Source organism: Enhydra lutris, unplaced genomic scaffold, assembly GCF_002288905.1.
Source record: "Enhydra lutris kenyoni isolate GAN:26980312 unplaced genomic scaffold, ASM228890v2 scaffoldscaffold9, whole genome shotgun sequence".
NCBI classification, from domain to species: domain Eukaryota; kingdom Metazoa; phylum Chordata; class Mammalia; order Carnivora; family Mustelidae; genus Enhydra; species Enhydra lutris.
This window is the reverse complement of record NW_019154093.1, coordinates 52,067,765-52,200,533: the sequence shown is the minus strand read 5'-3', so window position 1 is coordinate 52,200,533 and position 132,769 is coordinate 52,067,765. Positions and strand designations below refer to the sequence as shown.

General features: G+C 40.6%; 2 protein-coding genes across 5 annotated transcripts; one reads left to right on the top strand and one right to left on the bottom strand.

Moving 5' to 3' along the window:
* Positions 1-11,094: 11,094 nt before the first annotated feature.
* On the top strand, positions 11,095-85,013 carry LOC111143597 (zinc finger HIT-type containing 6). Of its 4 annotated transcripts, XR_002640337.1 has the most exons (12): positions 11,095-11,898; positions 13,565-13,630; positions 13,717-13,823; positions 13,905-13,990; positions 23,576-23,679; positions 43,611-43,679; positions 44,489-44,569; positions 46,020-46,097; positions 62,616-62,740; positions 66,959-67,093; positions 68,964-69,124; positions 84,936-85,013. XR_002640337.1 is itself a non-coding variant. In XM_022497426.1 (11 exons), the coding sequence occupies exons 1-11, from the start codon at positions 11,237-11,239 to the stop codon at positions 66,997-66,999; spliced, it is 1,299 nt and encodes a 432-aa protein (XP_022353134.1). In that variant the 5' UTR covers positions 11,095-11,236; the 3' UTR covers positions 67,000-67,972. The 4 variants fall into 4 exon arrangements, 2 of the variants coding, with proteins under 2 accessions (XP_022353134.1, XP_022353132.1); XM_022497426.1 differs by lacking the exons at positions 68,964-69,124; positions 84,936-85,013 and having other exon boundaries at positions 11,095-11,461; positions 11,582-11,898; positions 66,959-67,972; XR_002640338.1 differs by lacking the exons at positions 66,959-67,093; positions 68,964-69,124; positions 84,936-85,013 and adding an exon at positions 55,981-56,144 and having other exon boundaries at positions 62,616-62,662.
* Positions 85,014-121,533: 36,520 nt separating this feature from the next.
* Positions 121,534-124,330, bottom strand: LOC111143137 (cysteine rich angiogenic inducer 61). The gene is made up of 5 exons (XM_022496636.1): positions 124,161-124,330; positions 123,652-123,865; positions 122,945-123,301; positions 122,614-122,825; positions 121,534-122,487 (listed from the first exon to the last, which is right to left on the bottom strand). Exons 1-5 carry the CDS (start codon positions 124,221-124,223, stop codon positions 122,185-122,187), a joined length of 1,149 nt encoding a protein of 382 aa, XP_022352344.1. The 5' UTR covers positions 124,224-124,330; the 3' UTR covers positions 121,534-122,184.
* Between the last annotated feature and the right edge of the window lie 8,439 nt (positions 124,331-132,769).

Below are 132,769 nucleotides of genomic sequence, written 5' to 3'. Positions count from 1 at the left end.
GTTGGATCCTTCTAAAGGCTCATCAGTTATGATTGAACCTCCTGAATCATGATTTGTTTGTTTGATCCAAATAATGCTTTTGCCAATAATAGATCTAGCCCATTCTTTGGAAACAAGTTACTTGTGTTGTAATAATAGGCCCATCCAAATCACATTATGTCATGTTCCTCTGGTAAAGAATTATCACACCCAGAACCAATCTATGGTTTCTTCTCTGTATCCCAACCTCAGAACCAAGTTGAGGAAATGAAGCTGGTTCCTGATCACCTATAGGATAAAGAAATGCAAGTTTTTCTGTGAAGCCTATAAGGCCTTGGTGGCCGGGCCTCTGATTCCTTGTCAACGTGCTCACCTCCTTTTCTCATCTGAGTCCATATACTCCAGCCATACCTAACTTAGCTCATGTTCTCTGAACATGCTGTATGTTTTCATTCCTTTGCCTGGAAAGTTCTCCTGCCTTGTTCTCCTGGCCAACTCCTACTCTTTCTTCAAGTTAGCTCCTTAGGAAAACTTTCCTAACTTTTCCCACAAAGGAATACATGCTGCTTCCTCTTTGGGGGCATATTCTGTTGTTTTTCTTTTTTCTTTTTTTTTCTTAAAGATTTTATTTGTTTATTTGATAGAGAGAGACACAGCGAGAGAGGGAACAAAAACAGAAGGAGCAGGAGAGGGAGAACCAGGCTTCCCGCCAAGCAGGGAGCCCAACGTGGGGCTTGATCCCAGGACACTGGGATCATGACCTGAGCTGAATGCAGATGTCCAACAACTGAGCTACCCAGGCACCCCCACGTTCTGTCTTCTACACTTGCTTCAGTAGGTTGTTATTGTCCTTCACACGCCTGTCTCCCTTCACTCACTGTGCCCTCCCTGAAGGCAAAGTATGGATTTTAATGCTTATAATTACACAGAATGGCACAGTGTATGATGTAAATAGGTGCTCAAGGCCTCCATGTCTTCATGTTTTATTGCATATTGTGGACTAGAGACTGTGCTGTGAGTTGGCAACGCAAATTGAGCAAAAAAGGCAAGGTCCCTGTGCTCAATGAGCTATCTAGGAGAGAAACTGATGTTAATCAAAAGATAGTAATCGTGAATTTATCATTACAACTTGAAACCAGTGCTTTTTAAGAAATACACACATAGACATAAACTCTGACCGAGGCTGGAGTAGAGGAGAGGAGGAGTGCCTAAGGAATGCTTCTGTAGGAAAGCAGGGCCTACTTCCTTCTGAAGGATGAGTAATTAGACATGAGGCTGAAGAGAAGATATGGGCCATTATGAGGGATCTTTGCAAGGCCATGATAAGGATTTAGTTCTTTATCCTAAGAGCAACAATTAGACATTGAAGGGTTTTAAGGAGTTGGCTGACATTATCAGACTTGTGATTTGCAAAGATGCTCAGGCTACAAATTGAAGAATGAGGAGACAGGTATTTATTGACCAAATTAACAAATGAACTACCACACTTAGCTGATTCTTGAATATTTCTCTTATCTAAATCTCAGCAATTGGCATTTGAATTCTAATAATCTCTCCTAGGGCAGCACTGCCCAATACAAATATATAAGCCACACACGTAATTTAAGATTTTCCAGTAGCCACATTTAAAGAAATAAAACAAAACAAAACAGGTGAAATTAATTTTAATACTGTATTATACATAACCTAATATACCTACAATATTTTCATTTCATCATGTGATCAATATAAAAACGTTATTAATGAGATACTTTATTCTTTTTTTAAATACTGAATCTTTGAAAGTCAGTGTACATTTTATATTTACAGCACATCTCAATTTGGATAACCACATTCCAAGGGCTCAGTAGCCATCGTGGCTACCATCTAGGGCTGTGTAATTGTAATGCCTTCACCCAGTGAACCTGCGTTTACATCTTAAGTACACATAGAGACGCTTGTTAAAAGATGTTCCAGTAGCTTTCTCTATTTTGATTAAGTACCTCTACAGAAAGACCCAGAAATCTTTTTTTTTTTAAAGATTTTATTTATTTATTTGACAGAGAGAAATCACAAGCAGGCAGAGAGGCAGGCAGAGAGAGAGGAGGAAGCAGGCTCCCCGCTGAGCAGAAAGCCCGATGCAGGGCTTGAACCCAGGACCTGGGATCATGACCCGAGCCGAAGGCAGTGCCTTAACGCACTGAGCCACCCAGGCGCCCCAAGACCCAGAAATCTTATTGAGCACACCAGGCGATGCTGATACAACAGTCCATGGACAAGTATATGGCAATTGTTGCATTGCCTCAAAGTTGCAAATATAATGAAACCTTTGCAGATATAATAAAACATCTTGCATCCTGGAAAAATTTGAGCGATAGCATGGGAAGCCTAGTAGGAAGGATGTTTAGGACACCTCCGAAATTATTTCAGAAAGTTACTATCAGGGCACCTGGGTAGCTCAGTGGGTTAAGCCGCTGCCTTCAGCTCAGATCATGATCTCAGGGTTCTGGGATCGAGTCCCGCATCGGGCTCTCTGCTCAGCAGGGAGCCTGCTTCCCCCCCCCTCTCTCTCTGCCTGCCTCTCTATGTCTACTTGTGATCTCTCTCTGTCAAATAAATAAATAAAATCTTTAAAAAAAAAAAAGAAAGAAAGTTACTATCATCCTTATTTTTAAAATAAATCTAGAGAATCCAATTCCTGAAAAAGATAGCCAATGAATAACACTAGTACTTCCTGGAGTCTCCAAGTCTAATCTTGAAGATGTCATATAAATCAGAGGGTGCTAATGGATCTTAGAGCCTCCTCAGAAATTTGGAGAAGACTGTAGAAGATGAAAGGGAGTTGGGGCCCATTGTGGTGGGGAAAGGAAAGACCTAGAGTCGTAGATGGACCCTGATGGAAATAAGGGGTAAAATGGAGGGATAGTATCTCTAGTTGTCTCCTTGTCTACCCATATTACCCTGGGTGGATCACAGCCTACCCCAACTCAAGGGCCAACAACAGGGCTAGCCCAACCCCTGCCCATGTAGGTGGAATAACATCAGGGAAGCTGATAACTGTACATACAGGTTGGCTTGCAACAGTTCTCTTCTCTTGCTTCTAACCTGGGGTCTGGGTGATAACACAATATAGTACTTATTGAAAGGGATGGCAAGTACAGGCATAGGGGGCATATTCTCCTCATGAAAAGTCCAAGTGGTTCTAGTGGAGCCCCGACTAGAACATCAGAAGCTTTCTACCCTAAGACTCATCCACTCTCTTCCTTACCAGCCACCTCAGAAAAAATATCAGAAGAATCGCAAGCCAAGTCTCAGGCCTTTGATCCTCCCTTTCAAGTATGAATTGTAGCTGAAGTTGCTGATACTCCCAAGTGAATATGAGATCACAGGGGAAAAAATTACAGAATCTGAAAAGTGTAATTCTTTAAAAGAACTTTCTTAGAAAACTGGACAATTTGTACTAGTGGAACAAAATTAATGGATTTTTTTAAAAAGCGAGAAATGTCAAATGAGTAAAGAAATATCTCCGAAGAGATAAGGGAGAATATTAGCAATATGAAACAAAAAGAAGCTGGGGAAACTGATTATGAAAAGTAGAGTGATTGAAATGAACTTAGTAGATGAGTTGACTAACATTTGATACTATCAACAAATGAGCAAAGTAGAAATTAGTTAGGGAACTCCTCTAAAAGGCATAAAGAACCCTAATAACAAAACCTGATGACATTACAAGAAAAGAGAGCTATAGACAAACATCCTTCATAAACATAATATAAAATCTACTAAACAAAATATGAGCTATTTGAATCCAGCTATATATAACATATATAATAAAAAATGAATTTAGTAAGGTTGAAAGATACAAAATCAATTTTAAAAATCAATTGCATTGTTATAGGCTAGTGATGGAAAATCCAAAAATTAAGTTAAATAATTCTTTTCAAAATCACATCAGAAAGAATAAAATACTCGAGTGTTTGGCTAGCTCAGGCAGTAGAGCATGGAACTCTTTTTTTTTTCCTTTATTTTATTTTATTTATTTTATTTTATTTATTTTATTTTTTAAAAGATTTTTTTTTTAAGATTTTATTTATTTATTTGACAGACAGAGATCACAAATAGGCAGAAAGGCAGGCAGAGAGAGGAGGAAGCAGGCTCCCTGCCAAGCAGAGAGCCCAATGTGGGGCTTGATCTCAGGACCCTGGGATCATGACCTGAGCTGAAGGCAGAGGCTTTAACCCACTGAGCCACACAGGCGCCCCATAAAGATTTTATTTTATTTTATTTATTTCTTTTCAGTGTAACAGTATTCATTGTTTTTGCACCACACCCAGTAGAGCATGGGACTCTTGATCTTGGGGTCATGGGTTCAAGCCCAACATTGGGTGTAAAGCTTACTTAACTAAATAAAAAAAAGAATAAAATACCTAGGAATTCATTAGGCAAAAGACATGCAAAACTCATACACTGAAAACTACACAGAATTGTTAAGTGAAATTAAAGACAATCTAAATAAATGAGTGACATTCCATTTCCATGGATTGTAAGATACAGTATTATTAAGATGATAATTCTCTTCAACTGATCTATATATTCCACCTTATCCCTGTTGAAATCTCAGCAAACTCTTACATAAAAATTGATAAACTAAACCTAAAATTTATATGGACATGCAAAAGACCTAGAACAGCCAACACAATTTTTCAAAAAAGAATTGAGTGTAGTTGACACACAATGTTACATATGATTCAGGTGTACAACATAGTGATTCAACATCTCTGTCTGTTATGCTATGATGACCAACATAATTTTGGAAAAGGACCAAAGGAGGAGGACTTAATTACCCAGTTTGAGAACTTACTATAAAATTACAGTCATCAAGAAAGTGTGGTATTGGTGCAAAGCCAGACATACAAATCAATGAAACAGAATGTCCAGAAATAAACCCTTATATATGTGATCCCCTCATTTTTTACAACATATCAAGGCAATTCAAGGGGAAAGGATGATCTTTTCCACCAATGGTGCTTGGATAAGAAGAGATCCATATGTGAAAATAAATCATCAATTTGCACTATGAAAAAACTCAACATGGGGGGGCCTGGGTGGTTCAGTGGGTTAAGCCTCTGCTTTCAGCTCAGGTCATGGTTTCAGGTCCTGGTCTCAGGTCTCATGGTCTCCTGGGATCAAGCCCATGCTCATGGGCCTCTCTGCTCAGCAGGAAGGATCAAGCTCCATGGGCCTCTCTGCTCAGCAGGGAGCCCACTTCCCTCTCTGCCTAGTTGTGATCTCTTTCTCTCTCTCTCTCTGTCAAATAAATAAATTAAACTAATTAAAAAACACTCAACATGGATCATAGATCTAAATGTAAGAGCTAAAATTACAAAACTTCTAGAAAATATAGTAGAAAATCTTTGGGACATTGGGCTAGCCAAAAATGTATTAGTGTGACACAAAAAAGCAGAATTCATTTTAAAAATTCATGAACTGGACTTCACTGAAATATAAAACTTTTTCTCTTTAAAAGACATAATTAGGAAAATTAAAAACAAGCCACATAATGGGAGAATGTATATGCCAACCATACAAGGACTTGGTATTAATTATCTATTGCTGTGTAACAACTACCCTGAAATTTAGCAGTTTAATACAATAAATATTTCTTATATTACCCAACTTTTGAATATGAGGAATTTGAGTGCAATTGTTGGACAGTGCTGCAGCCATGTCAAGACTTGACTAGGACTAGAGAATCTGTTTCCAAGGTCACTCACATGGCTGTTGACAGACCTCAGTTCCTTGCTGGTTGTTGCCCAGTGTATTAGTTTGCTAGGGCTGCTATAAGAAAATAGGTCAAATGTGTGGCTTGAATAACAGAAACTTATTTTCTGACAGTTCTGCAGGCCAGAAGCCCAAAATCAAGTGTTGGCAGGTTTGGTTTCTTCTGAGGCCTCTCTCTCTGACTTGCAGATGACCTCCTTCTTGCTATGTCTTCAGATGGTCTTTTTTCTGTGTGCACACATCCCTGATCTCTATTTGCGTCCAAATTTCCCCTTCCAGAGGTACACTGGACAGATGGAATTAGGGTCCACCTGAATGGCCCATTTTAACTTGATCAGCTTTTAAAGGCCCTATCTCCAAATACAGCCACATTTTGAGGTACCAGGGATTAGGATTTCAACATATGAATTCTGGAGGAACACAGTTCAGCCTTATAATAGTTCAGCTCCCTGTTACATGACCCCTACCAGTAGGGCAACTCAGAACATGGCAGCTTCCTTCCCTCAGAGTAAGTGATCTGGGAGAGAGAATAAGAGAGCAATTGCCTGAAACCGAAACCACAGCCATTTTTCAAACCTAATCTCAGGAGTAACATAGTATACTTTTACTGTACACTAGGAGTAACAGAGGCCAATCCTGGATAATTTGGGGAAGTTTTATACACTGGCATGAATAGCAGGAGGTGGGGATCATTAAGGAACTTCCTGATGGCTATCTACAAAAGATTTCTATCCATAGTATATGAAGAACTACAATGTGATAATAAAAAAACAACTCAATTAAAAGTAAGCAAAAGACTTGAATATTTCACTAATCCAGATAGAGAACTGGCTAGTGGCACATGAAAAAATGTTCAACATGGTTAGTCATTAAAGAAATGCAAATTAAATTTATAGTGAGATACCACTACTCACCCATAATCAAAAAGACTGACAATAAATACCAACTGTTGGCAAGGACGTAGAAAAACTGGAACCCTCATACATGGCCAGTGAGCACGTAAAATGGTTTAGCTACTTGGAAAACAGTTTGACTGTTTCTTAAAAATTAAATGTAAACTTACCTTGTGATCTAGAAATTCCACTCGTAGGTATCTACACAAGAGAAATGAGAAAAAAATATATATATGTATGTATATATATACATACATATATATATGTGTGTGTATATATATATACACACACACATACACACAAAGACTTGTATGGGAATGTGGAAGCAGAATTTTGCATAATACCAAACCCGGAAACAATCCAAATGCCCATCAACTGATGAATGACCAAAATGCGATATATCCGTACAACGGATTATTATTCACTAATAAAAAGGAATAAACTACTGAGACATGCTACAACATGGATGAACCTCAAAAACTATGCTGAACGAAAAAAGCCAGACTCAAAAGACCACATATTGTATTATTTCATATGAAATTTCCAGGAAGAGCAAATATATAAGAATGGAAAGTAGATCAGTGGTTGCCTGGGACTAGGGTTAGGAACAAGGATTGACTGTGAATGGGAACAAGGGTATCGGGTGGGGGTAGATGGAAATGTTCTAAAACTGGATTCTGGTGATGGCTGCAGAACTGTATAAAATTTCAAATTTAAATTATTGAATTGCATGTTTATTATAGTTGTATTTTATGTGAATTATACCTCGATGAAGCTGTTAAATGATGCACACAATAAAAATTCTACATATTTCACAGAAACATATATATATATATATATATATATATATATATACTTTTTTAAAAGATTTTATTTATTTATTTGACAGAGAGATCACAAGCAAGCAGAGAGAGAGGGGGAAGCAGGCTTCCCGCTGAGCAGAGAGCCCAATGCAGGGCTCAATCCAAGGACCCTGGGATCATGACCTGAGCCAAGGCAGAAGCTTTAACCCACTGAGCCATCCAGGTGCCCCCATATTTTTAAGGGAGGCATATTAAACGTATAAGAGTGAGGGAGAGGGTAATGATAGTTGAGATGTACAAATAGCAAAAATATTAAGGGGAAGGTTGTCACACATGAGAAGAATGTGCCAAGAACTGAGAAATGTGATTATCTCAACTTTGTCTTCCATGATCCGAAAGAGAAAACAATTAGGCAAGATGTCATGAGCAGGACTCTCAAAATTACTGGTAGGATAAGGAAAATAATACTTATATTTGTGGAATGCTTTACTGTTTGCAAAACTCTTTCACATACATTTTCTCACTTAATTATCAAAATAGCTCTGTGAAATAGGTATAACTACCTCCATTTTACAGATAGATTCACTGAGACTCAAAGTGGTCACCTAGTTACAGGCAAAGGAGATTTAAACCCAGTGCTTTTCCCTACCTCCCTTACTTGGCTGATCCAATCAGATTCTTTTCCCCAGACATTTGGAAATAGACAATAGTGAGTCTCCATGATTATATAAGCACTGAGGATACAGAAACCTCAGAGTTGTGGAATGGCAGTATTTTTTAACAAAGTACATTGGAAAAGAGAGACAGCTTGCCTACAGAGAAAGTAGAATGAAGCCAATTCAGTGACAAGAGGCCATGTGGGTACAGAGGCACACATTTACACCGTGGTCGCCAGGAGATGTGCCACCCAGATCTTCAAAGAAGGATTTGCTACCTAGCCTCAAAGAGCACAGTTCATCTTTCAGCTCCAGCTGCAGAGAGGCTCTCTTGCCCAAGATCATGCCCTTTCTGTATCAGATGACCCAGTGGGGCCAGATAAAAAGTATGAGGCAGTTCTGCCTGAAGTGAGACTCTCTAAAGACAAATGCTGTCTCTGAGTCACCTGTCAGCTTGGCCAAAGTTTGTCAGACCTGCATCACAATTTAAATGCTTTCTCTGGCCAATCCTGCTTCCTCCCCTTTCTCTTCACAGGTGTTAATCCCTAACAACTCCTATCAGCATCTTCTTCTGAATAGCCCAAACCTGCAACACATCACAGCACACAGCCATATACAATAAGACTCAGACTTCCAGGCTTTCTGGTTCCTAGCTCCTGCCTCTTTTGCGGACACAGCTGAAATTCCACATCCTGGCCTTTATCTTAAGCTAGCTCAAGTGCAAACAAAGGGCTTTGATCAGAATGTTAAATTTATGTTTCAGTGCTGCCACTGAAGAGCCATTGAATCTTGAGCAAATCATTTTCTTTCTCTGGGTCTTTGTTTTCTTACCTGTCTAATGGAGGGTTGGGAAAGGCCCTTCTAATCGTCATTCTCTAGTCAAGCAGACAGTTGACTACAGAAAGTACCTGCTGAGCTGCTGAAATGATTTAACCATCCCCAAGATATACTTTTTCATGGCATTTCAGTCACAGCTAAAATGCTTTCCTAGAAAGTACTCCTAGGCTTCTGGCTATTAAAATGAACTCAACTATGATTTTGGCAAAGGGCCAGTTCCCAAAGTGGTTAGGAGAGTGGCAAGGTGATGCCTGATGAAGAGGCAGGAGACAGAAATGATAGGCACAATCCTATAGTGAAGGAGCTGAGGTTGTCCCTCTTCTCCACTGATGAGGAAAAGGGGAAGAAAGGAGTTTGAGGAACTGGTTAGGAATTCAGTGACAGCTCCACATAACTTCTGCCATCCTTTCATTGTCCTTGTCCTATCTCCATCCTTGCATACAATGCTGTGCTCTACATGCCAACAACCCAAAGTTCCCTCCTTCAGGACCATCTGAGCCTTCTTTTTAAGTTCAAAGCTACCATTCAACAATATCACCACAACCTTTAGTATCTCCATTAAAACTACAGTCACACAGATGGATTGTTTAACTTAGGTAAATGATTAGCTGTGATGCCGTCAAGGAGCCTTAGTGGTTTAATGATTTTCCTCCAGTGACTATTTAAAAAAACAAAACAAAACAACAACAACAACAAAAAAAAAACAACCCACACAGATAACAAGAACAAATGTAGGGAATTGACAAAAGTTTTAAAATCTTACAGAGTCTTTATGCTTCTGGTGTCTGATCTGTAGTTCCAGAACTTTTCCCTTTCTTAAATGGAAATCCAGATGGTCTTATTCTCTTGAGGATCAACACATCTTCTTGTTGCTCCCATCTCACAAATCTTGTCTTTAGCAAAAACCACAAGAATCCTTTCTATCATTTAGCCCGTTCCCCCAGTGTAAATAAGTGATCTGGCCTGAATATTCAATCAGGCTTTCTTTGACTCCATGGGCAGCTAGCACTTCTAAGTATCTCCAAAAGAGACTATCCATATGATTCCTCTGAAAGCTTCTTTCTCATACCCCACAAGAAGATTGTACTAAACTCTCCCAATTTACTTCAGTGCTCCTTTCCGCTTAATCCTTGGTGCCCCAATTAGGTTTCAAAATTTTCTTCCTTCCTCACTCTGCTCATGCATTGAAAATTCCCATTCCTTGACCAACTTGCAAATAAGAGATAATAGTTAAATGCCCTGCACTGAGGAGATAATACAAAGCAGCATACAGCTGAGACACCATTTCTTTGAAGTCTCCTTTATGCAGCAAGAAAAATATATCTCCTATGAATTCTCCTTAAACAGTGAGAAAAATACCTTGCAGACATTATGTGAAGATTAGGTGAAAGGGCCTAATGCCCAGTATGTAATAATAGTAATTTTGAAAAGTGACTGAAATAGATAAAAGTGTGGTTTTTGTTTTTTGCATTTTTTGTATTTTTTTTTAGATCTTCTATTCCTGGGGATTGAACTTTTGCCCCAGTCTTTAGGGATATACACACAAACACATACTCTCTTAAGAGAATCCTGTAGGATGCTGGGAATGGGAAACTGGCTGTTGTGGGCTATTACTGACAGAACTGAAAGAATAAAAGTTAATTCCTTCTTTCTTATCTGAAAACTCTCAGGATTCCCTGTAATAGCCACCATATATTGAGTTTATTTCAGTAACTACTGGATTATTTCCATGCATGACTCCGTTTAATCTTCACAACACCGAACACCATCGTCTCTAGTGCATGGGTGAAGAATAAAGTTTGCAGAAGCGTGGCATCAAGGGTTTCTTCCATTTTCATACAAGATTGATCGTTAACACAGGCCGGGGTGGGTCTCAACCGTTCCCAAACTGTCAGAGATTTGCTTCTCTTTACTCCGTCCCGCATCCCCATTCTACAGAAAAGCGTGGCGGACCACGGGTGGGGGGCGGGGAAAGCCGGCGGAAGCTGCCTCCCCGGGGGGGAAGGGTTTGACGAATCCCCGCCCCGGAAGTGGGCTCAAATGGGCGCGGCTTCACACCGGTTCGCTCAGAGTCTCTGGGCGGGATTGCCGCGGAGCCGTAAAGGGCTCTACCAGTCGTAAAGTGGCGAGGGGCGGAAGTGTAGCTTTACGACGATTTGGAGGAAAGCTGCAGGCCGGCGTTTGCTGCTTGCGATTTTCGGCTGCCCACGTGGGAGACTGTCTGTGTACCGGCGTAGAATTCGTCCCTTTTGGCGTCTATAAGCCACTGAAGGACACAGTGCGAGCGGAGGCCACTGGTCGTGAGCTGATGGATATTGCTGTTGCAAATGAAGGGACATTGGGTGGAGGTCTGCCTGGTAGAGCTGAGGGGGCGCGGCTAAGTCTCGAGTCTGGTAGGGAGGGAGTCGGGGGCACAGCAGGGCCGGACGCTGGCAGTGTTGAAGCGAGGAATGGACTGGCAGGAATGGAGAAGACAGAGGGTAGAGAAGGAAGTGGACAAAAAGCAGAGGAGATGCGTGTGGACCTAACGGTTGTGAAACAAGAAGTTATGGACTGGTCGGGAATGGAAGACGGGATGCTGGATGGCCGGTGGGTAAAGCAGGAGCTGGAGGATGGGCCTGAGGTGAAAGAGGAGAAACCAGGCACTTTGGAGGTGAAGCAGGAGATGGGTAGTAGTTTCGTGGTAAAAGAAGAGAAAGTGGATGAAGCAGAGGTAAAAGAAGAGAAAGTGAAGGTGAAGGAGGAGGTTATGGACTGGCTAGATGTGAAGGAAGAGAAGAAAGATAACTTGGAGATAAAAGAAGAGGTGTTTGTTGCTCAGAACATTAAAAAGGAGGAAATGATGGATGAAGTTTGTGTAGAAGAAGAGAAGTATTTCCCAAAGGAAGAAGGGATGGATGATACAAAGGTGAAAGAAGAGCCTCAGATAAATCCCCCAGTGGGTTTAAAACGGAAACTGGCCATGTCAAGGTAGGACAGGGAGAAATTCATTGGGGGAATAAAGCTGTGGAGTCCTCTATTGTCTGGATTGAAGGAAATCTAGCAGGCAGGTGTGGAATAATGAAAAATAAATGCAAACATGGGTCTCTGGAGCCTGCATGTTGGTAGTGCAGGGAGGGGGTAATTGGGAAGATAGGGTTTTGTCAAAGGACAACAGATTCAGTAAAAATATGTCAGGCTGTTAGTGGTCAGTGGGCAATGGCCAAGTAAGAAAGTGTAAATTCTGGGGACCAGAAAACCCTTGGACCAGATTCTGGTTTGACTTAATATGGTCTTGACTCAATATTCTTTAAAAAAGGATAAACAGGAAAAACTAACAATGACAACATGGATTAAGTTAAAATTAGGAAGAAAAATGCACTTGCCCTTGGACCAGATTCTGGTTTGACTTAATATGGTCTTGACTCAATATTCTTTAAAAAAGGATAAACAGAAAAAACTAACAATGACAACATGGATTAAGTTCGAATTAGGAAGAAAAATGCACTTGAACTCACCCAACTGTCCACTTTCTCAATGGGTAGTTATGAATATGAATATTTATTGCTTTATAATTTCCTTATATGTATGACCATGTGACAGCATAGGAAATGAAAGTGGTCAGATTCTTGGGACTATTACTGACTAGACACAGTGGGCCAAATAGAAATGACTGTAGTTTGGCTGTCAGTATCCCAAGATCCTAGAAGAGTAATTGGAGAAAGATGATGGGTAATTGCAATTCTAGATTATTATTTTTTTTTTTTTAAAGATTTTATTTATGTATTTGACAGAGATCACGAGTAGGCAGAAAGGCAGGCAGGAGGTGGGGGTGGGAAGCAGGCTCCCTGCTGAGCAGAGAGCCCGATGCGGGGCTTGATCCCGGGACCATGGGATCATGACCTGAGCCGAAGGCAGAGGCTTAACACACTGAGCCACCCAGGCGCCCCTCTAGATTATTTTAATGCTCATTTTAGGTTGGGTATGGAGATGAGGAGAAAGGATACAGCTGAGGGGCGCCTGTGTAGCTCCCTGCTCTGTGGAAGGCCTACTTCTCCCTCACTCACTCCCCACCTTGTGTTTCCCTCTTTCCCTCTCTCGCTGTCTCTCTCTCTCTCCCTGTCAAATAAATAAATAAATAAAATATTTTAAAAAAAGGTACAGCTGATACTTTGTAAATTTGACTTGGTCTCCTATTCTTTTTGTGGTATGTGTGCGTTTAAGGATATGTAAATTCATGGATTGGACTATATACATGTGCACACACACACACACACACACACACAATCTTTAGCAGACTGCCAGGAATTACAAATTAAAATATTAATGAATAATCCCATTCTCTGATCACAGTAGAAAAAAGAAGTCAAAAGTGAGATTTTTTTTTAAATTTAATACATGTTTTCTTGAATTATGTAGTGCTAACAACATTGTAAATGTAGTGGTCGTTTGGAGGAGACAGTTTCCTAAGAGGAGAATGTTCCAAGGGTGTTTGACAGCTATCAAGTACTTTTATCAGAGTAACTTGCATATACTTCATTCACTGACTACATGTCTATAAATTGTGATGAGTAATTGAATTAGCATTAAACATTTATAAATCAATAAGTAGTATTAATATTTGATAACTTACTAAATTTCTTGTGGACTCTTGTAGGTGTGAAACTTGTGGTACAGAAGAAGCGAAGTACAAGTGTCCACGTTGTATGCGATATTCCTGCAGGTATATGTGTAATTTCCTGCCTTACTACCTTTATTTGTACCCTTCCTACCTCAGAGTATAATAGTACCATCTCATTTTCTCTTCAGTTTGCCCTGTGTAAAGAAACACAAAGCAGAACTGACCTGTAATGGAGTTCGAGATAAGACTGCATATATTTCCATACAACAGTTTACTGAAATGAATCTCCTAAGTGGTAAGTCATCTTATGCATAGCAGATTGATGTTTCCTGGCCATTGGCATATGTCATTTATTTTTCTATTTTAAAATTTATAGATTATCGGTTTTTGGAAGATGTGGCGAGAACAGCAGACCACATTTCTAGAGATGCTTTCTTGAAAAGACCAATAAGCAATAAACATGTAAGTATTTCTTTTCATCTCTTCCAGTTAGAATTCTCTTAGTCAGTTAGATTTCGTTTTTTTCACCTAATGAATGTAGTTAAGTGGCGTTGTGATCCAGAGCTATTCCAGTTACTAGGGATACTACATCAGTGACCAAAACAAAGTTCTTACCCTCATGGAGCTTGTATTGTGTGGGGAGAGACAGGAGATGAGTAGAGGAACAAATATAATTTCAGATAGAGTTAATTGCATGTAGAAAATAAAGCACAGGAGATAAAAGAATATGAAAATGGTTTTTATTGGGAGGAGGTCATGAGTATTTTCAATACTGTAGTTCAGAGAAGCTTTTCTGAGAGATGACATTTAAGCAGTGATCTGAATGATGAGAAAGAGGCAGCCATATGAACCTTTGGAGGAAGACTGTTCCAGATAGCGACAAAAGCATAAGTAAGACTGAGTTAGGAATGAGGTTGGTGTGTTTGAGGATTAAAAATGGGGACAGGGTGACTGAAACATAGGTGAGTAAGGAGGAGAAGGTTGAACATGGGGTTAGAAAAACTGTTGAGGGCTCCTGATATAACCTAAGTAGAAAATAGAAGCCATGGGAAGCTTTTGAGCACACTTGCCTTTTGAAAGGTCACGCTTGCTGCTGTCTGAAAAATGAGCTTCAGTGGGCAAGAGTGGAAGAATGAAAGCAGGGAGTCTAGTTACAAAGCTTTTGCTGTTCAGGTGAAAAATGATGGTGGCTTGGATAATGCTGCTAAATTATTGGGAAGTGTTTAGATTCTGATTTTGAAGGAAGAACTAACAGGGCTTGCTCTTCTAACACACCTCATTTTTATATTCTTTCATCCCGTTTGCATTCCTTAAGCTAAGTATGCAAATTAAAGCTTATGTATTTGAAATACTTTGCAACTGCTATTCTAAAAATTCTTTAATAGTGTTATTAAATCATGCCATAGAATTATGTTCCTTTTTCAAAGACCATTTTAATTTTGGAGTTGCAGCATTTTAGCACTTTTAAAACACCTTATTTTATTGTTGTTACTGGTACAGACTTGACATTTCACATATCTAAAAGAAAAATTACCATGCATCAGCATGTTTTTCTCAAGTTTAATTAAGCATAATTAAAATTCTGCTTAAAAGATAAATTTTTAAATTTTTTGTTTTTATCATAAAGAATTGCATACATATTTAAAAAGCATAAAATACAAATATACTTTTAATGAGTAATTATAAAGTGAACATCATGTAACTACCACCCAGAATTAGAACATTACCAACTTCTCAAAAATTATCTGCCACTGCCTTGTGCTGTTCCTTAATCCAGTCTTCTGAATAGTTTTCTGGTTTAGGACTATATCATCATTAATTTATCCATTCTGTTGATGGACTCTGACTTTTCTATTATAACATGGACTCCAGGTATTCTGTAATAATGACAACAACAAAAACCTTAAAGGTATTGCAATGACCACTTCTGTTTATGAATTGTGATTTGTGTATGTACACGTTTTTTCCTAGGGTTTATACCTGGGAATGGAATTACTCTGTTGTGGGGTATGCACATCTTCAATTTTACTAGATGTAACCAAAACATTTTCTGAAGTGGTTATACCAGTTTAGACTTACAATATTGTGTGTACCTGCTGTCACGTCCTCTCCAATACTTGATTTGATCAGAGTTTTAAAGTTTTTGTCAATTTGATGGCTTTGTAATTTTATCAGGGTTTTTAACTTGCAGTTCTCTAATTTCTAATGAGATTGAGCATCTTTCAAATATATTTTTGGCCATTTGGATTTCATTTTGTAGAATGCCTGGTCAAGTCTCTTGATCATTTTTTATTGGTCAGCTTTCTTTTTCTTACTGGTTTGTAAGTAATTTCTTGAATGCCTGTCGGTAGTTGGTTGTATGTGTTATAGATACCTTCTTCCATTCTGTGGCTTGTTTTTCACTCTATAATATCTTTGATGAACAGATGTTCTTAACCTTAATGTAGTCAAATTTATCATGTTCCCTTTATAGTTAGTAGTTTTATATGTTTATAAAGAAACTCTTTCCCACTTTGAAGTTATGAAGCTGTTCTCCCATAGGTATTTTCTAAAAGTTTTATAGTGTTGCATCTCAGATTTATGTCTGTAAAATACCTGGAATCCACTTTTGTGTATCATGTGAAGTGGAGATCCCATTTAATTTTCTGTATGGATGATCCAGTTTCTTAGTACCATTTATTGAGAAGTTCATCCTTTCCTACTGCTCTGCAGGACTGCCATCCATATATGCTTGGGTCAGTATTTGGCCTATCTTTTCTATTCTGTTGGCCTACTTGTCTGTCCATGCCAATACTACACTCTCAACTGTAGTTTTTTACTGCAACTCACTATCTCACAGAATAGTTCCTCTGACTTTGTTCATTTTCTGGAGTATTGCTATACTCTAGCTATGGGTATGATTCTTTGTAATTCTATACAGATATGATGAATCACCTATTGATTCTACATTCCTCTTTCCCCACCTGAGAATTTTAATTGGGGTTGAATTTATTTTACAGAGTAACTTGGGTGATTGGACTTCTTTATAGCATTAAATCTTGAAATCTCTGCATTTATTTAATATATTTAATATCTTTCTAATTTTCTCTGTAGAGCTCTTATACATTTTTTGTTAGATTTATTCCTGGGCATTTTAGAGGCACCTGGGTGGCTCTGTCGGTTAAGTGTCTGACTCTTGATTTTGGCTTAGGTCATGATCTCGGGGTCCTGGGATCTAGCCCCACATCAGGCTCTGTGCTCAGCCAGGAATCTCCTTCTCCCTCTGCTGTCTTTTCCCTGTCTCTCTCAAATAAATAAATTTAATAGATAAATTAAAAAAAAAAAGATTTGTTATTAGGCAATTTATTTTTTCATGCTTTTTAAAGTGGTATTTTCTATTTTTAATATCTTTGCTGGTGTTTAGGAATGATATTTTTGTTGTTATTTTATGGGATTATAATTTGCATTTTATAGAATTAAAATCTATACTTGTGCCTTTTCTATAGATTCCTTTAGATTTTCTCTATAAACAAATTTGTCCCAGTTTGTTTTTATCTTTCTGTCCTGTTCTCTTTTTCTTATTGGAATAGCTAGGACTTCCCATTTATTGTCAGATACTAATGATGATAGTAAATATTGATGTTGTAAGTCCCAAGTCCTTCCCTGGATTTGATTTGCTAGATGGATTCACATGATTCAATATACAGTTGTACTCATGGCTAAAACTAATTACAGTGAAAGAATGTAGAGCAAAGTTAGAGAAAAGAAAAGGAACAGAGTCTGAAGTCTGAAGGAATCCAGTTGTAAGCTTCCAAGAATCCTCTCCGTTTGGAGTCACACAGTATGCAGTTAATTCCTCTGTCAGTGAGTTGTGATAAAGTTTATGAAGTATAGTCTGCTAGGCAAGCTCATTAGAAATTCACTGCACAAGGTTTTTATTGGGGGCTGGTCACAGGAGCACCTTCCCTCTGCTTAGCAGGTGCCAAATTCCAGACTCCCAGAGGGAAAGCAAATAAAACCATGTTGTTTATATAAACAATTCAGGCACAGTGAACCACACTTACTGTTTTACAAAAAGTTAGTGTAGGGAACCATTTACCAATCATTCAAATTTCCTTGCACCAGCCAGGGAACAGCCTTGCAAGCAAAACCACCTAATGATAACAGTCTCAGGCCTGCTTTCTTTTTCTTAAATTTTTATTTATTTATTTATTTGACAGACAGAGATCACAAATAGGCAGAGAGGCAGGCAGAGAGAGAGGGGAGGAAGCAGGCTCCCTGCCGAGCAGAGAGCCCGATGTGTGGCTCAATCCCAGGACCCTGGGATCATGACCTAAGCCAAAGGCAGAGGCTTTAACCCACTGAGCCACCCAGGCGCCCCTCAGGCCTGCTATCTTAACGCCTCTGTACGTTTTGTTTTATAACTCCTAATTATAGAAGGAAAGTTTCCAAGATTGCATCATGATGTTTGCTCTTAAATTTTTTCTAGGTGTAATTTGATATCTAGATTATGGAGGTTTTAGTCCTAGTTTGTTTTGCTATCAGATTTTAACATGAATGATGGTTGTATTTTATCAAATGCTTCTTCTGTATTTGATTATTTTATTTTTGTTCTCTTAATCTATAATCTGTATGAGTAATCTTTTTTAAAAAAAGTATTTATTTATTTGACAGAGAGAGATCACGAGTAGGCAGAGAGGCAGGCAGAGAGAGGAGGAGGGAAGCAGGCTACCTGCTGACCAGAGAGCCTGATGCAGGACTCGATCTCAGGACCCTCAGATCATGACCTGAGCCGAAGGCACAGCCTTAACCCACTGAGCCACCCAGGCGCCATATATGAGTAATCTTAATCAGTTTTCTATTTTAAGCTAAACTTGCATGGTGTGCTATTATCATATCATATGCTTTTTATACTCTGCAGAATTCCTTTGAATTATATGTGTGTGTTCACCTTATCCATGCTCTCATTTTGTATTTCTCTTCATGAGTGAGATTTCCTTTTTAGTGTTCTCAGATTTCCATATCAAAATGATTCTAATTTCATAAAATTATTTGGCAGTGTTCCCATTTTATTCTTGGACACATTCACTAATGTTGGAAGTACTTCCTTCTTGGGAGTTTGGTAAAATTATTAAGGAACCAGTATGGACCTAGAGTTTGGGCCACTGAGGTATGGTTTTTACTATTTGTGGGATTCTGTGGGTTTACTGTGTCTTGATTTAGTGTTACTAGCTATTACATTTTTCTAAGAATTTGTCCATTTGACCTAAGTCTTCACCTTCATTGGCATAAAGTTCTTCATAAACCTCTCCTTTACAGTTCTGTAGGAGTTGTAGTAATTTCATTTGTGATATTGGTTATTTGTGTCTTTTTTTTTCTTAGATCAGTTGCTGTTATATGTTTTTTCTATTTTGTTAATGTGTCCTCTTGACTTTTGTTATATCTTTTTTATGTTTAGCTTATTTACACTGTGGTCAGAGAACATACTCTTTTTTTTTTTTTCTTCTTTTTTTTTTAAGAGAGCATACTCTTTAAAGTCATTCCTTTAAAATACATTAGTGCTTGTGTTTGTGGTCCAGTTTATGGTCAAGTTTTATAATGTTCTTTGTTTGCTTGAAAGAAAGAATATTCTGCAGTTGCTGAATATAGTACTCTATATACCCCTTATAGGTCAGGTTTATTAATTATGTTGTTCAAATTGTTTATAATTACTGATTTTTTTGTTTGTTTTATCTATAAGTTTCCCAAAAAAAGTATGTTAACATTTCCCAGTAGATAAACTCAAATAGGCCTGTTTGATTTGTTTCCCCTTGTGGTTCAGTTTGTTTTGCTTTATATGTTTTAAGGCTAAATTATTAAATGCATATCTCAGGAAGTACTTTTCCCTGGTGTATTTATCCTTTGGCATTATAAGGTAACCCTCTTTGTCTCTAGATTTTTGTGTACTTTGACTAATACTTATAAAGTTCTTTGCTTGGTATTTGTATGGTCTTTTTTTCCTTAAGGCCTTTCTGTGTCCTTATGTTGTGGTTATAGTTGTTTTCCAGTTCTTCTTCCATTTGATAGTCTGTAACTTTTAACTAAATCATTAAGTTCATTTACATTTTAATAAAATCACTGTATAATTGACTTTAAATGTGTCACATTATTTTTGCTATTTGTATCAGTTTTTTTTCTTCTTCTTGTCTTTTGGACTGTTGTTGTTGTTGTTTTCAGTCATTTAAATTTTTCTCTTTATCAGTTTAGAACTTATGGGCCCTTTTCCTATCCTTTCATTAGTTAAGCTAGACTCCACAACGTGCATGCTTAATTTGCCAGTATCTGAAGTTAAGTAGTACCTGAACCCTGTGCCTAAACAACGCAGAAGACCTTATAATAGGAGTTGGCAAACTTTTCTGTAAAGGGTCAAATAGTCAATATTTTTTCCAGGCCATATTGTTTCTGTTACTCTAGCTCTGCTGTTGTATCGAGAAAGCCGTCACAGGCAGTATATAAACGAATGGGTGGAGCGACATCCCAACAAAATTTATCTGTAAAGATAAGTAGCCGGCAGATTTTACTATCGATTACCTTAAATTCCTCTTGACCTTGTTTGAGAGAGAGAGAGAGCACAAGCAGGGAGATGAGCAGAGAGAGAGGAAAAAGCTGACTCCCTGTTGAGTGTAGAGCCGACACTGGGCTCCATCCCAGGACCCCAAGATCATGACCTGAGCCAGAGTTAGACACTTAACGCACTGGGCCACCCAGGTGCCCCTTGAGTTTATATATCCCACTTTCTTTGCTCTTTATTCCTTCTCTCATCTTAGATCTTACATCTGAGAGACAACTTTTTTCCTGCTTCAAATACATCCTTTAGAATTTCCTTTAGAGAAGAAAATTAGAGGGTTTGCCACTTCTTGGGTTCCTTTGTCGGGTTTTGGGGTTTTTTGTTTGTTTGTTTTTTTTTTTAAATTTCTATTTATTTGCTATTCTTCACTTTGAAGTGATTTTTCTCTGGAATTCTGGTTTAGGATTAGTGTTCCATTGTCTTACGGCTTCTGTTATTGTTGCAGTCACCTAGAGTTTTTAACTGCCTTGGAAATCTTTTAATCTGGCTGCATTTTTTTCTCTTTGGTATTCTGTATTTGTGCTATAATACAAAAAATGCAAATTTCTTTTCATCTTAACTTGATAATTGTTAGATTTCTTGAATCTGTGGCATATCTTCCGTCAGTTCTGGGAAATTTTTAGCACATTTCTATTAAAAGATTACGTCTGCCTAATTCCTTATCTTTTCTATAATTACCATTAAATGTGACTTAAGTCCTCTCCCCATATCTTACCTACCCTTTAATGTCTTTGATTTTTTAAATCTTTTTTGTCTCTGTAATGTATTCTGCAAACATTCTAGTTTTATTTGGTTCTTTGAAAAATCTGCTGAGTCCATTTTTATAGTTTCTCTTCACTGCGCATATTTTAAACTGCTAATGTTTTTAAATTTTGCAGAGATATTCTACAGTCTGTGTATGATCCTTTTAGTATCTGAATATATGGGGAATTATCAGCTACCTCTTTTCTCCTTTGGTTCTTGCTCACTGACCTTTGCATTATTCATGCTTCTTTATTTTTTATTTATTGAGTACTGCTTTTTTTTTCTTAAATTGTGAGACCTTTTGAAGAGTAGAACGCAGGCCTTCTTGTATTCTGCCAGGTACCTGGGAATATTGCAAATCTGCATCTGTCTTAAACCAAGTTGAAAGTTTAAGATTCCCTTGACTACATAAGCAAGGCCAATCATTTAAAATGTTAGCAAGAACTGGCCCATGGCCACAGCTTCTAATGAATTGTTTTTCCTTTTTCCCCCTCTATTCTAGTCATTCCAATGTAAGTTTCCTCGCATGCTCTGGGGATAGGGTTTATTTCTCGTTCGTCCTTAACTTAATATTATTAGGCATATTCTGTTACTAAGATTCATTTGAGGAGGGTTGAAGATTACAGGGTCTTAACTCTGACCTTTTTGGGGAGAAGGCTGTTGAAAGGGAAAGCCTGTATTTGCTAGAATTTGCAAAAGTGGCTTCATTGCCATTCTGACTGGTGTGAGGTAGTATCTCATTGTAGTTTGGATTTGTATTTCCCTGATGCTGAGTGATGTGGAGCACTTTTTCATGTGTCTGTTGGCCATCTGGATGTCTTCTTTGCAGAAATGTCTGTTCATGTCTTCTGCCCATTTCTTGATTGGATTGATGTCTTTGGGTATTGTGTTTGGTAAGTTCCTTAGAGCTAAAATTAAGTCAGGAAATGAAAGATGTTGGAGAGGATGTGGAGAAAGGGGAACGCTCCTACAAGGTTGGTGGGAATGCAAGCTGGTGCAGCCACTTTGGAAAACAGCATGAAGGTTCCTTAAAAAGTTGAAAATGGAACTACCCTACGACCCGGCAGTTGCACTACTGGGTATTTACCCTTAAGATGCAAAATAGTGATTCAAAGGGGCACGTGCACCCGAATGTTTATAGCAGCAATGTCCACAATAGCGAAACTGTGGAAACAACCTAGATGTTCATCAACAGATGAATGGATAAAGAAGATGTGGTGTGTGTACACACACACACTGGAATACTATGCAGCCATCAAAAGAAATGAAATCTTGCCATTTGCAATGACATGAATGGAACTAGAGGGTATTATGCTGAGCGAAGTAGTCAATCAGAGAAAGACAATTATCATATGATCTCCCTGATATGAGGAATTTGAGAGGCAGAGTGGAGATTTGGGGTGTAGGGAAGGAAAAAAATGAAACAAGATGGGATTGGGAGGGAGACAAACCATAAGAGACTCTTAATCTTACAAAACAAACTGAGGGTTGCTGGGGGGAGGGGTGTGTGTGGAGAGGATGGTTAGGTTATGGACATTGGGGAGGGTATGTGATATGGTGAGTGCTGTGAAGTGTGTAAGCCTGATAATTCACAAACCTATACTCATGGGGCAAATAATACATTATATGTTAATAAAAATAATTAATTTTTTAAAAAGGTGGCTTCATTGCTTTGCTTACCTCTCGGAGCTTTCACTTCTCACTAAATATTGGCCTGTATATTTGTATTTTTCTTTTTTTTTTTTTTCAGCTTTTCAGTGCTTCTAAGGTGATTTTTAAATGTATCTTATTACATGTATTTATTTCCCCCATTGTCTGTAATTCTTCCATGTTTTCAGTGGCAGGGTTGATCCTTATAATCATTGCCACTACTGATACCAAAGTCACATGAGTTATAAAATTGGATGTAATTTCTTAAATTATTTCTCTTCTTAACAAATGATAACTGACTCTTCTTTTCCCTGGGCTTATGATTTAGTTGTCTCTTTGCATTGCAAATTCTAGATTCCCATTCACTAAACCAAAAACTTGCATTTATACTTTGCCTTTTGAGTGTCAAGGAAGAAGTCTTGATGATATTACTTCCTTCACTACTCTCTGGAGTTGACTAGTTCAGCTTAACCAACCCAGACCGTCAGTGGAGTAACACATGTCAGAGCCAGATTATTCACATACCCTGTTTTGTATAGTCTACGGTGGTGGCTACTTTAAGTTGGGCCTTGTACTAGCAATGTCATGGTTCCTCCCCTGAGTAAACTGCCTGTCTGGTAATCAAAGCAGGCATGTATAGAGCCAAGTATGGATGGTATAAACCCTTCAGTAAAAGAAAAGGAACTGTATAGGGAGCCCCTATGAATTGCCAAATGACCAATATTTTTAAAAATCCCATTAAATCCTTCTTCTGGCTCATAGAATGTATGGTTGAAAACAGAGGCTCTAGAATTAGATATACCTGAGTTTGAATACAGGCTCTCTCTCTCAGGAATAGCTATATCATGTTGGCATCTCATTAATTTTCGTTGCTAGATTGGGGGTAGTAATAGTACCTGTCTGATAATGCTGTGAGGATTAAATGAGTTATTGCTGTTTAGTACAATTTGTGAAACATACATACCCAATAAATCTTCACTATTATATTTTGAACATTGTTTTACTCACTTCTGAAATTTAAGGCATTGTAAAATTAATTTGTCCATTTATTTATTTTTTGTTATTAGATGTACTTTATGAAAAATCGTGCCAGAAGACAAGGTATTAACTTAAAGCTTCTACCCAATGGATTCACCAAGAGAAAAGAAAATTCAACATTTTTTGATAAGAAGTAAGTTTCTCATTTCATTCTTAGTATATTGAGTATTCAGATTTGATCAGGAACATCTTTTAAGGCTTGGTTTCCTATAGAGCATTGTTACCTAACATGTAGTCTGTAAGCTTCTTGTTATTGGTCTATGCCAAGATAATTGCACAAATTGAAAATAAGCATTTAAAAACTTACACCAATTTTATGTCATGTGACTAATAAAAATTTGGGCCTATGGTATGTGTGTGTATATATGTGTAACTGTATGTGTATATATCTGAGACCTAAGATACCATGGAAGTATTTTAGAGGTTACAGGGACAAAATAATAAGGCAGGACCCCTGTACAATTTTGACTGGAGGAGTTTAGTTTTTTTATCGTTTTCTATTGAACTCCTTTGGGATTCCAGTAAGATTTATTTGAAAGCCAATGTTGGGAAAGAGGGACTTGGAAAACATTTACTCTATAGTAAATCTGTGAGTACAGATAAATACAATAGAGATTAGCCTGCTGCTTTCTGTAAGTGCTGGATCTAAAAGGTCCCATTAGTACAGAGGAGACAGGATCCCAAAATACTGTAAGTAGCCTGCTAAATTATTAGGTAATACTTTCTTTTTTCTTTTTTTTAAAGTTTTTTTTTTTTTCTTTAATTTATTTGACAGATCACCAGTAGGCAGAGAGGCAGGCAGAGAAGGGGAAGCAGGCTCCCCACAGAGCAGAGAGTCCAAGGCAGGGCTTAATCCAAAGACCCTGAGATCATGAGCTGAATGCAGAGGTTTAACCCACTGAGCCACCTAGGCGCCCCTAGGTAATACTTTGAAATAACAGTATTCTGGACTTAGAAGTAAAAGATCCTGAGTGGGTTCTACCTTCTTCAGCCTCTTAGTAACTGCAAGGTCTTGAGCAGATTACTTTCTCTGGGCCTCATTTGTATGATGTGGGGGTTGTAGTAGGTAAACTAAGATTCCCTCCCAGTTGTATTGCTTCATAAACTGAAAAGGCAAAACCATCAGAAATACCATTATTCTGATAAATTTTCCACCTTTTCAAAAGAAGTTATATTAGAAGTTGTAGATCCATTTATTTTATATGTTTCAAGACAAATATTTGTAAAAGTGGTTTTCCTTTTTTCTGGGTAGCTTCCAGAAATAATGTTTTTCATTTATCAAATATGAGGTAATTGCAGTGTGCATTTCAAACCGACATATTTAGAAATTGACATACTGTATTTGAAATTTAAGGTAACTAGTTCATGTCTTCTCAAATACAAAATGTATTCTTATGTTATGAAGGAAGCCATTCAGATTGTCATCAGAGCTTAGTTCTTAGTACTTAAAAGCGTATACCCTCAAACGTAAAATTATGGGGTCTCTAGAAACATGAATGTATGTGGGAAGTTTTTGTTTCTGGTTTTTTTTTTTTGTTTTTTTTTTAAATAAATATTAAGTGTATTTCTTGAGTTTAGAACCCAAATTTATAGTTGGTTATTTTCAGATCTCTGAAGTAGCAAATGGGACTCTTTTGCTTATGTTTATAGTTATTTGGAATTGGTATTCCTAAAATTTTTTAGTGTTTTCACATGAGGGGATTAGCAACATAATTCAAAATAGGATTTAGAGTCAGTTTCTTTGCTTTTTTCACATCTGTAAAATGGAGATGATGATAGCTGTTATATAGAGTTTTAAGCTATGTATTTTTTTTTTTTTAAGCTATGTATTTTTTTTTAAGCTATGTATTTGAGATAGGGAGAGAAAGTACACAAGCAGGGGGAGGGGCAATGGGAGAAGGAGAAACAGACTCCCCACTGAGCAGGGAGCCCAATGTGGGGCTCAATCCCAGGACCGGAGAGGATCATGACCTGAGCCAGAGGCAGATGCTTAACTGACTGAGCCACCCAAGCGCCCCAAGTTGTGACCTTTATTGTAATAATTTACCTAACCATTAAATGGAATGTAGGAAGGAATCAGTGTATGTAGCGACTGTAAAAATAATATATACTCATCATTAAAAAGTTTAAAGGAAAAAGAGCACCTATAATTCCATTATGTAGAGATGACCACTGATAACCACTTGATGTTTCCTTCTAACCATGTTTTCTTCTACTTTTCCATTAATAAAATATTGTATTAAATGCATAAGAATATACAAAGTTGCATGACTTTTCAAGTTAGACATTGCTAATTTTTTATGACTAAAAGAATTACTTTTTTCTACAGCTAGGAGCTCTTTTCTTGTTAATGCAGATCTGCCTTATTTCTAAGTAGTGTATTCCAGCAATAGCTACTATGTTTAAATTTATTTAGTTATTTCCATATTCGTGAACATTTAGCTTTTTTCTAGTTTCTAATTGTTAGCAATAATGCCACGATAAACATTACATTAAATTATTCTTCCTTGAAGAATTGTTTTGTGTGTTTACATGGCTTTTTCTGTACCATCAGTCCCTAGAAAGTAGACTTACTGGATCAGAGACGATAGAGACTACATCTGATTATTGGAAAGGGTGAGCTCTTGAATATTTTTTTAAGATGTACCTGTTTATAGCTCATCTTACTCTGTTCCATACATAGGGAATATTTTCACTAGTCTCTTTATCCTTTAACTTGGTCTTACATTCATTTTTGATGCATTTTAAATAGTTGTAAAAAGTGTCTACAACCTAGAGATAGTAAGATGGAATAGTTAAGAGCAGAAACTGTGGCCAGGCTACTTTTATTCAAATTTGTAATCCGCATCCTCCTAGCTACGCAATACTAAGCTAAACCACCTAACTTCTTTTTGCCTCAGTTTCCTCATCTGTAAACTGTGATTTATAATAATAAACTGGGACTAAACTGGTTTTCATTTCCATTTGTAGTGTATGAGAATATCCATTTAAATGTCTCAATACCACTGAGTTTTCTCTTTTAAAAAAATGTTACGGACGCCTGGGTGGCTCAGTGGGTTAAAGCCTCTGTCTTCGGCTCAGGTCATGATCTCGGGGTCCTGGGATTGAGTCCCACATAGGGCTCTCTGCTCGGCAGGGAGCCTGCTTCCTCCTCTCTCTTCTTCTGCCTGCCTCTCTGCCTACTTGTGATCTCTGTCTGTCAAATAAATAAATAAAATCTTTTAAAAAAAAATGTTGCTAACTTGGAAGGTTGAAATGACATTTTTTTATTTGCTTTTTATTTAATTGCTACTGAGATATGGAATATTTGAATACATGTTTCAGAGTATAAAGTTTGACTTAATCCAATCCATTATGGTAAGATGATCTTTCATTTGTAGGACCATTTTGGGGGTCAGTTCAGAGAAAAAATAATAATAATAAAAATAATACAAAATCTGTGTAACTAAATTTTCCATTTGTTTGTTGTGAAATTGCCCATTATTATTTTTAAATGAAAATGGTTTTGCTATTAACTGAATTTAAAATGTCTGTATTTAGATGTTAGATGAATAAAACATTAAGGTAAGGTCCCAGTTGGGTGAAAGCCATACTGAATATTGAGAATATTGCTGGTTAGTTAATTGATAATCAGCTTGGAAATCTCCTTAGTGTGTGCCAATATTTTGTTCATTCTTGTTCAGCATTTTCATTAGTGATTTAGGTCATGATTTCTCATCTTGGCCCTCCTGACCTTTTGACCCAGAGAATTCTTTGTTTTGAGGGGCTATTTTGTGCATTTTAGGGTGGTTAGTAGCATTCCTGTCCTCTGCCCGCTAGATGTTGGTAATACACACACACATACACACACACACACCCTCTACCCAGCCACTTCTCTTGTGGCAACAGGAAATGTCTCCAAAGATTACCAGATGTTTCCTGGAGTTTGGGGCAGAGGGGAGAGACAGAATCACCCCTACTTGAGAATCAGTGATTTAGATTAATACAAAAGACCTACTTCTTGAACTTAATGTATAGTAGAATCAGGATTGCAAAAAATTTCTGTTGCTCAAAGGTGGTGTATAAGTAGCAAGATAAATATATAAGATCCTGTCTTCACTTGTAGGGGAAAAATGGAACAAAATTTTAAAAATTTAGAAGTATTGGGGCGCCTGGGTGGCTCAGTGGGTTAAGACTCTGCCTTCAGCTCAGGTCATGATCTCAGGGTCCTGGGATCGAGCCTCGCATCGGGCTCTCTGCTCAGCAGGGGAGCCTGCTTCCTCCTCTCTCTCTGCCTGCCTCTCTGTCTACTTATGATCTCAGTCTGTCAAATAAATAAAATCTTTAAAAATTTAGAAGTATCTTCTTTAGGATACCTTTGTTTTCTTAGCCATTCATATGAAAATGACTAGGTTTTAATGATTTTAAGTGTTATTTTATGATTTAGTGTTATTAGATGATGTGTTATTTAAGATGATCGCTAGAAGGGGGGAAGAGGGGGATAATAAATCTTCTCAAAGGATTATTTTCACTTCCCATGCCCCAGTATTTTATTTTTAAGAGGTTCATTTTCAGTACTTTTTTTCAACTTTCAAAAGCAATTAATGCTTTTACTCAGATAAACCTGAATTTGAATATTGCCTCTACCATTAAGTACATACTAGGTGACCTTGGGCAAGATTGAATTTACTATGTTGAGAGGATTAAATGAAGTTATACCTAAAGTAGTACCTGGCACTTAGTAAATAATATACAATGACAATTCAGGGTCTGCTTTTCTTATCTGAAATCCTTGGGGATATGTTAAATTTACTATATTACGTTCACCTCTAAGAGTTCTGAAGCAGCATTACATAATCAAAGGATACTATGTCTACAGTGAAACCTGTAAATGTTTACATTATGATGGGTAAATAATGATTGTGAACTGGCTCAGGCAGGTTTTGCTGGCAAAGAAGTTACTGAGAAAACTTTCAATTTCTGATATTTGGGGATTTTACTGTTATTGTTCACATGAGATTTTGGTCCTGTGTACAGATGATTGCTGTAACTCCCTCAATATTAAATTGGTCATTTGCTTGTTTAAGCAGCTTGAGTTACAATATAGTCAAAAACTCAAATTGAACTTGTTTAAAATTAAACGTTCCAATGGTAATTTTTGAACAGAGTGAGGAATTCTTTGGGGGTATTACCACACATAAATACATGTGAAGTATGACTCTGCTCCATTGTGTCTGGGTTACCTCTGTAGAACTATCAGTATAGTTACATAGCAGGTGCAATACATACCTTAGAAGCGTGAGGTTTATTGTAAATCAGGCATCCTTTATGGCGGGAGTTTTTGACTAGTATGACTGTGAATCTCTTAAATCTCAGTGAATAGATGGTCCTGACATATCATAGAACGATATGTACATATAAATACATGGCCTGTAGGTGTATGTTGATAATATCTAATGAAGGTATGGGTTAGCCAGGCCAATTTGCTCTTCCACTGTTGAGAATATACATTAGTGGTCACTTTAGAAGGCAGTTTAGTAATATTTTTCAAAATGTTATATACACATACTTAAATAATTTAGCCTACAGATGTATTCATACACTTTACAGAATTACACATATCTATGCCGGCATTGTTTTTAATAATGTAAAAAATGCAACAACTCAAGTGTTCAGTACTATGGGACTGAGTTAAATTGATTGTATCTTCCCAAGGTGGAATTCTAGGTACCCAGAGACAAACTAGATGTGGAAGAATTGTTGTGAAATGACATCATGATATGTTCAATGAAAGAAAAACAGAGTTTTTAAACATTTATCTGAAAGATAGGAAGCTCACTTTTCCTATTGATGTAAAATTTGCATGCAGTGAAATACACAAATCTTAAGAGTACCCTTGTTGAGTTTTGACAAATGCATATACAGACATACTTTTTTTGTTGCACTTCACTTTATTGTGCTTTCCAGATACTATGTTTTTTTATAAGTCGAAGGTTTATGACAGTCCCATCAAGCAAGTCTTTTGGTGCCATTTTTCCAACATTTTGCTTGCTTCATGTCTCTGTCACATTTTGGTAATTGTCGCAGTGTTTCAAACTTTTTTGTTATTATTTATCATGGTGATCTGTGATCAGTGATCTTTGATGTCACTATTGTAATTGTTTTAGGGTGCCATGAAGTGCAGCCATTTGAGACAGTGAACTTAATTGATAAATGTGTGGATTCTGACTGTTCCACCAACTGGCCATTCCCCATCTTTCTCCCTCTCTTCATGCCTCTTATTCCAAGTACAACAATATTGAAATTAGGCCAATTAATAATGCTATAGTGACCTCCTAAGTGTTCAAGTGTAAGAAAGAATCTCATGTCTCTCACTTTAAAGCAAAAGCTAGAAATGATTAAGCTTAGTGAAGAAGGCACGTCAAAGCCAAGGTAGGCCTAAAACTAGGCCTGTTGTACCAAACACTTAGCCAAGTTCTGAATGCAAAGGAAAAGTTCTTAAAGGAAATTAGAAGTCTACTCCAGTGAACACAGGAATGGTAAGAAAGCAAAACAGCCTGTTGCTAATACGAAGAAGGTTTAAGTGGTCTGGATAGAAGACAGACCAGTGACAACCTTTCTGTAAACCAAAGTCTAATCCAGATCAAGGCTCTGAATCTTTTCAGTTCTATGAAGGCTGAGAGAGGTGAGGATGCTGCAGAAGAAAAGTCTGAAGCTAGCAGAGATTGGTGTGTGAGATTTAAAGAAGGAGGCCCTCCCCGTAACATAAAAGTGCAAGGTAAAGTAGCAAGTGCTGATGTAGAAGCTGCAGCAAGTTATCCAGATGATCTAGCCGATATAATTAGAGGTGATTACACTACACAACACATTTTCAGTGTAGACAGAACAGCCTTATATTGGAAGAAAATGCTGTCTAGACTTTTCCTAGCTAGGGAGGAGGTCAATGCCTGGCTTCGAAGCTTCAGGGAGAGGCTGACTCTCTTACTAGGGACTAATGCAGCCAGTGAGTTTAAGTTGAAGCCAAGGCTCCTTTACCATTCCAAAAATCCTAGCATGCTAAATATGCTCTGCTTATGCTCTATAAATGGAACAACAAAACCTGGATAGCAGCACATCTGTTTATAACATGGTTTACTGTATTAAGCCCACTGTTGAGAGCTACTATTCAGACAAAAAGATTCCTTTCAAAATATTGCTGCTCATTGACAATAAGTTGAATGTTGTTTTCATTTCTGCTAACACAGCGTGTCCATTCTGCAGTTCATGGGTCAGGGCTCACTTAGGCCTTCAAGTCTCACTATTTAAGAAATGCAATTCATAAGTCTATAGCCTCCGTAGATAGTGTGGTTCCTCTGATGGACCTGGGCAGAATCCATTGAAAACCTTCCAGAAGGGAGCCCACCATTCTAGTTGCTATGAAGAACATTTGTGATTCATGGGAAAAAGTCCATATATCAGCATTGACAGGTATGTTTAGAAGAAGTAATTCCAACCCTCAAGGAGGACGTTGATGGGTTTAAGACATTCGTGGAGGCAGTAACTGCAGATGTGGTAGAAGCAGCAGGAGCACTAGATAGAAGTAGAAGTGGAGCCTAAAGAGGTGGCTTAATGACTGTGATGTCAATACAACTTTCACACGTAAGGAGATGCTTCTTATGAATGGAGAAAGTGGTATCTTGAGATAGAGTCTACTCCTGGTGAAGGCGCTCTGAAGATTGTTGAAATGACAACAGAGGATTTAGAATGTTAAACTTAGTTGATAAAAACAGTGGTAGAGTTTGAGAGGACTGACCTCAGTATTGAAAGTTCTGTGGGTAAAGTGCTATCAAACAGCATCATCTGCTACAGAGAAATCATTTATGAAAGCAAGAGTCAGTCGATGCAGCAAACTTGATTGTTGTCTTGTTTTTTAAAATTGCCACCCTGATCAGTCAGCGGCCATCAATACTGAGACAAGGCCCTCCCCCAGCAAAAAGATGACGACTCACTGAAATCTCAGATGATGGTTCGCTTTTTTTTTTTTTTAGCAATAAGGTATTTTTTAATTTAAGATATGTACCTTTTTTTTTTTTAGACATAATACTGTACACTTAACAGACTGCAGTATGATGTAAAAATAACTATGCACTGGGAAACCAAAAAATTCATTTCACTGGCTTTGTTGCAGTATTTACTTTCATTACAGTGGTCTGAAACTGAACCCATGATTATCTCCGAGGTATGCCTATATCTAAGTAACACTGTTCCTATAAGTATATATAGAATATTACCTTCACCCCGGAAAGGTCTTTCCTTGTTAGTTCCTCTCCTCACCAGGGACATCCTGTGATGTCCTGGTGATGAGTTTTGCCTGATTTAAAATTCCATATATGAGATCATATAGTTTACCCTTACCTTTGAATGATAGTTTAGCTGAATATTGAATATCTTGATATTTTATTTTAATACTTCCATTCAGTTACTTATTACCTTCTTACTTTTTTTTGCCACTCGTAAGAACACTCTCTTTTTTGTCCCTTGCAGTTGCTTTTCAGATCTTCACTTTTGTCTTTGGAGTTCTGCAGTTTCAGTATGATATGGGTCTTCATGTGATTTTTTTTTTTTTTTTTAATTATCTTCCTTGGCATTTGTGCTTTCTGCATATTACAGTTCTGGGAATTCTAAGGCATTATTTTAATATCTCATTTGTTTTTGCTACTTTCAGGGTAATTTATTCAGTTACATCATTCAAGTCACTGTCTCTTCAGCTGTGTCTAATTAATCTTATCTTTAGCTCATGTAGTGTTTTTTGTTTTAGTTTTGTTTTTCATTTCTAGAAGTTCTGTGTCTTTCCCAAATCTCTCTGCTCTTCTAGATCGAACTGTATTCTTTTCTCATGTTTAAGTTCCCCTTTGTTTAACAATTTAGAACATTTATTATCTGTTTAAATAATTCCAGTATTAGAAGTCTGTTACTGCTGTGTGCTGTTTCTGCTGACTTTTGGTTATGGTGGCTGGTTTTCTTGTTTTTTTCCTTCTAAAAAAGAGCTGTGAACGCAAGTTGACATAGAAGGTGGCATGCATTTGCTTATGCCAAGATACTCTATGGCTCCAATTCAGGATCCTTTTTAATTTCTTAGTCTTAAGTTTCTCAGACTATATTAGTAGGAATAATTTGAATCCCAACCAATTTGAGGAAGCTGCAGTTCCACATTTTCAATTGAGGTCTTTCCCTCTACCATTTCTACCTTTCTCCTAGAGCCCGAGCTAAGGTCCACATATTTCCTAGTTGTTTCCTTTGCTAGTGGTCAGGATTTTTCTGCTTTACATTTTCACTGGTTTTATGGTGTGATCCCAGTTTGAGGTCTCCAAAATATGTGGGTCCAAGATCATGTCTCCTGTCACCCCATAGTTGTGTACAAGCCTCTCGGTACCAAAATTGGCAAAGGTTTCCAGAGCAGGTGTCATTTCAGCATTCCCCCACGGTCTTTAGTTCCTGCTTCCTTTTGGTTCCGGAAGATATCTCTTACTTGCCTATGAGCTCAGTCTGTTTATTTCTCCAGGATTTCTTAGTGTATGCTATTGAGAAGGTTTTCAGATTATCTCTTCTAAAATGTCTTGTTTAAAATAAACAGTGGCCCCAGTACAAAGATAAGGCAGTAGGGGAAAAGAGATGGATCAGGAAGACATGATAATTACTTGTTCACTTAGCAATTCCACTTCTAGAAATTTATTTGATAGATACAACCATTTAAATGGAATATGTACAAGGATATTGAGTGCAGTGTTATTTGTAATAGCAAAAGAGTAGTATGAATCTAAATAATTTGCCAGGAGTGGACAACATAAATTATGGCATGTTTTTACAGTGGAAGAAGAATGGAACAGGTCTGAATGTACTAATACGGAAGGTCTAAGAGAGTCTAAGTCTGTGAAGATGGTAGAAGTGTGCCTGTTATTTAACAACAGTGTGAATTAATAATTGAGCCCCTGTTCTGTTTTAGAAGCTAGCCACTAGATGTCTCTCTTGTAAAGAAGTAACCTTTTTTTTTTTTACAGATTCTCAAAATTACTTTGTTTCCTTCAGATAAAATTACAGCATTCTAATTATATTGCAGTAATATACCCATCTACCACTTTATTAATGTCAGTAGCATTTTTCCTTAACCAGTTATGTGGTGATACCCTTCATAAAACACAGTATTTTACTTGGATGATGACCTATGAATAGTATACTTTACTGCTAATTGACTTTAGAAAAGAGCAAAAGAAAAGGAAATGATGGGTTTAACAGTTGTGGTAATAGAGGGACAAGTGGATTTTGCAGTGATCTAGTTTGGTGGAAAGATTTCAGAGCAACAGCAGGGAATTAGAAAAAACAGTATGAAAAAGTAGAAACTTAATGGTTCCCCAAACAGGCATTTCCTTACCGGGCCGTGTAGGCAGTGGTGAGGAAGTTTCTTTGACATAGCATCACAGAGGTGGTATTTTTCCATAACAGCAATTAGCCAGCATTCATGGAAATGGAAAACACCCTTGGTCTTCTTGGAGTCCCCACCCAGGTTCAGTTAAGGAAGTCCTTCCGCAGTCCCCAGGTCTACTACTTCATGATATGCCTCTGGCATCTGTTCTTTCCCCTTCCTTCACCATAGCATTTATCAGCTGTATTCTCCCATGCGGGCCCACCTTGTCTCACCCTGGATTACTGAAGAGCTTCTGAGTGCCCACCCTACCTCAGTGTCTCCTTACCTCAGTCACTCAACACATGGCTGTCTGACTCATCTTTATAAAATGTGTTTTTATTGTGACAGTCACCTGCTCAAAATCAAGAAGTTAAGTCTAGGTTTGAGGCTGGTCTTGTGGGAGACTATCAGATGCAACAGGATAAAGTAGTAAAGGTAAGACACTGTATGTGGTTTGGTGTATCTAGAAACTAGGTTGGGAGTTGGCAAGTGGTAGGAGATGAGGTTGGAGAGAGTCCCACTTGGCCTGGGCTTTGCAGGACTTTATATGCCATGTCAGGGAATTTAGATAGTCATACTTTGAGCAGAAAATGTTCCTTTTGGTATGAGGGATCCATACTGAATAGTCTATATTTCCTAATATAGTCAAGCAAGTATACCCAGGCTGGTCACCATGCTTAATCCTAGAATGTTTTCCTCATCCATTATTTTCTAACCATCTGTGAAGACACAATAGCTCATCTTCTCTGTTACTTCTTTTTGCTCCAGTTCCTATAGTACATATTTTCTCCACAGTTAATATGAAACACATGCTGCATTTAGTGCTGGCATTCAGTTTTTGGTATGCATATACTTGTGCTCTCCTTTCTGCATTCTAGTGTTTCTTAGTAAGAGCTCTATTGGCATTTTGAACAGGACTGTTTTTTTGTTGTGTGGGACTTTCCCATGCATTACAGGAAGGTTAGCATTTCTGTTCTCTCCCCACTAAAATGCCTGAAGTGCTTCCTAGTCTTGGAACAGTCAGAACTGCCCAGCCATTTCCAAATGTCCCCACCGCCCAGGTTGGTACAACTCCCAGTTGAGAACTACTTTATTAAGTGCTCAAGTATTTATCAGTTATTTGAAGCAAGATGTACTTTTTCATTTCAGTCTTCACCTGCTATATCCATTTTCTTAATATACTGTCTACTAAAGCCAGTACCACATACTTAACCTGTTTCCTATTATTATTGTGTAGTGGTGAAACTAATTTTTAAAAGAGCAAAATGTAATATATAACTGGAACTTTTCAAAGTATTTTCATAATGATGTGAGACATATAAAATTATGGTTTTTATTCTCCCCAATTCCAGTAATTTTAATCCATCCTAAGTAACTACACAGATCCTTTGTATTCACTCTTCCAAAAACACTTATTATGGTACCAATCCTAATAAAATAGATGGATTATTTTTATGAAGAATAGTTATATTTATTCTTGAGACTTTAAAATTTGCTCTTGAAATGTATTCTTTTTTTTTTTTTAAGATTTTTTTTATTTATTTGACAGACATAGATCACGAGTAGGCAGAGAGCAGGCAGAGAGAGAGAGGGAGAAGCAGGCTCCCTGCTGAGCAGAGAGCCCGATGTGGGGCTCGATCCCAGGACCCTGGGATCATGACCCAAGCCGAAGGCAGAGGCTTTAACCCACTGAGCCACCCAGGCGCCCCTTGAAATGTATTCTAAAAGATAAAATGTCTGTGAGTGAAGGATTATGTAGATATTTTACACATTTGTTTTTCCCTCGAAGGGTTTCAAAATTTGGTAGATTTTCTTTCTGCTTTAAATTCAGATAAAGTTTTATAACTGATGGTGGAACAAAATTGTTTTTTCCTGAAATTCCTTCAGGTAGAATGTGCTGCTTCCAAATTTCATAAGAGTTGACAATTTACAGTTTAGTCTATCCCTTTTCTACTGCTTCAAAATGAAAAATGAAAGATGAAACCTAGAAAGAAGAAAACTTCAATTCCTTATATCAGGATGCTTGATGTTGCTTGAAATAAAATACCCAATTCAAACCGGTTTGAGTTTTAAAAGGGTATATTATTGGCCATCATAACCGAATGTCCAGAGGTAGAATGGACTTCAGAGTTAATAGATAAAATGACTCGATTACATCATCAATAACTCAGTTTTTTTGCTGGTTCTCCATTGTATCTTCTGTGGTGTAAGCTCAATCCTCATGCTCATAGGGTGCCCTGGTAACAGTTTGAGTTGTAGTAAAGATCCAGGAGTGCTTCTCTCCCAGCATTATTGAACAGGAAGCCTGAAATTCACCACAATAAGACCACCTAGGTCATCTGCCCAGTCCTGATCCTGAGCCATTGTGTCAAGGAAAATGGGTAGTGATTTTCTTAAGCCAACCAATTAAGTGCATATCCCTAGAGGTAGGGAATGGGTTCCATTCCTCAAAGTATGGTTATAGATTAGGAACGAGGGTGGTGGTAAGAGTCTGCCAAGGAGGCAGTTAAACTATAACTGTTATAAATGATTTCAAAATATGAAGGCAAATATATAAAATATAACTCAGCTGCATTTAAATTAACAGTACGTAAAGATACATGGTTTGTTATTGAACTTGCAGTTCTGTTAAGTTCATAATGGTATAGTTGATTAGAGCATAGACTCTGGAGTAATTGTACTGTCTGGGTTCAAATCTGCAACTTTCCAACTGAATAATGACCTTGAGAGACTTTTCTCTGTCTTAGGGTTCTCATCTGTAAAATGAAATAATGGCATTCATCTCAGAGTTAAAAGAATTAAATGAAGTAATACAGGTAAAACCTTTAGAACAATGTCGGACATATTAAAAGCACTTAATGAACTATTGTTATTACTATTGCTCCTTGCTAGTACTCTGGTAAAAGGTTCTGCTGGTAGGTTTGATCAGCTATGGACTTTACTAACTTAATTAGTGATATAGTATTCTGAAGATTAGACATGTGGAAATTCTAGCTTTAGCTTACTCCCATGGAGTCACCTGTATTTAAAAATCAGAAGTAAAAATTTTAGACGTTTGAACTGACATGACCTATTATTGTGCTTCTCAAAAGTAGTGAGAAACATTTCCCTTAATAATTACAAATAAGGGCTAAAAAGTTAATGTCTTGAATATACTGTAGAATATACTATAGAAATATTTACTAGGAGAGTTAAGTAGTAGGATGATGATTCTCCCTCCAAGCCCTTCATTTCATTTTATTTATTTATTTATTTATTTATTTATTTAAATTTATTTGACAGAGATCACAAGTAGGCAGAGAGGCAGGCAGAGAGAGAGGAGGAAGCAGGCTCCCTGCTGAGCAGAGATCCAGATGCAGGGCTCTATCCCAGGACCCTGAGATCATGACCTGAGCTGAAGGCAGAGGCTTAACCCACTGAGCCACCCAGGCACCCCCCTTCATTTCTTTTTTTAAAAGCTTTGTTGTTGGTGCATTAACCACAAAATAAAATCCATAGGGTTTAGCAGAACATTCAGGGCTTTTAACAATCTAATATGAATCCAAATGTTCAGTTTCATCTCTAGCCACTAAACACTAAATTCAAGGTAAGTGGAATTTGGTCAGGAACTCGTGGCAAAATATTCTCAGTTAAAGGACCTGTGAATATTTCTGTGCTAAGCTTCGTAACTCAGAACACTGAATTGAATGTAGAATTACAACAATGGTAAAAACAGTAACTAACATTTTTTATATATTCTGAGCTCTCAACATATATTTACTCATTTAATCCTATGATATAAATACTATTGTTATCCCCCACTTTACTCTGAGAAACCTGAGTCACAGAAATTTATCTCTTGCTCAAGATCACATCAAGTTACAAATTGTTAAGAGTAGGACTTAAGCCCAGAGTCCACTTAACCTTTGCCTTCTCCTACCTCTGGTCCATACAGTATGTTGAGTATTCTTCCTCTGTACAGCATCCATGAAGAACAAGGTGCTTTCATATGGAAACTCTGTATTTCTCTCATAGCCATATGGAAGGGAAACACGGTGCCCAGGATTGGTGGTTGATTTAAGCCCTAAACAGAAGCTTTCCATGGCCTCGTCCCCTTTGTTCGCATGCTTAATGCTTAGGGAGCCTTTGAGTAAATACTGGTTAGTCAGTGAGAGAGTGGAATGAAAATTAGTAATTTTTTTTTAAAACAAAAATATTCAAGCTCATTTAAATTTTATATTAGAAATCTTAGTACTAAGAATTCAGCCTTCATATGTAACTCTTAGCTGTGGAATATTTCTTCTCTTTTTTTTTTTAAATTTTTATTTGACAGAGAAAGATCACAAGTAGGCAGAGAGGCAGGCAGAGAGAGGAGGGAAGCAGGCTCCCTGCTGAGCAGAGAGCCCGATGTGGGGCTCGATCCCAGGACCCTGGGATCATGACCTGAGCCGAAGGCAGAGGCTTTAACCCACTGAGCCACCCAGGCGCCCCTGTGGACTATTTCTTGAGGAAGATAGCTTTGAAGCTGTCAAAATGATTAGATGAGTAACCCTAGTTCTGGTAGGGTAATAATCTCTAAGATAAAAAGGAAACCTCTTAAAAGAACACTTCCACTAAGGAATATTTTTAGGTTTAAAAAGAATGGTCAAATTAGTCCTGTCCTTTCTAGGACTATCATCCTCTACTTTCCCATGGAAACATTTTATTTTGCTGATTATAAAAATTAGCAAATCATTATGTCAGAGATTTAATAGAGATGTATAAAGTAAGAATTAAGTCCTTTCATTATGGCAAGAAATAACCGTAGTTAAAAGTTTGGGCATGTCCTTCATACTTGTAAACACATTTATGGATTTGTATTTTGAACATATATGTCCTCATTCAACACATACATTTTTCTACCTCAGTGCATATAGTTCTGCCTCATCTTTTCATTCATTATGTAGATCTGCTATAATTTATTTAATCAGTTCTCTGATGATACCCATTTAGGTTGTTTTTTATTTTTTTCTAGAGTGAAACAGCAGACATGAACATATGTCATTACTTGTCCAATTATTTCCTTGGAATAAATTCCTGGGAATAAAACTGTTGAGGCAAAAATATGTGTATTTTTTATTGTGAATATTTATTTATAGCTTTTATGAAACTAAACTGCCGGAAGCTTACACCAATTTATATTTCTATCAACAATGAAAAGTGTCCATTTCACCACTCTTCCCTAGTATTTCTAATTTTAACGATCTCTTTGTAAATCTGACAGGTAAAACTATTTCATTTCCATTTCCATTTCTTTGGTTACAAATGAACTTGAAAATCTTTCTGTATCAAGAGATCAGTGCCATTTAAAAGGATCTGGTGCCTTTGTTTTCTGCCCTTCTTCCTTGGAATTGTGGTAGCACTCCAGATATGAAAATTAGCAATTTTAAGTCGTGGAGTCAGAAGAATAATTATAGGCATGGGTATAGAATTTGCATCCCCTGTAAATTTGTGTCATCGTGCACATACTGTTTTCTTTAAACAGTGGAAGAGAATGAGCCTTAACAGTTTCTAGTAAGCATTAGCTGTTAAGTAAGTGCCCTGTATTACCTTATTAAAATCAAGTATAATATTTATTTTCCTCTTTTAATACTTATAAATGTTTCTCAACCTTTATTATTATTATTATTGCCTCCCAAGGAGCCCTTTTAGACGTTTTCCGTCTAATTGTTCCTCCATGATATTTGATACCATAGATATACTGTGTACTTATTAATCTTGTTTATGTACAGTGGCCCTTTGGAAGCCCACACGCCATGGTAATATTTGAGATTTTTTTTTAGCACTCCCAAGAACAAACTTTACCCCCCTTTGGGGTGATGCTGCCCTCATTAAGAATGCATGATTGAGGGGGCAGGAGAAAAAGCTTTGCTATGCATGAGTAGTTTTTTAGTTTCATGGGACTCAGAGAGGTCACTGTTCTCTTACTTGTCAGGTGGTCCAGAGGGGACATTAGGTTTAACAATTGCCACTGTTCTTCATTAGTCTGTTATCAAACTCTAGACATAGTGCCTTGAGGTACATAAGTTACCTAGAATATTTGTTTACAGTATTTCCATTCGTGAGAATTTGGTAATTATGGCAAGGACACAGTGACATGATTATAGTTGAAGGCATTTTGTTGAAATTAGGGGATAGTAGTCTTGATATAGTAGGAGTAATAGTGAATGTTTTAAGCTCTATCCTGGTGGTTCTCAATAAGTGGTGATTCTGCCTCCCAAAGGACATCTGCAAGAATTGGAGGCATCTTTGGTTGTCATACGGGAGGAGTGGGTGTTGCTAGTGGCATCTTGAGGGATGCTGCTAAACATCCTGCAGGGGGAATTGTCTCCCCTGTCTTTTCCCACCTCCACCACCACCACCACCACCATAACAAAGGGGTATGTGTTCCAAAATGTCAGCACTGCCTAGGTTAAGAAACCCTGTTCTAGTCCAGTGATTCTGCTCCTTGGAATCCATCTTTACAGAATAGTCCAAAATACAAAAATGTATGTGTGTGTGTGCGCATGCATAAAGATACTCACCAAAGTGTTCCATTTCCCTTTACAGTGTTCTAGAAAATTTACTGATGCAAACATAAAACATAAAATTACAATCCCCCTCAAAAATAATGTTGTGATTTTGGTGTAATGTATTTTTATAATTGGGACATGTATCACTATATATGATTATGAAAAGTGGGAAATGAACTTAATTCTTTGAAGAACAAACTGATGCTCATCAGAGGGGAGGTAGGGGAGGGTGAAACAGATGATAGTGCTTATCATGATGAGCACTGATAGAACACTGTATGTTAACTACACTAGAATTAAAATTAAAAATTTAACTTAAAAAAACCCTAATTCTTTTGAGGTTTAGATTTCATTGCCCATGGCAGAACTACATCAGTTTCAGGAACACTAAAGAACTGGCAACTACTTCAGAAATAAATTAACTCAGCCATTTCAGGAATCTTTATACAGTACCCTTCAACCTCCTATGTCCATTCTTTCATTTAAATTTTGTATTCTGAACTACTGTTTGCAAATGATTTTTACACTACCATAGAGTTAAAAAATACAGGCAGTTTTTCAATGAAGCTAACATTTAATTTTGTGTACCAGAAGAGGTAAATGATAGACCCATCCCTAGGGATAATCTTTTATTTTTTCTTTACTGTAATTTAATATGGTAAAACAAATGATAAAAAAGTGGAAGCAATCATAATATCTGTCAGTAGAGAATAGATAAATAGATTTTGGCATTTTTCACAAAATGAAATACTATAGAACAGTTTAAGTTAATGAACTAATCTGTATGTATTAAAATCTAAAGGATAATGTAAATGAAAAGCAAGGCATAGGATATTTAGAATATGATAACTTTGAAGTAAATGTTAATATTACACAAAATCTATATTGTTTATACATATGTGTATGGATATATACATAAAGTACAAAACCATGAATGGCAAGAATATACACCCAACCTCAGGAAATTAGCTACCTCTGATGGTGGATGGGAAGGGAATTTGATCAAGGAACAGTTCAATTAACTTTTTATTCCTTAGAAGAAAAAAATATTTCAAACAAATATGGCAACATGCAAGTTGGTTTAATCTTGAGTATGGGTGCATTGAGTGTTCTTTATATACTTTTTCCTTGTTTATGAAAAAATTGCAAGGTCATTTGTTAAAATTTGTTCATGTTTGAACTGAGACCATATATAGAAATATTTTTATAATAGTCATAATTTAGCAATGTATATATAATAAAATAGTAGTGAATGACTTCTTTACAATCACAACTAGTTAACTATAGCAAATAAAATGATTTCCAGGGGCTTTTCTTCCATTGTTTTTGGAATGCTAAGTACTTTCTGAAGGTATTTAGTGTCTATTAAGTGTTAAGAAAGAGGAATGGTTCTTGAAATTACTCAAGCAATGATTGGAGTAATTAAATATGATTTACAATTCCATAAGATGAATTCATAATCTTATTTCTCCTCTATAACATGGGAAAAACAAATATATTTAGAAAGAAGTCATATTATACATTTAGATTAAAAATTGGTTTATATCTTAACTAAGAAATGTGAAATTGGGCCCTAGGTGACTCAGTCGAGTATCTGACTCTTGGTTTGGGCTCAGGTCATGATCTCAGGGTTGTGAGATTGAACCCTATGTTGGGCTCCATACACTCCAGTCAGCACAGAATCTGCTTGAGGTTCTTTCTTCTTCCCTACCACTCTGGTCCCCCACCCCACATGTGTGCGCTCTCTCTCTCAGATGAATAAATAAATAGGGGGAGAAAGGAAATATGGAATCTCTGAGCCTTTTTGATGGTGATATGATGCAATGCCTGTTTCACAGATAACGAACATTGCAGAGTGTTTTGTTTTGGAAGAATTGTTTATTTAAAACCAGGAACTTATATTTGCATTCAGATTTCTTTTAGAGGTTTTTCCTCTGAGATTTTAGACATCTGGTCTTTAAGTTAATAAAGGGTGCTTTATGACTCTGTTCTATCAGAAAAAAAAGAAATGCTAAACTTAACATGATTATTTCTTATATGATAAGTGGCACTTTCAACATAAGTATAATCAAGCATATTTTTTTTCTAGCTCATGCTAAAAACTGTCTTGTTATTAATGAAAACTTCCATAAGCAGATCTGTGATAGACTTACCCTAAAAGAAGGATTTTTACTTGCTTTTATTCTTACTGTATCTGATAAAAATTTGACTAAATCATATAAATGTTTAGTGAGAGATACTCTACTAGATAGTATTAAAAGAAAACTATTTGAGATTTTGGAGCCATCCTGCTAAGGGACAGATTTATAGTGATGCTGGTCATTGGCTTGGACACGCTGTTGGCCATTAACTTGCCAGTGGGTTGTTAGAAATTTCCTCTAAGTAAGGAAAACATGTAAAACCATCATATGGTGAAAACATTTAAATTTTCTCTGTTGGATTGAATATTTGAAGCATTAAAATTTTTAAAGAAGGAATAGTATATAGTGTCACCAAATTTAGGTGTGTTAAATAGAACATATGGTCATTATGCTAAAATTAGTCATTTGGTGAATTATTACTGTTGATCATGTATCAAACCAAAGTTTAGACCTGAAAGCAAAAGGACTCTAGCTGAGAGTGCATTCTGCTTAGCAACCAACTTGTTGTCTACTGTTTTGGTACTAAACGCATGTACTCATGGCTTGGAAGTGTATCTGCAGCCAGCTGGTTGCAACCAGACAACACTTCATTCACTTAATTTCCAAACTAGTTAGGCAAAGACATCAGCTCGTTGTTTTTAGTCAGGAGGAATTTATTTGTAAACTTGAAGTAGTAACACACTGATCTCAAAAGCCCCTGATCTGTGTGAAATTGCCTTCTAATTCAGGAGTGTAAAGTCCTTGTAATTCAAAACTGCTGTACTTAATTTTGTTTTCCTCTTCAGAATCCTTACAGGTATATTGTTTGAAAACAGCCTCTAAAACCTTAGAAAATAGTTGAAAGATACATTAAGTGTTAGGGACTTAATGTATCTTTAGTCCATTTAGATGGACTATTTACTTTTTGAATTACTATCTGAAAAAGAAAATTTATTGTCTGCCTTGATCCTCATAAGATTATCTTTTAATTTAGAAAACAGCAGTTTTGTTGGCATGTGAAGCTCCAGTTTCCTCAGAGTCAAGCTGTGTACATAGAAAAAAGGTATAGTATTACAACTATTAAGAACTTTGTTCTTATTGTGGTTTTGTATTTACAATAAACTGTTAACTTAAATGTATATCAGGAGTAAAATGGATAACTAAGTTGTTACCTTTGAAGTTTATACCAGACTAAAGTCAGGGAAAGGACTTAAATATTATGGATGGAGATATTATAGCACATTATATATATATATAGCACAGTATATATGAATATATATATATAGCACAGTATATATGAATATGTATAATTGAGGAAAAAGTTATTCAAAGCAGTGTTTTAATTTTGTTTCTACAGATTTATAATTCTAAACAATGTGCATATGTACTGAAAAGTTGAAAAACTTGAAATACTTTGTTTCCAGAAAAAGTAGTATCAATTTTTTACCCTGGTCTTATGATTTAGAATGAATAAACTTGAAATTGAACATGCACTGAAATTTGCAACCTTTTTTCGGATTTTATATTTCTACATCTTTCAAACATATTTCATCCTTAGTTCTTTCTTCTCGTCTGTGAGCACAGGTGTGTGTGTTAAAAGAGGCTTCATATTTTTATAATTGATTTATAGGGAGCTTCTCAAAATATTGCTTTTTAGGACTTTTTAAGTGTGTCCAAGAAGTTTTTTTAAGCCTTTTTCCTAAGCAGTTTTTGCTTAAAAGGATGTTATATTTTGCCAAGAGTAAAATAAAAGGTCTGTGTTTAGTCATTTAAACAAAACACCACAAGATTTAGTAATTCCAAGTTAACACCATTAGTAGAAGCTTATACATAATATGTTTTCTTTTTGTTGTTTTTGTTTTTGTTGGGAAGAGTACCAGATGATAAAACTATTAACGAAATCCTAAGACCTTACATTGATCCTGAAAAATCTGATCCTGTAATTCGTCAAAGGTATGCTTCAAAAGTCTTGTAATTTTCTGAAATTATTAAAAATGCTGAGGTACTGGTTATGTACACATTTATTATGTAGAGCTGTGACTTTATTAGAATATGATATGTCAGTACAGTTTACTTTCTGTGCCATTTCCTTGGTGTTTACTCAAGGTTTTGTCAGTCATGGATGATGTTTTTGGATAGCAATAAAAACAGTACATAATACTTAGTATTTACTGTTTTCCAGACACTCATTGGAGGAGATAATAAATATGTACTAAGTAATTTAATCCTCACAGTAACCCTTTAAGGTAGATTACTACTATTATGCCCATTTTGCAGGTGGGGAAACTAAGCCTTAAAGTGGTTAAATGACTTCATATAGCAAGTAAGCAGTGAAGCTGGGATTTAAACCCAGGTGTTCTGGAATCAGAGTCTGCACTGTTAACTCTCGAATCAAACTTATTTAAAGTTAAATCAGAAACTTGGAAAATTAACAGTTTCTGAATAATTGTTAAAGACCAGGGAGTTCTGTTTCAACCAAGTCTTCGTAAAACTAATTACGATACGTTCTGCCTCCTGTCCAGAAATATAGCATGGATAAAAATGGTTAACATAGAACAGTAGAAAGATTCAGTTATCTATCTGGGCTACAGTAGCTCGCTCTGTCTCTTTTTTACTATGTGATCAAGGAGTAAGTTACTTAACTTTTGGACCTTAATTTTTTTCATCAGTAAAATGAGAATGATAATATTCACTAGATAAGGTTATTTGAAGCTTAAAAAAAAACAACCCAGAATTATAAAGTTTCTAGTACAGGGCCTAGCACACAGTAGGCAGCACTCAAAAAGCAAATCTGTTATTAGAGTGTGAATTAGTTTTCCTGAGCAGGAACCCATTTAACTTTTTTTTTTTCCAGATGGTACCTGCTTAGGATATGAATGCTTGGTTTGGTTCCAGAGTAACCTGGTGTTTAACTTTTAGATCGGGTGGATTCTAAAATGTCTGATCCAATTCTAATTAAATTTCATCTTCTACTTATAATAAAAGGTTGTGCTCAGACTGAACCAAATCCACACCCCATATCAAGTAGTGTCTTTGGTACACGTATAATGGTTGAATTTCTTTTCTTCTTAATACTGATAATCCAACTATAATCATTGGTCATGTGTTTGGCAGTAAGACAAAGTACCTGTCACTAAATTGGATGCATTTTTTAAAAATAAATACCAAGTTTAACTTAATTTACTGAAATAAATATTTTTTAATTTAAGAGAGAAGAAAGGTAATTTTTTAAAAATTCAAATCCTTGGTTAGAAAATATTTTTAACCTTTTTTTCTGCGTTGGATAGTTGAATTTTAAGTATTATTAGCTACTCTTAATTAAATGTTTGGTCTTCCATAGATATTATCTTGAAATATATTAAAAATCAGTTTTGCTTCCTTCAATATGACATTTTTATTTCAGGTTGAAAGCCTACATTCGCTCTCAAACTGGGGTCCAAATTTTAATGAAGGTTGAATATACACAGCAAAATTTAGTAAGGTAAAATTGCTTCCCTCCCTGTTTCTTTAAATATTTTCTAATTCTGTAATATAATTAAGTAGCTTGATTAGCTTAAGTAGCTGGTTATTTTACTACTATGATTTTCAAATTAAAATTTTAAAATAATCACACTTATAGGATAAATTCAATTGAAAAATTACTCTGGTTAAAATATCTTAAAATAGCATTATGCACAGGGCACCTGGGTGGCTCAGTTGTTAAGCGTCTGCCTTTGGCTCAGGTCATGGTCCTGGGATCAAGCCCCACTGGGCTCGTTGCTCAGCAGGAAGCCTGCTTCTCCCTTACCCACTCCCCCTGCTTGTGTTCCCTCTCGCTGTCAAATAAATAAATGAAGTCTTTTTTTTTTTTTAAAGATTTTATTTATTTATTTGACAGACAGTAGGCAGAGAGGCAGGCAGAGAGAGAGGAAGGGAAGCAGGCTTCCTGCAGAGCAGAGAGCCCGATGTGGGGCTCGATCCCAGAACTCTGGGATCATGAGCCGAAGGCAGAGGCTTTAACCCACTGAGCCACCCAGGCGCGCCCCCCCCCCCTTTAAATAGCATTATGTACAAGTAAAAGATTCCTAAAACCCATTTTAACTTACTTCAAGAAATATTCTCTACAACAGAGTTCATGTTGTTGCCTTTGGAAATACAAAACTTCACGTGATTAACTGAGCATAGCGTACATTGCATTCTCTGCCGAGAAATGTAAAGAGAGCTGGGATCTAACAAACTCTATTACTTGAGAAACTTAACTTGACTGGGCTGTTCCTGCATTAATGGTGTGGTGAAATAGACTACACCAAAGATCTCTGGGAGTCTCTGCAAAGTCTTCTTAAGTGCCAGGGACATTGTCATTGTACTGAATTACAAAACACTGATCTTTTATGACCTTTGATGCTCTTTCATTGTTCATTTAACAAAACTACTAGAATCAGTTCAGACTGTATCTGGTTAGTCTCACCTATGACTTGATTTGTTAGTTAGCTTAGAGGTTTTAGAGTCCAAGCTGTGAAAGCAAAGCTGGGATTTCTCCAGTTATGTTAACTTGAGTAAATTTTACAACCTCACTTACCTTAGTTTCCTCACCTTTAAACTGGGGATGGGGGCGCCTGGGTGGCTCAGTGGGTTTAAAGCCTCTGCCTTCTGCTCAGGTCATGGTCCCAGGGTCCTGGGATCGAGCCCCACATCGGGCTCTCTGCTCAGCAGGGAGCCTGCTTCCTCCTCTCTCTCTCTGCCTACTTGTGATCTCTGTCTGTCAAATAAATAAATAAAATCTTTTAAAAAATAAATAAATAAAATAAAATAAAATGGGGATGATAATTATTATAAGATTGTCGTGAGGAGGGTTGCCTGGGTGGCTCAGTGGGTTATGCCTCTGCCTTTGGCTCAGGTCATGATCTCGGGGTCCTGGAATCGATCCCCGCATCAGGTTCTCTGCTCATTGGGGAGCCTGCTTCTCCCTCTCTCTCTGCCTGCTTCTCTGCCTACTTGTGATCTCTCTCTGTGTCAAATAAATAAATAAAATCTTAAAAAAAGAGATTGTCGTGAGGAGCACCTGGGTGCTCAGTTGATTAGCGTCTGCCTTTGGCTCAGGTCATGATCTCGGGGTCCTAGGACGGAGCCCCTAGTCCGACTCCTTTCTCAGCGGGGAGCCTGCTTCTCCTTCTCCCTCTGCCATTCCCCCTGCTTGTGTACTCCTTCGTTCCCTCTCTTTCTCTCTCAGATAAATAAAGTCTTAAAAAAAAAAAAGATTGTCATGAGAGTTTAAGGTATTTCATTCAGCACATGGTAAGTGCATGCTTTTATTACTACTACTACAGATAAATGGATTCTTACAGAATGTTTACACATAAGATAAGACCTGTAGTTAAGAACAGATTTAAACACCAAGTCTTAACCAACTTTTACCAATATATCTCAGATACTCTCAACTTCATATCATTGATCATGGTTCAGTGATAAAAAAAAGTTCAAGTTTTCTATCATGTAGTTTTTTCCCTAGACTTGTTAATTCAGTATATTTATATACAACTCATGCTTTAACTCTACTCCTTCCCCCAAAATATTTGGGGTCTTAAGTGAGGGGTGGAAAATTTTATGGGTTCTGCAAAGATAGTTTATCCACTTATAATATCCATGTCAACCAAAATCAGTATTTCTGAAATTGGCAATCAAACATTTATGTAATTAGTGAGAAATACTGATGTAAAAGGTGCATTTTTTCGGTTTTCCCTAGCAAAATCTTAAAGTAAATTTCATACAGTTCATGTTTAAACAAAACAATTTGCATCATTCCCTTGGAATTTACCTCCTATCAATCATTAAATAATTTTTCCTTCTTTTATTATCTGTTACCTCATTCAAATTCAGTTCCTTTCTTAACATTTGCTATATTTTATTTAGTTAATTCTTGTAAATGTTACTCGCATTTATGTCGTACACTCTTGATGAGTATATTGTGGCTTCAGTCTCATAAGCCTGTTAAAAGAACACCTGTGAGAGTTTTTATGAAAAAATGAAATCACTTTCGGATAGTTGTCTCATTTCATCTTCTCTCAAGTCTTCTCCTGACAACCTGCTGATGTGTCCAACCTTCTAACACTTCTGCACCACTCTGAGTGTTTGCCAGCTCCTTGTCCTAGACTGCCAGTGTGGGGCATAACAGGTAAATGGCTCCAGAATGGTTGGAAGGGAGACAGTGAAAGTGCTACCCATGTGGCTGATTAGCTTCATCATTTCCTTCGTTGTGTATAATTACAGATAGCAGACATTGGCTACTATTTTAATGCTGCATGAATGCAGTGGTTTTCTTAATAAGTATGTGTTTGAAATATATTGCTTTTTTATTATTAACATATATGTATTATTTGTTTCAGGAGTATAGGTCTGTGATTCATCAGTCTTACACAATTCATAGCACTCACCATAGCACATGCCCTCCCATGTCCATGCTTTTCTAGACTTAATAAAAATATTTTGATGAGGTTGGGCATCATCTTGACCACGGTCACGTTGTTTTCCTAATCTGTTAGGCAAATAATTAAATTTCTTTACCAAAACTAAGGAAAACAGCCCATTATCATTTTGGTACAGCTGGTAAGAACAAAAGGTTTGGGTTTTTGTTTTTCTTTTTTTTCTTTTTTCCTTTTTTTGTTTTAGTTTATTATAGTTTTTTGGGTTTTTTTTTTTTAATTTTCTTTCTTTGTTGTTACCATTTTTATTTCCTCCATTACCAGAAAGAGAAAGTTTGCTATATTTTCATTTTAAGTCTAGGCAAACTGGGACGTGGCCAGTGAAGATATCCACTGCTCACTGAGACAGCTAAACTTGACTCTTTGACATAGTATCCTCTCTTTCCAAAATTCTAGGAAACCAAAACTATACATGTTAAAAGGTGGATACTTAGTATTTTAAAGTTTATAATACAGGACAGGCTGTTACAGGACAGGCTCAGATAGCCTTCACTTTTAACTTGGAAATATGTGCTATAAATTCTTGAAGAGGCAAAGAGGTTAGATATTTTGAGATGGAGATTTCAGCATTTCCTAGCAGACGAGTGTTTTCCAGGAGAGTGGCTGACAGAAATGCCTACAGCATGACATGATCCAGAGGGAAGCAGTTGGGAAAATCATTTCACGCAATTGCATTAGAAATTAGGATACAGAGAGACCAGAGCACAGGAAGATACCAGTCAGATTGGAAAGGTTTCTTTTAACAGAGAGTGTAAACCTGAACCTGAAACCAGGTCAAAAAGTGCACTGAATTGGAGGTCCAGTGATCTAATTGTAGGCACTCAGTTTCTCTGTGCTTCGTTTTCCATTAAGATCCTTTATTTTCTCTTTTATACCTTCTTTAGGAACCCAAAAGGGACCAAAGTTGGGCCTTGGGTTAACCTTAATTCCCAACGGGAAAGGCATGATAGATTAATAAAGTAAAAGGTGATATTGTTCAAGGAATACCTAGAATAGGCTGTTCTGATACTAAACCTGAGCCAATCTGAATAACATGAAAAGTATTTTGACTTTCTCTTATCTGTATCAAAAACTTATTATCCAAATTTCCCCATTTGAGTTGTTTATTTGAACTCAGTAGTCTATTGGAAGTCATTAGGAAGAAGGCAAAGAAAATCCAGTGAAGGAGTTTTTATTCTACGTTGGGATAAGGTGCATCATTTATTTTTGAATTAAGTCCGCTTCATGATACCGTGATCCTAATTGCTATAAAACTTCCAGTTTTCAAGTATTTTCTAATCATGAATAATGAAATTAGATACCTGAGAATCCTTTTAGAAATAGATTTTCATTTGATTTTTTTAAATGATTTTTTTAAATTAAAGATTTTTAAATCACAATGTTTTTCAGATAATGCATTCATAGATAGGATAAGATGAGCACTTATATTTGATTGTAACTTGATTACATGTATCATTAAACATTCAGAGAACATCTAAGTAATATTATTATAGGATTTAAAATGTTAGGCTTCTAATATAAGATAAGCATGCTAAAATGGAAGGATTTTATTATTTCCTAAAAAGTACTTACAAGGCAGAAACATGTAGTTTCCTTGTGGCTGTTGATTTTAAATGTATCCTACGATTTACAGCATTCCAGTGACTCCAGAGCAAAGTCTTTTTACCAAATATTTAATGTTGCCAGTTTCCACTGGTTGTGTTTTCCATTTTTGGAGGGTTTATGACAGTTGTTTCATGATGTACCTGATCCGCTAGAGCAGTCTTAAATATTTCCCAGTTTTTAGCTTTGCCATACATGACTTTTATTTTTAGGCTTAGGGGATTATAGAGTGCATGTCTAACCCTAAGGAATTTGCTGCTGATCTGTTTGGGAGTTTTCTTTCCAGAATACACAGGGTTTGAATTTGTGTTTTCTTATAAAAGCTAATATGGCTTCGTAAATAAATTCATGTATTCATTCACTTGCAAACAGTGATACCCACTCTGGTTCAGGTTATCATTCTAGACATTAGGGTAATGGCAGTAAGGAGAACCATCCTGCCTCTGTAGAGCTTACATTCTCAGTGGAGGAGAATTCATGAGAGGTGCTTTTGTTCGCAGGCCACCCTTTATCTTTTGCCACAGCATTTCTTAACCAGCTCTCTCTTCTCAGATAGTAAATGAGTGGTTTTGAAACAGAAAAACCTATGCTGGTAATGCCAGGTCCTGTAAGAGATAGTCATTGTGTTGCTGCTCACTTAACTTGTTACTGACTGAAGAATTTAGAATACTCCAAAGTTTGATACTGTTCATTCAGTTGTAATTTTCAAAATCTATTTTCTGTATTTTAATGGAACCATTTATTTCCCATAAATAAGTTGAGATACATTTTCTTGTCATGTTTACTTTGCTGCTTTGATGTTTATGTAAGGTCCTTTTTATTTTTATTTTTATTTTTTTTAAAGATTTATTTATTTGAGAGAAAGAACGGGAGAGAGGGGCGGAGGGAGAGAGAATTCCAAGCAGACTTCACTCTGAGTGCGGAATCCAGAGTGGGGCTTGATCTCATAACCCCAAGATCCAAGACCTGAGCCGAAACCAAGAGTTGGTCACTTAACTGACTGCATCACCCAGGTGCCCTGGAAGGGCATAGTTTTGATAAAGATATGGTTTAAACTATTATGGGGTAGTTCTTTCCAAATTTACTCAAAAACCATTAATTAAGCCCTTTTATCTTTGAGGCATATAAATAAAAACTGGGGTTTATTCAAGAATATATGGGGTATAGTTCTCCTATAGTGGGGTAAAACAAACCTGAAGCAGTAGTGACTGACTGAGGTTCCTGGCATGGATTTGTTTTTTGAGAGATGCCAGTGAGCCTGGAGAGTCTTCTGGGCACATCGAGTTTTAAGTAGAAGAGGCATTGTTTTCTGGAACATTATTTTTAAAAGCAATGGCCTTTTTATACTAATTTGTTATTAGGATCCCTTCAGAGTGAGATGATACCATATTCTAGTAAGAAATAGTAATATTATACTTTCGGAATAGAAGTAGACCTGATTTTACTTTGAGAGGTTCCAGACTAGACTTTGTAGACCAAAAGCCTCACCATTGTAAATACTAAGCTTATTAGATCACTGTTTCTCAAACCTAGCCCACATTATGAGATGTTCCAAAATAACTTTTTTGTCTTTATGCAAAAGCCTACATCAAAGTGGATTTTCTGTAAAGTCAAAATAATGTTATAAATTTGGTACAAACCTTGAAAAGTTACTAAGCCTGTTTCCCCACCTGAAAGTGGAGATCAAAACAGAAGCAATAGTGCCTTGTTGTGAAGAATACTTTGTGATGTTAGCTGCTAGTACAGTGCTTGGGACATAGCAAATCGCTCTTAGTAAATACATATTACTCATGTATTAAGAGTTGTGATAGGGTAGCTCAGTTTTTTTAAGCGTCTGCCTTTGGCTCAGGTCATGATCTTAGGGTCCTGGGATCCAGCCCCACGTTGGGCTCTCGGCTCATAAGGGAGCCTGCTTGTGGTCGCTCTCTCTTTCTCAAATAAATAAAATCTTACTTTAAAAATTATTAAAAATAAGAGTTGCAATATTCAGACAAAATCTTGCAGAATTGACTCAATATAAGGGTTTTTATTATTGTTTAAATCCTGAAGATTACTTCCTTACGAAAAGGAGGAAATCGGTTTCAAACAAAAAATTCCGTGTAGTCAGCAGTGGACTATATTGCGCATTACTTTTTTTAACATAACAACTTGTTTCAGCCATTTTGTCTTTCTTATACTTGTCAGAAGTACCCTAAGTTCAATATTAGCTATGCTCTCAACACGTTTACCATTAACCATGTGGGGGCAGAAACCCAATCATATTAGTTTCTATTTCTTTTGATATAAATTGGATATTGGGAGAATATGAGGTTTGAGGAGTTTGTGTATTTAGGGTGATATCAAGTATTATTTCTGTATAGTGACTCTCAGATGTATTTTTAACCTTTCTCCCAAACTCCAAATCCTGGTTTGTAGCTATCTTATTAACACATCTCATTAGATCTTAAACCATTTAGAGCTCATCACACCACATCTGTTTCTTCCTGACTGTGTGTGTGTGTGTGTGTGTGTTTTACAAATATAGATTAAATGGGTTGATTATGTTCCTGGCATCTAGTAAGCAGTCAGCAAATACTGATACTTACTCCTTGTTATTGGCACTGTCATTCTTGTAGTGAGACGTAAGACCTTAGAGCCATCTTTCACATTTCCCTTACTACTCTGGCTTACATGGTTGCTTCCCTCTCCATTTTTCTGAGTAGGCTATTGTTTATCAGTATTTGTAGTGGAGCCTGTCCCTTCTCTCCAACTGCATGTGATTTCCTTATCGTTTGAGCCATAAAAAATCTGTTGTATTTCTCATAGTTTCCTGCAATCATGTCTTATTTTTCTCCCAATAAGATTTATGCTATTCAATAATAAACTCCCTTTTGAAAAACAGTGACTACATTAGGCATCTTCATTGTTATATTTCCTGTAGTACTAAGTCAATGACTTACCCATAATAGGAATTTCTTAACAACTAGTATACTGATTCACTTAAATGTATGTATGCTTGCTATTTGCTAGATGTTGATACCACTTTAATACCCAAAAGCAGGATTGGGACAACTTTTTCTATAATGGCCAGAGAGTAAATGTCTTTGGCATGGTGGGCCATATAGTCACAATTGTCAACTCTGCTATTATAGCGCATACGCAACTATAGATAATACATAAATGAATGGGTATGACTTACAATGTTCCAGTACAACTTTATTTACAAAACGGACAGACAGTGGGTTGAATTTGGCCTGCTGATTGTAGTTTGCCAATCTCTGCTCTAAAGGATTTTTTTTTTAAGTAGGCTCTACACCCAGCATGGGAGTTGAACTCACAACCCTGAGATCAAGACCTGAGCAGAAATCAAGAATTGGATGCTTAACCAGCTGAGACACCCAGGCGCCTCTAAAGCATTTTTTTATTGGTTATTTGACTATATCATTTAATCACTGTATCTTTGAGGTAAATACCCAGTAGTGCAATTGCAGGGTCATAAAGTAACTCTATTTTTAATTTTTTGAGGAATCACCACACTGTTTTCCAAAGTGGCTGCACCAACTTGCATTTCCACCATCAGTGTAAGAGGGTTCCCCTTTCTCCACATCCTCTCCAACATTTGTTGTTTACTGTCTTGTTGATTTTGGCCATTCTAACTGGTATAAGGTGGTATCTCAATGTGGTTTTGATTCGGATCTCCTGATGGCTTATGATGATGAACATTTTTTCATGTGTCTGTTAGCCATTTGTATATCTTGTTTGGAGAAGTGTCTGTTCATGTCTTCTGCCCATTTTTTGACATGATTATCTGTTTTGTGTGTGTTGAGTTTGAGGAGTTCTTTATAGATCTTGGATATCTGCCCTTTGTCTGTAGTGTCATTTGCGAATATCTTCTCCCATTCCCTGGGTTGCCTCTTTGTTTTGTTGACTGTTTCCTTTGCTCTGCAGAAGCTTTTGATCTTGATGAAGCCCCAAAAGTTCATTTTTGCTTTTGTTTCCTTTGCCTTTGGAGGCATGTCTTAAAGTTGCTGTAGCCTATGTCAAGGAGATTACTGCCTATGTTCTCCTCTAGGATTTTGATAGATTCCTGGCTCTCATTGAGGTCTTTTATTCATTTCGAGTTTATCTTTGTGTATAGTGTAAGAGAATGGTCGAGTTTCATTCTTCTATACATAGCTGTCCAATTTTCCCATCTGTCTTTTAAATGGATGATACGGTATTGAATTACTATGGTATTTAGATTTGAGTAAATTTATTTAAGAGTGAGTTAACATTTTCATTTTAAATCATTAGTATTTACACTCCACAATAAATTGTGTTCTTTTCATCTATTTAAATTTGTGAGTGAAGTTTTTAAATGAAATTTTATATAACCTATTTAAAAATATACAAAAATGGGGCACCTGGGTGGCCCAGTCTATTAAGCGTCTGACTTTGGTTTTATCTCAGGTCATAATCTCAGGGTTGTGAGATCAAGGCCCATGATGGGCTCCATGCCCAGTGCAGGGTCTGCTTGAGATTCTTTTCCTCTCCCTCTCCCTCCCCTCCTCCTCTACTCCTCCCCTCACTGGCATGTGCACTCTCTCTCTCTCTCTCAAATAAATAAATAAAATCTTTAAAATATATATGTGCAAAAGTATCATCATTTTCCAAAACTATTTTAAGTTATATATAACCAAAAAAGTATGAAGATCCTGAATAAGTTTTCGCAAACATACCAAAAAATGTTTGCTGCAAGGGTGAATTAAGATCAAGGTTAAATTGAGAGGCAAATGGGTATCTTTTTTTTTTTTTTTTTAAGATGTTATTTATTTATTTGACGGAGAGAGATCACAAGTAGGCAGAGCAGCAGGCAGAGAGAGAAGGGGAAGCAGGCTCCCTGCTGAGCAGAGAGCCCAATGTGGGGCTCAATCCCTGGACCCTGAGATCATGACCTGGGCTGAAGGCAGAAGCTTAACCCACTGAGCCACCCAGGCGCCCCAAGAGAGGAAAATGGGTATCTTTATGCAACATAATAAATATTAATAACAATCTCATATTGAGTGCCTCCACTGTTTTTTAGGTGCTTCAGTAAGCATTTTGGGTACATTATGATTATGTTACATTATACAGGCATTACAAGTTTTACACATTGTAAGTGATAGAGAGCCCTACCTGTAGGTTCGTAACCACCACATGGTGGTACCTAGATCCAAACCTAGGCCTGCCTGTCTCCCAGTACACTGGTATGTGTTTTCAAATGGACATAATGTATGTTCTTCGATTATGTGAAACCCAACCCCAGTTCTTTGTTATATCTTTTTGGGATTGTTGATTGTTTTTCAGAGAGCCACGGTCAAGATGAGTACGTGCTCAAAATGCTGTTAAACTATGGCCATATTTTGGATCTAGACCTTAGAACAAAGGAAGCAAGAGAACATTTGAAGACTAGAAAATGTAGAATCAATCTGAAGAGTGTCCATACATATAAAGGAAATACGTAGAGTGAGGTACTAAATATTTTTATCAGAGAGGGACATATCCAGTGGGTTTTATGCATGGCATTCTGCTTACAGCAGTTTTATGATAAGAACTATAAATTTAGCTGCAGAGAAGCTGAAGCTCAGCCAGTTGGCACAGCTGGGTTAGTAGGTACTAGTTATCTAGGTACTTCATTTGCTAACCCTACCTACCTCCCCTTTTTTTAGCACAGCCTGAAAGAATATGTGCAGGTTGGTAAGGAACAAGAGAATATTTTTTGAATGTCTGCTTAGCTTTAGAATTTCTATCATGACATTTGTCCCAATGAAATTTGTTAATTATTTCTTTGACTAGTACCATCAGTAAACTGTAGGATTTATTTCTCTGAACTTGTTACCTAGTAGACCACCTCTATGTGGTAGATACTAAATAAATATTTGAGGAATTAATCAATGAATAAGTGTTTACATTTCCACATGCATTAAGTGTAATGAAGTATGTACTCTATCTCCACAAGATAGGAAGGTTAAGATCTGAGAAATTGACCTACCCAGAAGAAACCAATTTATAGTTACAAAATCAGGTTTTGGACTTGGGTCTGTCTATAAGATCATGCTTTTTCTACTGACTAATCATGTCATAGATCATGAATATAATTCCTTTCTAGTATGTCATTTCTCTGCTAGAGGTGCTTTATTATAAAAAAAAAATCTTCAGAGTATAAAATCTTACTACCGATACTAGTTGGACAACTTCTGCTTTAGAAACATTTCATCTGTTAAATTCTCTTATGTAATCTTTATAAGCTAGCTGTTGAATAGATAACTTTTCCATCATTATACCAATGAAGAAAGTGGAGTACCAAACGTTGAGGAGTCACAGAGGACCTTAAGGTCTAAGGATCTTAGGATTGGAGCCCAAGTCTCTGGATTTAAAAGTAATTAAGCTTCAAGTAAGGATCAGAAAAGACTGAACAAATGGCATCTAGAACAAGTAAGAGCTTTTTAAGTCCCTCTTTAAAATTTTAAAATAAGTAATTGGCCACTATTTTACCCCATCCCATAGCTTTCATACCATGGATGAAATCATTTGTTGCTGCAGTATGAACTGTTGAGCCTTCTGAAGGAGGAGACATGTGTCTGCACTACCCAGCTCGTGACTAGTGCCCCATATCAAACACTTGTAGTCCTCATTTACATAGATATATTGAAGTCCCAAAACAAAGTGCAGCAAATTACTAATTCAACCACTGTCGGCTTTTTTTTTTCCCCAAATATGAAAACTAAGGGGCCGCTGGGTGGCTCAGAGGGTTAAAGCCTCTGCCTTTGGCTCAGGTCATGATCCCAGCGTCCTGGGATCGAACCCCACATCGGGCTCTCTCCTTGGCGGGGAGCCTGCTTCCTCCTCTCTCTCTCTCTGCCTGCCTCTCTGCCTACTTGTGATCTCTCTCTGTTGAAAAAGTAAATAAAATACTTAAAAAAAATATATGAAAACTAAGAGATATTAGGTAAGAAAAAAATTCAACTTTGGCAGGATCCATTTCTATATGACGTGGACTGTGTGAATTGCAAAAGTTGTAACATAGGAGTATTGTTTGGAGAAATTTTAAATAATACCTTTTTCTTTTAAACAGAAGAATTCAAACTCTCTGACCCCTGTACTTAGTTTTAATTTATGTATCTTCTCCTATTCTGGGTCTTTGTAACAATCTGGTTTCTTTCTTCCTTTTCATTTGGATTTTGAAAACCAGTTTGTTTCCTTAATCCGTACACTTTCTGCTCTATTAAAATAAGTTTAGTACTTTAAAGTTTGTATTATTTTCAAGGAATTTGATTAATGTGGATCTAAAAGAGTTTGCAGTTGATTCAAAAACCATAATTCACTGGTATGGCCTGGAGGAGCCATACCTTAAAAACAGTTAACTATCAAATAACTGATTTATATTAAGGTTAATCTGGGGCTCCTGGCTGGCTCAGTCAGTAGAACATGTGACTCTTGATCTTGGGTTTGTGAGTTCAAGCCCCGTGCTGGGCATAGAGCTTGCTTATATACATACATATATATATGGATAGATAGATTTTAATTTTTTTAATAGCCAAAGATTCAACCTTGTACATTTGGAATCAGTTAGTTGCACTTTTAACTCGGAAATCTAGATTGAGAAATAAATGCAACGATTAAGGATGTAAGTTAAGTGCTATAAACATCATATAAATATCAAAACTTACAAGGGTGGGTGCCTGGGTGGCTCAGTCAGTTAATCGTGTGCCTTTGGCTCAGGTCATGATCCTGGAGTCTCCGGATCAACCCCCACTACTCAGCAGGGAGCCTGTTTCTCCCACTCCCTCTGCCTGCCATTCTTCCTGCTTGTGCACACATGTGCGCTCTCCCTCTCTCAGTCATATAAATGAAATCTTTAAAAAATATATCAAAACTTGTAGAATTTTAAACCTGGAGTCAATTTGGTGATCACCTTATCCAGTGACTATTTTTTAGTGGAAAAAGTTCTGTGGCCTAGGGACTAACATTAGATTATTAAATTTGGAGAATATTTATATTTAGTTTCAATATTTTATAGGAGGGGAGAGGGAGATCATCTAAGGAGTGTCAGTAATGGGAAATAAAGTAGTTTGTGACTTTTAAAATTCAGTCCTCTTTTGAGTTAGGAGAAACTTTTTTCAAAATCCTAATTTGCAAATAAAGTAGAGGAAGAAGTTGAGAACTTGGGCAGTTTCTTTGAAAGTTAGTAACAGAGCCAAGATTAAAAACATACCCTTGACTATCGAGACAACTTTTATTTATGTAATGTCAATCACTGTAACACCTGTTTAGCCTACTGAGCCATGCTGCCCTTCTAATGCCCCTGTGAAGCTGCCTAGAGCAGGTCAGCTAGTCAGCCTGTGAGGGTGAACAAGTGAAATAACAAGAGGAAATGTCTGAGAGGATCCCTAGGGTAAAAAAAAAAAAAAGACAAATGTTGGTGTCTTAATTCTTCCAAACCTAAGTAGTTTGTCTTATGGTAGCAGAGCCATTCTACTAATGGGAACTCCAGAGTTGAGAAAATTTCAAACAGATAAAACTGACCCTTAGGATTCAGTAACTTAATGGCTTGAAAAAGAGCTAAGGTCTTTAAATGTTTTAGGCAGTGGCAAGCTGGACTCTACAGCTTGCCTAAAGATAATAGAAATAGGAACATTGAAAGTTCTTTTAGCTTCCTGGAAGTAAGTGTGATCTAAAACAATACTTTGAAAGTTTTAATTCTTTATTAAAATGTAAAATGCATAAAAAAGCAAATGTGTGTTTCCGTGCTTACATAGTAAGTATCATTCTTTGTTACGCTGAAGAAGTCCAATGACCTGAACTAAAGTTTCTATCCGAATGTGTTTTGTTTTAGGTAAATACAAATGTAAAACTTTGTTCATGGCTTAAGTAAATGAGCTAACAGTTTCTCTGTTTTATCATTTAACCCCCGCAATAACTCTGAAGTGATATTGTCATTCTCTCCAGTTTCATGTGTGGAAACTAGGGATCAAAGAAGTAAAGTAACTTGTCCAGAATCACAGACCAATGAGTGATGGCACCAGGACTTTAACTCATGGTATTAGGCCCCAAACCCAAGCAGCCACTAAAAGTTGATGCTTTATTTAACTACAGGTCACAAAATGTTACCCATATGTTTTGATAACTTTTCTTTATAAACAGTTTACATAATATTCTTTTTAAATTTATGGGCAAATTTTAATGGTAGACTGAGAGTACCACTAGTAGTGGAAAAGCGAAGAAATTCAGGATTTCAACTAAAAGATTATCTAGTGAAGTCAAACCTCTTTAACAGACTTGAAAGCCAAAGTCCAGAAGCTTACTGACACTCAATACCAATATTACTGTGATTAGAAGTTTGCAGCGTTTTAGGGGAAACACTAAATAAAATTCAGCAGTTCTAATGAAAACCATACAACATACCAGATTTTCATGTATTTGAATAAAGTATTTTAAAAATAATTCATTGTAAGTTCTTATAAATGTTTGCATCCTAAGTGCTTTGTTAAAGTAGAAAGAAAAGTAAAAGGACCTGCTACAGACATAAAACAGGGACCAAAATTTTTTGGAACTAAATAAGTAATCATTGTAGCTTTGAGGTTGAAGTAATGTATAACTTAACTACATGTTACTTTTTAAGTATCTCTAGATGTTTCTCTGCTGGGAACATATTTTATACTGTATCAGCAAGAATATTAGGCTTCCAGTTATGTGGCATTTGAAGAATTTTTTTTTTTTAATGCAGCTTTGGAAATACAGAGAAACATAATGAAGATTGAATATTATGAAAAGAAATACCTAAAATGTTGTCTATACTGAAAATTACCAAAAACTAAAATAAGTGGAAAACATCCCCTTATTTGTGAAATGTTTCTTAATAGAAGTCTTGTGATTCAGTTTAAATTCACAGAAGATAAGTTGCTGCAAGTGTTTATAAGATATACTACTTAAAAATTTCCTATCTGAGAATTCAAGTCTTATTTTCTCTTAAGAAAAATTTGGTTATATCCATTTTGTATTCTACTTTAAAAGTTAATCTTACACTTTGATATCTAATTCAGTCTCATTTTTCTCTTACGTATAATTGCTGCTAGCTTTAAAAAAAGACCCTGCTTATTTCAAAGGGAAATAATGTTTAAAAGATGTGAAGCATTTAATCCTTGAATGCTGGAACCACTTTTAAAGTATTGTAAGCACATCTGTGTTACATTACACAGGGAAAAAAATGTATGCATTCCATGGCCTATGGGCACTAGGGTGGCTGGTTTAGGAAAACTGAGTATTTTGCATTTCATGTTTTTTTCAACATAAAAATTTTTCTGTGATTCTAAAATGAAGAATTGAATTCCAGGGGTAGGGAATTTAGTCAGGCAAACGTAAGTCAAGTACAGTTCCCTCTCTTTTCACCTACTTCTACTTCTGAAAAAAAATCAGTTTCCATAGCGGGTTTTGTCTTTGCATTTTGTTAAGCACTTCCCACCCCCCACCCCCGCCCTTATTTGAAAAGTATTCCATGGAACAAACTTACATCTCTGTACATCTACACCAGGAGTTCTTCATAAGTGCATTGCATGTCTCAGTCAGCTGCAAGTTAATCTTGCAAATAATCTATTACTCATTAGGAAGTACCAAAGTTTGTAAATGATTTACTCTTAACAAAATTACAGCAGATTCACATGTATTCCAGTGAAAACTTCATTCTTGATCACTTGTATCCAGTATGCTTTCTTGAGCAGGAGGGAAAAGGATGGAATTACAGCTGTCAGGGTGGGTATCCCTTAGGATCTGTGTTCTGCATGTGAGTATCATCTGTCATTGGTGGAGATGGAAGAAAAAAGTTGGAAAATTATGACTACATTGGTGAAATGTTCTCAACTTTTTCCTCTTTAACGTGACATGATATTCATATGCCAACATATTCCTACGTGCAACTCCTAGTGAGCTAGTGAGTGAAATTCCACCCCTTTCACTGCTGCCCCAGAAAAGCAAGCAAGGGGGAGAATGTTAGAGGAATGCATTTTTAATCAACTCAAAAAATTTCTTTTTTTTTTTTTTTTTTTAAGGTGTGACTTGAGAGTTTTATACCTTAAGGAACATTAGCATCTAATTACCTATGACACATTTGACAGCTATGTCATGATACCTTGAGTGGTAAACTCCATATTCCTTAAATTTTGTGCTTTAGCTTCATCTAGAAACTCAAACCTGTTTTTGTTTTTTTTTTTAATTTCAAAATAAAGGAAGGCCTAATTAATTGTATGGCAATGTAAATTTCTTATTTATAATTAGAATGAACTTTTTACAAAAGTATTCCTAGCCAGTTATTTTAACACCATATGTTCCTGGAAATTATCATGAGATAGTTTTTTGTTTTTCTTCAAAGGCTCAAACTAAATATATTTGAGGAATTTGGATTTTGAACTCGTCATTCCCTGATCCAAGAAGAATTCATGACACATTAAACCATAGATATTGTATAAAAGTTAGCCTTTATTCCTTGATCTGAAAATGACTTGTTTTCAAGCTTTTCTAATATCAAATTATTTGATGTGCTCTTGATTTAGCTTTAGAACCTGTATAGTAATAGCATCTGATTTTTTTAGAGGTATTAAACTTACTATATTATAAGGAAATAACAAATTAATGTTATTAACATTTAAAAAAATTTTTTTAAAGATTTTATTTATTATTTGACAGAGATCACAAGTAGGCAGAGAGGCAGGCAGAGAGAGAGAGAGGAGGAAGCAGTCTCCCTGCTGAGCAGAGAGCCCGATGTGGGGCTCGATCCCAGGACCCTGGGATCATGACCTGAGCCGAAGGCAGAGGCTTTAACCCACTGAGCCACCCAGGCACCCCAACATTTAAAAATTTTTTATTTTTAATAAAATATATATATCTTATTTAAAGTAACTTTGAATATTAAGGATGTTTTTTATTTTTGTTTTGCTTTTTATTGTAAGGTATTATGAACTGGATCCTTACAAAAGTCTCCGTGACAATTTGAGGAACAAAGTGATTATTGAATATCCAACATTACATGTGGTATTAAAAGAATCCAGTCATGACATGGAAGTTCTTCACCAAGGTAAATGTAAATTTGTTCCTATAATGCTTAGAGTAACTCTAGTGAACCTGAGCACTTACATGACTGTCTTTATTTCTTTATATATTTGTTTTCCCACTGTATTTACACACTTACCTGAATTTGCTCTATAGCTAGCTATAGCTAATGTAAAGAACCAAATGAATGAGCTACTGATTCTGTAATGATGGGAGCACATAGCTTATAATATCAGTTTAAAATGAATGAGTAAGTTTGTCTCTAAAATGACATTATTTGCCTTATTGGAGTACTACAGGTTTTTGTCTTTTTTTTAAAACTAATAGCCTTTAAGTAACAGTCTGTCCAATATCAGATAAATTTACTCTCTAGTTGAAACTTTCTTTAGAGATTCCTAAAATGAGGGGTTATAAAACATTTTTTAGTATCTTACCTTATAGAAAGAGATAATCTTTGAAAGAACATCAGGTTTAAAGTTTGAACTATGTTTAGAATAAGCTAGTGCCGTTGACTTGACCTTTATTTTCCTTATTTAAACGCAGTGATTTTATTTTCCTTGATGTTTGTTTCTTTGGCTGTCTTTCTTATCATTTTAGTGATTCTTTAAAAGTAGATACTTGTCCCTCTTTGGCGAGTAATGGAATTGGAAGTATTAAAACTAGAAATGGTGGGGCGCCTGGGTGGCTCAGTGGGTTAAAGCCTCTGCCTTCGGCTCAGGTCATGATCCCAGGGTCCTGGGATCGAGCCCCGCATCGGGCTCTCTGCTCATCGAGGAGCCTGCTTCCTCCTCTCTCTCTGCCTGCCTCTCTGCCTACTTATGATCTCTGTCAAATAAATAAATAAAAATGTTAAAAAAAAAAAAAAACTGGAAATGGTATATGTAAAAGCTTAGTATCTAAAATGACTTACCCGTCTTTGCCACCGCTGGTTAGAGTGAGCTACTTCTGTTTCTAAATGCAAAATCTAGAGGATTAATAAAATTCAGAATTTACTTTTTAAAAGACAGAGAGGTGACTCAACTCAAAACCATTAGATACCACTATTCAGCTAAGAATAATAGTTACAGGCCAGGTTTCATTGTAACAGTCTCCAGATGACCAGTGAATCCTTGGATTGGCTTGAATCTATTTTTTAAATGATATTACTTAAAACATACGGTTTAGGTTTTATTGTTACACCAGCAATATAGGCTGAACTAAGCAGTAACCTTTGTTTTAAGGTGTTCTCTTACACATGTGTATAATGGGGTTTTTTCTTGGCAAAAGTGAATAGGAGAAATTTTTTTTTCAAAGCAGCCAAAATTTTGTCAGCATCACAATTTGAAACTAGAATTTTAGATAGCAAATGTTGAAGTTTCTAATAATCAGTTATGGGCCTCTTAATCCTTAGATTAATTCTTGACTTTATATTTTTCACAATTTGAGAATATGTGATTTTTTCTCAAATTACAAATGTGTTATAAATGACCAATTTCACTTTTTTTTTCTTTTTTTTTAAGCTGTGTAAAACCTTCCTTTTTCCTTCATATAATTCACATAGCTCTCTAAATGTTGGTTTCAGGGAAAGTTGTTTAGTAATGTGGATTACTAGCCAGGGCAAACATGTCTGTGTAAATAAACAGAGCACACACAGCAACTCTTTCACCTTGTTTAGGAATGCACACTGAAGGATGGCTTCCTGTAACGAAGCAGAATGAAAAGGCTACTTTTGTAGTGTACTTGGAACCTGATTAAGTAAAATTTGCTATTTTTTGGTGGGTATATGATATTTGACTTATTTACAGGAAGACAAGTGACTAGTTCTTTCAGGATAGAGGATCATTTAGAGCTGCTGTGGCAAAAACTTAAAGAGTCTGACAGGATCTTAAGGACCATACCAGTGTTGTTACATCATAAATACACGCACTTTAAAAATAATGCCGGGTCTTTTGTACATGCATTTCTTTATGTGAAATGCACACAGTTTTGTCTGTGCATTTCTTTGTGTGAAATGCACTTCAAGTTATCTGTTTCTTTGAACATTTTCATAACTTTGGATATCCTGCAGGGTCGTCCCTTAATGCAGGAGGAGGCTTATATAAGAACAAGGCATTTTCTTTGGAAAGCCTTGAAATTCCTTCTCTCTCCGGAGGCAAAAATGTTGGGATTTTGATCTTGAGTTCATAGCACAAGGTGTCTCTCTTCTAGTTTGGGAAAAATGTGTTTCTGGGCCGGCATTCAGTAGTTTGCACACTTGATCATTGTTACAATGTTTGGTATGGTTGTGATTGCCGTAATTTCTTTTCAAAAGTCTGCCGGTATTGATGGGCAATAGGCAGGTGTTGTTTCTTCGCTTTTTAAGGAATATAAAAGGTTGACTATAAAAGATTGAGCAGTGAAGGTAGCCCACTAGATTAGAAATGTGGAGTGCTGATCACCCATCTGTTAGTCCAGTGGGAAGTGCTTAGAATGGTGTTACCTGCTTGGCAGTTCCCTATTTGCCAAAGTTAGCTAGGAGCTTTAAATGATTTAATAAGAGCATGCTGGGGGCGCCTGGGTGGTTCAGTCAGTTAGGTGGCTGTCTTCAGCTCAGGTCATGATCCCGGGGTGCTGGGATCAAGCCCCACATCTGGCTCCCTGAGCAGGGAGCTGCCTTCTCCCTCTGCCTGCTGCTCTGCCTACTTGTGCTCTCTCTGTCAAATAATAAATAAAATCTTAAAAACAAAAAATAAGAGCATGCTGCTTTTTCAGTCTTAAGAAACAAAGAATGGAATACAATAAAAGAAGAAAACAGGCCACTTCAGGAAGGAAAGAAAGAGAAGTGGTTTCCCCCGAACTGCAGTAGTACAAAGCTCCACTGATTTAAAAATATCAGCAAAATGTATTTCTCTCTTGTTCTAAAATAACTCGAATAGAAAATGTCTCTGCCTTTTGACAAGGAATCCAACCCCAAACTCAGGACTTAAGTTAGTGAAAATACATAATGTAGGAGCTACTCATCAATCTCTTGTTGGGCCAGTGTATCCTTTCATCCATTCTACCTCCCCCTCTCTTCTCCCCTCATTCTTCCTTACCCCCTTTCTTTTCCTCTCTTTCAGTGTGTGTGGCCTATTGGGGTGGGGAGATGGGGATGGATCTCAGGCACAAGAACACACATGTAAACTTTACAGTATAGTAGGTGCTCTAATAAAATGTGTATTAATTGCAAAGAAAGCCAGAGGAGAAACAACTGACTTGTATTATCATGGAGGTACTTGAAGGATTGTACTGGAGTTTGAAATTTCATAAGGATCAGGACTATATCTTGGATTGAACCTATTCAGTGCTTTACTCATAAAAAGGGATTTAGTAGACATTTCGGTTGCTGGGATGATCTTAAATCTAGGTACCATCGACAACCCCCAAGGAACTTGACAGTTGAATATGAGGCAAGATCTAGGTTTATGATTCTAGCATCAGCTCTTACTAAGCTGTGGCCCCTTGAACATTTTCTCTGCCTCAGAGCTTTGTTTCCCTCATCTACAAAATGGAAATAAATGGCTATAAGCTTATAGCAAAATAATCTGTATTTTAATGTTAATTTTCAGTGTTTTAATATATTATTTCCTTTTAGCTGCTCTATGGAATGAGATAGAGCTGTTACTCTGGTTGACTTGCATTCATGTTGATTCAGCAAGCACTGGGAAGTTAGATTTAAGGAAGAAAGATCTAGTCTCTCTTCTTAAGGAGCTCTCAGTTTAGTAAGTGAATCATAGTCTTGCTTGCTGTGGTCAGGACAGCTCCTTTAAAGGAGCTCCATTTCTGCTCTAAGTTATCTTTCCTATGAAAGGAAGGAGATGGCGATTAGCTAGTCCTCTCTCAGCCCACATTCACTCAACATACACTGACCCTCAATTTTAAGTTTAAAAAAAAAATGATGGAAAAATTTATTCCAAGCACACTTGGCCAGCCTATGTGATGATAGTGATCTTTTCAGTGGTACGATTATGGGATCATAACCACACTGTGAAGTGACCATTCCCAAGTCTTCCACAGAGTCAGGAAGGATGTTGCCTCACAAAATATAATTGCTACTCTCAGACATCCTTTCTTTATTGTGGCCAGATCTGTATATTCCTGCTGCCTGGAACATGACATGGTTTGTCTGTCCCCATGAGCAGTGCTGTTGGTATGCATCGGAAGGGAGGAGAGAAGAAGGAAAAACAGAACAAGCTAAACAGAAACAGTATAAACACTTGACTGTATGTTTACTTATTTTTTTCAGTGAAAAGTGAATCTACCAAGAACATTGGCAATCAAAATTGAGCACTTCTTCTGGAGGAAGAAGGCGAAAATTCCCAGACCGTTGCAGAGGACTGACTATGCATTGACTAGCTGTTGGATGGCTGGGATACTGTCAGTGGGTGGTTGAAATTTTTTTTTTCTCTGAGCGTAATTAAACAATCTAAAAATTTTTTCAAAAAAGGTGTATATTCTAGCCTGGTGGATTGACTTGTAAGGCCCTTATTCCTAGCACCTGACCAGCATAGTGCTTATTTTAGTTTGGCCCAGGGTTTTAATATGCTTGAGTCCATAGGCTGAAAACTTCTTTTGTATGTTAGTTTGATGCAAGACCAAACCCAAGGATCACCTGTGTCAGCCACAAAGTTGGCAGTCTCGTTGGTAGAACCTCACTAAACATAGAAGCCATGTGACCCACCATGTAGCCACAGGAGGACTGACCCATCGTTGCCAGTTCTTGTCTTTGGGATTTACTTGTAACTCACCCTCTTGAGAGACTGAGTGGGTCTTTTTAACTTGGGTAGCATCTAGTATAGTGTCACATGTAAAGGATAAATAAATACTATTAACTGCTAATTCTTATATTCAGTTCACAAAATCAGTGGCTTCTCATTGTTTGAACCCTCAGTGCTCACAAATTTGGCTCTCCTTGTTTGCACAATGAGCTGTGTCTTATTATGAATTCTGTGCCTTTCATCCCATTCCCATTTCACTCTCCTCATTACCACACAGGAGTGTTGTGATGAGCAGTTTTATGCTGTTTTGAAACATCCAGCAGTAACTAAAGAAAGAAACAATTGGAACTCTTCAAAGTGTTACTGGAATGTATATGTGCATTTATATATATACATGGCTTAATTTATACCTTATGGGCGCTCTGTATACATTATGATCTCACATACTGAAATTAAAGTTTCCTAGTTTTATTGGAATTTATACAGTTATGAAATTGCAATATGGCTATAAAAGAGTAAAAGATTATTACATCTGTGTTGCATCTGTGTACTTAATGGTTAAGAAAACAATGATAAAATGGGACATTGGTGAATTCATTTTTAGTTTATAATTGGAATAAGTTTTAGACCAAAAGGAAGCCAGAGGCATTAATTAAAGAGGCTTGGGAGAAAATAGAAATATGAACTAATAATGAGAGAAACTTGTAGAGCACAGATACGTGTAGTTTGGGGGTCAGAACTGGAGAAGCAAATCCAAAGACAATAATGCCACAAAGACCCTTAGTATAAAAGTAATAGTGGAACTGTGATTCATAGAAAACGAGGTCTTGCAATTTGAGAAATAGTTACACTTCTAAAACAACTTCAGGAATCTTCCTCATACATTGAAAGATTTGTGTGGAATTAGGTTTTTTCAGTATTTCTGGGGAGACAACTAAATAGGATTTCAAAGGATTCGTCTTTAATCTAAAAGTAAAATTTGTTTTCTTGAAACAGGCAAGAAATCGAATGAATCGAATCAAAGGTGTCACAGAATTGTTAGTGGGAAAGTGGGATAAAGTACACACCAGGAGCATATGATCTGGATATCAGGATGGAGAGCAATTTCCTGATAGTGAAATCTGTTATGACATAGTCTCATTTCCAAGAAAAGTATTGAGTTCCATGTCTTCTAGCATGTAAATTGAAAACTGGACAGACAACCAAAGGATTTATCCTGTGCTTCCCCCTGCCCAGGAGGAAAACAAAAGGGGGAAGACATCTGCGTGATGCAGTGCATCTTTGCTATCCCTGTAGTCTAGAATTCTATTAGATTTTTCAATTATGGACTGTTCTTAGGAAAGAAATTTAGCATAGTTCCCTTAAATATAACTATCAGCTCAACTGATTAATATACTTATTTATTCCCATGGGATTTATAATAAACATGTTTTTAGTAAATAACTATGATAACGGCTTGGAGCGGGTGAAGTTGGTATAATTCACTGAGCCCTAGAAGTCTGTAGTAGTAAGACTTAATTTCTTTTTTTTGAGGCCCCTCTCCATTTGGATTCTTGACAAATTCGGATGAATAAACAAGCTCCCTGACCCATGTTAAGTTCAACATCCTGCATTTTGTTCACGAATCACATTTTAAAAGGAGGAAAGCTTCACCTGGCCTTCTTTATTTTTCAAACAATGATTTCAAAGGCAAGGTAGGCCTTTCATATTGCTAATTATTATATATGGGATTAATAGCTATAAATTACAGTAAACAAAGCTTGCACCTGTTCATATTATAAATAGGAGTTAAAAAGAGTTGGCATAATAGATATTTAAGATTCCAAAGTTTAGTTGAGCCAATTTGTTTCCCTGTAGCAAGTAGTGCGTTTCAGGTTTCACAGTGTATAATGAAATGTTAAACACATAACTCTAATGCCAACAATTTTCTTTTATACATTTGGTTTAAAATGGTTGACATACACAGTGTGTTATACCTGATTTCATATTAGTCATTAAGTGTTAAGTAAAGATACCTAGTTTGCTTTTATTTAATTTATACTATTGGGTTAAAATTTATTTTCAAGTAGATATTACACATTTTTATTATTAACCAGTTGTTCTTTGATTGCAAGTAACAGCAACTCAACTCAGGCTTATATATAGGGAAGTCCGGGCATGACTTGGTCCAGACACCCTAGGAAGCCATCTTTCCATCTCTCATACTTAGCTCTGATCAGTGTTTTCCCTTTGTTGGTTTTCTCTTTCCGGCCAACTTTCTCTTTGGGGAAGGAGGCAGTGAGGAGAGAACGGTAGATGGCAGCCATTGACAGTGTCAGCTTATGTCATCATAACCAAAGCAGGGCAGCAAGTTATGTAAAATTTGGGAAAGAACCTTGATTTTGCCCACATTCAATCACATTCCATCCCTGAGCTGATCCGGAAGGGGAAATGATCAGAAAAAGGAAGAGGGTAGGGAACAGGAGAGGCAAGACGTTACTGAGAATACAAAGCTAACAGATGTTCATTGCACCCTCTTTGAGTTTGAGTAGTAAGACTTTTCTGATTTAAAATGAGTAAAATTCAAAACTAGCCTGTAAATCCTCATTGGCTTTAACTAGAGATTTTAATTCCTACTTGATGCCATTGCTGATTTGAGTTGCCATTATAGACTTTTTTAAAAAAATACTTTCCGTTGTGTTTGACATTTTGTCGCTGCTGGTTTCGTCACATGCACATAGCACCAGTCCATTGCCATCACAGATTTGGAAACTTCTAGTTGCATCAATACTTTGGAAATTTTGATATTGCAATGAGATTTGTACTAGAGGAAAATACTTTAAAAAAACAAACACTGCTGGGGACCTAGGTGGCTCAATCGTTGTGATCCTGGGGTCCTGGGTTTGAGCCCCACATCGGACTCCCTGCTCAGTGGGGAGCCTGCTTCTCCCCCTCCCTCTACCTCCCCTGCTTGTGCGTGCTGTCCGTCTGTCTGCCTCTCTTTCTCTCTCTGGCAAATTAATTAGTAAAATCTTTCCCAAAAAATGAGCACTGCTTAAATAAAAGTTGGCCCTTAAATAAATTTGGGTGGATCTTACTTTGCTACGAAGTGTTTTCTTTCAACTTTGGTCAGTGAAAGCTATCTAAAATATGTGTGCGTATGTTCTTTAAAATGAACTATAACGTAAACGTTTCCCATACTGGAGTGTGGCCAACTGCGCTCATCTTGAACTTCATAACCGAATGCATCCTAGTCTCTGATGAGCTACCACACAAATCTATTGCCGGTTTTCTTTTCTTGCTGAATAAAGTACTGAAACCCTTACCCATTATGACTTGGCCACCTCCCTCCCTGTATCTCTCTCTGTGTCTTGCTCTCCCTTCCCTTTCCCCCACCCCCCCCCCCCCAACCTTCCTCTCCTTTCTTCCTTTTTCACCCTTTGCCTCAGTCATGAAACAACATAAAAGTTATTACAGGGACATTCCAGGTTTCTTCCCCCTTCTGTGCCTTTCTTCTCATTCACTGTCTCTCCATGAATGTACCCTACCTATTCTGTGAGACTTGGCTTGAGTGGTAGTAGTTGTGATCCCTGCATGTAGAAGTCGTAGTTACGTTCACACTGGATGTGTCTCCTGATTGTCTAATGCTAATGCCGTACTGGTTATTAAATATGTTTACTGTCATACTAATAATAAGAGTAAATAGCTAATATGTAGTAATAGCTTATAAAATACCAAGCACTATTCCAAGCACTTTATGTACTTGAAGCAACAGTTAAGATTTCTCACAGTGGTCCAGTGAAGTAGACATGACAGTAAAGCCTGGCAGTAACTGGGGTACAAAACAAAAAATTCAGTAACATGAAACGGGTTTGCATTGTTGCAGGCTGAAAGATAGGACAGGCTGAGTTGGTACAACTAACTGTCCAGGAATTCCTAGCATCTAACTGTATTTTGGCACCACATGGTGGCAGATGGCCACCCAGGCTGAAATGTTGATGGGACAGTTCTGAGTCAGTCCTACATCCAACTCGTACTTCTAGGCTAACAGAGCAAGTCCAGCAATCTCCTAGGTAGTTGATGCCTGTTTCATCTTCCTTATCTGAGAGGAACCAACCCACCCCCGCCTCCCCACTTCCTGAGACAGCCTGTGTTTCTTTCCCCAGCTTCACTTCCCCTCTCCTATTCCTCACCTTCACCAAGAGTTAAGAATTTGAGCCCACCTGCCACTTGCGAACAGGGGCTAGATGGGGAATGGAAATGATCGTGTTGGCAGCTTTACTGTCAGGATTTACCTTAAATCATGAAAAAGCTAAGCCTAGAGGCTAAAGCTTATTCTTAGGTCAAATTGCTAAATGCTAAATGTTGGAGCTTGAATATTTTCCTTCTCTTGATTCCTCTCTGTACCTGGCATTATCTTTCTTCCTGTCTAATAATCATTGGTGAAATTCTTCTAGTCTTGAAGGCCAAATCTGTGGTTGGCACTTGCATGAGAGCAGAAGCACAGTTACTGGCCTGAAGTAATCCGTCAAAGATTGGGCATTAAGAGGAGGTGGGAGGAGTAGGAAACCTCTCTAGGTTGAAACACTTTATAAAAAAAGTTTTAATTTTTATAGATTGATCTCTTTGGATCTACAGCAAAACCCGTGACTGATAGGATAATATTGACAGCAAAAAACCTAGAACTTAGCCTGATCTGGGTACCACTGTAAGTAAAACTATCAGTCATTGAATCCTCACACTCCTGTGAGCTAGGTACTCCTGTGTTTCTTTGAACCTAAAACGCTGTTAATGATAAGATGTGCCTTTTGTGTAACACTAAGAAAGAAAAAATTGCTGCCAGTTAAATCAATGACGTAATGCTTTTCAAAAACTCAGTTTAGACTGTTTATACTTAGAGAGAGAGTGCTCTCTTAGTCATTTCATTTCAACAAATCTAACACTCCATCAATTTGTAAGACACACCATTTCGTATACCACCAGGAACAAAAAAAAGAGCTTCATTGTGTGACACATCCTGATTTGAGATGGTAAATATGAAATAATAGCATGGAGTTTGATGTAATAGAGATTGAGACAAGTTTTGATAGCCCTCTGTGCTCATAGAAAAAGAAAAACCTAAGTGAAATTACTGGGTAAGGCATTCCGAAAGCTTCCTTGCAATCAGGACAGTGATTAATAGACCCAAACACTGAAAGGCTGCAGTTGTCCACTCGTGCCACCAGGAACAGCCACCAAGTCCACATATGCACAGGAAGTGACAGCTATATTATGGCTGTGGCTGGCCAAAGGCTATTTCACAACTAAAGATCTCAGAGATGTTAACATGTGGGCTCGGAAGTCCGTGGAGTACAGTACCATCATCGCCTTTTTTGTAGGATATGGGCAGAGAAACTGAGCCACAGGCCAGTCACATGCAAAGTAAAGAGGTGAACCTGGAATCAGACCCAGGCCATTGGGGGATTCAGAAGTCACATTCTTAACCTTTAGGCTATATAACCTCCCAAGTGGGCTTGGTCTGGGTCATCCAGCAACTTTAACATTTTTTGGAGAAGGCCAACTTCTTTATAGTTTGTGAAACTGCTTTGCTTGGAGCTTTTTCTCTTCGATGATGGACAGCAGGCTGGTTTCTCCTGGTATGTTTTGTTCCTCTCTGGTATTTCATCCATGGTACTCACATATTTCGCTGGTTTGGGCATAAAAACTTCAATCACTTCAGTTTGTTTGAAAGCAGCTGTTAATGCTAATGCCAGTTTTTTTCAGTGGATTCCAGGGTATTAACCTCAGGTCTGTTTTACTGGTCATTACTAATTGTGTATTGCCTGTCTGAGCGCTGCTTGAAGCACTTGCAGCAGATCTCCAGCCACCTGGCTCTCCAGGACTCCCTGGGGAAGGGGCCCACTGGGAAAGGACATAAGGGCGCAAAGACAACTGTTAGTGATCATCACGTTGCAGGAGGGACATGTGCTGGACATGCTGGTGACTCCAGCTGAGAGCTATTGAGCATTGCCTCTGGACAAGACAGACTTGGGGGGTCAGGCTGGGGGGAGTTGGGACAACCCCATGGAAGGAGGTACCATTTCAGGACCTGCTGGGAATCGGGAATGGCTTCAGAAGCGGAAATGGGATGCTGGGAGGAAACCCATGAAAAGGCCAGAGCAGACAAATGAAAGGCCTTAAAAACAGGGAAATGTGAAATGTTTTCATTCTTAATTCCATAGAACTAAAGCCATTTCTCATGCTCTAAACTATATAACCAAGGAGAGAAGTGCATTAAACCACTTGATTTTTAAAGGGGGAATTTTCTATCTCCCTGGGGTGGGTCATGCAGGGACTATCAAATGGTGGTTTAGCTTTTAACTTCAGAAAGACTTCCCTCCTCCCAGGTTTCTGCTAAACACTCAACATTATTTTTACTTTGAGAAGAGACTGTCGCACAACCACATCTTGGTATCATGATTTCTTTTGGCTCCTTGAACAGTTGATTCTAGTTTAAGTCGATATGGTATAAGTCTGTGGTGCGAAGACAGTCCCAAAAGCCCAATAACTTCTTAGTTTTCCTAGAGCCCTGTGGTCCTACTCTTGACTGCTGCCCTGTATTCCTAAAGAAAAACAGTAGGGTCCAGCCTCTGTGTTTTGAAGTTTTCGGTGGCTGGTTAACCAGATGCCAGGATGCTGTGCTTTCAGGCCCCCACCGACACAGAAGAGACAGTAGCTTTTTCCATATTTCTGACAGATTGGAAGGTGGTTTTTTTTTTTTCACCTTCTCTGCTTCAGATCTCTCCCTGGAAAGGTTGGTCAGTTGTTCAGCCAATGTCTTTGGCCTCTGCAGCTAGAGCAGCTTAGAAGCCTGTAAATAGTTTCTGCCACATTTGGACCCTCACAAACAAAACTTCTAAGCATTGGAAATGGAAAACTTGAGGTGAAGATTGCCAGCTGAGAGCGGGCATCCGGTCTCCCCAGGACCGAATTCATGGGACTCTTTAAGAAGGAAACCACTGTTCATGGCTGACCTGTGTGTGGACAGTCAAAGGAAGAACATGATCCGGAGGTTCTTTTCTCACTTTCCTAAGTGGCAAGGGGAGCAGTTGTGAGGCTTGACTTGGTTTTCTTTCTGAGCAGTCAGATTCTCTTTTTCCTCCCAAACTTGGGTGCCCCTTTGGAGTGAGAGGGCAAGCATATATTTCAGTGTATATCACACATCAAAAAGTACTTGACTTGAAATTCTATAATGTAGCCCACCCAGAAGTACTTCATTATCATCTGTAATCTCCTACAGTCCCATTTTGTCTTTCTCCAGAGAGTAGTAAGGAGTCTAGAAAGCTGAAGCCAAGTGATGGTGCAAGTATGGGTTATAGTAAAAGGTGTAGTAAAAATCTGTTGTTTGCTCCCTGACATGCATCCCCCTTCTTTCTGGTAACCATACCTTGAGTTCCTCTGGGAAACTGCCAGCTCGCCTTTGTTCTCAGCCATCTGGTTTGGATGGGATTAAGCCCAACCCTAGCTCCTGGGTGAGATTTCAGCCGCCTAAATAGATCAGAGTATCCCACTCCTGTGACCACATGTTTGGTTCCAACTGTGCAGGTGGCCGGAGCTGGTGCAATCCGAGGGAGCTACAAAACAGGGAGGGCATGGACTCTCCCGTGCTATAAAAATGTAAGGCTGGAAGTGGGCTAGCCTGTTTTGCTACTATAAGGAGAGCCAGCCTGACGCCAAGCCATCTCCCCCTGTGGAGTGTTCAGTTGTACTAGCCAATACATTCCTTTTCTTTTTCCTTATTCAAGTATTTTAAGTTGGATTTTCTGTCAACTATATCAGAATTTGAAGCCAGGAAATGAAGTGTGGCAAATTGTAGACCCTTGATTGTGAATTGGCTGAATCAGGATCGTGAGGAGAGCCTATGTCTTGGACTAGAGTGATCGTAGGGATGACATTCGTCCCTAAAGGAAAAATAAGCTTAACTTTCCCTATAAAGGCATTTTATGGCAGTTGCGCCCAGCTCTTTTGTGACGTTCCATTTATAGAACTTGGCCACATGGCCGCACCTACTTACAAGGAAATCAAAGAAAGTCTTGATGCTGGGTGGCAATGCAATTGACCAAAAGTTGTGGATCTCCTCTAAGGAGGAGAATTAAATGGGTATTGGAGGACAAGGGAGAGTCTTTACTATAGTTGACCATTAGCAGTTTTTGCTTTGTGATACTGGAATAGTTGGTTTTTCCATTGTCTAATGTATATTGGGACCTGTAGTTCATGTCTCCCTGGGCTGCAAAATTAAAGGACTTGGACAAAAAATTCAGGCTGTAAGATGGATTGATTATAAGTTGAAGCCTTTGTAAGTCTCACCAGAAAGAGATTTACTTTGAAACTAACACCTCTAAAAACTAAGCAAACATAAAATAGAAATGCTTTCTGCTTGTGTAGTTCCAAGCAGACTGAGGGCAATAGTTTGGATCCTCGACTGAATGTAAAAGCCACATTTCTTCCTACAGCTAAGTTAGTTCAAGCAAAATAAGGAAGATGGGAAAGATTAGGACCTGGAATAAGTGTGATCTCTCAAGCCTCTTCTAGAATCTTCTCATTATACCCTCCCAACTTGTCCAAAGGGACATCCATGCCTTTCAAAAAGATGCAGCTGGTGTGCAGTCCTCTGGCATAGTAGCTGTTCCTCTCCTCTCTGGGTCACTGTTTTGTATTCCCCTGCAGACAGAGGCCAGTATGGAAGGAGAAGCCCTTAATTATAACCATCCCAAACCTGTACTCTAAATGAAAAGCTATTGTAATTAGCTAGATCTCTACTACTAACCCATGGAATTGATCAATGTATTAATCAGGGTTCTCTAAACAGAACTAAAAGGGTGTACATATAGAAAGAGAAATAGATTTCTGTTTTTTTCTTGTCTTTTAAAAATATTTTTATTTAAATTCCATTAGCCAACTTATAGCACATTATTAGTTTCAGGTGTGGTGTTCAGTAATTTATCAGTTGCATATAACGCCCAGTGGTCATCACATCATGTACTGTCCTTTATGCCCATCACACAATTACCCCACCCACCTCCCCTCCAGCAACCCTCAGTTTTCATAGTTAAGAGTCTCTCATGGTTTTTCTCCCTCTCTGATGACTTCCCATTCTGTTTTCCCCTCCCTTCCCTACAGTCCTCTGCCCTGTTTCTTATATTCCATGTATGAGTGAAACCATCTGATAATTGTCTTTCTCTGATTGACTTATTTCACTCCACATAATACCCTCCAGTTCAAAATAGATTTATTATATGGAATTGGCTCATGTGATTATGGAGTCTGACAATTCTAGATGTGCATGCAAGGTGAGACAACAAGCTAGAAACCCAGGGGAGTGATGTTTCAGTTCAAGTCTGAAGGAATGTCCTAGTTCAAAGGTAGTCAAGGAAGACAAATTCTTACTCTGGGGAGGGTCAGCCTTTTTGTTCTTTTTAGGCCTTGTTAATTGGCTGTCACCCACCTATGTTGGGAGAGCAATCTGCTTTACTCAGTCTTCTAATTTAAATGTTAATCTCATCCAAAATACCCTCACAGAAACATCTAGAATAATGTTTGCCCAAATATCTGAACACTACCGGGCCCAGTCAATTTGACACATAAAATTAAACATCTCAACCAAAACACACAGATGGGAGCCAACTAGTCATGAGAGTGGCACCTGGGTGGCTCAGTAGGTTAAGCATCTGCTTTCAGCTCAGGTCACAATCCCAGGATCCTGGGATCAAGCCCACATCAGGCTTTCTACCCTACAGGGAGTCTGCTTCTCCCTTTGTTCTTCCCCTACTCATTCTCTCTCTCTTGCTCTCTCTTAAATAAATAAAATCTTTAAAAAAAAAAAAAAGTCATGAGAGATTCATATCACAGAGAAATCCTCAGTGACAAAAACGGTTACCCAGGGGCCCCTGGGTGGCTTAGTGGGTAAAAGCCTCTGCCTTTGGCTCAGGTCATGATCCCAGGGTCCTGGGATCAAGCCCCACATCGGGTTCTCTGCTCCGTGGGGAGCCTGCTTCCTCCTCTCTCTTGTGATCGCTGGATTTGTGATCGCAGCGATTTGTGATCGCTGTCTGTCAAATAAATAAAATCTTTAAAACAAACTAAAATAAAAGTATCTTTTTAAAAAAAATGGTTGCCCAACCCCTAACCCAGCCCCATCCCCCACCAGCCATACATTCTAGTGTTACAGCAACCAGCAGTGGCTTCTAAAGCTGTATGGTCCTCTAAAGAGGTTGGACAAGGGAGATCCACTTGGAGAGTGAAACTGAGACAACCCCAGACCTTCACTTCACTGCAAGAGAGGGAGTCTTTGCCATTTCTGTCCAAAAAGATTGTAATATGTGTGAGGACTGATGGCCACTGGATGTTTCACATTCTCCCCTCTGCAATTTGGAATTTTTATTGCAGTTCTGTTTTCTCTCTCCTATTATATAGAGGGTGTGGTTAAGCTCACTCTTTGCCCATAGATCACTGAACCATGAAGAGTTACTTGACATGATTTGCACATTGACATAAATATTGGACTTGGATCTAGCCTTAGTAACTGGATGAGCTCTTATATTATCTCCCTTTGGGAAAGGAATGTGGCCTGGATGTTTGGAAGCTGTGGGATGATGTTAGGTGGCCAGAGTTTGGACTATCCAACATTGCTTAGTCCTTGTATCTAATGCTCCACATTTCCTTTGAGAGCTACTTGTCCTCATTCAGAGCTGTATGGTTTGGCTGGGATTGATACCCCTCTCCCCATTCCACCCTCTCAGCCAAAGTAATTGGTTCAGGAATGGGCATGTCAGTCCATTCGAGGGTGGGCCTCTGGCTTTTCACTAGAAATGCTAGAACTCCATCTCTCTTCCTCATTGGGCTAACTTACATGGGAATATGTACCCATATATGGTGCCACAGGGGAAGGCAGCCTGAGAATCAAACTGGAAGTGGAGATGAGAGATGATCCTAGTAACATTTTCCTATCATTCTGCAGTCCTTCTGGCATGCTTACTTTCCTCATTCCAACCGCAGCAGTAACAATTTCCCAAGTGATAGAATGTGAGAAAGTTCAAATGAGCACCTCCTGTTAGTGGTTTTGTCATCTTTTCCAAACAGCTCTCCTTTACGGTCACCTCCAACATGTGTGTTTCAAGTCTGCAGAACCATAGAATTGTGGCATCCGATGCCTAAACGGATCATAGAGATCAGTTAGTCCAGGGCCTCCCAAGGTGCCTGAGGAGGTAAGCAAAGTGATTTTTAGGTGATTCATGAATATTTTTTATTTTCATAAATATAATTATTATGATGAATCTTAGTAAAATATAACCAGTACTTTCACATCAAACTGTGATTTCATAGGTTTTATGTAATGCTTTTACTGAAGGGGAAATTAAAGCTTTGAGAGATTAATGGCTTATGTAGGGATTGCTCAGACGGTGAAGGAAGGTTGAGAAGAGATATTAAGTGTGGAATCTGATAACTGGGAGGGATCCTGAAGATCATGAAGCCACTTCCACACCCTCACCCACCTCCAATGTCAGAATTCCCTCCACAGCATCTCTCACAAAGGGTCATTCAGTCTCTGATTACCCCCACAGATGGGAAGCTTATCTCCATTTGAGGTAGCACATTCCATTTTGGCAGTTCTGAGAGTTAGAAAATTCTCCCTTAAGAAAACTCTCCCTTACACTGCACAAAATCAGCCCCTTGCAGTTTCTTTCCATTTGGTTCCAATCTTCCATCTGAATCCACTCCCCACCTTTGAATGTTCAAGTCAGTTACTCTGCCCCCCTCCACTTCTCCCTCAACACATACACATGCGCACACATGCACTTAAATTTCATGGAATGCGGTTTTGAATCATGCTGACATTTTCTCATTCTTTTTTAATTTAATACTCAAACATCTTTATTGTTATTAAACCTGTGTGTCTAGAACATTACTTACTATATAGGCAGCAAAGACTAAACCAGAGTTATCCCACCCTTTGTCCTGGACTTCATGTTTCTCTTCAGGCTGCCCGAGATTACCACATCCCACGGCAGACCACTGAATGACAGTGTCCATCTTCTTTTTTAACCATAATTCCTTAATCAATAGCCTGACTGGTGGAACCTCAGTGATTTGTAATTTATTCCTACTCCTTTTCATTCCGGTCTGTTGAGATTTTTTTTTTTTTTAATCTTATCTTGATTCTATCAGCAATTTTATTAAATCTGGGAATATTAGGGTGCCTGGGTGGCTTTGGTTAAGTGTCTGCCTTCAGCTCAGGTCTTGATCGAGTCCCATGTGTGACTCCCTGCTCAGCGGGGAGTCTGCTTCTTCCTCCCCCTTTGCTCCTCACCCCTGCTCGTGCTCTCTCTCTCTCTGCTCCTTTCCCCACTCATTCCCTCTCTCTCTCAAATAAACAAAATATTTAAAATAAATAAATGCGTAAACAAATAAATCTGGGAATACTAGAGTATGAGGGCTTCCCTTGAAACAACAAAAGTAGTTTCAGGAGACATATAAATGTAGTAAATGAATAAAATGATAAACTTATAGAACCTAGGATCCAAGAGATTTATGTAGACTGAAAATATTAATGGATTTAACATAGATTAATGAATGATAAAAAGGTATTTAGGAGGAGCGCCTGGGTGGCTCAGTGGATTAAGCCTCTGCCTTCAGCTCAGGTCATGGTCTCAGGGTCCTGGGATCGAGCCCTGCATCGGGCTCTCTGCTTATTGGGGAGCCTGCTTCCCCCTCTCTCTCTGCCGTCTCTCTGCCTACTTGCACTCTCTCTCTCTCTGTCAAATTTAAAAAAAAAAAAACTTAAAAAAAAAAGGTAGGGGATTATTTGACTTTCTTAATACAGTATCCTAGCCTTGTCACCTAATGTCCCTGCTGGTCAATATCAGAGGCAGAACATTGAGTTACACTAGTCAAAGATTTCAAGATGGAATTTCTTACTAGTTTCTGCCTGCTACAGAAACAAAACTATCTTTGCCCCTGAAGCCTATCTAGTATACTGATAAAAGGAACTGGTTTGAGAGTTAAGCAGAGCTGAGTTCAAACCATGACTCTATGATTTACTAGTTGTATAGCCTCTCACAAGCTATACGGCCTCTATGAGCCTCAATTAACCAAGGAAACATTATGGTACACATTTCAGAGTTGTAAGAATTATATAAGATACATATGTAACATCTGGCACATGACAGACTTTCAGTATACTGTGGCTATGATTGTTCCTAAATCTATTGATACACAAAATAATAAGAAAAATTGGAAAATAAAAATTAGCCCATGAAGAATGGAGCTACCCATCATGACCTTGTATACTTTTGTCAGTTTCTATCCTGAAGTATGGCAGTCGGGATACTCTGTTAATTTGGTGAAGAAAATTCCTAACCCTCTTACGGCTTCCATGTTGGAAGGAGTGGCACTTTGAGGGTTCAGGGATCAGCTTGGATGAAGGAGCCAGCAGAAACCATCTAGAGCTGTTTCCTTTACCAGTGGGCTAAACACAGTGCTCTTTGGAAGCCATGGGGTGTCTCTGTCATGAGGAGGCCATTCACCCTGAGTGTCACCTCTAGAGGCATCAACGTCCTTCTAGACTTGCCATCCTAGTGGCTTTGAGGGACTAAAAGACTTAGGAGTGCAGAGACAGAATAGCAATAGGTGGGTTGTTTCTCTCCCAGTGTATTGGTTTTTTTGTCAACCTGGGATTTGCCATTCTACCTGAATACACTTTTAAATCTAAGAAGTTACTGGATGCATGTGTCTGGGCAGGCACAGGCTTCTAAGGATTGTGCTTTCAAACACTGGCAGGGCTTACCAGAGTTGGGCAAAGGTAGCCTCATCTGATCTGAGGATTACTGTCAGGCAGGAGGGGTTTAAAATTTAAGTCCCAGTTTTTTCACATGCAGGAAAACACCTGGCTTCCTACCCCATGAAATAGATGGCTTCAGTTGGCTTCCTTCTTGTTTCGGGGTTTTGTTTTGTTTTTGTTTTAAGATTTTATTTATTTATTTGACAGAGAGATCACAGGTAGGCAGAGAGAAAAGGAAGCAGGTGCCCCGCTGAGCAGAGAGCCCGATGAGGGGCTCGATCCCAGGACCCTGGGATCATGACCCAAGCCAAAGTCAGAGGCCTTAACCCACTGAGCCACACAGGCACCCCTGTTTCAGGGTTTTTTAAGAGTTTTTCGATGTAGTAAGTTTTCTTCTTCATCAACAAAAGAATATTCAGTGCCTAGCTATCCGTCTAATGGCCCCACTCTTAAGACTTGCAGAGCCTTCCAGATTTATCCCTTCTGGTGACCCCATGATTTACACCACCTCCCCCAACTGCCATTCCTTGAGGATTCAGTGTTCCCTTCTTGCGACAGGAGTAGGAACAGACTCTTGAAGGTTTTATGGTATTTAATTAGTCATTTATCTCTAGTCATTCAAAGCTGGGGTGTGCATGTGTGTATGTGCATGTGCACAGGTGCATTGTGCCCTTTGCCACGTTGGTTTTTGTGTTTCTTTTCCATTTGCTCAAAGTCACATTCAGAGTTTTTCCTCCCTAAGGGGAGGTTGCACATTCATCACTTAACCTTCTTCTCATTTCCTTCTGTTATGCTCACATAGCCCTTCCTGAGATATTACCGTTTTTCCATTTCTTCTTTGCTCCCTCCTTTCTTTTAATAACTCTGGGAGACAGGGAGGCACCTTGTAAAGTTAATTTCCTCTGAAGCATTCAAAGCAAAGGCATCTCTCAGCCCAGACACCACCACCCCTCTCCACCCCTCAGCGACGACACACTCCCCTCCTCAAAGCCTTAGTCACCCTGGGTTGTGCCCACCGCCCAGGACTCTCCATGCCCGGGCTTCATCTCAGGGGCACAGTGAATTGCTCTGTCTAGTGACTCTTTGGTCTGGGTGTGGAGACCCTAGTTGGGAAGAATCTCCCCATTTATTTGCTCTGTTTCCTTCTCCCCTTTTGCACTGCCTCACTGCACTCCCCCTCTTCACTGCTTTCTGCTTCTCTCTGGTACTTTCAGGACTCAGGGCCTGGCTGCCTGCCTGTCCCGGGGATGGCATTTCCTCTTCAAAGGTCTGTGGCCTCCGCCACCCAGCTCTACCAGGCACACAAGCCTTTGGAATAGCTGTGGCTTTTGCTGCCTGCCTGCCTACTTGGAAGGCAGGGACAGTTTTTTAAATACCCCTTTGGTTTCTTGGGGTGAAGCTTTCCTCAATCCTGTTTTATTTATGTGAACATGATCTGTGGCTTTTGAATGTTTGCTTTTGAATGTTTGTGTTAATGGACTAAACTGAAAGCGTTTCCTCTTACCGGAGAGAGGGCCGGCGCACAGCTGGGGGCCAGGCTGCTCAACTCAGGCGAAACTGTCCCAAGAGGAACAAGTTGCCAGCCAAGGAGGTCTGGAGGCTCCAAGAGGAATTCACTGAGGCCCTTCGTGGGCAGCCGCGGTCAGAGCAGGGATCATGCACTAGGCCACAAGGCTCAAGCGATTCCTTAGATTAACAGGGAGGGCTAAACTGGAGACACCTATATTTTCGCTGAAACATTTTTTAAATTGTGCATGTATTTACCAAGCCTCTGTGTGGCTTTCAGCAGCTTAGGTGTCTCATCTTTCGCCCATATTCCCAGCCTTCTGGGTCTCTTCAGGCAATATTGAGAACTCCAGCTTGATCCCTGAATCAGCTGTAGGTGAACCATCGTCTGAAAGAGCAGCACAATCCTAGCCCAGCCTGCTAATGTGCTTCCTGTGTATTTCTTTTCTCTCTTTCTCTCTTTCTGGTACCTCAGATAGAAACAGAAACAAAGACCCAAAGGATGTGGCAAGTGCAGTTTTTCATATCCAGTGACTGGATAACCTAGCACTGAAGTGAGGGAGAAAGGCAGGAGAGGGGCAACTGCGACCACACTGTGTGGAGGGAATGCCGTCCTCAAATCTGCCATGAGGACAAAGAATAGAGTAGAAGGCAGGGGCTCAGTCAGGGCTGTGCTCTCCTCAGGGTTGACCCCACCATCCCACCACCACCAGTCCATAGCCTGTATAGCCTGGGGTCCAATGGCCCTGGAAATCTGTAAGCCCTTGAACTAAGGTGGGGCACCTACCTGGACAATTTGTGTGAGAATATGGGCATGACTGAGGAACACCTCTTTGTCCAGACAAGATGGATGGAGCAGAACTAATTGAGAATCTTTCTATAAGCTGAAGCAAATGGCGGATCTACCAGGACCGTTGCCTCATTTATTAATCTCAAATGAGGGAGCTGGCCATTGTTACAGTCTATAGAATGAACTGCGACAGAGAAGACTTGATGTGGGGCTCCACAGAATACAGAAGTTACAGTTCTTGAGGTAAAATATTCCAGGGTCTCTTATTTAAACAATGAGTTCAGTGTTGGTGACCCTCTCTGTTCAATTTACACCTTCTCCTTGGGCAGCATCTTCTAACTCCTCAGCTTCATGCCCACTGGTAACTCCATATTCTGAATCTCTCTATTGAACTTGAGACCAGGCACCTAACCTGAGATGAGAATCACACATGTACTCAGTGTGACCCACAGCTAATTTATCCTTTTCTCCACCTGCCTCTAACCAGCTCCTCCTGGGCCACCCACTGTCACCTCTAGTCATCCAGTTGCGCATACCAGAAACAGAGTTATCTTTGTCTCTTTCCTATAATACTTTAATCACCTAATCCTCTTCATTCTATCTCCTAAATATCTCTTTATTCTGTGCGTATCTCTGTATCTCTGTGACCACCAAACCAGTTTAGGCTACTGTCTTGTCTTTTCTAACTACCTCATTGGTCCTCTATCTGGTGTCTTGGCTTCTGTTCTTGATCCTTGGAATCCACTCTGTCTACACAGCATTTAGAATGGTGTACCCAAAGTATAATCTGATCATATTTCTTGCCTGCCCAGAACCTTTGAGTAACTTTCTGTTGCTTTTCAGATAAAGTCCAAAATCCAAATTCCAACCTTGCTTACTCTTTGCAGCCTCATCTGTTACCAGGATAGAGACCTTGTCTTAACATTTCATTGCTGCTCCCTCAGCACCTAGAACAATGTCTAGCAGAAGTTTGCTCTCTATAAATAGTCATTGTATGGATGAATAAATGAATAAAGAGAATTCCTGTGCATTTAAGGATAACCAAGGAGAAGGAAGAAAGTGAAGACCAATATTAAAACCTCTCGGGGGGATGCCTGGATGGCTCAGTCAGTTAAGTGTCTGCCTTCGGCTCAGGTCATGATCCCGGGGTCCTGGGATTGAGTTCTGCATCAGGCTCCTTGCTCGGTGGGGAGCCTGCTTCTTCCTCTGCCTGCTGCTCGCCCTGCTTGTCCTCGCTCGTTTGCTCTTTCTGACAAATAAAATCTGAAAAAAAGAAAAAAAAACCTCTCAGGATTATTGTTCTTATTCTAAGACCTAAATATTTTAATCCCAGGCCTGGGAAAGTGGAAAGATCTTGAACAAGCATTGCACAAAATGTAATGAATAGGATGGTCTCCATTTTTCTGCCCCATAGGCTCCCCTTTTGGATGTGAGGAGCATGCTGTCTGTCAAGATTATCTGTATGACTGGGGACTGGGCAAGTTTACAAGGTAAAGGGAAGAAATGATGATTGAAAAGTTGAGTGTGGGGGATGGTTTTGTTTATTTGGTTTTTAGCTAATGAGCATCCATTTCACTTCCTAACTGGACTTCAGTTTCCTTTTTCTTTTTGAGAGAAGGGAAGGGGCAGAGGGAGAGAGTCTTTTTTTTTTTTAAGATTTTATTTATTTATTTGACAGAGATCACAAGTAGGCAGAGGCAGACAGAGGGGGGGGGGGGGGGAAGCAGGCTTTCCGCGGAGCAGAGAGCCCGATGTGGGGCTCGATCCCAGGACTCTGGGATCATGACCTGAGCCGAAGGCAGAGGTTTTAACCCACTGAGCCACCCAGGCGCCCCTTCAGTTTCCTTTTGAAGAAGGATCTCTTTCCTGTTGGATTCAGTTAGGTTTGTAATTAAGAACCTGCCCTCCCTTGAGGCCCAAGTTAAGCCAATAAAATGCTTTATCCCTAGAATTAGACTCTTGGGGGTGCCTGAGTGCTTCAGTTGGTTAAGCATCTGACTCTTGGTGTCTGCTCAGGTCATGATCTTGGGGTCATAAGATCAAGCCCCATGTCAGGCTTCATGCTGAGCATGGAGCCCTGCTTGGGATTCTCTCCCTCTGCCCCTTCCCCTGCTCACATGTGCTCTATCTCTCAAAAAAAAAAAAAAAAAAAAAAAAAAGAGAGAGAGAGAGAGAATTAGCTTTTAAGCATAGAGATCAAGAAACTTAAAAAAAAAATTGCTGTGTGGAAGTGACCTTCCAGCCATACCATGCCTGCTGTGAGACCACCATGCTGTTCCTGGGGGCCCAGTCATCCATTAATTAACTCAATAGTGGGCTTCCGGTAATTATCTGATAAGTTTCTTTTTCCATAATTTGGTCAGAGTTGTTTCTGTTACATACAACTGTTAGTATAATAATGGTGGTACAAGGGAACATTATCAGAATACAGTTCTGACATCTTTTAATGCTTTGGACCAAAGCCATTAAGTGAATCCAAGTATAATTTGACCTTAGGAGTTCAATTATGACTGACTTTCCTAACATGGAAATGTGTAACATTCACATGTGCATCTTTATAAGGGTCAGTAGCTCAAAATATCACTGTTTTGATGGTCATCTCTATTAAAAAGAAATAAACCAAAACCCCACGTCCCATTTTGTCTTTCATTGTAGCCATAGTAAAAGGAAGGACTAAAAATGAAGATCAGTCAGCCTTACTACTGGCCAAAGACAAATTAAAATAAGTACCATGCTGTTGTCAGTTCTGCCAAAATTTTAAAAACTGGCACTCTCCATTGTTGATGAGAAAGTGAACAAAGGGTACTCTTTCATAGTTGGTAGAAGTGCAAATTGGTCAATCTTCCTGGAAGGCAATTTGGCAGGGCCTATCAAAATTTAACCCATACATACCTTGATCCAGCAGTTCTCTTTAGAAAGAAAAACAGCAAAAGGATACAAGTATGAGAATGTTCATTGTGACGTTAATTTGTACTATCAAAATATTAGAAACAACTTAAATGTTCCTTAATAGGCTGAATATATTACGGTATAGTTCTGCTAACTCATGATTCTTTCAGGAGCCATTATAAAAAATGTGGTTGTATGTAGGTAATAGAAATAGAATCCTTAATATTTTAGTAAGTGCAAAAAACAAGTTACAAAAAAGTGAATAAAAATTCTTTGAAAACACAGAAAGCTGTACATAAACTTTGTGAGTATATGTATATATGTCTCAGTATGCATAGTAAAGATTGAGAAGTATCCATACTGAACAGTTACTCTTGATGAATGGGGAGAAGCAATGGAATGGGAGGTAAAAAAGAGGAAGTTTGGTTTTATATTTTATATCTTTGGTATTACTTTTTTATTGCCTTTATGTTACTTTTATAATTTAAAAAAGTTGAATAACTTTGTCAATTTAAAAAAGAACAAAAAGGGGCACCTGGGTGGCTCAGTGGGTTAAGCCTCTGCCTTCGGCTCGTGTCGTGGTCTCAGGGTCCTGGGATCGAGTCCCGCATCGGGCTCTCTGCTCAGCGGAGAACCTGCTTCCTCCTCTATCTCTCTCTCTGCCTGCCTCTCTGCCTGCTTGTGATCCCTCTCTGTGAAATAAATAAATAAAATCTTTAAAAAAAAAAAAAAAAGAACAAAAAAATGAATAAAAACTATAAAATGCAAAGAAATCATCAGAAACCAAAGTAACCTTTCCAGAGGTTTTGACCCACTTGTCTAGACAAGAGTGTGATCAAGCCCAGTAGGTGGAAGCTGAGGGACCAGCTATACCCAGGACACAGCCAAGTTTCTGTAAGAGAACCACCCAGCCAGGCCCGAGGAGCTCCTCCTGGAAGCTTTACCCTTGACCGGGTGGAAATCACCCCCTACAGGAATTAGAATTGCACTTTTGGTTGTTTTTATTGGCTCTGACCCTTCTTACCTTGAATACCTCCTTCTTTTGTTCATGAACATTAATTTGTCATCTTGTTTATGGCTGAAGCAAGATTCCTGTCTATCTAATGAAGTTAATGATTCTGACGTGAGTGTCTAACAGACAGTAATTAGAACCTCTTTGGCTCATGGAGATGGCATAATACCACCAACTGCCTGCTTTTTGTGCTGCCTTGTTTGGGCAGAAAGTTTATTTATTTGTATTCTACTTTATTCCAAAACACATTGTAGGTCAAATACACTGTTTTTGTTTTTAAATCAGAAAATGGTGAATGAAAGAAAAATAAGGGTATAAAAGCAAGATGAAGCCAACAGTGAAGTTGCCACACAGGCTACATGCTTACCTACAGTGTTATGTACTTAATCTGGTTCTGAGTTTTCTAGTGGCCAAGGTAAAGTGGACATGATCAGGTACAGAATTAAAGTGATAGTCTTTGTTTTCCTGAACAATGAAAAAAGATTTCTCAGTGAGGATGGATATATACATATACATACATGCACATATACGGGGGGTGGGTTGCTGAGAAGGAATGTATTCTACTATAGTCTCGTGGCCTTGAGAGTGAATCCTGACTAATGTCAGTCAACTGATGGCCCTTTTCCAAGGGTGCAGTAGTTTCCTTCTTCAAATGAACCTTGAGTCACTCTAACACCTTGAATTGTTGTCCCTCCTCTCCAAAGGAATGCTTATCCCTTCTCTCAAAATCATAAGCCTGGGGAAGAATGCTACTTTGTTCAAATTATTCTTGATTATTTTGGAACTTCCTAAAGCTCCTGTCATGTGGTTCCAAGTTTAACCATAGCCACTTTGGACATGGTTTTGTTTCCACAGTGATGTGTGTCAGCAACCACAGAGTGAGCTTCTTGTATTTTTATATCAATATGATACCCTTTGTTTATTTGTTCCTCAGAGGTTTCACTTTCGCTTATATAATGGGCTATGGCATTTTACAGTCATTACCTCATGCTGGGATCTCCTTTTTCTTTGTACCTCCTGATGCGTCATATTCTTGACTTTACTCCCTTGGATCTCTCAGATACAATGCTCTGAGCTGGTGGGTGGGAGTGGGTGGGAGCCAGATTATAGGATGACTTCTCCACCCTTCCTCACACAAGAGCGGCTTAGGTTTGTCACCATGCTGTTTTTGTACTCAGTCTTTTGGCATCTTTCAGAATGCAAACTGGTTTAAAACTACAGCTGCTACCAAAAGCAGTGAGCTTAGATGGAGCTAGAAGATTCCATCTAAGACTCCACTGCAGGGTTGGGCACAGCACAGGCAGAGTCTCCTGAACTCTGGAGCTACACTGACTATTCCCACAGGGTCTGGAGCTGGAAGTGGTCAGTCTCCTATGTGTACTCCTATCCAAGCCTACACGAAGAAGATCTTAAAGGAAACGTACTTCTCAAAATAGGACCTTTCCTTCACTTGGGGCTCATTTCCCTAAGCTCCTCCATATTCTTATATACAGCTGTCTACTTAGATGTGTGATAAGCTTCTCAAGTTTAACATGCCCAAAACAGAACTCCTGTTTCATGTTCCTACCCGACCCCCACTCAAGTGTTACTCATCTGCTCTTCTCCATCTTGGAAAATGGCACCACCCTTCACCTAGTTGCTCAGTCCAAAAACAGGAATCATGCTCAATTCCTCCTTTTCTTTCCTTCACCTTTTACATGGGGTGGGGGGGGGAGTTAAATCCAAACATTTTTCTCCATAAGCACAGCCATCATCCTGTCTAAGTTTCTGTTGTCTTATGCTTGGACAACTGAAATCACCAGCGAGACTCCTTGCTTCCATTCTTGTCCCCACTACAATCCATTCCCACACCACACAGTGGCCAAGGTGACAGAGCACACTGCTTCCTACACTTAAAACCTTTCAGTGGCTTCCTGCTGCTCTCAGGGAAAAAAAAAAAATCTCATTTCTCCTGCCCATCTCTCAGATCACTTTCATATCACTCTCCATGTCACTCATGAAACTCTGGACACACTGGCTTCTTTATCTTCCTTGAAAATAACACATTATTTCTCATTCAATGCCCTTGCACCTGCTATATACTTTGCTTAGGATGTGTTCTTTCACTTGACTTCCTATCATTGAGGTCTCACTTCTTTAATGAAATCCTTGTCGGAATATATCTACTAAATAACCCTTTGACTCCTTCATATCACTTCTTATAATCAAAAAGATCTTGAGTATTAGTTTGTTCATTTGCTTATTATTTGCCTTCTTCATACAGAACACAAGGTCAGTAAAGACAGGGATTTTGTCTATTTTGTTCACAACTGTGTCTCTGGTGAATTTTTTAAATAAATAGGTATATGAAGTAATCGGTGAGCAAATACTGTAACACTGTGTCAGTTCAACTTAACAAACATTTATTAGGCATTGACTATGTACCAGGCACTTACCAGATGCTTTAGATTCAAAGATTAAATAAGCCTACTTCTTTCCCTTAATTCTGGAAATATTTTAGCCCTTTTCTCTAAATACTGCCTTTATCACATTTCTATTTTTTTCTTTGGGGCCTCTTTAACATCTTGCTTCTCATTTCTTTGCCTTCCCCTTTTTTGCTGTGTCCTGAGTAATGTTTTCAGATTTATCTTTCAGTTCTCTAATTCTCTCTTTATCTGTATCTATTCTACTTGTACCCACTTCCTGTTTCTAATTTTAATGATTATACTTTTTAGTTTCAGAAGTAGTAGTTGGCTTTTTTCTCAATTCTGCCTGGTCTTTTTAGATTCTGTTTATTCTTTTTTCATGTGTTTCCCCCCCCCCCTTTCTATTGCTTTAGACATTTTAAACAGTTAATATTTTGTATACGATAACAGTTGTATAATGTCTAATTCTGTTCATTGTGGTTTCTGCTGGCTTTTACTCAGGGTAGCTTGTGTGTTTCTTAGCACAGTTATAATTTTAATTGTGATCTTATGTTCAGTAGGACTTTATCTGTTAGATTCCTATGAAGCTGTGGAATGCCCTTCCACAAAAGATCTGCTTCTGCCAGGTGCCCTCATGTGCTACCAACCTGGGGTCAATTTAAACTAATTTACAGCTGAAGTTTCCCAGACCATGTAGATAGTATAAATTTCAAATCCTACACTTGTATGAGGGAAAAACTGTGTTTTGTTTTGTTTTGTTTTTAAAGATTTTATTTACTTATTTGACAGAGAAAGATCACAAGTGGGCAGAGAGGCAGACAGAAAGAGAGGGGGAAGCAGGCTCCCCACCAAGCAGAGAGCCCCATGTGGGGCTCGATCCCAGGACCCTGAGACCATGACCCGAGCCGAAGGCAGAGGCTTAAGCCACTGAGCCACCCAGGTGCCCCAGGAAAGACTGTGTTTTAACATCTTATGAGTCCAGGCTAAAACAGACAAAGTTTTTCATTTCTCTTCATTGCAGATAGGCAGGCTTTTTTCCTTCCTAGTCTGTTCTTTCCTTTAGTAAGTATCCTTTCGTGAGTCTCACTTTTATGCAGAATTCTCTATTCCAACTCTCCATCTTTTGAGGGCACTAAGCCTAGTCTCTTGTCTCCCATAATGCCCCTAAAACCAAGCCTCAAAGTCACTGCGGGGTTAGACAGACTTTCCAAAGCAGTAGGGCTCCAGTGGCAGTCTATCATTTTGAATCCAGTCCGTGCACATACATGCATGTGTGTGAAGAGGATTTCCCTAATTTGCATGAGAGTTTGGTTATGCATTTAAAAGTATATTTGTTATATCTTATTTAGGATATCCAGATGTTCTGTCTATATAGCTAGAAACACAATATTCTGCCTTCTGTGAATATGTGATACAGTTCTGGGAGACATTAACATCCATTCATCCAACCATCAACATTTTTATTGGTTCTTCTGTATCAGACACTAATAACCAGGTACACATAAAAATATGCTGAGAGGCATGCCCACAGTGATGCAAGGATGTAGGTGTAAAAGAGACCAATTTTAACGGGGGGTCTGGTAAGGCTTTTTAGATAAAAAGGTGTTGGAGCTGGATAATAATAATAATACCTAACTTTTATCTCATGCTCCTCTGGACCAAGCACTGTGGCAGGTATTAACATGTATGGTCACATTCTCCTTCCAAGAAAGCATAAAATAGGTACTCTTCTTAACATCTCAATTTTACAACTGAAACATCGAGAATTTGAGTAATGTTCCCCATCATACAGAAAGCAATTGGCTATGCCTGGATATGAATTCAAGCAGTTTGAGTCCTGATGCAGGGCTTTCAGCTACTATGCTATATTGTGCTTGAACAGACAGGGGTTGGGGGAGGGCGTTCCGTCCAGGAAGAAAATATGCCGATATCCTAGATAGTGAGGATTATTTGAGATACCGTAAGCAAAACCACATGACAAGAACTCCATAAATACCTACTTTGTTTTCTCTTTGCCTTTGTACCATCAGCTTGTCATAAATTCCTTTAGGGAGGGAGCCATACTATCTCCCTGAAGATAGCTTCAATAGCTTCACTCCCACAGAAGCTGGTATTGACTAGTGGCTAATCCTTGGCTGATTTGTCAGTGGAACTAAATGCTATTCTGATAGTAGCTTTAGCGCTTAGAATTGTATTGCAGGACATTTCTCGAAGCCCTTTTGTATCTATCAGCTCAGTTTATCAGCACATCAGCTCTCAGAGGTAGGGCACATTATCTGGCTATAGTGACAAATGTGAGTTTTAGTTAGGTGGGAATGGCGTTGTCTTGGGAGGAGGGTAAGTGTGAACTCTGTGCAACTGGATGAAAAAGACCCAAAAAGACCCACTGTGGGGCTCTAGATAGTCTCAGGAAAGAAGTGGTGGCAGGAGGCCAGGCTTCGAGTCCTGAATGGTCTCTCTAGTTCCAGTCTTGTCGTCAGCCATCTATGAGAGCCATCTCTTTGAGTCTTAGCTGCCTCCTGATTCAGCCACTGCTAGATGCCGAAAGTGGGCTTCCCTTCACGTGGTGCCCACCACACTTTGTGGTCGGCGCTCCTCTTTAGACTGAGCTCTGTGAGAGCAGTGACTCCTTAGTCACTTAGTCACTTGTAACCCCAGCTTCTACAACATATGTGACACAGAAGGTGATCAAATATCAAGTAAACAAACGATGAATGGATTATTTGGATAAAAAGGAAAGAAGAGAGGAGAAACAAGGTCGGTGTCGTAGATTCCGATCTAAGGGATGGGGAGAGGAGGCAAGCAGGAGCCCTGAGAAGGTTGAGCCAGAGAGATGGGCCTGCCAGAGCCACACTCGATGAGCCAGGTGTGGTCATGTCTGATTACAAAGCACTTTAAGAGTCAGGGGGCTTCCCCCCTGACTTTAATCACAGCCTGTCTTTTCCATTTATTGGGCCCCACCTGATTTTAAAGGCAGCACAAACAAAAAATGTAGCACTGGCTTTGCCCAAAGGGCCACAAATTCCGGAGAGCTAAGAAAGCTGGATTAGTGGCATGTGTATCTGAGATTTCACCCGGTGAGGGATTGCAGAGCCCTTTGTGAACATGGCCCAAGTCAGCTTTCATCTGCAAAATAAGCCTCCATTCTTTTGGGATCCCCTTTCTCTCCTTCTTCAAAGTCCTTGGTCAAAGTTCAGCCTCTTGTACTGGCTTGAACATCCACATGCTTTTCTGGGTTTGCCTCTGGGGGCAGCTTGCCCTTCCTCTCACCCTGGTACTTCCCTTTCCTTCTGCCTTGCTCAGGGTCTACTTCAGCAGACCTTCCACAGACCAGAGAAGCCACAGGCTGCCAGGAAACAGCCCTTTCTTTTGTCTGGAGCATTATGATCCAGGGTTAGATTTGGTCCAAGGAACAGCATGATTAGATCAGCAAATCAACCCAAAAGTTATAGAAACAAGATGTGCTTACCCACCATTACGCAGGGATGCTGTGGTTCTTTCCACTCGGTTGAATGACCTACATTAAAACTTTCGGATCCTGGATGCAGGTAGAGCCTTTGCAGTCAGCAAGATGGGGGTCTGAACACACATCCCACGAGAGAACCAGCTCAGCCGTAGCTCATCTCATGTCTGAAGAGTCTCCTCACCCAACTATGAAAATGACCTAATTGTGTACAGACAACAGCAATTGTACAGGGAAAATAATACAGTAATGCAAATATTCGAACCAAATTGGAAAAGCAAAGCAAGAAGGAGCCAGAAAACATTAGATCATTCAAACTGCAACCTGGCCAAGACAGCATCTGGGCGTGCATCCTCTGTCCAGCTTTTGTTCACATACCATCCCTAATGCTCCTTTGCATTTATAGAATCACGGCTCAGTATTTGCACAAAACCCTTTGTGTGACTGCATTCTAAGGAACAAGGTTCTCACAGTGTCCCTTCAGAAGGGTCAGAGAATTCCCCAGTGGAATGCTTTAATAGGCCTCCAGTTCAGAAAGGGCCTTTCTCTCACTGAAGGGAGGGGTAGGGGACTGATGTACCTTTGGCCAGCATATATGTTCTATTTGTGTGGCCATGGCAGGCTGTGCTCTTTTTCCTTCCTCGCAGGGTCATTTCCACCTTAGTTCTGAAAACAAAAAACAATTGATTTAAAAAAAAAGCCTTCCGAATGAAACCTTGGATCCCCTCTTTGGACCTGGACAAGAAGCAGGGAAGTTCCCACTCTCCAATATCCTAAAGCTGTTCAAGGTCTCCTGAGAGTCTGAGGAATAATGTGGTCTCCCTGGGCCCTCTTATTTGCGTGTGTCCCGTGAGTGGTCCCCACCCCCTTCTATGGGGAAGTCACAGGCCCTGGAGGCTGCAGCTTCGGCAGAACCCCGCTCTGTCCACTGCACAATCTTGGATAGGACAGATGCCTCTGAAAACCTTGGATCTGTCATGGCTTAAAGCAGAATAATCATACTGCCTCCTGGGATTTGTGAGTATGAAATCTTACAAAGAGCTCCTTAGAGCACCTGGCCACCTACAAAGTATTCCAGAAGTGGCAGGTTTTCTTGTTATCACCACTTGGGCTGGCCCACAGCCTCCTAGCTGCCACCTCAGTAGATCATCTGGTAGCTCAGCACAAGTCCATTGAGATTGGCGTTTTACCCGGTGAATTCCTTCCCCCTTCAACTAGTGAGTGCTGGACTTTCCTATGGGAACAGGAGCCATCAATCAATCACTGCACAACCCCAGCTTACCAGTTGATTGAAATGTCTTCGTTTCTGAGGCATCATCTGCCTGTGTCAGGACAGAGGAAGCCCTTAAAAATCCTGGGCTCCAGGGAGGAGAGAGAAGCAGAAGGGAAAGAGGGACCTCAGACAGACCAACCCACCTTTACCTGCATCGTGGCAGCCGATGCCTCCAAACCCAGCTGGTCCCCTGGGGGCGCACCCGGGAGACAGAGTCACCGCACAGGTCTCACGGGGCCACAGATAGGTTCCCCAGCACCCTAGCAGCCAGGGGCCACGCGAAGTAGAGTAGGAAAAACACCAGTCCTGGATTCAAGTCCCTCCACTCTTCCTTTCCAGCCGTGTCACTTGGGCCGGTGGCTGTCTTCCGGCAAGGTGGAGGCCTTCGTTGGTAAAATGGGGCTAATCCCTCCGCTAGGCGGGTGCGGAGGATGAGAGGGGCCCCGGCGGGCACGGCGCCTGGGCGTGCGGAGGGAGCGCGCGGGCCCCGCGGCCCCGAGTCCCGCGCGGTAGCAGGCGGGCCGGGAGGGGCCAGCAGCCCCTCTTCCCCCACAGCCACGCGCGGTCCTGCGGTCCTGCGGTCCTGCGGTCCTGCGGTCCTGCGGTCCTGCGGAGCGGATCGCGACCGACCTCCCGCGGGGACCCGCCCCGGCGCGGTCGCCTTAGCCGCTCTATGTTGCACAAGGCCGGGAGCACGGCCCCGGGGTCTCCAGCGCCCCCGGCGGGAGCTCCCGGGCGGGGACGGGCGCTGGCGTGGAGAGCAGTAGCCTTAGTCCTGCAGGAGGCCCGCGCCAGTCGGAAGGCTCCTGGGTCCCTGGATGGGGTCTCTGCTTAGTCACAAGTGTTCCAACCCAGTTTTTTCTAAAACTATTAAAGAGGAAAGAGAAGAAAAAATTTAAAGAAAAGAACCAAGTGTATGTTTGTATTTGTTACCATGGGATTCGGTTCAACTGTATACAATGTTTTTTTGTTTTGGGGGGGGGGTTGGGTTTTGGGGTTTTCTTTCTTTTTTTTTAAACCTTCCGAGCTGTGTACTGCAGTAGACAAAGATTACACCATGTTTGTGTTGCAGTGTTGCTATGGAAGTGCATATGGTTTTATTTGGTGGAAATTTGCAGGGAAATTGAAGGAAGTCCTATGCATGCATGGCAAACAAACGTGAAGTTTCAGAAAACAGGCCTCCAAACAAATACTGGAATTAAGGGTGCAGGGGGTGGGGGGGCTGCTTTTGACAATAACTTAAAATCTGGAATGCTGCTGCGTGAGTGCAGCTCCTCCTGCCCGGGTCCTAACCTAGGAGGCAGGGAGTTAGAGTCAGACAGTGGAGTTTAATCGGATCTGCCGCTAACTGGCCAGGTGTCTTTGGCCAAGTTACTGGGCCATGGCTGACCTTTTTTTCCTATCTCTGAAGAAGAGAGCAGTTACCCTTACTGCTCATCGCTCTTGTTGAGAAAAAAACAAGATAACAGGTCATGAGCACCATACATAATAAGTGCTCATTAAATGAGCCGTCATTCTGGAATGGTAACAGCATCCTGTTTGTGCTCCAAGGCTATGGGCTCATTCATCAAACTATCTTTTGGGCTTTGAGGTTTGGAGTGCTTTGGGGGAACCAAAGGTGTTCGGTGCTGGCCAGACTTGGTTTTGTGTACAGTTGTCGTCAGACTGGACAACTGCTGAAAAGTCTGTACTCCAGCTCTCAGGGGTCACCCCCTGAAAGCAACAAGGATGCTGAGTCTCAGCAAGTTAATGAAAATACCGTCAGATGCAACAGTGTGTCCCTCTCAGTGTTTGGCTCTAATCTCCCCATTCCGTGTTGCTAGCAGTGGTCCGCATAGGCCTGAGCACCTCCAAGAGGACAGAAGGCCCATCTCTGAAGTGCTCACACCTGCTTCCTACTCTGAATGAACACTTTGGAGGGCTGGATAATTATTATAATTGTAATGTTTTAAAATCTTCATTTAAATCTGTAAGTTTAATTCATGTAGATTGAAATCTTCCAGGAAAATGCTCTGTATACATTTTTTGTATGGCTTGCATTTTGAAAGATTGACAGACCTGTTGAAAGGCTGTCTGCCCTACCCTACCCACCCCCCTTTTCTCCAATACACACACTGGAGGTTGGCAGAGCACATGGAGAGGTTGTGCTAACCTTTATCAAGTTACTGGATCTAACTGGGCCTCTGTTTTCTGATCTGGAAAATGAAGATGCTGGATTAGGTGATTTCTGAAGTCCTTCTAGACCTACGTGGCTATGACAGTATACCATTCATCTACCTTGAATAGAGTACAAGAGATCTCTTTCAGCATTCTAGACTGTTGATGTTTTAACCTACATTAGGAAACAATGCGAAAAAAAAGTCTGTATCCTCCCTCAACCTGAATGTTCTGGTTTCTCTTAGCTCCTTGAAGGGCCTTAAAAAAAAAAGCATCTAAAATATACTGACTCACCCATGCTTTTCATGGGCATGAGGCCTTGCCCCAAGCCGGGGACTTCACAGTTGGACAATTGGGCAAACTGTTCCTCATGCTGCTGGTGCATGTGTAGCAGTGATTGAATGAACTTTTGTCTTTGCGTCTGCTTTCTTAATACCTTCATTAGGACTGAAGTCACTTTCTAAAACAAAGAAACAGTAGAAAAGGGCAGGGGGGCTAACCAATTTTGTCTTTAAATTATATGCCATATAACTTTGTCTTCATTCTGTCTATAATTCAATTGAAGTTTTTTTCCTGACAAAATTAAGGGACATATGTTCACTCAGTCAGTCTCATAATAGAATGGTCAGTGTGTGTGTTTAGACGGGAAACGTGTAAATCTCTTTTTATGTATGCATTATTGCTACAATGGTAAACTTGAAAAAAAATGTCTGCCACAAATGGCTACTGGCACCAGTCACCTCATTAGTGCAATAAATATTGACTCTCATGTTAACACATTAGCACGTTTTGCTGGCTAATGATGTTAACTGTATGTCTAATGATAGGATTACTAATGACTCTCAAAGCTCCTAACTTTTCCCCTTCTTTCTGCCCCACAACTATCATGGTGCTGGGTCACACATTGGCCAAGGGAGAGGAATGAAAGCCAGCTTTCCAGCTGAATGAAAGCCAGCCAGCCCTGCACCCAACCATGTGTCACACACCGACTGTGTGACTTTGGACAAGCCTTTTACCCTTTCTGGACCTGGGGTTCCTCCCCTGAAAAACAAAGGACTCCCCGTCTTGGGCCATCTCTAAGGTACCTTCTGGCAGGGACAGTCAGGATCCTGCCATCCTCCAGCCTGGAGAGCTTTGCTGCCAGCTGCTGTTGACTCTTGGAACTTCTCTTCTCATGAGGCTGATTCCAGCCTCTACCAACTCTACAAATCCTTGGCCCTTGCGCCCTATACTGTCCTTTCTAGAATCACGAGGGCAGCTTTTGCTCAGACTTGGATTCAAAACCCCAGAGTCAATAAGAAACTCCTCCCGGTTAAAGACGAATCCAAGGACGGTAGTCCTTCCTGGGGTGGGTAGATCATGTTTCTTCTCTGTTTGCTCTGTCACCTGATGTTTGCTTATCTTCTATTCAGTCATTCGGGGTGAACATTCCATTTTTTGCCCTCGTCAGATTCCAGCCAGTTGAGCTCGTGGGCCCTTATGAAAATTTCCCCTATGGGCATTTTTCATCTCAATTCTCTTTTTTAGAGAAGTTTCCAGGAAGGAATATGGAATACAGCCAAGCAGGGTGGTGGATGGTTATCCAGAGTGGCCTCCACAGGCTCCTGGGCCCGAGAACGAGCAGCCCTTGCTGATATAGACTAAAAATTGGCTCTGGCCTTGGCAGACTCACCTCTGTCCTTAACTAGCCTTGAGAATGTGTGATCCTCCCCCTGTATCTTTTCCTTTTGCCTATAGTGGGCATGTAACACCTTTCAGTAAGTACCAGATTGAGAAGTGACTGTAAGATAGCACACCTTAGAGAGGACTCTGCAACTCATCAGAGAAAATCTTTATAAAGCATTTAAATGGAATATTCTTTCAGGACTTGGGATCAGGTTTGTTTTCCGCTTCTCCTGTAAGCTCTTTATTCCTCTGCTCCTATGCTTATTCTTCATTTCTTTTCTCTCCTTCCACATCTTAAGTGGAAAGCCAGGGAATGATTCTGGATTATCTTGAGTTTTCGGTAAAATTTTGCTGCTTAATTGCCCAAATGAGATCAGGAGACCCTGGAGCCACTATACGTATTTGTTACAGGTTGTCACATAGGGAGGCGTTCTTCTGGGGGGCCCATGCAGTGAAGCCTTGCAGGAGAGGGCCTCTGTGGAGAGAAGGAATGTGACGGGCCAAAGCAAGAAGCAAGGTAATATTCTAGTAAAGCAGAGTCTGCCATAGGACACATGCTCTGCCCTTTCCCTTCTGCTGGACCCAGTGCCGGCAGCATGTGGTGCTTGGGAAAGGCCTTTCTGGAAGGGCAAACCACAAGAATGCAGTCCTGCGTGTTGCCTCCTGAGCCACTCAGGGCAGTGATGATTGGCCCCACACGAATGTGCTGATTGGTTCTGCCACTTAGCAGCTCATATCTGGAAATAGATACTTGTGTCATTGCCAGACTAGGGATGGGGGTGAGGTTGGGGACTGATTTGACAGTTAGGGATTTCAGAGTCATAAGTGGGCAGCCCAAGCTGGACAGCGTGTCCAACTCTGCCCTGTTGGTACGTTGTTCCTGCCCTGTGTGTGACGGTTCCTTTCCCAAATGGGTATTTTGCCCCAAGTCTCAGGGCAGAAGAGAGCAAACAAACAGATGGAATACATTAACTGCATCTCTCTTCGTAGGCCGTCTGCTGATACTAGTTAAAGCTGCTTAGCTCTTTACTTGGAAGTAGTTTTGACTCCACTTTAAAAGTCACATTTGCAAAGGGAATGCAAACCAGTGCTCTGTCATGATTCCTCATGTTCAGGGAATTCTGATTTGAGTTCTTGGCGGACTGAAGGAGGCCTCAAGCAGCATGTGGCCCTGAGCTGTGGCCGCAGAGATGCTGATCCGAGGGCAGGGCTGCTGTGCCTTTCTCCCCTCTCCTGGCTCCAGTGTGACTTTTTGCCCAGACCTCAACGCAGGGCTGCTGGTTTTCATCACTTCTTCAGCTGGAGGTGTGTTTTGGCCAGCTGTGGACTCTTTAAGGCATTTACGGAGCCGCCGAGAGGAATTCCAGGGTCTTGAGGGCAAGGTGGAGAGACTGCATACCACACACAAGACCTCCAACTGGCGCGGACAGGGCTTTCACTGACCCAAGGATATTGTTACGTATCCACTGAAATGCAGTGACGTGGGTTCATCTCACCAGCATCATGGTGAAGGAAAGGAGCCAGACACAAGAGTGTAGATCGTAGGATACTTTCCATAAAACCTACATAAACAGACGAACCTAATCTAGTCTGTTCAGGAGTCAGAAGAGGGGTTACCCTTGGTGAGGGGATGGTTTGTGTCTGGAAAGTTGCCAGAGAGGGACTCCCGGGGAACTGGTGATGTTCTTTTTCTTGATCAGGTTGCTGGTTATACAGGTGTGTTCAGCTTATGAAGACTGATCCAGCTGTAAACATACTTACACGCACTTTGCTGTATGTACATGATATTTGAATAAAAATAATTAACTTAAGAGGCAGGTCTATGTACAGTGATGTGGAACTATCTATGAGGTATTTGGTTAAAAGGGAAATGCTCTTAACAGAGCAATATGTAGAATATGCTCTTCATTGTGTAGAAAATATTTGTGTAGGTATGTGATTGTATATGGAAGGCTACTGAGAAGAGTGGTTGCCCTGTGGTGCTTGGAGACAGAGGTAGGAGGAGAACTTGCTTTTTACCCCATGTCTTTTTGTGCCTTTTGAATTTTGTATCGTGTGTATGAGTAGGATGTTCAAATTATTAATAACATTACTCATTAAAACATTAGTGAAAGAAGATATTATGCTAAGTCAAATAAGCCGCAGAAAGACACAGAAAGACAAATACTGTATGATTTCACTTATATGAGGAACTTTAGAGTAGTCAGTTCATAGAGAGAAAATAAAATGGTGGCTGCCAGAGGTTGGTGGGAGGAGGGATGGGGAGTTTTTGTTTAATGCATGCGACGTTTCAGTAGGGAAGATGAGAAAAGTTCTGGAGTTGGCTGGTGGTGGTGGTTGCACAAGAATGTGAATTTACTTAATGCCTCCAAACTACGCTTAAAAATTGTTGCAATGGTAAATTTTTTTTTTTAAGATTTTATTTATTTATTTGACAGAGCGAAATCACATGTAGGCAGAGCAGCAGGCAGAGAGAGAGTGGGAAGCAGGCTCCCTGCTGAGCAGAGAGCCCCATGCGGGGCTCGATCCCAGGACCCTGAGATCATGACCTGGGCCGAAGGCAGAGGCTCTAACCCACTGAGCCACCCAGGCACCCCTGAAATGGTAAATCTTATGTTGTATATGTTAAAAACTAAAAATATCTTAATTATGGCTAAATAGTCATTTTAAAATGAAGGTAAATTTATATATGCTGACTCTGTCATTTGCAAGCTGGGTGACCTTAAGAAGTTCCTTAACCTCCCTGTGGCTTCATCTCTTGGTTTCCTATCCTAAGATAGTATTACTACCTGTCTTCTGGGGTTGTTGTAAGAACCAAATGAAGGAATACACATAAAAAGTTTAGAATAGTCCTTGCAACGTAAGTGCTTAAGAAATGTTAATTATTTTTTATTACCATTTTTGGCAGAATTCTTTGTGTGATAACCTCTGTACGTGTGCGTACACATGCGCACCTAATGTACTCATGCTTGTGTCCACCATATATTTATCAAATACCTTCTGTGTGCTAGACACTGTGCTAAGGGCTGGGTAGGCAGTGGTGAGTATGGATTGTCCGGGTAGAGAATGGTGGTGTTGATAGGATTCCTGTTTAAATAGAGAGGTCACAGAACATCTCTGGTAGGTGACAATTCAGAGTAGATATTAGCAGAATAAGGAAGGAACCAGCCTTGCAAAGATTAGAAGAGCTTTTCTGACAAAGGAAGTAGAATATTATGAGATCCCAAGTTTGAAGGCTTCTTGTAGGTGAATAAGGAGGAGAGTAGTGTCAGAGGAGATTGTAATGTATATAGAAAGCTCTAGAAAAATGGGGAAGAAACTATGAAGAGTTTTTTCTGCTGAGGATTGGGACTCAGGAAGGTGTGAGGAGGTGGGTGTAGAGTGGAGGAAAGGAATTTTACTTTTCACCTCATTTCCTTCTATCCTGAGTTACTTGCCATAAGCATGTACTGTATTATTTTTTAAAAAGCAAGTTAATAAAAAATTAAGAAACTTTAATAGTAAGGAATCTAATAACCTTTTCTTCTTTCAAGAATCACCTTGTCTCAACTCTCCAGTCTGTTTTCATGAAACAAAAGAGTAATGTAATTTATATCTGCTCACTGGTCTGAAAATAGGGCCAATGTAGGCTTTGTCTCCTGTCTATTCAGCCATCTTTTTCTTTGAGCTAGTAATACTGTTTTTCAGTGCCTTTCAGTGAAATCCTTGAATCCTCTCTTCCATTGGGAGTATTTTTACTTTTTGTAAAAAAAGGTGGGGGGGGGCTTTCAAATTCATATGGGATTCTTACCTTGTAGGCTCTACTGTGACAGAAGCACAAGGAGGCATGTGTCTGCCCTTTCCAACTGAGGAGAAGAGGAGAGGCAATGGGGGCTAAGGGGCTGACGCAGAAGGAAAAAATCAAGCACTGTGCCAGCCAGACGTTCCCAAGGCCCTGCGGAGCTGGGTGCTTTCCTTCTGTGGGGCTCACTCTGCCCGGTGCTTTGTCTAAGTTGGGCAGGACTAAGAGTTTCCCTGAGGAGTGTTCTGAAAGGTAGAGAGAGGTTCACCTTGTCCAAACAGAATTCCAACAATGGAAAGACTGCTTGGACTCAACTCTTTAAGTCAAGACAACTGATGATGTGTTCTAGGAGATATCTCAAAACAAGCTCCAAGGCAGTGTGGGTGGCGGTTTTGATCTGGAAGTCTCCCGGCATTTTCAGTCCTTTAAACTGACCTGGAATCAGCAAGGAGGAACAGAGGCATCTGATCTGTGCTTGGCCTGCCTTGCTGATAACTTCATTGCCTGCCTGGCCGCAGGGGAAATAAGGTGAATAACCAATGGGAACTCTCCACGGGGCTGTTTGAAAGCCCAGCCTGTGCTCCCACTGTCTCTTCCCGGTCCCCTGTGCTTATTCTCTGCTCATTTTGATACCTCTTTCCATCCTGGAAGAAGTCTGTAGTTGAAACTTTGTCTTTGGCATCTGGCCAGATGTGACACTTGAGTTTATTCTCATCCAAGTCTTGGCACTGCCGTCCCCGCCATGGGTCTGCCGTGGCCCAAGTCGTCCTCATCCAGACAGCTCTTGTACGCTGCGGGGGATGTCTTCCTTCTAGGTTGAACTCCCACAGTCCTGTTCCAGGAACACTTCCTCTGTCCCCCATCACTCTGTGTTTAGAAAACTTACTCTTTGCCAACTATGAGCAATAATATCAGTCATACACTAGTATTTCTCAAGTGCTTATTCTTTGTCAGGCATTGTTCTGAGTACTTCACATGGATTGACTCATTGACTCATTGAACCTTCATCACGACTCTCTGAAGCTGGTGTGGTTACTGTCCCTGCTCACAGATGAGAAGGGCAAGGCACAGAGACAGAAGCTTGCACAGCTTCCCTTCTGCCAGGGCTCTCTGCTCCCTGCCAGCCTTTCCCTGTGTGTGTGGATGGCCCCTGCTGAATAATCTCCCTTGATCTCCTTTCACATCCTGAGCAAAAAAATGTGTCCCCGGATTCCTCCTGCCAGCTCCATCTGTGAAGCATGTGGGCTGATGTTTGAATAAGAATGACTAAAGGAGAAAGCGATTTTATGAACTTCAGACTGTGAACTCAAGGAAGAGAGTGAGTCAGGCCTCCACATTCCTGAAATACTTTCAGGAGGCTCAGTGACCTCAGACAATAAGAACCTGAGGCCGAGCTCTTTGGACATCCTTGGGAGGCCCCCCACATGGAAGAACATGGGGACAGACACTATGCACCTGGTTCCCGTGTGCACTGTGTGGGGCTGAAGATCATGAGCCAGAGCAGCCCAGGACTGTCCAGAGTACCTCCTTGCTTTTGCCCAGGCTGTTCCCTCTGCCTGGAATGCCCTTCCCCCAGCCCTTGTCAGCTTACCCTCCAAGGCTTGACTGATGTGTTGCCTCCTCTCCAGGCAGAAGCAGAGGCTCTGCAGTCTGGCTCCCCAGGTCTTTGTGCATGCCTCTCTCAGCCCCCAAACACCTGGCCCCTAGAGAAAATGACTTTCCACATATCTGCCCTGTACATAGTTACACCTGCTGAGCTTGGTGACAGCTCCCAGGCTGGGGGGAGAGGGGAATGTCCTGTCCTGGGTGGTGGGAGATGTGGGTTCTAGTTCCATCTCTGGCCTTGGCCATGAAATGTAACCTCCCACAACTTCCATTCCTCATGAATTAAAACGATTTGTTTTGATCTTCCGTTCCCACAGACAGTGACCTCCCAAAGTACAGGAACCTTTAATCCCTGGTACTGTTCTCACTGAGACATAGGCGCATGTCTATCAAGTATGTTCCAGTAATCACAGACAGATTTTTCTCTTCAGCTTATACTACCATCCATCCCTCTCCTTACCAAGTTTAACCTCCTAGTTGGCATGGTGTACAAACCATTCACAAAAGGAAGTATCATCCACTAAATCAAACGTGGGTGATTTTTTGTGTGTGCACATTTTGGGGACAGAACAACCCAAAGCTGAACGAGGCTCAGTTCTGACACCACACAGGTGAATCATGGAAAATGACTCAAGATGAACCATGTAGTACCTCAGAAAGTCTCCCAAGATCTTTGACCAAGGAAGAAGCAAAATGTTGTACGTGGAGCCTGTTCCATGGATGGAAAGGCTGAGAGGAGAGTCACAGGCATGAGAATTCTCTTAACAGCTGCACCACTTTCCAAAAGGAGCAATCACTGAAGGATGGAATGAGAGCATGCAGCTAAGCGGGCTGTGAATTTTGGACTAAAGGCCATGATTTGGATGCTCTGGTCCCCCAACTTCTTGGGAAAAGTGCTTTCAATTGTTCTCCCCAAACACTTGTTAAACCTACTGAGTCTGGCAACAGCACCAACGCCAAGGGAAAAGTCCTGCCCTAGAGTTGGGAGGTATGGGTTCTAGTCCCGTCTCTGGCACCAACAAAATCAGTGGCCTTGGCCATGTCATATAACCTTCCATGTCACCTCATCTGTGGCATGAGGATGGTGGACTGGTAACGAAGTAAACTGAGGTTCTAGGACTCTCCTGCCCTTCCGTGTCACCTACATACATGTTTCTCCAGTGACCAATCTGGCACTTGCCCCAGCCTCTACTTCTACATGTAACAAGGCTGTCACCTCAGAGTTCCACAAGGTGTGGGTAAACGCAGGTACATTTGGCACATATTCAATCAGGCAAATGGGATTTTTATTACCTAATGAGTTTAAAATCCATTTGCAGGCTAGACAGGGGAAGCCCTCTTCCTCCATCCCCTTCTTTTTTTCCTTTTCCTTTTTTAAGATTGATTTATTTCAGCGAGAGAGAGCAGAGTGGGAAGGGACAGAGGGAGAGAGAATTTCAAGTAGACTCCATGCCCAGTGCAGAGTCTGACACAGGGGTTCATCCCACAACCCTGAGACCATGACCTGAGTTCAAATCAAGAGTTGGACATTTAACCGACTGAGCTACTCAGGTGCCTCCATCCCATCCCATCCCATTTTGCCTCCATTCTTGTCTGATGGCCCATCCCTATCTCCCCCTGCCCAGAAGTGGTCTTTTCCTCATTCTGGCTGACCAGTGGAAGCTACCTGAGGAAGCCGACTTCTGCCATCCTAACTGAGCTGCCCTGGTTTGCCTTGCTGCACCTGCCAGATGCCTTCTGCAACCTTCCAGGAAGTTAATGATCTCCCCTTGGGCAGAAGAGCCCTTTAATAATTTACCAGAGTAGATAAAGAAAAAAGCATACTTCTCTACTTGGAGGCCGATTAGGCTGGCAATTCAGACAGTATGGATGGGGTTAAGATGGACTTCAAGTTCAAACCCAGCTTTTTTCTGTAGGAATCCTGCCTTACAACTATACATATATAAAGTCTTATCAGAACCGCCATTCACATACTTAAACCCCCCAGCCCTCCTGGATGAGCTGCACTTTAGGCTTTCTTCACTTCTCAGGAGAATTAGCTATATATATTAACAAACAAACAAACAAACATGCAAACAAACCACCAAAAACCCAACACCAGAATACCCTGGGACAAAACAAGACTTAAACGTTTAAGGAACTCTAGAGAAAGAAAAGTTATTTTACATTTTCTGACATCTTGGGTTCTTTATTAGAATTTGAGAAACATTTTTTTTTTGGCATGGAATTATATATTTCACTGAGTCGAAAGTACAGACTTTGAGAGACAGCACGGTACAGTGCTAAAAAAAACACATGCTTTGGAATGAGAAACCTAGGTTGAAATCTTACCTTCAACTATGTGTGAGATCTTGAGGAACTTATTGAGATTCTCTGAACTTCACTTTCCTTATCTCTAAAATGAAAGTAATAATTCTGTCCTTGGGACATTTTTCATGAGTTGTAAATATGAAAAGAATCACCTGCCACACAGTAGACAATAAATGATTTATCCTCCTCTTCCTCCTCCTCATCAGGCTTGCCTATATCCAGAGAAAATTGGATTCTTCTCTATGAAGTCATGAGAAAAACTACTCCCTTTTAAACATGTAACGGTGAAATTTAATAAGGATAAATAGAGCAGACTGTAAGACTGGAGGTCCCCAGTGAATCACACATCCTGATACTCAAGAACTTGTGCAGTTCCCTCCTGCATTGACTCCGGGCTTGACCATGTCACTTGTCTGGGCCAAGTCACTGTGAAGCCCTCACAGGCTTACTAGGTGCTTACATACTGGGACTGTTCTCTTGGAACATCCCCTCTTAGTAGCCAACTGTTTGGCTCTAAAGAAGCTCGGGCTAAACTACTGAATGATGAGACGCCGCAAGAAGAGAGACCCGGGAGATGAGAGGCCATCTTGGACATTTTAGCCCCAGCCCAAGCTCCTGGCTCAGTGAGTCATGGCCTGAATAACCACCCAGCTGCACCCGGTCGACAAACAAAATTGTGACAAATAATAAGTCCTCATTGTTTCAAGCCACCAAATTTTGGAAGGGTTTGTTACACAAATGCCAAATCCTAAATTTACATTAAGGAAGGCAATAATACAAGTGGAAGTGGTGGGTTATCCTTATAGAGGTCATATGAAGTAGACCATGAGATTTCAGTTAATAGTTATTATATTAATAAGTATTGACATACTGCTAAGTAATTAAATGCAAGCTGAACCTGCTTTCATTAAACAAATGAATTGGTTAACTAACCACACGGTTATTATGGGCCAGTGGTGAGCAGGCTTAGTGCTGGTGTCTGAGGGTACTGAGACAGACCCAATTCTACTAGACCATATTGTCTCTTGGATTCTGAAATTTAAGTCTGTACTCGTGTTGGAAGCTGGGAAGATAAGAGAGTAAGTGCTTATCGTTTAGTAGGGAAGGTGGATTTGCAAATAAAAGTGGACTTAGATTCCCTAAGGAAGTTGATAGGCTTCCTGGAACTGGCACTCCAGGAAGATCTAGAGCGCTCTGTGGACTCACCAATATCCTGTTTTTAGAGGGGCCTTGACAAACTCTGGAATGTATCTGGAATGTATCTGGAAGCAAGCAACCAGGGAACGAAGGCCTGAAGACTAGACCATGTGAGGAATAATTGTACCTACTATAAGTGTTTACCCAGGGGTGAAAAAAAACAGAAAAAGAAGAAAAGAAAGAAAAGAAAGGCTGGGAGTGCACATGTGGATAAAGCACATTAATTCAGAGGACTTAAGTATGATATGTGGAAGAGGATTAAATTCATTCTAAGGACTGCCAGGAGGATAACAATTAACAGTTACTAAAAATTATAGGGAGATGGATTTAAAGTTAATATTCAGAACAGCTAACATGTCTGAAGCACGAACTACAGAAAGAGGCAGAGCGGACACCATCTCTGTGGGTGAGAAAGGCTTGGGTCATTCTTTGCCAAAGATGTGAGGAAGGGGCTCCAGGGGTAGGTGGAGCCAGGAACCTCTAAGTCTCTCCCACGTGTAGGGTCCCCCAGTTCACCTCTGGGGTTCTATCATTTTTATTCTGACTGAATCGTATTAAGAAGTAAAACAGATGACACCTGCCCACCAACAGTGAGTGGGAGAACTGTCCATCAATGATGACAGGAGACTGAGCCCAGAGATTAGGAACATGAGAATTCAAGCCTCAGAAACTCATAGCCGCTGCCTCTGATGTCTCTCACCACTTTGAAGGGATCATGAGAACTTGTGTTTTCCGGGGATTATTTATCACACCCTGGGGGCAGACTCAGAGGAGCAGGTCAGGCAAATAAATATGAGCCTGAGGATTTCGCAAGCGTGACAGTTTTGGATGAAGGAGGGAAGAGAACTAAGCAAGTGTAAGGAAGCCATCTGGCATTTCTGATTGGGTGTTACAGCCTTATGCCAGAACCATCACCAAAGAACCCTACTGGCTCTCTCTTGCTCCTCTCACCCTTTGACTGCAAAACTATAGGGGAGGAGATCTTTTCAGGATGTGGGTCCCACTTCCTGTGGGTAGGTCCTGTGGCACCAACAGTACCAGGACTAGAACTTCAGGTTCCTAGGTCTGTGGGAAACAGAGATCTGGGAGGTCAAGTTTAGGATTCCCTGGAGGCTTGCGATCATGGGTCCAGTCTAAGGATGTCTTTCACTTACTGTCACCGGCTGTGAGTGGGAAGGGAGATAGTTGCAGAGTGCCCCTGACCAACAATTTCCAGGTTCTCCCATGCTTTTGCACACCTGCCTTTGTATGCCCTGTTGTCACTACCCGCCTTGCCCTTTCTCCCTTCCCCTTTTCTACCAAGGCCTGACTTCCAGACTGTACCCCATGTAAAACCTTGTCCAACTCTCTCAGGTTGAGGCAGCCTCACACCTTCATTGTACTATTCAGCACACCTTACTGTAACTAGACTATGAGGCCAGAGGCTGAGTCTTGTTCATCTCATTATTCCTCCAAAGAAGTGGCACAGAACCCAGAGTGTCTCAGATGCTAAGTACACATGGGTCAAAGGTATGAATCCCTTCCTTTTCCCTCCCCACACGGATGGCATGCTCACAAGTGTTCTGTGCGAGGTACGTGCCTGTGTCATGGGTACGTTCACGTGTGCTCTGTTCTGTGCCAGGCACGTGCCTGTGTCATGTGCACGCCCACCTGTGCTCTGTTCTGGGCCGGGCACGTCTGCGTGATGCCTGCGCTCACGTGTGCTCTGTTCTGTGTCAGGCACATGCCTGCGTCATGTCTGCGTCATGCGCTCACATGTGCTCTGTTCTGTGTGGGGTACGTGCCTGCGTCATGCACACGTTCACGCATGCTCACTTCTGTACTGGCTATGTGCCTGCGTTTTGTGTGCATTCACATGTGCTCTGTTCTGTGCCAGGCAAGTGCCTGCGTCATGCGCACGTTCATGTATGCTCCCTTCTGTGTTGGGTACGTGCCTGCGTCATGCGCATGTTCACGCGTGCTCTCTTCTATGTGGGGTACGGGCCTGCGTCATATGTACGTTCACGTGTGCTTCATTCTGTGCGACCTACGTGCTTGCATTATCGCTATGGCCCATCTCTCTCGAGTTTGAATGCAACTTTCTGATCAGAAGTAACTTCATCCTGAAGTAAACGAAACAAAGGAAAATGCAGTTTCCATTTGCCCCATCCACGACAGGCAAGCCCTGGCACCTGTGGGAGGGGACTGGTCTGACCCGACCACCTGAGCGGACCAGGAACCCTCCAGGGAGAGGGGCCGGTCGTAGCAAAAGTGCTCAAGCCGCTGACCCAGCACAAAGACTGTACTGTGGGGAAACTCAATATAAGGGTGTGTGCCTTGCTCTACGGGAATGCGATATACAAAATACAAAGTCATAAAGTAGATAAACCTGGGATGGTTATTGACTTTACAAGAGAACTTGCCAGCAGGTTCCTCTAAATAGCCAGCTCCCACAGTCCACTTAAACTGTGATTTTATTTTCAGAAGTTTGATATTACACACCGGTTTTCAGGAGAAACATAAATAGGTCCCTGAGGAGCCTGGTGTTGCAGTGTGTCTGGCCAGCAGCTCCTTGACCAGGCCTTGAGGTGAGCAGGCCTTGAGCTGCTGTGCGTGCTAGAGGAGCTCCCTCCATGTCTGCTCATGGAGTCCGCCTGTTTCCAATGGTACATGCCATAGGAAGAAGCCGACCCCATCTGGACCTTCTTACCTCTATCTGCATGTCCTGATGTAATGCTCAGCACACTTTCCTATAAGGGGGACATAGAATTTGTAGCAGCTACTCACTCGTTCACTCAAGAATGTTTACGATGTACTTTCTACGTGCATGACACCATGCTAGAAACGCCAAAGTAGAGAAGACAAACTATAAGATGTGTTCCTGTTCTCTCAAATCTCAGTCTAATTAGATGAGCCCTTGGATATCATTGGTTCTAGAAAGGATATATTTTTACCCTTTAACATCTCTGAAATCAAGATGCATTTTACTGTAAGTGGTATGATGTAGTTGGCCATAATCGGATGGATTTTTCTTAGTGGTGTGGAAAATGGTGGTATATCTTAAGAATCATCGAAGTCTTAGATGATATAGGGTATAAGAAAGTGCTAAGTAATGGTTTAATGCCATAGGACTCCAAGTGGGATTTGATATCTGAAGGATAAAATTGGGCCCCTTTGTGAGTAAACTACATGGAACTCCCTTTTCAGAGAATGTATATCATAAGTTTAAAATAGTGTCGTTTTTCCATAGTTATCCAGGGAAGCTGGGCTAGACTGGTCTTGCCCTTCCTTCATTCTGGGAGTGAGGAATGTATAGTGGCGTAGCCCTGATTCCCTTCCATGCAGATCATGGGAAAACCAAACGAGCAATGTAGTGGGAACAACTGTGGATAGCAGCCCTTGAGGAATGAGGACCTTGGTTTTTGATTCTGTGATAACTAGATGGCAAGTCCTTACTGAATTATACCCCCTATGGTTCAGCAATGTGCCTGGCTTATAACAAATAGTAATTATAAACAGCAACTCTCTCTCTCTGTGTGTGTGTGTGTGTGTGTGTGTGTGTGTGTACAATAGATAGATATAAATGTATGTGCAGATATATGTCAATGAATGAATGTCTGTTACTTGGGCCAAAAATTCATTACAAAAAAAGTTCGATGTGACTGCTAATCTTGACTTTTGGGCCCCAATTCAGAACAACTTCTTAGAGTCTGTCTAATATTACAGGGGATTTCATCCCTTTCTTTTTTTGGCTTCACCATTCCTCACCCAAAAAAGCAGTGGCTCCTGTTGCCAGTGCTGAAGGATTGCCATGTTCCATTTATTTCAATGGCTAGGTTCCCACAGCATGCCAAGAGATCTGGTCTCTGGCATCTGGGAGCATAAAGAGAATGTGCAGCTTCTAGGCAGGTAACCGTGTGAGGGTGACGGTGGCGGTTAAAGACATCCTTAGGAGCATATGCAGATACCCGGAATGGTGTAAGCCAAATCCATGGATATAATGAAATCACCCAAATCCTCTAATTCATTAAATATTGATGTAGCATATAAAGACTGTGAATTACTTATTAATACTCACCCATATCGAACATAAAGACTCTTGGCTATTTAGTTAATGCCTTTTCTTGACCTTCATTTTGATTGTGAGTGCAATCCTCATAGTTCATTCGCATCTGGAGGAAAAGATGGGGTTATGGAGCCAACATAGAGCTGTCTCTGTGGCCTTTTATTTCCATGTCACATTACTGCCTTCCAGCTTTCAACTCCTGGACAAGAAAGCTGTGCACAGCTAACGGGGAGTATGAGCATTACCCTGGAAGGAACCGGAAGCCATTAAGGGCTGGCCTCCTACAAGAATCTGACCTGTGGCACAAACACAGGAGCATCAGGTGGCAGTAACCAAGTTTCCTGGGCCACTTCTCTCTCTCTGGGCTTTTTGCCTTTGCCACTGGGTCCAAGTTGTCCCTGGGGCTGCCTTGGGTGACCCACCAGTAGGTCAGGCCTCGGCTGGGTCCTGTCAGCCTGAGCTGATCCTGTCATGTGGGAGAAGCAGACAGCTTTTATCTCCTGCTGGTATGGTGAGGTGGCTGCATTCCCCCATTTCCAGCTCATATCTGGTGATGTCAGTGCTAATTCACCCTCTGCAGGCCAGCAGCTCTGATCACTGTGGCAGTGGGGGATTTCCAGAAGTAACTCCCATAGAAGGAACAGGCCTGTCCCCTTCACCAGGGCGTGCCTCCTGCAGGCCCCTGCTGAGGGCTGCTTTTCCTCTTATCAGCCATAAGTGCAAAAGTGAAAATGCAGAATGGCTTTTACAATTCAGGTCTTGTCGGAGGCTCGAAGTTTGCTGATTTTGATAGTATTCCTAGGCTTTGAATACTTTGGTGTTTTTCAATTTGGGATGTAAATCCAAGTAGCAAACTCCTATTCATCCTTCAGAACTCTGTCCAGATATTTTGTCCTCTGTGAAGCTTTCTCTAACTACCTTGTATATTCTCATATTCCTAGGTTTTCTGGCATGGTTACGGTGCACCAGAATTATTTGTATATATTGATATCTCTGCTAGATGTGACATCCTTAAGCCCAGAGACCATGTCTCTTTATTTCCTTATTTGTCACTCCATGTCTGGCTGGCCCATGGCCTATCAAGTGCTATATACTTAGTAGTGTTAAGTAAATAACTGAAAGTTTCATTCCTGCCAAATATCTGTTTGTTGGCTTATTCACTCATATCTAAAGTACTTTCTTCTCGTTTGGAAATGGTTATTGCTATGCTATTTATAAAGCCCATAGACATCAAAAAGGGCCAAGGGTAAAATCATCAGTTGGGATGATTTGAGCTATAAGTGACATTTGGCCTAACAAAAATAGCTTGAACAATAGGAGATTTATCATCACACCAAACAGGAGGTCTGGCTGTCAGGTGAGGCCAGGGTTGGGTTATTGAGCAGCTTAGTGATCTCCTCAGAGACCCAGAGGCTTTTCACTTTTCTGCTTCGCCATTGTCAATGTCAATGACACCTCCATGCTGGGCTCAAGAGGAGTGATGGTCCTGCAAAGAGGAAAGGCATTTCCTCTTCCAGTCTCTTGTTATTATCAAGGACCCCTTTCTCAGAACCCTTCCCTCCCCCACAAGATTTCTCCTTGAGAATCACTGATTAGGACCTCTCTCTGATAAGGGAAGGAGCCTCAAGCTGGCTAAAGCCAGGCCTGAGGCAAACCCTGACGTTAGAGTGGAGACAGGATTTCCTTTGTCAGATGGGAGGGAGAACGCCTGAACAAAATTGGGGCTCTGGTAGCAAGGAGTCAAGGAAATGGGGGAATGGCTGTTGGATGGGCATCCAGAAGTGTCTGTCACACCAAGTATTTAAATAAATTATGGCACATCAATAATATAAGGAAAGTCTATGAAATGATTACAGTGACTAAGGGAGAACTGCATAGATCAACCTTAACTGACTTCCAAGATGTAGTAAATGTAAAACTCTATGTATGGTCTAATATATTTTTAAGAAATGCAAGTTAGGAGGGGTACCTGGGTGGCTCAGTGGGTTGGGGCCTCTGCCTTTGGCTCAGGTTGTGGTCTCAGGGTCCTGGGATCGAGCCCCGCATCGGGCTCTCTGCTCAGCGGGGAGCCTGCTTCCCCTTCTCTCTCTGTCTGCCTCTCTGCCTACTTGCAGTCTCTCTCTGTCAAAATAAATAAATAAATTAAAAAAAAAAATGCAAGTTAGGTATCCCCAAAATCTGTGAGTAATACACACTATGCACTTAAAAGTAGCCATGTGTGTGAGTGTGTGAGTGCAGGCACATGCATTTACTAAAGGGGAATGTTTACTAGGGACCTTCATTTTTTGATGTTCTGTATTTCTTATATTGTTCTCATATAAGTATGCCTTCCTTTTGTTAAGAAAAAGCCCCAGACATGGGGCGCCTGGGTGGCTCAGTGGGTTAAGCCGCTGCCTTCAGCTCAGGTCATGATCTCAGGGTCCTGGGATCGAGTCCCGCATAGGGCTCTCTGCTCAGCGGGGAGCCTGCTTCCCTCTCTCTCTCTCTGCCTACCTCTCCATCTACTTGTGATCTCTCTCTGTCAAATAAATAAATAAAGTCTTAAAAAAAAAAAAAAAAGAAATCAATTTAAAAAAAGAAAAAAAAGAAAAACCCCCAGACGTTAAAGAGAACACTGTAAATAGCTAAGTATCATTCTGAATGCAAGAAGTCAATTAAAAGACGTGGGCTTCTTTCTAAGAACAAACTGATTCGGATATAGGAAGAACCTTTCTGAAAGTTTTGCTCATGAGCCCAGAATTTAAACTCCCTCCTTGAATGAGCAACTTTTTTTTTTTTTTTTAAGCTAGCAAATCTCCTTCATGGAAGATCAAAATTTTTACCACGTTTAATCATTCTCTGTTTGTGGGAGAAGGGCGTCTTCCTTGCTATGGGATGCTGACAATGCTGACTCGCCTATAGAAAAATCCATTGGCAGAAGTCTTCCCAGAAGCCACGTTGACACCAAGAACCAGCCAAACCTCCGCGTAGCCCAAGTGCTTCCCTGTGTCCAAATGCGTCAGTCAGGGATAAGCTGGGAGAACAAATCCTCTGAGGTCTACCTTCCACTCTTCCACTGGATGTCTAACTATAACTACTTAGACAAGTTCTCAGAATCTCTGGAGTTTATTGAATGTCTCTGAAAAATGAGATTTATGGGACAGCCCTTGAAGGAAGGACTTCATGTTGTCTAAAAAACAAAATTCTATATAAAAAAATTAAAAAATTCTAGAGCAAACTCCCAGCTATCTGTTGTGATTCCCCTTGGAATGTTCTTCGATTACCACAAAAATAGATGGTTAGATTCAGTGAGGGTTCAGGATGCAGTGTTTATCTTTGATCAACTTATCCAGTGTCTGTTGGAAAATGTGACATGATATTATAAATGGAATAGGTATACCTCTACTCAAAAATACACAGACTGCTATTGTATAAGGAAGCTGGAAAGGAGGCCGTGTTTACAGTCCCACGGCCATTTGAAACGAATGAAGCAGTGTCTATTCTTTCCTGGGCTTATGACACAGTGTTTCCATGCCAAAAGTTATTTTTCTAAGCACTCTCATAGTAAAAGTGGTGCTCTAGGTTGTGCCATTTTAAGAAAGGACCTGAATTTTTAGAGATCATCTCTAAACATACACACACACACACACATAAACACACATGTCTCTTCTTCCTCAGTCTGTGTCAGTGAATGGCAGAGCACACACTCTGAGGAAGCTAGAATTCAGTTTCCACCACATAGAAACCGTAGTCCACCTCTGCCCACCACATAGAAACTGTAGTCCACCTTGGCCCACCACATAGAAACCGTAGTCCACCTCGGCCAGATCCATGAAATGTTCAAACGAAGCCAAAAATTAGGACTTTTCAAAAAACTGCTCAAATCTTGGCAACAGATTTCAGTTTTTATAAAGTCTGTGCCAATTGAAGAAAAAATGTCTATTAGCCCAGTCCTGCCCAAGCCACCAACCTAGGAACGCTGCCCTGGGACAATGTAGAACAAACTTGCTTTCTCTTCTCCATGAAGATCTGGAGATGTTGGAAGATAGTTCTCATACCCCCTCTCAATATATTCTTAGCTGGTACTCACTCACTGACAAAACCCTTCAAGGAGTTTAAAATCTCAGGGGAACAATGAAAGAGCTAGTCACAATATAGTGGTGTTGGTGCTATTGTGAGGGTCTGTGTGAAGGGCGAGAGGAACAAGTACTATTTGTCTGTCTTCGGGTGTGTGCAAGTGATGGATTCTGTCCTGTGTCCATGTAGATTTAGAGAAAGCCTTTCTCTAGAGCTTTTATAAGGTGTCAGTGCTAATTCACTCTCCACTCCCCCGCCCTGCAGCCATCTCAGCTAAAGTAGATCCTGCCAGTTCTGTAAGGAGCTTGGGTCATGTGCCAGGAGCATTTTGAGATGCCCACGAGTCTGGTCAATGCAAAAATAAACATTGGCACACGTGCACAAGGACAATGACAGGCCTGGGGGCGTCTTGGGTATAACTAGAAAAGCTTTTGCTTTTGCTGACTGTGCTCAAATTCATTGCATTTTAGAGAGTAGACATGAGGTTTTGCCCCCCTAAGATTCTACTACATAGGTACTATGATGGCTAATTTTATGTGCCCTCTTGACTAGGTTATGATGGACATTTGTTTGGTCAAACACAAGTCTAGCTGTTGCTGTGATGTATTTTAAAGATGTGATTGACTTTGAGTAAAACAGATTACTCTGTTATGTAGGTGGGCCTCATCTAGTAAGTTGAAGGCCTTAAGAGAAAAGACTGAGGTTTCCCAAAGAAGAAGGAATCTGGCCTCAAGACTGCACAACAGAAACCCTGCCTTGTTTCCAGCCTGCCTAGCCTGACCTATGGATCTAACTTTCACCTGAATTTACCTGCTGGCTTCCCCGAAGGATTTTGAGCTTGCCCGCCCCCATAATCCCATGAGCCAATTTCTTAAAATAAATCTTTCTCTTTTTCTTGGGGTGTGTGTGTGTGTGTGTGTGTGTGCGCACGCACGCACATGTGTGTGTGCATGTATATACATATACATATATCCTATTGGTTCTGTTTCTCTAGAGAACACTAATATGGGTACCGTCTTCATGATACCTCTGAAACCAAAGTAAAAGCACGAGCAGCTTCAAATACTAATGGTCTATAAGACTCCAAACCAGGTCGTGGAGGTATCTTTGACTTCTCTTAGTGGCTGAGATGAGGAAGCTGTCATCGTTTATTTAAGAAATTTCCTACTCAAGCATCAAGGCCTTTGAATAGTTTCCAATCTATTTATCTTTGAAAACACTACTGAGGTGGCAACTCCTCCTAGAAGCCCTCTTTCATCCCAGCTTCACAGAGTTGATACCTTTCTCCTCAACCATCCTCTGTGCCCTATTATACTTATTACAACATATTTTGGGCTATGTGGAATAGACTACTAGTTCTCTCCTCTATAGTAACAGGCTCTCTAATTTTTAGCTGGTGACATGGTAGCCCAGCATATGAACTACATTTCCCAGCCTTCCTTGCAGGTAAGTGAGGTGATTTAAGGAATGGAGGCCACACATAGTGAACAAGATAGCAGAAGCTTGGGTCCCTGAAACCTTGGGGCATCACATCAGCCCTGTACTGCCTACCTGGATTTTCACATGAGAGGGAAATAAACCTCAGTGTTACTCAAGTCATTTTTATTTAGTTTTCTGTTACCTGCAGCTGAATCTAACCTTAACTCCTTTTTGCTTATGTGCATATCTCTTCTACCACAATGTAAAGGAACCTTGCTTCTTGGTCAGCTGCTGCATAGCACTGTGCCTAGAAGATAGTTGTGCCAGACAAGTGTCTATTGACTGGATGTATGAATGAAAGGACAGATGAATGACTAACTGCCTAGGGGAATCCCAAGGTGAAGTAGGAAGAACCCATTGTGCCAGAGAAGGGATGCCTTCTAATTCAGCCTCAGCTTAAGACAACATTAATCTAAATTAATGAGCACCTACTGTATGGCAGGCACAATATCAAGTGGTTCTTTGACAGTTGCGAAAAAGACAGATAAAAATCTCTCCTCTCATAGAGGCTATTCTAGAAGTGGGAGGCATAATATATAAACAAGAAAATATCAGGTAGAGATGAAAACAAAATTGCTTGATATAATGAACTGCTTTAGACCAGGTGGCAAGGAAAGGTCTGAGAATGTTAACATTTATGCCTAGACCTGCATGACAAGAAAAAGCATAGATTAAGGGGCATTGAGGCAAGAGAGGCATTTGAGACAGAGGAACAGCTAGTGCAAAGGCCCTGAGATAGAACTTAATGTGGCTTACTTCAAAGAGGAAAAGGCAGGTGGGATTATGGTAAGGGTGAGTGGGAAGAAGTAGGCAGGGTCCAGGACTTGTATGCCAAGTAAGGAGATGAATGTTATTCTGAGAGTAAGGGGCAGCCATGGAGCCTTTGAGCCAAGAGTTCACATTTTCTGCTTCACATTTTTAAAGAATCACTCTGGTTCCTATAAGGAAAATGGATCCTTGCAGGAAACCAATAATGTTTGGGTTTATGTATTGCTGTGTAACAAACAACACCCAAAACTTAGCTCCTGAAAATAACCACATTACTTTGCTCAGAATTTTATGGGTCAGGAAATCTGAGAAGAACTCAAGTGGTATTTCATCTCTGATTCACAAGACTTCAGCTTGGACAATCTACTTCCAAGATGGTTCCCTCCCACACATGTGGTTCCCATGAAGGTACTCCCTGGCCTTTCTCTTTCTCCACATGGCATCGTATTTTCTAGGGCCCATCAGTGTGGCATGGGCTTCTCACAGCCTGCTGGTCTCAGGTAATTCTACTTCTTATATGGAAGCTCATTTCTAAGAGAAACAAAGTAGGAGCTTTAGCCTTTGCCACAGTTGGAACTGGCACCACAGTGCATTGCCTCCTGGGTATTCATTGGTTAAAGCAGTCAAAGAGCCCACCTGGGTCCAAGAGGGTGGAAAAATAAACCCCATCTATGCCACAGGGTCACATTGCAGAAGGGACAAAGATATCATATGGGGTGGAAGATACTACTGCAGCCACCTTTGGAGAAGAGAGTTTGTCACAAGTGAGGCCATTTCAATAATTCAGGCAATTACTGATGATGGCTTAGATTTGGATGGTTGCACTGGACATGTGAAAGGGGTAGATTCAGCATATGTGAGCAGAGTATATGAGAATTGTAAAGCACTAACCAATGCATCTGAGTACTTGTTTAATTAAATTGCACTTTATAAGATTACGTGGATGAGTATTGCCCACCACCAATAAAGTAAGTCACAAATAAGCCTGTTCTATCCATAGGACACATACATCATTGTCATGCTTCACAATGTGCTTTGTTTTGAGGAATGAGTTCTTTAGGGCAGGGACTTAATGAGGCCCAGATATTGGGATTATACGGGGAGATGACAGCATGGACCTACAGACTGAGATCGGGGATTGCCACATCCTGTAACCAAGAGTACTTTAGAGAGGAAAGGGGGCCTAACAATATTACATTTTCAGAGGTTTTGTAGGGCTGAGTGCATTTGCCCACCCAAAGCCCTGAGTGGTGCTCACCTCATGTTTTCAGTTGCTTGAGAGACAAAGTTTTTCAGGTCTGGAAGTCAATGCATCAAAGAGAGCATATGAAAAAGAATATTTGTGGTGACAAATATAGCTGGAAGCTATTGTGCCATTTTAAAACAGGAGAGAACCATCCAGAGCCTTGCCCAGAGTCACCCAGGTAATTAATGGCAGAGCTGGTGCTAAAAGACATGACTCCCAATTCCAGTCTGGGGTTCTTTCCCCTGCATCACTTACCACCTGCCCGGGACAGGGCTTAGTTCTGAACTGTGGTGCTACTGGACCCTTGCTGTTGCTCATCTGACTTACAAATAGTATCCAGAGGGCAGGAGAAACCTTGAACAAAGCAAGTCTAGCCTCTGTGCTACAATATACTTTGCTAATTCTGACTCAGTTGCTTCTCTTCGCAAAGTGGGCAACACATGCGTTTAAGTGAGAATCATCACAGTGAGAACACTCACTGTGCTGCTACATGTCCCATAGAATATTTCTTAAAATTTACTAAATTCCTAAGATTTTGAGGTCACCCAAAGCAAAAACAGAAAACAGCTCAAGACCACCAGGGTCTTTGGGTTTGGAAAGCAGGAACAACACAAATCTTTGCTGAGCGTGGAGATGTGCACCTATATTATGATGAGTGCTTATATAGGTAACTTCTGTTTCTTATATGCAGGTGCATGGTGTTTGATTTTGTTTTCGCAGTACTTGAAGTAGGCAGAGCTCCGTGCCACAGCTAGACAGAAGTTATATGTTCTAATTTATATAATTTTATTCTCAACTGCTCTGAATTTCTTCACTTTTTATAGCCAAAGGAAATGGACATAATTCTCATCTGTTCATTTTTATTAATTGAGCACTCAAATGGAATCAGCATTTATGCATCTCTCTTACTGTATACACTACAGTACAATTAATGACCCAGAGATCCAGTATTTTCCCATGTCTGGTTTTGTTTCACATTGATCTTCCGTGCATACATATTACCTCCCTACACACTTAAAGGATCTATAACATTCTACGCTTTGATCTCTATGTAAGAAGCAATTTGCTGGGCTTCAGTGTCCTGAGGGAAAGACCTCAGGATTGCTGCCTGGGAATGTGAAAGTCTTTCCTGTGAATTTTGATGTCTGTTCAACGGACTGCACCCCAAAAACCTCACACTTTCATTGTTTCACATGTTAACATCGCACTGACAAGTTTAACTGCATCCAAGACTGCATGAGGTAGTGTTTCAGTTCCCAAATACCTGCAGATTTGAATGCCTCGGGCAAGAAAAACTGACAGCTTAGGAGCCATAAGTTGTAATATTTCAGGCAAGACAATGCCAAAATCAGAAGAGCTTTTGCCCATAGGTTTTACCATCACGTTTCCATTACCCTTTCTGCATTTCAGGAAGGCTTTAACATAGATGCTTAGGCAGTGCTTTGCCGTAGGTCTTCATTAAAGCATAATATTAAACTATTTTGAAAAATCACCACGAACGTCCCCCTCCTCTTTTAAAGGACTTTCTCAATGCCTAAAGATTCAAGTACTCTCTTAACCAAGTACAGACTGAAATATTTCACTATGGATTTGAACAAGAGCCAAGAGGGTTGATGAAAGGAAAACTCCTCTATAAAAGGTTTATTGTCAGTGCATTCTAAAGAGGTAGATTCTTCTAAAACAGGCTACCAACATTTTCACAAACATTGACGCAGCCTTCTCAACCTCTCCTAGACCTGAGTTTGAGGTCTTTTCTTTTAGGAATGCTCTGCATCTAGCTAGCCTTTGACTTTCAGGATAGCCAACTCCATCTAACTGCTCCCTCCTCCATCAGTATAACGTATATTATAAAAAGGAAAGGGGGGATGGGGTAGCTAGGTCCTCACGCTATTGGAAAAGTACTTGAAATTCCTTGCATTCCTTTGCATTTAACAGCATGTTTACCTAATCACTGGCTTATTAGGATTAACACAAGTCATTGCTTCAAGCTCATTCAATGAAAACAAACTGATTCCTATAGACTCCCAAGATTTTTTTTCTCTGATCCCAACTAAGGGTGGATTTCTAAGTAGTTCACCTACACTTTTGGAGCAATATTGGGGAGATATAAGGTTATAAACAAGTGACCTTTCGTAACACATTATCCAACCATACTTAATCTTGCCCGTGGATTTAGATAGGGCAGCCTGGCTTATGGGCTGTTTTCATTAATGTTTCTCTCCTCCTCCACCGAGGTGACAAGCCCAATAACCTTGTGATTAAAATGATAAATGACTCTACTATACCCACCATACAGTGATAGGGTGATGGAGACTCTCTGGCTTTGAATTCTTATGAAAATAAAGCATTATTATTTAAATCACAAATTTAGCTTCCAATTCCTTGTGCTCTCTACAATGTCTAGTGTTCGGTACATGTTTAAAAACAGAGTACTTTAAATGCAAAGATTTTTCTCAACTGAGGATAAAAGCAGTCATTGTCTTATTTTTGTAGGTTAGTTCCCTGCTCTTATCCTAAGCTCCTAGAACAGTTCCTGGCACAAAGTAGGCACTCAAGTAGTTCTGTTTGAATGACTGAAAGAATGCATAATAAGCTAGGCTGTTCCCAAAGACTACCGTCAGTCTCTAAAAATACCCAATGCCACACACGCAGTTATTAGGTAAATATTTCTTTATTAAATGATTAATTCCATAAATAAATTCTTTTCACTGAATATAAAATTAAAATCATTTACAAATTATTCCAGTATTACATTTCCCTTCCCTCCCCAAAAGCTACATTTTTGATAAATAAAAACATTCAGTCTTAAAACACCTGATTTCTGTTTGCCTTTAGAGTGCAGTTAGCTGCCTCTCACGGACACTCACGGAGTGTCACCTTCAGGAAGGGATGGAACCCCCTCCCATTTACTTCTGTCAAAAGATGAAGGCTTTAACTGATCAACTAATCTTTTTTTTTTTTTTAAACAATTGTAGAACTGAAAGAAAAAAAAATGCCTAGAGAAAAATACGCTTACCAAATAATTTACAAACAGAAAACAGAACGTCATCAACAGCACAAGCTCCAAAATGAAGCAGTAACGTGTGCTCCAGTATTATGAAGCGAAGTATTCTCCAATTGTGGCTGCATCAGTGTCCATTTGCACCAGCACCAGTTTCCAAAAATACCTTAATACTACTCACGAATGAGCAATGCATCCCTTCTACAATGAGCCCCTCAGCCCCACCGCCCCCACCCATAGCTCCGTGATTCTGGCACGCTTCTCCCCCCTCCCCGTTCCGGTCACCCTGGTGCTGGAAACCCGGGTAGCAATTAGTCCCTAAATTTGTGAATGTCGTTGAACAGCCTGTAGAAGGGAAAGGCCGCCTCGTTGGCATGCGGGCAGTTGTAGTTGCACTTGCAGGACTGGATCATCATGACGTTCTTGGAAAACATCTCCCCGTCCTCGCAGCGGAAGCGCATCTTCACGGTGCGGGTCTGCTGGGGCGTACAGCACCGGCCGTCCACGCACGAGCCGCAGTACTTGGGCCGGTACTTCTTCACGCTCGAACAGCCGGCGTAAGTAAACGTGACAGGTTCGGGGGATTTCTTGGTCTTGCTGCATTTCTTGCCCTTCTGGAAGAAAGAGGCAAGAAGGAAAGTTAGGAATGGGGGTTTCTCGTTCTTTCTTGGAAGACAGGCCCACCCCTCACTCGCCCGGCTGCCCCCGAGCGGTCTGCCAGCACCCCCACAAGAGCTTACTTTTAGGCTGCTGTACATCGGCTGGCCACAAGGCCGCACTTCGCAAATCCGGGTCTCCTTCACCAGGCGGCACTCAAGGTTGTCATTGGTGACTCGTGTGGAGATGCCCGTGCCGCAGGTCTTCGAGCACTGGGACCATGAAGTGGTCTGGACAATGCATTTCTGGCCGTGTAAAGAAGGATTGTATAGGATTCGAGGTTCCGTTCCAAAAACTAGAGGCAGAGAAGAAGACATTTCTCAGAGGCATAGTGACCCCAACACGTTCAAGGACCCATTTCGATGAAGCTTCAAACTAGGAATGTGACATCTTTCGGGCTCGGTCTCAGCTTACCTGGGAGCCGCTTCAGGGAGCCACCTTTTCCGACGGCGATCAATTCATTGTTCCTGGTTAACTCCACCTCCGAGGCATCAAAGGCCAGCCCCTTGCCCAGGAGGCCATCCCTGTCGTCCATGGGGTCCTTGGCACCGTCCTCATCACAGACCCACTCCTCGCAGCACTGCCCGGTAACTTTGACCAGCCGGGGGTTGGGACAGCCCAAGTTGGGGAGAGAGAGTTCTTGGGGACACAGAGGAATGCAGCCCACAGCGCCGTCGATACATGTGCACTGATGTTTACAGTTGGGCTGGAAACTTTCCCCATTCTGGTAGATTCTGGAGTTGTATTCACAGGGTCGGCCCTCTGACTGAGCTGCAAAGAGCACCAAAAAGAGAAAGGGAAAAGAGGAGAAAGTTAAGATTCCCAACCGTGGCCTGAAACTCATACATATTTTCTGCTGTTAAATTCAATTTATGGTAAAGTTCCCTACAATTCCTCGGGGACTCCAGACCAGAACAATAAGTTAGTCAGGAATCACTTTTCCGTATGCGCTTTTCGTTGGGCCCAGACACACTGAATTGCATTCCAGACTGCTGAAATCATGTGCCTTTCTGCCAAGCTACCAACAACAAAGCATCACCATACATGGTCTCAAAATTACTAAACTTCTGGACTACGAGGACTATTATTTTTTTAAAGGGGCCAAACCACAAGCATCTTACCTCTGCAGATCCCCTTCAGAGCGGTGGAACTGGCACCGAAATTGCATTCCAGTCCCTTGGTGTGGTCGCAGGGCTGCATTTTGCTGCAGTCCTCGTTGAGCTGCTTGGCGCAGACTTTACAGCAGCCGCAGCCGTCCCGGACCAGCCCGACTCCTGGGGCGCACTTGGGCGCCTCCTGCGGGCAGTGGCAGGCGGCGGGGCAGGTGGAGAGCGCCTGGAGGGGGGTGAGAAGGCACGCGTGAGACTCGGCGAACGGCGCCGAGGAGCCCAGGGAAGGGAAGGGGGCGGAGGAGTTCCTGCCCCGGGTCTCTGATCCTGTCCAGCCCGGCCACTCCGGGCGGCTGCGTCTGCCAGGAGGCCCCCGACGCGTCTGCAGGGGGGCCTAAAGAAAGAGCTAAACCGAAACGCGCCCCCCCCCCTTTTTAGTTTAGTTTTCCCGGCCGGGGCAATCTGGGGAAAGGGGAAGGGCCTGGGAGAACGCACGGGGAAGCGGAGGCAAAAGAACTCACCAGCCTGGCCAAGTGGAGAAGGGTGACGGCGAAGGCGAGCGTCCTGGCCGTGCGGGAGCTCATTGTGGCGCGCAGAAGGAGTCCGGGCGAGCGCGGAAGCAAAGACTCCAACACTCTGGTGCGCAGCGGCCGGGGTCGGGTCGGTGGATCCGGGAGGCGGGACGGGCTCCGGGCCGGGCGGCGGGAGGGCGAGGGCCGGGGCGGCGAGCGGGCTACAGGCAGGCGTCCTTCTCGTGAGGTCCTTCCCGAGGAGGCGCGAAGGGCGCGGGTGCTGCTCGGGGGCGCTCTTGCTCGCGGTCTGCCCGAGCGCCCAGAGCCCGCCTTTTATACGAGCCGGCCGCGGCGCCGCGTGTTGCAGTGACGTCGGCTCTGTCTGCGAGTTCCAGAATTCTCAAACATCTCAGGAATGCTGGTTGGCGCGGGCTGCTGCCAAGCGCCTCCCCTGGCTCCGTTGCACCTTTTTTTTTTTTTTTTTTTTTTTTTTGTTGGTCCCGCCAAGAAAACAATCTTCCGTTTTTTCCACTTTAAATAACTACTTCTATTGGGGAGGGCTCTTTCTGGCGTTTTGGTGCTGATGATGGTGGTGGAATGGGCGAGGGGGGCGAGCTCAGAACTTTGCCTGCCCTGGGAGGGTGGGAGGACCTGGGAGGGAGGAACAAAAGTGGTTTTGTCTGGTGATGCCGAGTTGACCGGGCAGACTTGGAAGCCCTCACCCCGGAAAGCAGCGAACTGTTTGCTTGTTTACAGAGAAGGTGAGAGTCAAGTTATCTATTGAGAGGTGAATGGGGTGGGGGAGTGCGTCTATTTGTGGATTTCATAGAGGCATGCTCGAATCAAATCCCAAAGCTTTGGTGTGGTGTTTATTAGACAAGTTAAGTGCATTGCAAATTAATACCCGCACTGGCATTTATGAATGAGAAGAGGGAAAACAAAATCAACTCCCCCCACTGTCTGGCAGATTCCCAGGCAGAGGTCTTCCCCCTTCCGCCCCCCTCCTTTTTTTGGTATGTCGTACTTGTTTGTTTTTGGAGGTTCCCACTTCAGTTCCAGCCCACTGCCTGGGTTGGAAGTCCGAGAGGAAACCAACGCAGGGAATTCTCTGAGAGACTGACTTCTACTTCCTCACGGGTGCGGGAGACTGGGTAAGCCCTTCCAGTCTCCCTCCGTGGGCAGGAGGCAGTGCTACTAAACAACCAGCCAAAAGCCATGGGGACCACCTTGCAGTGATTTGTCCAGAGATCATCACCTGTGTATACTGCAGTGCCGAACCAGATCCCAGCACTGTTGTGCCCAGTGGATCTAAAGCTAAAAGTTTTGTGGGTTTTTTAACATGTTTCCTTGGGACCACTTAGAAGCCTCCCATTTCAAATGGATTGCAATGCTTTTCTAGTTAAGTACAAAGAAAAAGATTAGAATATAATTAACAGAATAAAAAAATCCAGTTCTGTTTTCAGCACACTCAGTAGAAGCCCTCCAAAAGCAGTTTGCTTTAACATCATCAATATCATTAGTAGGATTGACAAATTTTCCCTCGAAATTTAAAAAACTGTCTCCTTGTGCAATTTTAATAAAAACGTACACAAGTAATTATGCTAATGTTTCTTTTATATGTGCTCTAGAACTCTTTGTCCTTTTAAAAGTGTAGGGCTGTTCAGTCTTCACAATTTAGCAGTCTTGCTTAAGAAGTCCTTCAGTGCCAGCTTTTCTGTGAATGACTGATAATCACAACGAGAAGCTATTGCAGTGAAAACATCCTTCAATAAAGAAAACTGTGGCAGGAAAGAGTTAAGTTTCATTCATTCAAAAGTGCCCTTTCGTAAGTCTAAGAGGCTAGTTGGGAGTAGGATCTCTAAGGCTTTGTTGGAGGGGGTTTGGGGTGCCAGGCTTACTTTTTAAGACTATGGCTAGTCAGGTGCTATGCAAATAAAAAGAGGAAAATCTGGGCCCTACTTCTTACTCAAGACAGTCCATCCATTATTATTTGGGAAACGTTTTTTTCCTGCATTAAAACTTCATTATTGTTTCCCTCTTAATGAAGTGATTGGGAATGGGGGTGAGTAGGCGCAGCACAGGGTGGGAGGAGGTCGTGGGGAGAGAATGGAGAGGAGTGTTCCTGGCTTCTGTTGTGGAGTCTTTTCTATTTGACTTCATGGTTGTAAGTATTTCCAGATGGTGAATCAGACACCAGACGTAACAATATTTCCATATTTGGGTATAGCAGTAGCCTGCGTTTTTAACATTTTTCTGCCTCTGTTATCCAACCACAAAGCATTCTTGACAGCTTCAAATGTTGTTAAATATAGACTTAACTTCTGTTCCCAGAGCAGGAAATTCTTTGGAATTCCTTGTTTTTCACGCAACCTGTCTATCATGATTTAAAATAAAATTATAGTGGATGATCCAACTGGCCGCTGTTATACCTTGCTCTTTTATTGAGGAGGACAGGAGATATGCAAAGAGATTCAGCCTGCCGCACAGCTTTGAAACACAGGCCATTCCAGAGATTCCTTTAAAAATCAGATTAAAGTTTTCTAACAAGGGTGTGTGGGTTTGTTTCTGGGCTTCAGTTGGGGAATCTCAGAGGATGAGTTTGCCCTAGAGGAGAAACTTAGAGAACCTTACCATCAGCTGCCCATTTAAAGCCAGGAGTGTGTTGTGGGAGGGGGTGGGGAGCTGGAGCAAACAGGGCCGGGAGGTGGGGGAGAGGGAGAGACTGGAGCAACCTATGTGCACAGCCATTCCATATACTATGTCCTGGTGTGCCTGCTAATAAACGACAGCATCAGAGGAGAGGAACTGCAGCTCCTCACATCCTTCTTAAGGATGGTCCAGAAACCCCAGATGTCCCATCGCCTTTTCGCCTCCTCCACTGAGAGCAGCAGATCAGTTCACGTTGACAGATTAGAGGGGAAATGTGCAATTGTTTATGGGTAAGTGTCTTCGGATGCTAACTGTGCATGGCTCTTTCACTCTTTTTTCTCCCTCCTCCCTGCACGGGCCCCCGGTGAGGGAATAACGGGCCCGCGTTGTTTCCTTGGGCTGCAAGGCACAGAGAAGGAGCTGCTTGTCTTCCGCAGCTCCTAGCTTTGAGCTGAGTGATGGGGACATCTCTCACCCGCTGCTGCCAGGGAATTTTAGGTCACCAAAAGAAAGGTTCACTGTCTGGCGGCAACTGAGAATAATAATCACCTTAAAACTGTCGACTCCGCTTTCCCAGCCCTAGACCAGTGGTTCTCAAACTTTGGCGTGTCTCAATCACCCGGAGGGCTGATTAAGAGACTAATTGCTGGGCCCTAACCCCAATATTTCTTATTGGCTACGTTTCTAACAAGTCCCGAGGTGATGCTGCTGCTGGTGGCCCGGGGAATCCCACCCTGAGCAACACCGTCTTGGACGACAGGAGTGCCTCTACTAGCGGTGTGTCTGCGCGTGCATGTGCCCTCATAGTCAGGTCCTCGCCTGCACACCCCGTCTCACAACTACACATTTTACAGCCATTTAATGAACAGAACATTTTACAGCGACTGCGAAAGGTCAGCTTTAAGGTGGCGGACCCCCCCCCCCCCCGCCCATCCTTTCTCTCCACCCGGCTCCGGCCCCCTACCCCCACCCTGGGGAGTGATGGTAGGGAGAGCCAGAGGTAATCAGGCTGGCGGCGAGGGCTGGGGCGGGGTGGTGCTCCGCTGCCCTGGGGACCGCTGCGGAGACAGCGTGCGGGGTCCGCGCGGCGGGGAGACCCGGGGCTGAAGCGGTCCGCGCGCCGGGCCGCTTGCTGTCCGCCGCCCCCTGCCGGCCGCCGGGCCCGCGCGCCCGAAGTCGCGGCGGTGGGCAGGACTCTAGGTTTCCGGCGGCGCGCGCCGCAGGACGTTTCCAGCCCCGGCCCATATTTGGTGAAAGTCTTTCAAGACTCCGTCATCCAGCTCCGGGGGGCGGCGGCTGCGGCGGCCCCCGGAGCGGGCCCTGAGACCGCGCGGCTGCCGCCGAGTACCGGCGTCTGGACCTCGGGCCGCGGGGCCTCAGGCCCTGCGGGCGGCGGCATCCAGCGCGCGCGGGAGACCTCCGCGGCCCAGCCCGGGCCCCGGCTCCGGCCCCGGCCCCGGCCAGCACCCCTGCGAGGGCCCGGGCCCATCCCGCGCTGCGTGGGAGGCTGGCGCGGAGGGCGCCGCGGCCGGATTATGTCACTTTTCCCGTCCACCCCACTGTTGACTCGTCCTCCCAGCGGGGCAGCGAGTTGCCGCGTTGTGCCAGACTTAGAGGGTACGCCCAGGCGCAGGGGTGTGGGTGTGTGTGTCAAAGGGTGGCGTTGGCTCCGACCTGGAGCCCACCCGAGAGCAGGGACGTGGAATTGACTCCGGGGAGAAGTCCCAAAGGGCTGGGTCCTATTATCCCGAGAAGGGAGAGAGGCTAGATTCGATTTTGGCTTTTCTGGGTCTCCCACAGCCCTTTAATCTTTCTCATCAGTAAGTTCCAAGGCTGGGGTGGGGGGTGGAGGTGGGGGCGCGGACCCCTGGATAGGGAGCCCTAGCTCTGCTGTCCACAAGCCTGCAGCCTTCGGTAAGCTGTTCATCCTCTCTAGACCTCGTGCCCTTCCCCGGTCCATTGGGAAAGGGGACCAGTAGGTAGTACAGCTAGAGCAGCCCCTTTCAGGGCTAAAGTTCTTGCCATTCTCTCCTTGTCTTATTGTTATAAGAGAAGCAAACACTTAACACCACTCTATGTTAGGCTCCGTTTTGAACGCCTGCTGTGTGTTGATTCATAATTCTCCAGTGCCCCATTGAGGCGGATCCTCTTGTTAATACCATCTTCTACCTAAATGAAGACGTGGGTGGGGCGCCTGGGTGGCTCAGTCTTTAAGCATCTGCCTTGGGCTCAGGTCATGATCTCAGGGTCGCGGGATCAAGCCTGGGATCTCTCCCTCTCCCACTCCCCCTGCTTGTGTTTCCTCTTTCGCTCTCTCTCTTTCAAATAAATAAAATCTTAAAAAAATAAATGAAGACGTGGAGGCACAGGTGGGTGGTTCAGCAAAAGACACACAGTTAGGAGGTAGCGGAATTGGACACAGGTGTCTTGGTTCCAACAAGCCTCCTACTTAAACATTATGCATACTGCCTGTTCCCCATCTCTTCAGATATTCAGGCCTGCCCCCTCTCCTAGAATTTTATCTTTTTCTAACTCTATCACAGCTTGCCCAGACATTCCAGGATAAATGCATCAGATAGAAAGATAGTTGATAAATTAACTGAAGCTGGGCTAACCTCTGAGAATTGCCTAATGTATTGACTCTTGGGAAGGAGGGGGGAAGGGGTGTTGCATTTTAACAGGAAAAGCCTTAATGCAAGTAAATTTATGCAGTGGGCTTTTAAGCACCTTTGCAGGCTGGTGGGGAGGATATCTAGGACCTTTGGGGTCCTTCTGATACCTCACAAGCCACACTGATCAAGGAGTCTTAATGTCTGGAGTAAGGCTCCAGCTGGTAGAAATTGCATTTGTCACAGAGATAAAGTTTTCAAGGTCATTTACTTGATACCTTATCAGTCTGAGTGTGCCTTACAGGTTGAATATGCTATTAACCTGTTTTTTTCCACTAGATATTTAATTATGTGTGTATCTGAGGACAAACTGATTATCCCCTTTGAACCCAGATTTATTCAGAGCTCCTGGTATGTTATGGCACTGTAGTAGGCACTGGTGACATCAGAAGGAGGGCCTTAACATTGACCTTCCCCTGGAGGACTCTGCAATCTGTTGCAGAAGTGGGTACAAAGTGTTGTACGGACACTTCTCTACCTGGGGAGTGAGGGTGGAAATACTCTTAGTCTGAAAGGATGAGCAAGAATCTGATACAGGGAAAGACATTGGAAACAGAGGGAAACAGAGACTTGACATGCATGACGAGACTGTACCTAGCGTGTTTGGATTGTTGGATTCCTTTGGGGAACTGGCAAGAGACATTAGCTAGGACAGTCTGCAAATAGGTTGACCTATCATAACCCTGGGACTCTGGCAGTTGTGAGCCATGTGAGGTTTTGCCTTGGTTTCCTCATCTATAAGATAATGGGGTTGCCCCAGCTTGGAGTACAAGCACTGAAGGGCTCATGGGGTAAACCAAGTAACAAAATGCCACAAAAGGATTTGTGGTGGCTGACACTAGGCTGCAGCATTGGGGAATCATGGTGATAGTGGGGACGAACCATGGGAGTCTGAGGTTGATAGGTGAAAATATAGGTCTGGCGTTTGCCTATTTTCTCATTTTTTAAAGGATATCAGAGATCTGGATTTTTCTGTGAAGGTCTTTAAAATATTGGCAACTGATTAAAACAATGTTAAAAAGCCATCTAAGTCAATCCTAGGAAAATCAAAGAAGGCAGTGTCTGGGGCTGCCAGTTGTGCTTTCTGGCCTGAATGACTCTAGAACCTGTCCTGCTCCATCCAGCATTCTGTTACTCCCAGCCACTCACAAAATATCAGGTCCTAGCACCCTAGGCTCCATTTAATTGTCAGGTTGAGGAGGCTTTCATTTACTTAAGAATCAGGGCTGCCACTTAACTCAGTTGTAGGAGTTTATAAACAGAATTGGAATGAGTCTTTTTCTTATTTTCTACTTCACTTACTCCCAGACACTACTGAGTCTCCTTCTTTCTTCTCCCCCCTGAATTGATGTTGTAACCAGCTGGCATTGCCTTGCCAGCATGATAGGAAACACTTTTTTTAGGGCATCTGTAACCAGTGGGAACTATATCTGTTTATTTCCTCCACCTGGCATCTGTCCACAGGAAGCCAGGCATTTCTAACCCCCTCACCTTACAGAACTTATTATTTGGTGATAACACAAAAACATTTCATTGGAACAGACCAGAAGGCACTTCTCTCACTCCACCCAGCAATCCGTCTTCTAAACATGATTGAGCAATATGATACATATTAATTATCAGTCACTATCAGATTCAAACGATTAAGAGTTAACCTTCTCCTCTTGTGTTTTATTTCCAGAGATATCTGTCTCTTCATTGCCTACTTAAAACCACACTTACCACATTCAGAATTTAGAAAAGATTTTATTTGGGCGGAGTACTTGAGCACACAATTCCTACAGAAAAATTGAAGCAATTTATTCTTGCAGCTTTTGTTGATCTGAGGACTAAGAACAAAGGAGGATCCCGGCTGTTGGGCTGATTTTGTGAAATAAGACATAAAGACACATTTAATGTTTAGCAGGATGGTTGGGACATAGTAAGTGCCTAATAAATTCCAATTACTGCTACAGCTAAGCCCCATCATTATCTTAACTTTTATTACAATTAGCATAGAATGAGCTAGCCTTATCCTCTAGAGAATATTCTGCATTCTTTGGACAAGATGAACTCGAGTTATAAAAACATTTGATAAATGGTATATAGAGGAAGTGATTTAAAAAGTCCATGCAGCCCAGTTCTCCGGCTTACACCAAAGTCCCAGTGACCATTTAAGAAAGCACTTGAGCTCTGCCGGTCATGGAATTGCAAATTTGCATACGGGGAGTGGTGAGCCCTCTGACATTTTGCCTTGGTTTCCCCATCTATAAAAGACAATGGGGTTGCCCCAGCTCGGGGGTCATACACTCAAGTGCCCCAGGAACCAGCCAGGTACAAAACACTGTACCTGAGGAGTATTGGCAGCTGACTCTTGGCCTCAGCAAACGGGAGCTATGGGGATAGTTTTATCAATGGGACCTGGGTTTTACCTGCCAAAGACTAGGGAGTTAGTGTATGTAGAGATGAGTTAGTGATTTTATCTAATGTTTATACCCTTGTTGGTTATAGTGTTCCATTTTGTGTCCATTTAAATGATGAGAAAACCAGGGCACCTGGGTGGCTCAGTGGTTTAAGCCTCTGCCTTCGGCTCAGGTCATGATCTCAGGGTCTCCGGATCAAGCCCCACATCAGGCTCTCTGCTCAGCAGGGAGCCTGCTTCCCCCACCTCTTCTGTCTGCCTCTCTGCCTGCTTGTGATCTCTGTCTGTCAAATAAATAAAATCTTCAAAAAAAAAAAAGCCCAATTAAAAAAAATGATGAGAAAACCGAGGCTTAGCTAGCTAGAGTCAATAACTGGTGCAAGGGCAAAGAGCTGCTGAGGGAGAACAGAGGGTTTGTCTCCAAAGGATATTCTTTTAAGGAAGAACATGGGAGGGATGCCTGGGGGGCTTAGTCGGTTGAGTATCTGCCTTCCACTCAGATCATGATCCCAGGGTCCTAGGAGCAATCAAGTCTCATATGGGGGCGGAGGGGTGTGGGGGTGGGTGGGGGGTAGGTGGGGAGGTTTCCTTGCTCAGCAGGGAGCCTACTTCTTCCTCTGCCTTCTGCTCCCCCACTTGTGCTCTCTCTCTCTGACAAATAAATAAAGTCTTTTAGAAAAACAAAACAAAACCAAACCATAGGATTGCCCTCCATGAAATCTGCCTTAGAGTTTAAAAACTTGCCCTCACGTCTTGACCTCCCCTGAGAACTGACTGTGGACGTTACTTTAACATATTTCTTAATGTTTCTTGGACTTCTGTGGTTTTCAGTAATTGTGGGCCCCAGTTTCTTCACAAGAGTCTGGTAATGAATTAGTTAAGCAGTAAAAGAGGGTTCC

Coding starts and splice junctions, on each gene's coding strand:
- LOC111143137 (XM_022496636.1), bottom strand. CDS start 124,223: ATGAGCTCCCGCACGGCCAGGACGCTCGCCTTCGCCGTCACCCTTCTC. Junction 122,826..122,944: donor CTCCCTGAAGCGGCTCCCAG/GTAAGCTGAGAC, acceptor CTCTGCCTCTAG/TTTTTGGAACGGAACCTCGA. Junction 122,488..122,613: donor CGATGTACAGCAGCCTAAAA/GTAAGCTCTTGT, acceptor TCTTTCTTCCAG/AAGGGCAAGAAATGCAGCAA.
- LOC111143597 (XM_022497424.1), top strand. CDS start 11,237: ATGGATATTGCTGTTGCAAATGAAGGGACATTGGGTGGAGGTCTGCCT. Junction 13,631..13,716: donor TGTATGCGATATTCCTGCAG/GTATATGTGTAA, acceptor TTTTCTCTTCAG/TTTGCCCTGTGTAAAGAAAC. Junction 44,570..46,019: donor GATCCTGTAATTCGTCAAAG/GTATGCTTCAAA, acceptor TTTTTATTTCAG/GTTGAAAGCCTACATTCGCT.